General features: G+C 34.0%; 1 protein-coding gene and 2 long non-coding RNA genes across 5 annotated transcripts; 1 reads left to right on the forward strand and 2 right to left on the reverse strand.

Annotated features, from left to right (window-relative positions):
- Positions 1-35,081: 35,081 nt before the first annotated feature.
- On the reverse strand, positions 35,082-64,181 carry LOC118193747 (uncharacterized). Of its 3 annotated transcripts, XR_004758985.2 has the most exons (7): positions 64,048-64,181; positions 49,523-49,622; positions 48,917-49,121; positions 48,383-48,566; positions 45,510-45,788; positions 44,939-45,296; positions 35,082-37,880 (listed from the first exon to the last, which is right to left on the reverse strand). It is a non-coding gene; the product is annotated as an uncharacterized LOC118193747 (long non-coding RNA). The 3 variants fall into 3 exon arrangements; XR_004758983.2 differs by lacking the exon at positions 45,510-45,788; XR_004758984.2 differs by lacking the exons at positions 45,510-45,788; positions 48,917-49,121 and having other exon boundaries at positions 64,048-64,180.
- A 387-nt stretch (positions 64,182-64,568) lies between these two features.
- LOC118193746 (protein lifeguard 1-like) lies at positions 64,569-121,072 on the forward strand. The gene is made up of 12 exons (XM_035364875.2): positions 64,569-64,766; positions 65,459-65,545; positions 79,262-79,340; positions 81,170-81,223; positions 81,385-81,475; positions 84,800-84,837; positions 84,970-85,015; positions 86,541-86,582; positions 92,623-92,712; positions 96,149-96,196; positions 108,598-108,749; positions 113,265-121,072. The coding sequence occupies exons 2-12, from the start codon at positions 65,473-65,475 to the stop codon at positions 113,266-113,268; spliced, it is 717 nt and encodes a 238-aa protein (XP_035220766.2). The 5' UTR covers positions 64,569-64,766; positions 65,459-65,472; the 3' UTR covers positions 113,269-121,072.
- Positions 87,915-104,318, reverse strand: LOC118193748 (uncharacterized). Its single transcript, XR_004758986.2, has 3 exons — positions 103,986-104,318; positions 88,235-88,304; positions 87,915-88,118 (listed from the first exon to the last, which is right to left on the reverse strand). It is a non-coding gene; the product is annotated as an uncharacterized LOC118193748 (long non-coding RNA).
- Positions 121,073-121,896: the final 824 nt, after the last annotated feature.

Consider the following 121,896-nt stretch of genomic DNA (forward strand, 5'->3'; position numbering starts at 1 on the left):
GAGGCACACTCTCTAACTCGCACTGCGGATCAGCAGGATTTATATAGTTTTCGGCCTGGGATCGAGAGTATTCTGGTCTAAACCGGTAAGAATTCGTTCCAGAAATTTCTCCATCCGTCCATGATATATCGCCAATTTTGTCGCCAAATGGGCAATTTCTCGCCAAATGTGGCAACCCTGCCTTCTTTGTTATTTTATGGCAATCCTAAAACTGCCTTCCAGGGAAGCCAGCTTACCGCGCCTGTACATTTCGTAACAATACTCTGGCAGATTCCGTTGGATGCCCCGCTGAAATTCTGTATCAGTTACGACTGTCATGAGAGATACTGATTGTTCAAATACGATTGAAATTGCAATAGTATTTTTTTTTTTTTTAATTCTTCTCTACTGGGCATAAGCAAAAGTAGTTATTCCAAAATTTTGGGAAAAACTGTTTAACAATTTCTATGTTAGGGTCCAAAGATTCGAATGATCTCAGTATGTTGGTCCTCATGTTAATTGTGTGGAGAAACAATGTTACTTTTTAAGCAAGAGCCTAAACATGTTAACAGCTTATTTTTAAATAAATTATTTTTTTCTCGAATAACAGTTTCTCTGCAGTGCACGTTGACGTGAATAATTTAATTTACCCTTTCTAAAAAACTGCTCATGAGTTTAAAAAAAAAAAAAAAAAAAAAAAAAAAAAAAAACTGAGTTTCCTTTTAAATAATGATTTGCAATTTACTCAAATAACATTTTTTATGTAGTTGTAGACCAATGAATATTCTTCAGATTTATTTTATGTCTACTAAAATAAAACAAAAATAATTATAAACGGAGAGGTAAAGGACACAAGAAAATATTTTGTTTTTCTATCTGAAGAAAAAACGCTCAGTTGCTCAGTACAAGCGTTACAATTGTTTAATTTTTTCGGACTTAACATTCCTGAACAAAAAACAGTAGATATAAGATACATTTATTTATTCATATTTATGTGTAATCATGCTAATCATATATTCACTAATTTACTTCAAAAGTTTCTTTATATTCGAAACCTCTTTCATTATTTTTGAAGATATAAATTTGGAGTTGCTGCACTCGAACGTTCATAAAATCTACCATGCGGCTCCCATCGTCTTGAAGTTTGGCCATCTCTGTTATAATTCTTTAATTCTAAAATTTATTGTGAAATTTGGGCCTGTTTAAGAGAAATCAATTTCTTTTATGTCTGGTCATACTTCATTTAACTTTAACCCCGTCAATAGGGATCCACTTTTAATTTTGTTTCGTATTTTTTTTTTTTTTTCAAATATAACATGGAATAAAATCTTTGTTCACAGAAATAGGTTGTGCAAAAAGGGAATAAAAATTTAATAGCTTTATTTGAAATGCCTTTAAAATCTTTTTTTCAGTTCAGCCGAAAGTTAACAAGTGTGTTATTTTTTAAGTTCAATTAATTTTTTAAGTTAAATTTGAGTTCAATCACAGAAAATTTTCTACCAGTTGTTCTTTTCCTTCGCAATATTTTTGAATTCAATATTTAAAAATACGTTGTTTCTTTGCCTACCACCGCTGCCTTAAAAAGTTCTCCCTTCCCTTTGGCAAATAGCCCTCGCGTGCTTTGCCGTAATCAAATAAACCAAAACAAACCTATCTGTTGTTTAAAATTCCATTGTGTTCATTAAATTTCTCCTAAACAATTTTGACTTAAAAATTCCTTGTCATCATCCGCGTTCATTGTTATCAGCAATCGGTCTATTTAGAAAAATTCATACAAAATCAGCTAATTATGTTACATGCAATTGCTAGCAGGCAATCGACTCGGTTTGAAAAAAAAATTAAGTAAAATTTTTAAATATTAAGTTATAGATTCTGAATTCACTTCATTTGAAATTACCATCGAATAGATTTGTCTAATACACTTTTCACCAAAAGTCAAAATTCTGCGATCTGATCATTAAACAAAAACAAATGTTTCGAAACCCCGCGAAGGCACAGTTGATTTCTCACGTTTTTTGCTTCGAAAATGCTAATAGCTTAGCTAGATTTATTGGCTAATTTGCTTACTTTTATCTTTCAGCTGCAATATGCAATTAAGCATTCTGGTCATATTTCTTCCAGGTTATCCTAACGCAAGGTAATGTTGTTCTCTGAAACAGAATTTGGGAAATGGGAAACTCAGGATATATACAGTAGATTGCTCATTGTGAAATTGTGAAGTGTATCTCTGAAAAAGGTCCTTGTAAGGATGTAGATGTTAGTCAGGTGATGACATAAAAATTCCAGGATCAGAATCGTCAATGCAGTATCCAATACACGTTTTCTCGAAATGCACCTCCAACTTGGTTTGTGTTTTCAAATTTCCAATGATACGTTTAATTAAAAAATTTCGCACTTACGCGAATTTGTAATTCACAGTATCTAATTATAGCACAGTACACAAGCTAAATGCACAAAATTATATTCAATATTTTTTTTCATTTAAAATTATTTCTGAAAGACAGAGCTGACGCTGTGCCAGGAAGAATCTCACAAAAAGTCAGCTTTACCAAGAACTGCAACACAAGACCTAACAGAGTGTTTGGAGTATTTTCAGTATCTGAGGAAACATTCATTGTGCCGATGTCGATTTCGTTCGCTTCGCTTTGCTGCCGTTTGGTGGCATCATGCCTTTGTAAGACTAAAGTGACAGTGCCGTTCCTGACTCATGTAAATATGATTTAATATTATCCAAATGTAAATAGTTTAATTATGTATACTTGTAACGAGCGTATTAATGCATGGATGCAATATTGTAAGCATGTGCATTTTACAAATATAATATTGTGCAACGTATTGTGAATAATGTATTGTATAGCACAGTGTATAGTACCTTGGTAAAATGCATGGAGGTAGGAAGTAAGATGGAGTCGCCCTAAACATTTTTCTCCGTACCCTGCTCTGAAGCACCGGCGATCCCTACGTGGTGACCAAAACATTGGGTCATTTACCATTGAGTTCTATGGGATTTGACGCGTTCGGGTGTAAATATTTTGTAATTACGTCGCAAATATACATATAAATGTATATATTTTCCTTTTCTACAACACTTCAGAGTCCTAAGTATGTGAAAACGACATATTTTTAAACAACATTTCATTCTGAACGGAATTAAATGCTATACTTTTCACAGGACAGTTTTCTCAGAATGGTTTAATTTGAATGAAATATTTTCACAAGTTTTCGTTAATTACATTAGAAAAAAAATTAAGGTAATTCGATTTTATTCGGTTAAGGTACAAAAATTAAGATCAAAGTTTATTGTATTATTAATATTAAAATTATGCATTAATTCTTTTCTATTTATAGAGCTTCTTCCTAAAATAATTTCTTAAATATGACATGATTTTTTTGGCTTCTTTTAAATCGAAAAATGTAAGTCAATTTATAATTAATGCTCTATTCGGTTCATTTTAAATTAGAGAATTATTAGGAAAATAGTATTTGACTTTCTCTGAACATTTCTGAAAGGGAATAAAATAAGTTTTTTTTTTTTTTTTTTTTTTTTTTTTTTTTTTTTTTTTTAAAGTATTATTTAAAACTTGTAACTGAGTTATTTAAAATGTAAAGGGAATAATTCTTTTAATTATACTTATCAGATTTTTTTTTACCCTTCATTTCAACAATACATATTAAAAAACTCTTTATTACGTTCTTAAGTGCGCATCTCATAGCATTTGCTTTACAATACCTTTTAACAGATTGCTTTCCAATACGAACAATTCTTGCTTAAATAGTTTTATAACGTATTTGTCAACAGGATTTCAATTTATGTTTACAATTCAATATTAAGGTTATTATATATTTAGATAACATTTATAATCATTATAAATTAGATACATTTAATCATTAGATTTCTTCACAGTACTATCACAGTTGTTTATAAGTGAATAAATTCTTCATTTCAAATACATTTATAAATAATTTAATGAATATTTAAGTATTTTGTCAAAGGCAGATACATGCTTTTTGCAAGCACATGCATAAATACCCATACATATTTCCTATTTATCATTTCCGGCATGTGCAAATCTTTAATTTCTGTGCATTCACTATATTTTTCGTGTAAAGTAATTTAGACTAATTTAGCATACACCCGAAAGTTTTACATAAAAAATATATATGAATATAATTTGAATGAAAATTATAAGTATTATTTTTAATACCCACTCAAAGGTCAGTTTTTCTTCAAAATTCCTCCACGATGGCATCTCTCTCTTTAGGCAGATAGCCCTTGCATGCGTTACTCTATTTAATAAAAACTTAATCTGACCTATGTGCCTAATTACAAATATTTCAACATACATAATTTTATATTTACATTTAGCCATCAAGTTTCAAACTTTTCAAATCTTCTAGAAAATAAATTTTGGCAGATCTATTTTAGCAATTTTCTTAAAATCTATATTTTTGTAGTGCAACAGCTTAGAATTTTATAAAACAAATTCATAATCAAAATCGCTGTTGTTAGTTATCGAAAAATAACCAAGATGTGATTTTTGCGTAAATGTCAGTAAACTATACAAATTGCTATTATCCATCACACTATGAATGTTTCTTTCATGCGAGAGTGTCCCTTTTTCGATTTCTATGGAACTGTCGTGTGTCGAAATACTGTCAGAATTTTGTCAAGCGAGCTTCTGAATGTAAACAAAAAACACCTCGTCTGGTGACCCAAGCTTCAAAGCAGTGCTTCACTTCTAGCGCGGAATGGCCCCTCCTCCCTTTCCTACCTCCATGGTAAAATGTGTAAGTGCTCGTAACATGCAGAGCTATGCATTGAGCCGCAGGAAGCATAGTAATTATGTATATATTCTAGTAGTAATTATTATATTCTAGTAGTAATTATTATAGTAGTTATATGTATGTAAATATTTTTGCATTCTGTAAATTTTAGTGTATTGAGTGATTTATATATAGCAGCGTGTTAACGTGCATATTACGAAATGTATAGTGCATGGTAAATACGGTATTTAATGTATCTAGCACATATAATTTTTTAACTGCAATTAATTTAATCTATTATTTTTTTCCCTCAATGTGTATTTCTAACAGTGTTTTTATAAGCTTTTCGTATTAAGAATTATGTTCCATATAACAAAGAGTTACTACCACTGCCTATATTATTTAATCAAGAGTAATGTTCAATGTAATATGTAGCCACAGTGCATTAAATGTAAAAATGAGTTTTGTAAGGTGTCCTAAATATAGTGCAGTGTTCAATGCAATATGTATTATAAAAATTTTAGTGTATTGAGTGTTTTATATATAGCAGTATGTTAAGGTTCAATGTAACCAGTAGAATGTTTAATTAAAAGTTATTTTGGTGAAAATGTGCTTTTGGCCCCTGCTTGGCGATTTTCAGCAGCGGCGATTTTTTGAAAATCGCCAGTAAAATATCAGAATACGTTGCATAAACAAAGTTGCGAAGGCGGAGCTATGTGACGTTCATAAATGGGTGTGACTAAGATTGTGACGTCACAATGTATTCTCTACAGATGTAGAAATAAGTATACTAAATTTTTTGTATTTCAAACTACTATAATACGGTAAGTGAATTGTAACAATTATTAAAACTGTAAACAACGTCGCAGTCTCTCATACAGGGTGAATATTTTTAAGCTTTAGTATTTATGCAAATAAAAACAGATTTTTTTAAATTTAAATTTCATATTGCGGAACATTTTAACTCATCATCTTTACAAAATTACCTTATTGCTACGTAACGACACCATCTCTTACATACTAGTAAGTAAACAATCTTCATTATTTTCTAAAAATTTTTAAGCTTTACATTAATAAAAAAAGAAAAATATTTATGACTGAATATCAATATCATACACAGCTTTCATTTCCGTGTTTCTTAAGTTCCTAAACCACGTTCTATACTCTCGTATTAGAATTCTACACATTAATACATTTAAAAAATCTAATTTCTCACAGTGAAAGAAAATAAGAAAATATTAAAAATAAGCAATTTTAATAAGAAAAAATATTTTCACTTACCCTTTTCAGGAAAATTAAAAAGTCTTTTTTTTTTTTTTTTTTTTTTTTTTTTAATTTATGTCGGGGGAAAACCTTCCTAAACCCCGTCTTTAAGAAAATTTACTCAGTTTTATCGGCCGTTTCCGGCGGATAAATCTTTATGATTGCCGCTAAAAAGGCAAAAGGCACGATAATGTTCATCACTTAGTGAGTGGTTGTGCCATTTTCGCCACATATATTCCGCTAAATATGAATCAAATTCGCCATCTACGTGGTTTGTATTTCGACGTAAATGACGTTTGATTCCAGACCAGGTACCTTCTATGGAATTAGTGTGCGCACCCGACTCGGGATCACGGAAGTACAGACTGTGGTTGACAGTCAAATGGCTATAACCTAAATTTTTTAGTCTACCATATGCCTTCCAGCAGTCTGAAACCACGGTTGATCCCGGAACACCCATTCAACTATCACTCTCTCCAAACTCTCCTTTGATCTATTCTCAACCTCTCTAAAAAAACATCTGTTCGTTCCTCTCTCTATACCACCAATTACCCAATGACCGTCCACAGGCTTTCCTCTTCCATGCTTCATTTTCCCGAATTTGCTCTCATCCACTTCACCTATTACTCCTTCACCACCAATTTGAACACTATCGTTTATCACAGTCGTCATACACACTTCTCTGCAAAACATAAACCAATCAACAACAGCATGTTCATGCACTTTCACTTCTTGAATCACAGATTCATTTCCCATTTTTAAAAACCAACACCTCGTAATTCTCAAAATATCACATATACTCAAATGGCTATGACTAAACCATGAACCTTTCCTTATACTCCTACAAACATCATACGCATTCACTTTTCCTTGCTTTGTACATCGCCATTCAAATCCATCTATACTTCCCTTTCTCTCACAAAAACGCATATTTTCACCACATTTCGAACAAACAAAAAAAGTAGCAATCAAACCAACTTTCATACACAATTCAATGAAGGCACGTTTCCCTTGCACTTCCAATAAAGTAATAAATTAATAAAACCACTCGATTGATAACTAACTACCAAATAACATTCAAACGGCAACTGAATTAACTGCCCAAATTACGAAGTAAAAATTCCAAGAGAAATCGTCTGCTTGGAAATTCTTTTTAACTGCAAGTATATATTTTTGAAAACATAAATTATCGTCTGCTACTTGACAATTTGTCTTCGGACATTTGTACTCTCTCCGAAGAAATTTATTTGTATCTAGTTATTAAAAAACGCTGTGAAAGCCATGGCTTTTCGATATATAAAGCTACGATAAGTAATATTGTCAACGATAGGAAATTTAAAAAAAGACAACAAATATAATGAAATTAAAAAACAAAATAAAATCTGAAATTTAAGTTTAAAACACAAAATACCATTAATTTCGCTTAAACGCTACGTGTAACTCATAACAAATGCGAGAGGTTTAAACCTCGTAGAAATTTACAACATTTTCATTCAAACATGGAAGTTTATTTCTCGCAAAATGCATGATTCATGCGAAGGATTCATTTGTTAAAATTTATTTGCGTGCATACATATTTTCTTAAAGAGATATCAGTCACTATGCATACCAGAAACAGTGTATAGAAAAGCCTGCTATACAATTTGAAGTCAATTAAATAAGATTAAAAAATTCAGATAATTACACAAACTTGGCATTGCGCACTGCCTTGGCTTTGTCCATGTGCAAGTCGATCTATTTTTACTTAGAAAACATTAGAGAATTCCACAAACTCGGCATTGCGCGCTACATTGGCTTTTCCCATATACACATCGATCTATTTTCACTTAAAAAAACATCCCAGAAATGCACAAACTCGGCATCGCGCACTACATTGGCTTTGCCCATGTGCACATCGATATATTTTCACTTAAAAAAACATCCCAGAAATGCACAAACTCGGCATCGCGCACTACATTGGCTTTGCCCATGTGCACATCGATATATTTTCACTTAAAAAAACATCCCAGAATTGCACAAACTCGGCATCGCGCACAACCTCGGCATTGCGCACCACATTGGCTTTGCCCATGTGCATAGCGATCTATTTTCACTTAAAAAAACATCCCAGAGTTGCACAAACTCGGCATTGCGCACCACATTGGCTTTGCCCATGTGCACAACATCAGAAGGCTTACCGTGTCCACCCGTTATCGACTCATCCCTTTCAAGAACGTTTTGATGATCGCCTTCATTTCATTCCTAGATCGCCTTCATTTCCCGGTTCCTGGCAGCCAACAACGTCAAACGCAAACTGAACAAAGAGGATCTCAAAATAATCCTGGACTTTGTGGACCTGGCTCAGAAATTGGTGCTTGAACAGGAATTAATAATAAACTCCCATCAAGCACAACTGGACGTCTACAACGGACAAGCAGATTCCCTGCAGAAATTGCTAACATTATTCGAACCTTCCTCAGCATCAGTTTCTGTTCCAACCTCCTCTCATCTCCCCACCACTGCAGAGGCACAGCAGGAAGTTCAAGAAGACGAGGGAGGTCCATTCACCTTGATTCAACGGAAAAAGAAACGGCCACAGAAAAAGCTGTCGGACAACGTCCTACTTCTAGCTCCCATAGTTTCCACCACTTCCCCGATTGCCATCCAAAAGCAGCTTACTTCTCAGCTAAACCCCTCTAGATTGGGCATCCCTATAGAGCAGATTCGCACCACAAGATCCAAAGAGCTTTTAGTCAGGTGTAACACCCGCGAGCAATTACTCAAGCTGAAAAGTTCAATAGAACAAGTACCATCTTTAAAAGATTAACTCACCCTTCGAGAGCCAAAGCCAAGAAGAGAGTCGATAATCCTCTTTGGTGCACCGGAAGAATTCACAACAAAAGACATCGTTACGGCATTTGCGTTACATCTCCCGTCCAACAAAGTAGGGGCTATCCACCCAAGAACTCCCCTACACCAATCCAACTCCAAGAATAACTGGATTATCCAATTGGATAGGGACTACTTCAACAGGCTTGGATTTAGCGGCCGCATCTACTTAGGCTTCTTCTACTGCCCTTTTAGAAGATACCTCCGTGTCCCTCGTTGCTTCAACTGTCAAGGTCTAGGCCACATCAGCAGGAATTGCCAAGAACAACCCTCTTGTGTGCAGTGCGCAGGCCCACATTCCATGCCCATAGGATCCTGCAAGGAGCATCCTATATGCAAAAACTGCACATTGGCAAATCAGCAACAAGGTACAGATCACGACTGCCACCACGCGGCTAGTTCAAGACAATGTCCTGTATACAGGACTGCGGTCCAGAAACTCCTGCGGACAGCAGGACAACAATAGATAACACCCAAAGATCAAGAATTCCAGTTCTCAAAGTCATCCAATGTAACTTACAAAGATCCTCAGTAGCCACAAGTCACATGCTGCATGCCCAATTCCAACAGCAGGCGGACTTAGGTATCTTTCAAGAGGTTTATATTACTAAAGAAGGTCTTCCAGTTGGCTCAACTTCACACAACAAAATTTTTCTTTCCCATAACAAGCTAGCTATGATCGTCTATAACGGTGCAATGAATCCCATGGTCTGGAGAACGACAAACCACACAATTGCCATCATTCTGGACTCAATAGAGGGAAGCGTCATGGTCATTTCATGCTACTTTCCCCCTAGTCTCAGTATCAACGACCTCCTAACTGAACTTGACTTCTTACACCATACTCCTCTAACCCACATCCTTATCTGAGGGGATTTTAACGCTGCTAACCGCCTTTGGGGCTCACCAACAGACAGTCCTCGCTCCTTTCCTGTCATAGATTTCATAAGTTCTCATGGATTGGTCATCCTCAATAAAAGCGACTCCCCTCCCACCTTTGACACAATACGTGCCAGAGGCTGGCCTGATCTCTCTTTGGCAACACCACAGCTATCCTCACATATTGCAGCCTGGACAGTAGCAGACTTCCCTTCTCTTAGTGACCATCAAGCTATCATGTTTAACTTGCAATCCCCACGCAGCATTGTAATTAAACAAAGATTTAAGACAGCATATGGTGGGACACAAAAACTGGAACAACACCTTTCTCCCTTCATCCCCTCTATTAAAACAGCACTTCAGAATAGCACGACCAGAGCAGCTCTAGACAAAGCCTATGACCAATTAATTGACCAATGCACTGATGCCTGCCGCAAGACTTTCAAGACAAAAAAAATTAAAATTCGGTCATCAGCCTCATGGTGGACACCCCCATTGTCACAGGAACGGAGCAAACTCAGAAAACTGAGACGGCAAGCTCAATCCACACAGGAGCCAATGGTCCGCAGGACACTCTTCGCCCGTTACAAAATACAACAAGCGCAATATAAGCGACAGATCTCTATAGCCAAGCAAGACTACTGGCGCGAATACTGCTCTCGCACCCTTGAGAAATACGACAAGGTTTTTAAGATTGCAACCAACAAGGTCTTTAGACCAACACAAATCCCCCTGTCAATAGCTCCAACAGCCACTAGTGCAACCGAAGCAATCAGCTACATACTTAAGTCACTCTTCAAAGAAGACCCACCGACAGATGACAACCTTGCGCAATCAGAGATAAGAACTTCATTCAATAACTTCACCAGATATCAGACTTCTTTGGAACCCCCTCCTACTAGGCATGAGATAGAGGCTATCGTCAAACACCTAAACACAAAGAAGGCAGCAGGCCCGGACGGGCTAGACAATGCCGTAATACGCATGATTTATGCTTTTGCGCCTGACCTAGTCGAAGAGTGCATCGGTGCCTGTTGGAAGAATAGACACTTTCCGAAATCGACCAAAAATGCAGAGGTAGCACTCTTCCATAAAACGGGCAAAGATCCACAACAACCCACATCCTACAGGCCAATATGTCTCATCCCCTCGTTTGGCAACCTGCTAGAAAGGGTACTTGGAAGACTAAATTTTTTCCTACAAAGAAACAATTCCATAGACCCCAGGCAATTTGGCTTCCGAGGAGGACTTCCTACAGAACACGCCATCTCCAAGTTAATGAACTTGATAGAGTGCAACAGAAGCAAGGGGCACCACTCTTTGATCATTAGTCTGGACATCCAGGGAGCATTTGACTCCCTGTGGTGGCCAGACGTTATACAGGCTTTATCTCAGATGAACTGCCCGGAAGAACTACAAGAGCTAATTCATAGTTACCTCAGCGATCGCACACTCCAGTATACAGCGAACGATGGTATAGTCAGACATCACCTAAAGAAAGGATGCCCCCAGGGCTCATGCCTTGGACCAGTACTTTCGAAGATAGTTGCCAACTCAATCTTCAAGGAATTTGATGACAATTGCCAGGACTGTGACATACTGGCCTACGCGGACGACTTCTTGATTATAATCCATGGAAGATCCAAATTAGAAATGACAGCGCAATTCTACCTCGACAAGTTTAGCTTCTGGGCAAGGGACCACAAGATCACGATCTCTGCCTCAAAATCCCAAGCTTTGCTCATAGGCGCCAAAAGACCTCTCAAAAGGAATCCATCCATCAAACTTTATGGCAACCCCATCAAGATAGTTAAACAACTCAAATACTTGGGCTTAATCATTGACTCAAGGTAATCCTGGCTTCCGTATCTTCAGTATCTAAAAATAAAAACAGACAGTCTTAAAAATTACATGCAGAGAACAGCGGCTCCAACCTGGGGCATTTCATCGAAACTGCTAAAACATTGGTATCTCACCGTTACTCAGGCCATAGTTTTATTCGGATCCGGCATTTGGGCAAAACATCTAACGGTACAAGAGAGGCGCCTACTTAACTCACTCCAACGCCCACACCTTTTGCAAATAAGCAGAGGATACAGGACAACTTCAACAGCGGCACTGCAAGTCCTAACAGGGATACCACCACTAGACTTGGTGGCAGAGCGAGAGGCGGCCATCTCCAATACTCTCCGACTTGGGAAAGACTATAAACTCTGGAACAGGAACTTGCATACCTCGGAGTATATGCACAAGATCTTTGACTATCCCTGCAACCCAGCCCAGCATAACCTCGCGGAAAATATATACACGCAGACACTTCTCTGTCGGCAGAACTCAATAGCCATCTACACGGATGGTTCCAAAACAAAGGATGGCACTGGATGCGGCTTATGCACAATGATCGATGGAGAAATCAAATACCGCTGGAAACGTAGACTCAATCCGAACAACACAGTCTACCAAGCTGAATTGTCAGCTATTAAAAAAGCAATCGATCTCTCATATAGTCACCAAGAAACTGTCTATATCTATAGTGACTCACTGTCGAGCATAGCCGCCATAGAATGACCAGCCAGCCGAGACCCCTTCGTACTCAACATACAAAGGGCATTAGTCAACCTCCCACTCAATTATCGTCCCATCATTAGCTGGGTACCAGCGCACACAGGTGTAGTCGGCAACGAGCTGGCGGATGAACAGGCAAAACAAGCGGCTTCGGGTATCTTCCTGCCAGAACATCATCTACCTCTGCCTTCCTCTTATCTCAAAAAGATTACACGCGGCGACCTTTACGCAGAAAGGCAGCAGAGATGGGATATTTCCCGGACAGGTCGAAGGACGTATACATTTATCCCAAAAGTTACAGACCTTGTCTTCTCCAACTCATCTTCATTGACTACGTTCCTCTCTGGGCACGGCCCGTTTCCTGATTACCTACACAGATTTGGACTTAGAGACTATGATCTCTGTGAATGTGGACTAATCGGAACGCCAGACCATTATGCATTTACATGCAGATTGACAGAGGCGCACCACATGCGTCCTCCTTCAGATAGATATTGGAGGGAATGGACAAAAGTGCTACTAGAACGGAGGGGTGCGTGCTTTAAGCTTCACAAGATCATCAAGTTCTGCAGGGTACACATTTCATTTGTCACCTAATACCTCCCAGCGCATAACCCTGCTACCAGATAAGTAATATCTGTTTACTACTGTTATGTCCATATTATTTTCATCATACTCTTATCCTATTCGTTAGATGCATTTAACGTATTACCTTAAATACTACACTTTATGTGACTTTTACTTGACTGTAATAATCATCCTCGATGTGTTTATAGTATTAACTTAATTATTATAATTGATATCATATGCTTTCATTTTAATCTGAATTTTGAAGCTACAGTATATGTTGTCAACACCTTGACGTGTCTAATATATTAATTTAATCATTATAATCGTAATCTTATGCCTTCCGCTTAATTTGAATGTAGTAAATACATAATCCAACGTATATATATGTAAGTGGATTCCCATCAGCATTAAGTAATGAACTGACACTCTTATAAGTATGTTTCATAAGCAAATTATCTTAAGAATGTATTATATTATGTATATTTAAGCATTGCCATAAGTAATGTAAGCAGGATCCTGTATGCGTATCAATAATATGTGTTGCTAGTTGTACAAAATTTCATGCTTGTTTAATCATTGTACCACGGTATTCTGTGCTTTGTTTACTGTACTCAGAAACTTCATTCTTAGTACTCATTCATCTCAGCATGTTGCCATTTTTATCTCTTATGTTTTTATTGCATATTACCAAGAAGTGTCATGTAATCAAAATGCGCACTAAGTCATGTCAGCCATAGCACTTTCCTGTATTCTTTATTATTTTACTGCTATGTAATTATGCTTTATTGCAAATCGTGTAACCTACTAAGCAAGCATATCTAATCTAGAATTTATCATGCGCTTACTTAGTATTAATAGTTATAAGATAATTGCATCATTTCGATTTCCGCACAAAATTCCTGAAACACAGCTGTATGTTTTGCATTAAATTAAGAAATTTTGAAACTTATAGTACTATTTGCGAACTTTGTTATGCACTTATGAGCTTTAGTATTAAATACTATTCTTTAGTTACTAACTATTAATCGTTATTAATGTATCTCAGTATCATTCATTTACTTACCTATTCAAATTTGCAATGTTCTGCATTCGAGTATTTAATTATTTATCTTATAATCCTATATATTATGTAAGCGCATATTATGAAACGCATATATTATGTAATATGTAAATAACGTGTGGCTGCTAGGACCTATTTAATGTTTATAATATTCTGTGTGCACAGCTACTAATGAGTACAATATTTGTGCGGATAGTAAGTTATATAATTGTTCATTGAGCAAAACAGTAATAATGTTTGATGCTATGTATATTTTTTAATGCTATGTGTAATTTTTAGTGCTATGTATAATCTTCATGCTATGTATGTAATCTTCATGCTATGTATATCATCATGCTATGTATGTATGTACAGTATGTCTTTAGTATGTGACACGGACAGATACGCAGCATAGATTAAGTCAAGTTCACCAATAACGATTTGTAGTGAAGTCCGGACACCTTACTAACTCAATGTACTAAATTTCATGCAGTGCTCTTAACCCATTACTGCCGATGGAACATTACACAATCAGAGCAATTGTAATTACACGCGCGTATGAATAATACTCAGCTCAGTACAGCACTTACATCTTTTCATGTAGCAGACAACGTCTGCAAAGGTGCCATTGTAACAACCATTACTGTGAATCGGTAACTTCTGACTTAGACTCAATAAATGCCGCTGGTTTGCGGGGCTCGCCCTGGCAGTGGCGAAAGTAGATAGTAGATAATTTCTACAGGTCAGGCATTATTCCGATTGGTTATACCTGAGGCCGGAAGCCTGGTCTGTAGTGCTCTGCCCATGTGCACATCGATCTATTTTCGCTTAAAAAAACATCCCAGATTTGCACAAACTCATCGCACACAACCTCGGCATTGCGCACCACATTGGCTTTGCCCTTGTGCACATCGATCTATTTTCACTTAAAAAAACATCCCAGAATTGCAGAAACTCTGCATCGCGCACAACGTCGGCATTGCGCACCACATTGGCTTTGCCCATGTGCATAGCGATCTATTTTCACTTAAAAAAAACATCCCAGAATTGCACAAACTCGGCATCGCGCACAACCTCGGCATTGCGCACCACATTGGCTTTGACCTAAACACAAAGAAGGCACCAGGCCCGGACGGGCTAGACAATGCCGTAATACGCATGATTTATGCTTTTGCGCCTGACCTAGTCGAAGAGTACATCGGTGCCTGTTGGAAGAATAGACACTTTCCGAAATTGACCAAAAATGCAGAGGTAGCACTCTTCCATAAAACGGGCAAAGATCCACAACAACCCACATCCTACAGGCCAATATGTCTCATCCCCTCGTTTGGCAAGCTGCTAGAAAGGATAGTACTTGGAAGACTAAATTTTTTCCTACAAAGAAACAATTCCATAGACCCCAGGCAATTGGCTTCCAAGGAGGACTTTCTACAGAACACGCCATCTCCAAGTTAATGAACTTGATAGAGTGCAACAGAAGCAAGGGGCACCACTCCTTGATCATTAGTCTGGACATCCAGGGAGCATTTGACTCCCTGTGGTGGCCAGACGTTATACAGGCTTTATCTCAGATGAACTGCCCGGAAGAACTACAAGAGCTAATTCATAGTTACCTCAGCGATCGCACACTCCAGTATACAGCGAACGATGGTATAGTCAGACATCACCTAAAGAAAGGATGCCCCCAGGGCTCATGCCTTGGACCAGTACTTTCGAAGATAGTTGCCAACTCAATCTTCAAGGAATTTGATGACAATTGCCAGGACTGTGACATACTGGCCTACGCGGACGACTTCTTGATTATAATCTATGGAAGATCCAAATTAGAAATGACAGCGCAATTCTACCTCGACAAGTTTAGCTTCTGGGCAAGGGACCACAAGATCACGATCTCTGCCTCAAAATCGCAAGCTTTGCTCATAGGCGCCAAAAGACCTCTCAAAAGGAATCCATCCATCAAACTTTATGGCAACCCTATCAAGATAGTTAAACAACTCAAATACTTGGGCTTAATCATTGACTCAAGGTTATCCTGGCTTCCGCATCTAAAAATAAAAACAGACAGTCCTAAAAATTACATGCAAAGAACAGCGGCTCCAACCTGGGGCATCTCATCGAAACTGCTAAAACATTGGTATCTCACCGTTACTCAGGCCATAGTTTTATATGGATCCGGCATTTGGGCAAAACATCTAACGGTACAAAATAGGCGCTTACTTAACTCACTCCAACGCCCACACCTTTTGCAAATAAGCAGAGGATACAGGACAACTTCAACAGCGGCACTGCAAGTCCTAACAGGGATACCACCACTAGACTTGGTGGCAGAGCGAGAGGCGGCCATCTCCAATACTCTCCGACTTGGGAAAGACTATAAACTCTCGAACAGGAACTTGCATACCTCGGAGTATATGCACAGGATCTTTGACTATCCCTGCAACCCAGCCCAGCATAACCTCGCGGAAAATATATACACGCAGACACTTCTCTGTCGGCAGAACTCAATAGCCATCTACACGGATGGTTCCAAAACAAAGGATGGCACTGGATGCGGCTTATGCACAATGATCGATGGAGAAATCAAATACCGCTGGAAACGTAGACTCAATCCGAACAACACAGTCTACCAAGCTGAATTGTCAGCTATTAAAAAAGCAATCGATCTCTCATATAGTCACCAAGAAACTGTCTATATCTATAGTGACTCACTGTCGAGCATAGCCGCCATAGAAGGACCAGCCAGCCGAGACCCCCTTCGTACTCAACATACAAAGGGCATTAGTCAACCTCCCACTCAATTATCGTCCCATCATTAGCTGGGTACCAGCGCACACAGGTGTAGTCGGCAACGAGTTGGCGGATGAACAGGCAAAACAAGCGGCTTCGGGTATCTTCCTGCCAGAACATGATCTACCTCTGCCTTCCTCTTATCTCAAAAAGATTACACGCGGCGACCTTTACGCAGAATGGCAGCAGAGATGGGATATTTCCCGGACAGGTCGAAGGACGTATACATTTATCCCAAAAGTTACAGACCTTGTCTTCTCCAACTCATCTTCATTGACTACGTTCCTCTCTGGGCACGGCCCGTTTCCTGATTACCTACACAGATTTGGACTTAGAGACTATGATCTCTGTGAATGTGGACTAATCGGAACGCCAGACCATTATGCATTTACATGCAGATTGACAGAGGCGCACCACATGCGTCCTCCTTCAGATAGATATTGGAGGGAATGGACAAAAGTGCTACTAGAACGGAGGGGTGCGTGCTTTAAGCTTCACAAGATCATCAAGTTCTGCAGGGTACACATTTCATTTGTCACCTAATACCTCCCAGCGCATAACCCTGCTACCAGATAAGTAATATCTGTTTACTACTGTTATGTCCATATTATTTTCATCATACTCTTATCCTATTCGTTAGATGCATTTAACGTATTACCTTAAATACTACACTTTATGTGACTTTTACTTGACTGTAATAATCATCCTCGATGTGTTTATAGTATTAACTTAATTATTATAATTGATATCATATGCTTTCATTTTAATCTGAATTTTGAAGCTACAGTATATGTTGTCAACACCTTGACGTGTCTAATATATTAATTTAATCATTATAATCGTAATCTTATGCCTTCCGCTTAATTTGAATGTAGTAAATACATAATCCAACGTATATATATGTAAGTGGATTCCCATCAGCATTAAGTAATGAACTGACACTCTTATAAGTATGTTTCATAAGCAAATTATCTTAAGAATGTATTATATTATGTATATTTAAGCATTGCCATAAGTAATGTAAGCAGGATCCTGTATGCGTATCAATAATATGTGTTGCTAGTTGTACAAAATTTCATGCTTGTTTAATCATTGTACCACGGTATTCTGTGCTTTGTTTACTGTACTCAGAAACTTCATTCTTAGTACTCATTCATCTCAGCATGTTGCCATTTTTATCTCTTATGTTTTTATTGCATATTACCAAGAAGTGTCATGTAATCAAAATGCGCACTAAGTCATGTCAGCCATAGCACTTTCCTGTATTCTTTATTATTTTACTGCTATGTAATTATGCCTTATTGCAAATCGTGTAACCTACTAAGCAAGCATATCTAATCTAGAATTTATCATGCGCTTACTTAGTATTAATAGTTATAAGATAATTGCATCATTTCGATTTCCGCACAAAATTCCTGAAACACAGCTGTATGTTTTGCATTAAATTAAGAAATTTTGAAACTTATAGTACTATTTGCGAACTTTGTTATGCACTTATGAGCTTTAGTATTAAATACTATTCTTTAGTTACTAACTATTAATCGTTATTAATGTATCTCAGTATCATTCATTTACTTACCTATTCAAATTTGCAATGTTCTGCATTCGAGTATTTAATTATTTATCTTATAATCCTATATATTATGTAAGCGCATATTATGAAACGCATATATTATGTAATATGTAAATAACGTGTGGCTGCTAGGACCTATTTAATGTTTATAATATTCTGTGTGCACAGCTACTAATGAGTACAATATTTGTGCGGATAGTAAGTTATATAATTGTTCATTGAGCAAAACAGTAATAATGTTTGATGCTATGTATATTTTTTTAATGCTATGTGTAATTTTTAGTGCTATGTATAATCTTCATGCTATGTATGTAATCTTCATGCTATGTATATCATCATGCTATGTATGTATGTACAGTATGTCTTTAGTATGTGACACGGACAGATACGCAGCATAGATTAAGCCAAGTTCACCAATAACGATTTGTAGTGAAGTCCGGACACCTTACTAACTCAATGTACTAAATTTCATGCAGTGCTCTTAACCCATTACTGCCGATGGAACATTACACAATCAGAGCAATTGTAATTACACGCGCGTATGAATAATACTCAGCTCAGTACAGCACTTACATCTTTTCATGTAGCAGACAACGTCTGCAAAGGTGCCATTGTAACAACCATTACTGTGAATCGGTAACTTCTGACTTAGACTCAATAAATGCCGCTGGTTTGCGGGGCTCGCCCTGGCAGTGGCGAAAGTAGATAGTAGATAATTTCTACAGGTCAGGCATTATTCCGATTGGTTATACCTGAGGCCGGAAGCCTGGTCTGTAGTGCTCTGCCCATGTGCACATCGATCTATTTTCGCTTAAAAAAACATCCCAGATTTGCACAAACTCATCGCACACAACCTCGGCATTGCGCACCACATTGGCTTTGCCCTTGTGCACATCGATCTATTTTCACTTAAAAAAACATCCCAGAATTGCAGAAACTCTGCATCGCGCACAACGTCGGCATTGCGCACCACATTGGCTTTGCCCATGTGCATAGCGATCTATTTTCACTTAAAAAAACATCCCAGAATTGCACAAACTCGGCATCGCGCACAACCTCGGCATTGCGCATCACATTGGCTTTGACCTAAACACAAAGAAGGCACCAGGCCCGGACGGGCTAGACAATGCCGTAATACGCATGATTTATGCTTTTGCGCCTGACCTAGTCGAAGAGTACATCGGTGCCTGTTGGAAGAATAGACACTTTCCGAAATTGACCAAAAATGCAGAGGTAGCACTCTTCCATAAAACGGGCAAAGATCCACAACAACCCACATCCTACAGGCCAATATGTCTCATCCCCTCGTTTGGCAAGCTGCTAGAAAGGATAGTACTTGGAAGACTAAATTTTTTCCTACAAAGAAACAATTCCATAGACCCCAGGCAATTGGCTTCCAAGGAGGACTTTCTACAGAACACGCCATCTCCAAGTTAATGAACTTGATAGAGTGCAACAGAAGCAAGGGGCACCACTCCTTGATCATTAGTCTGGACATCCAGGGAGCATTTGACTCCCTGTGGTGGCCAGACGTTATACAGGCTTTATCTCAGATGAACTGCCCGGAAGAACTACAAGAGCTAATTCATAGTTACCTCAGCGATCGCACACTCCAGTATACAGCGAACGATGGTATAGTCAGACATCACCTAAAGAAAGGATGCCCCCAGGGCTCATGCCTTGGACCAGTACTTTCGAAGATAGTTGCCAACTCAATCTTCAAGGAATTTGATGACAATTGCCAGGACTGTGACATACTGGCCTACGCGGACGACTTCTTGATTATAATCTATGGAAGATCCAAATTAGAAATGACAGCGCAATTCTACCTCGACAAGTTTAGCTTCTGGGCAAGGGACCACAAGATCACGATCTCTGCCTCAAAATCGCAAGCTTTGCTCATAGGCGCCAAAAGACCTCTCAAAAGGAATCCATCCATCAAACTTTATGGCAACCCTATCAAGATAGTTAAACAACTCAAATACTTGGGCTTAATCATTGACTCAAGGTTATCCTGGCTTCCGCATCTAAAAATAAAAACAGACAGTCCTAAAAATTACATGCAAAGAACAGCGGCTCCAACCTGGGGCATCTCATCGAAACTGCTAAAACATTGGTATCTCACCGTTACTCAGGCCATAGTTTTATATGGATCCGGCATTTGGGCAAAACATCTAACGGTACAAAATAGGCGCTTACTTAACTCACTCCAACGCCCACACCTTTTGCAAATAAGCAGAGGATACAGGACAACTTCAACAGCGGCACTGCAAGTCCTAACAGGGATACCACCACTAGACTTGGTGGCAGAGCGAGAGGCGGCCATCTCCAATACTCTCCGACTTGGGAAAGACTATAAACTCTCGAACAGGAACTTGCATACCTCGGAGTATATGCACAGGATCTTTGACTATCCCTGCAACCCAGCCCAGCATAACCTCGCGGAAAATATATACACGCAGACACTTCTCTGTCGGCAGAACTCAATAGCCATCTACACGGATGGTTCCAAAACAAAGGATGGCACTGGATGCGGCTTATGCACAATGATCGATGGAGAAATCAAATACCGCTGGAAACGTAGACTCAATCCGAACAACACAGTCTACCAAGCTGAATTGTCAGCTATTAAAAAAGCAATCGATCTCTCATATAGTCACCAAGAAACTGTCTATATCTATAGTGACTCACTGTCGAGCATAGCCGCCATAGAAGGACCAGCCAGCCGAGACCTCCTTCGTACTCAACATACAAAGGGCATTAGTCAACCTCCCACTCAATTATCGTCCCATCATTAGCTGGGTACCAGCGCACACAGGTGTAGTCGGCAACGAGTTGGCGGATGAACAGGCAAAACAAGCGGCTTCGGGTATCTTCCTGCCAGAACATGATCTACCTCTGCCTTCCTCTTATCTCAAAAAGATTACACGCGGCGACCTTTACGCAGAATGGCAGCAGAGATGGGATATTTCCCGGACAGGTCGAAGGACGTATACATTTATCCCAAAAGTTACAGACCTTGTCTTCTCCAACTCATCTTCATTGACTACGTTCCTCTCTGGGCACGGCCCGTTTCCTGATTACCTACACAGATTTGGACTTAGAGACTATGATCTCTGTGAATGTGGACTAATCGGAACGCCAGACCATTATGCATTTACATGCAGATTGACAGAGGCGCACCACATGCGTCCTCCTTCAGATAGATATTGGAGGGAATGGACAAAAGTGCTACTAGAACGGAGGGGTGCGTGCTTTAAGCTTCACAAGATCATCAAGTTCTGCAGGGTACACATTTCATTTGTCACCTAATACCTCCCAGCGCATAACCCTGCTACCAGATAAGTAATATCTGTTTACTACTGTTATGTCCATATTATTTTCATCATACTCTTATCCTATTCGTTAGATGCATTTAACGTATTACCTTAAATACTACACTTTATGTGACTTTTACTTGACTGTAATAATCATCCTCGATGTGTTTATAGTATTAACTTAATTATTATAATTGATATCATATGCTTTCATTTTAACCTGAATTTTGTAACTACAGTATATGTTGTCAACACCTTCACGTGTCTAATATATTAATTTAATCATTATAATCGTAATCTTATGCCTTCCACTTAAATTGAATGTAGTAAATACATAATCCAACGTATATATATGTAAGTGGATTCCCATCAGCATTAAGTAATGAAATGACATTCTTATAAGTATTTTTCATAAGTAAATTATCTTAAGAATGTATTATATTATGTATATTTAAGCATTGCCATAAGTAATGTAAGCAGGATCCTGTATGCGTATCAATAATATGTGTTGCTAGTTGTACAAAATTTCATGCTTGTTTAATCATTGTACCACGGTATTCTGTGCTTTGTTTACTGTACTCAGAAACTTCATTCTTAGTACTCATTCATCTCAGCATGTTGCCATTTTTATCTCTTATGTTTTTATTGCATATTACCAAGAAGTGTCATGTAATCAAAATGCGCACTAAGTCATGTCAGCCATAGCACTTTCCTGTATTCTTTATTATTTTACTGCTATGTAATTATGCCTTATTGCAAATCGTGTAACCTACTAAGCAAGCATATCTAATCTAGAATTTATCATGCGCTTACTTAGTATTAATAGTTATAAGATAATTGCATCATTTCGATTTCCGCACAAAATTCCTGAAACACAGCTGTATGTTTTGCATTAAATTAAGAAATTTTGAAACTTATAGTACTATTTGCGAACTTTGTTATGCACTTATGAGCTTTAGTATTAAATACTATTCTTTAGTTACTAACTATTAATCGTTATTAATGTATCTCAGTATCATTCATTTACTTACCTATTCAAATTTGCAATGTTCTGCATTCGAGTATTTAATTATTTATCTTATAATCCTATATATTATGTAAGCGCATATTATGAAACGCATATATTATGTAATATGTAAATAACGTGTGGCTGCTAGGACCTATTTAATGTTTATAATATTCTGTGTGCACAGCTACTAATGAGTACAATATTTGTGCGGATAGTAAGTTATATAATTGTTCATTGAGCAAAACAGTAATAATGTTTGATGCTATGTATATTTTTTTAATGCTATGTGTAATTTTTAGTGCTATGTATAATCTTCATGCTATGTATGTAATCTTCATGCTATGTATATCATCATGCTATGTATGTATGTACAGTATGTCTTTAGTATGTGACACGGACAGATACGCAGCATAGATTAAGCCAAGTTCACCAATAACGATTTGTAGTGAAGTCCGGACACCTTACTAACTCAATGTACTAAATTTCATGCAGTGCTCTTAACCCATTACTGCCGATGGAACATTACACAATCAGAGCAATTGTAATTACACGCGCGTATGAATAATACTCAGCTCAGTACAGCACTTACATCTTTTCATGTAGCAGACAACGTCTGCAAAGGTGCCATTGTAACAACCATTACTGTGAATCGGTAACTTCTGACTTAGACTCAATAAATGCCGCTGGTTTGCGGGGCTCGCCCTGGCAGTGGCGAAAGTAGATAGTAGATAATTTCTACAGGTCAGGCATTATTCCGATTGGTTATACCTGAGGCCGGAAGCCTGGTCTGTAGTGCTCTGCCCATGTGCACATCGATCTATTTTCGCTTAAAAAAACATCCCAGATTTGCACAAACTCATCGCACACAACCTCGGCATTGCGCACCACATTGGCTTTGCCCTTGTGCACATCGATCTATTTTCACTTAAAAAAACATCCCAGAATTGCAGAAACTCTGCATCGCGCACAACGTCGGCATTGCGCACCACATTGGCTTTGCCCATGTGCATAGCGATCTATTTTCACTTAAAAAAACATCCCAGAATTGCACAAACTCGGCATCGCGCACAACCTCGGCATTGCGCATCACATTGGCTTTGACCTAAACACAAAGAAGGCACCAGGCCCGGACGGGCTAGACAATGCCGTAATACGCATGATTTATGCTTTTGCGCCTGACCTAGTCGAAGAGTACATCGGTGCCTGTTGGAAGAATAGACACTTTCCGAAATTGACCAAAAATGCAGAGGTAGCACTCTTCCATAAAACGGGCAAAGATCCACAACAACCCACATCCTACAGGCCAATATGTCTCATCCCCTCGTTTGGCAAGCTGCTAGAAAGGATAGTACTTGGAAGACTAAATTTTTTCCTACAAAGAAACAATTCCATAGACCCCAGGCAATTGGCTTCCAAGGAGGACTTTCTACAGAACACGCCATCTCCAAGTTAATGAACTTGATAGAGTGCAACAGAAGCAAGGGGCACCACTCCTTGATCATTAGTCTGGACATCCAGGGAGCATTTGACTCCCTGTGGTGGCCAGACGTTATACAGGCTTTATCTCAGATGAACTGCCCGGAAGAACTACAAGAGCTAATTCATAGTTACCTCAGCGATCGCACACTCCAGTATACAGCGAACGATGGTATAGTCAGACATCACCTAAAGAAAGGATGCCCCCAGGGCTCATGCCTTGGACCAGTACTTTCGAAGATAGTTGCCAACTCAATCTTCAAGGAATTTGATGACAATTGCCAGGACTGTGACATACTGGCCTACGCGGACGACTTCTTGATTATAATCTATGGAAGATCCAAATTAGAAATGACAGCGCAATTCTACCTCGACAAGTTTAGCTTCTGGGCAAGGGACCACAAGATCACGATCTCTGCCTCAAAATCGCAAGCTTTGCTCATAGGCGCCAAAAGACCTCTCAAAAGGAATCCATCCATCAAACTTTATGGCAACCCTATCAAGATAGTTAAACAACTCAAATACTTGGGCTTAATCATTGACTCAAGGTTATCCTGGCTTCCGCATCTAAAAATAAAAACAGACAGTCCTAAAAATTACATGCAAAGAACAGCGGCTCCAACCTGGGGCATCTCATCGAAACTGCTAAAACATTGGTATCTCACCGTTACTCAGGCCATAGTTTTATATGGATCCGGCATTTGGGCAAAACATCTAACGGTACAAAATAGGCGCTTACTTAACTCACTCCAACGCCCACACCTTTTGCAAATAAGCAGAGGATACAGGACAACTTCAACAGCGGCACTGCAAGTCCTAACAGGGATACCACCACTAGACTTGGTGGCAGAGCGAGAGGCGGCCATCTCCAATACTCTCCGACTTGGGAAAGACTATAAACTCTCGAACAGGAACTTGCATACCTCGGAGTATATGCACAGGATCTTTGACTATCCCTGCAACCCAGCCCAGCATAACCTCGCGGAAAATATATACACGCAGACACTTCTCTGTCGGCAGAACTCAATAGCCATCTACACGGATGGTTCCAAAACAAAGGATGGCACTGGATGCGGCTTATGCACAATGATCGATGGAGAAATCAAATACCGCTGGAAACGTAGACTCAATCCGAACAACACAGTCTACCAAGCTGAATTGTCAGCTATTAAAAAAGCAATCGATCTCTCATATAGTCACCAAGAAACTGTCTATATCTATAGTGACTCACTGTCGAGCATAGCCGCCATAGAAGGACCAGCCAGCCGAGACCTCCTTCGTACTCAACATACAAAGGGCATTAGTCAACCTCCCACTCAATTATCGTCCCATCATTAGCTGGGTACCAGCGCACACAGGTGTAGTCGGCAACGAGTTGGCGGATGAACAGGCAAAACAAGCGGCTTCGGGTATCTTCCTGCCAGAACATGATCTACCTCTGCCTTCCTCTTATCTCAAAAAGATTACACGCGGCGACCTTTACGCAGAATGGCAGCAGAGATGGGATATTTCCCGGACAGGTCGAAGGACGTATACATTTATCCCAAAAGTTACAGACCTTGTCTTCTCCAACTCATCTTCATTGACTACGTTCCTCTCTGGGCACGGCCCGTTTCCTGATTACCTACACAGATTTGGACTTAGAGACTATGATCTCTGTGAATGTGGACTAATCGGAACGCCAGACCATTATGCATTTACATGCAGATTGACAGAGGCGCACCACATGCGTCCTCCTTCAGATAGATATTGGAGGGAATGGACAAAAGTGCTACTAGAACGGAGGGGTGCGTGCTTTAAGCTTCACAAGATCATCAAGTTCTGCAGGGTACACATTTCATTTGTCACCTAATACCTCCCAGCGCATAACCCTGCTACCAGATAAGTAATATCTGTTTACTACTGTTATGTCCATATTATTTTCATCATACTCTTATCCTATTCGTTAGATGCATTTAACGTATTACCTTAAATACTACACTTTATGTGACTTTTACTTGACTGTAATAATCATCCTCGATGTGTTTATAGTATTAACTTAATTATTATAATTGATATCATATGCTTTCATTTTAACCTGAATTTTGTAACTACAGTATATGTTGTCAACACCTTCACGTGTCTAATATATTAATTTAATCATTATAATCGTAATCTTATGCCTTCCACTTAAATTGAATGTAGTAAATACATAATCCAACGTATATATATGTAAGTGGATTCCCATCAGCATTAAGTAATGAAATGACATTCTTATAAGTATTTTTCATAAGTAAATTATCTTAAGAATGTATTATATTATGTATATTTAAGCATTGCCATAAGTAATGTAAGCAAGATCCTGTATGCGTATCAGTAATATGTGTTGCCAGTTGTACAAAATTTCATGCTTGTTTAATCATTGTACCACGGTATTCTGTGCTTTGTTTACTGTACTCAGAAACTTCATTCTTAGTACTCATTCATCTCAGTATGTTGCCATTTTTATCTCTTATGTTTTTATTGCATATTACCAAGAAGTGTCATGTAATCAAAATGCGCACTAAGTCATGTCAGCCATAGCACTTCCCTATATTCTTTATTATTTTACTGCTATGTAATTATGCCTTATTGCAAATCGTGTAACCTACTAAGCAAGCATATTTAATCTAGAATTTATCATGTGCTTACTTAGTATTAATAGTTATAAGATAGTTGCCTCATTTCGATTTCCGCACAAAATTCCTGAAACACAGCTGTATGTTTTGCATTAAATTAAGAAATTTTGAAACTTATAGTACTATTTGCGAACTTTGTTATGCACTTATGAGCTTTAGTATTAAATACTATTCTTTAGTTACTCACTATTAATCGTTATTAACGTATCTCAGTATCATTCATTTACTTACCTATTCAAATTTGCAATGTTCTGCATTCGAGTATTTAATTATTTATCTTATAATCCTATATATTATGTAGGCGCATATTATGAAACGCATATGTTGTGTAATATGTAAATAACGTGTGGCTGCTAGGACCTATTTAATGTTTATAATATTCTGTGTGCACAGCTACTAATGAGTACAATATTTGTGCGGATAGTAAGTTATATAATTTGTTCATTGAGCAAAACAGTAATAATGTTTGATGCTATGTATATTTTTTTAATGCTATGTGTAATTTTTAGTGCTATGTATAATCTTCATGCTATGTATGTAATCTTCATGCTATGTATGTAATCTTCATGCTATGTATGTAATCTTCATGCTATGTATATCATCATGCTATGTATGTATGTACAGTATGTCTTTAGTATGTGACACGGACAGATACGCAGCATAGATTAAGCCAAGTTCACCAATAACGATTTGTAGTGAAGTCCGGACACCTTACTAACTCAATGTACTAAATTTCATGCAGTGCTCTTAACCCATTACTGCCGATGGAACATTACACAATCAGAGCAATTGTAATTACACGCGCGTATGAATAATACTCAGCTCAGTACAGCACTTACATCTTTTCATGTAGCAGACAACGTCTGCAAAGGTGCTATTGTAAGAACCATTACTGTGAATCGGTAACTTCTGACTTAGACTCAATAAATGCCGCTGGTTTGCGCGGCTCGCCCTGTCAGTGGCGGAAGTAGATAGTAGATAATTTCTACAGGTCAGGCACTATTCCGATTGGTTATACCTGAGGCCGGAAGCCTGGTCTGTAGTGCTCTGCCCATGTGCACATCGATCTATTTTCGCTTAAAAAAACATCCCAGAATTGCACAAACTCGGCATCGCACACAACCTCGGCATTGCGCACCACATTGGCTTTGCCCATGTGCACATTGATCTATTTTCACTTAAAAAAACATCCCAGAATTGCACAAACTCGGCATCGCGCACAACCTCGGCATTGCACACTACATTGGCTTTGCCCATGTGCTCATCGATCTATTTTCACTTAAAAAAACATCCCAGAATTGCACAAACTCGGCATCGCGCACCACATTGGCTTTGCCCATGTGCACATCGATCTATTTTCACTTAAAAAAACATCCCAGAATTGCACAAACTCGGCATTGCGCACTACATTGGCTTTGCCCATGTGCACATCGATGTATTTTCACTTCAAAAAAACATCCCAGATTTGCACATACTCGGCATCGCGCACAACGTCGGCATTGCACACTGCATTGGCTTTGCCCATGTACATTTCGATCTATTTTCATTAAAAAAAACATCAGAGAATAGCACAACGTCAGCTTTTCCAATCTTCTAGGATTGAGCCAAAAAGAAATACAAAATATTAAAAATAAGCAACTTTAAAACGAACCATACAAGAAAATTTTTTTCACTTACCCTTTTCAAGAAAAATGTAAAGTCTTTTAGAGGGGTTTTATATATGAATTTATCTCAGGTAATATGTTGCAAACAATATATAGTGTATTAAGTGTAGCATTGAGTTGTATATATGCCTTAAGTACAGTACAATGATCAACGCAATGCATATTATGAAATGTATATTGTAGCGAGTATGTGTAGCAAAATTTATGTTAACAGGTTATTTGACACAACATGTTAACATGCGATGTAGCCAGGAATATGTTTAATTTCGCATGACAGAAAAATCTATATTTTAACCCTTGTATGGCCATGTACTTTCCCTTGTATTGTTTTCGGAGTGTAGCTTCAGATAGTTGCGGGATCCAGACGATACCCGACTAGTCTATGTAAGCCGTCCGGGTGTCCGGACCTGCTCTCACCTGTCTTTGAAGCTCTTCGAGGACGGAATTGAAGTTTGCGGCTAGAAGCCGCATAATATACTCCAAGGCAAGTGTACATAGCGAATATGGAGACCAGTTGTACCAATATGGAGATCTAAGTACATCAGTTGGTCGCCGGATTGCCGCAGCACCTATTTGATGCTATGCGTGTATAAAACTTTTGGGAGGGGCATATTGCGAAAGATAATCATATAGAAATGCACGGTCGGAGAAGCCATTTTCTTACGTTATTATGCAAAGAAAGATGAGAATTGAAAGAACAATGTGTAAGAGAATAATGTGCTTTTCATTATCTACAAAACATGCAGGACATCAAACTTGTGACTATGACTATACTTGACATCGTCGGTGCATGGAATCGCATACATTTTGGAAAATACACTCATGTCCATAAATTAAGGATAATGCAAAATCAGGCAAAGGAAGAGTTAGAAACAAAACAAATTTGACTTATTTGTAAAGCTTATTTATTAAACAAAAGGTAAAGAGAAAAAAAAAAAAAAAAAAAAAGATGCTATATGTTTGATATTATTAAAAAAAATTAGCGATTTTTTTCTCCCTGGAGCAAATTACAAAAAAAAACCTATTTACAAAAAACCAATTTTACATGGTTGGTATGATTGTTAATACATTGTATGTCTCCCAGACGATGCAATACAGTCCGTACAACGCCTAGGCATGCTGAGTATCAAATTATCGATCTGATCTTGGGAGATATTATACCACTCAAAAAGCATTGCTCTCCGAAGTTCCGGTAGACATGTAGGAGGAGGTTGACGGCCTGCAACTCGTCGGCCAAGCATGTCCCACACGTGCTCTACTGGATTCAAGTCCGGTGAGAGTGCTGGCCAGTCCATACGGGTGATATCCTCCGATTGAAGGCATTCGCTTACGATGTTTGCACGGTGAGGACGGGCGTTGTCATCTATAAACACAAATTGTGCGCCCATGGCACCCCGAAACAAGTGTACATGTTGTTCCAGAATGACGTCCCGATAGATTTGGCTTGTCATGATTCCAATTTCAGGACATCAAACTTACAGCCTCTATGGGAGGTTTATAAAAGTTTCCTAAAAGAACATACTGCAGTCTCTAGATTAAAAAATGCTATCTAACGGATGCAGTGGTTCTGACGTTTTACTGCTATATGATTGAGATTTGTCTTTGCGCAACCTAACCTTCCCAGAAATGTGTATATGTTTAATTGAATCATCCTGTATATCAGGGATGTTTATCTTTTTAAAACTTAGGACTGAGAGAGATATGTTGGCAATTGTGAAACATATATTCCAAAGGCTTGTTAGAAAAATTTGCTCTTTTTTTACTTTTCTATGCTTTATACAGCAAGTTCTTCACAAAAATACTTGCTTACAAAAAGATTGGTCACAAACAGGGAATGCTCATGCAGCACAGTAACTGTTCCTTTAGGGTAGGTACACCATAATCATACCACCTTTCTACATTCCATCTGCAAATTGACCGATAGGTTCAATATGAATTAAAAATGAAGTAGCAAATATACCGAAAGGAACTTTTTTTTAATGTTTCTTTAATTCTAAAAATTAACTACTGAAATCTTGTAATAAAATGTCAATCAACACCTTTTAGCGGCTTATATAAATTTCTGCAGTTAAAGTGCTCATGAATTAAACTGTTACTCTTAATGTGTTACTTAACTTCTACAATTTGAATTTGACTCTGAATGTAGACATGATTTGAAACATTACTTATTAGTAAAAAAAAGTTTAATTTATCTAAATCATAATTATCCTCTTCCGGAGAAATAACCAATTCTTATTTTCAAATTCAAGACCATGCATGCTTTGCTTTAATTAATTTTTATAACGAAAAAGGTTTAAAATCGAGGATTTCTGAGGGACGCGAAATTGACATACCTGGGCAAACAGAGTAGACAAAATAACTAGAGACACTTTAGAATAAACCATTTTCCTTGATCACAACCGATATTCTTCTAAGTCCAGATTTCAACAAGGTACTGATGTTGTTCCTTCACTGTATTAGCTAATTTGGTAACAACAAAAATGCCCATTGTTCTGATGAAAAGGACCATCCGCGTCACGGAACACAGCAGACATCAATGAGCGAACAATAAGGAAAGATCTACAAACTGTGGTGTTTAGAGTTAGCTGCAGGAAACATGGAACCTTCTAATATTCAAGAAATATATTTCCACAGTCACAGACCATAATTCCATTTCCATCAGCTCAGCTGCCCTACTCTGTTTCGCAATCCACTGACCAGGTATTGGTTTTTCTATGTACAGACCAGAGCTTATTTAATAAGCCAGCACTCTTCTGATCTCTTTCTGAGTTACAAATCTGTCTGTACAAGAACAATGAATAAATTTACAAGGTCAACTTATTAAGGACTATTCTGAATTTTTTTTACAAAACTTCCTGAATCAGAAGTAAATTGGAACTCCACACTTTCTCTTCTATCAAATATTTTGTAGACCAGTCCTTAAAAATCCAATGCAATATTTGAACTGACACTATGCTCCAAATGTAGTTAGACATTTACAAAGATCCATACAACATTTACAAAGATCATTGGAAATTCGGCAGTTCCAGATTTTAGATCATCAATTTTAATCTAGTAAGAATGTCATATACACATGGTAATAACACTTATTGCTTACATCAGATAGAAGAAATCAACTAATCATCAAGGGTGGTGAGGCGGCATTGGGGAGCAAAAATTTTAGAATTTAGAAGGGCACCAAGTAGCAAAAATTAGGGATAGCAATTTTTTTTTTTAGACTTTAGAACAGGGAATCGGTAAGAGAATTAAAATCTTTATAATTTAGGCAGCAGAATTTAGAACCCACAGTGATTCCACCAGCAAGCAAATTTCATAGCGCTGGTCTTGCCTCTCTTCCCCCATAACCACTCAAGTGCTGAAAGTGAGATACTAGCCAGTATCTATAAAACAGCAATGTATTGGTACTAGCAACAGCCACCCAGCCAATATAGTAGTTAGTTATGCTGACTCTTGTACCAATGGGCCTGGGTTCAAATCTTAGAAAAGTAATGCATGTTTTGTAAGGGTATATTAACTGTGCAGCAAAGGAGTACTCAAAATACACTGGGAGCTGAAAGTCCTGTCAACAGGTTGGTGGTATGGAAAGAGTGGTGGGAGACCTTCCGACTGCCCCTCAAATTATTTGCCCTCAAAATTGGGTAGAATTGTGCAGTTAGTGCAGCGGGATTATACCTGTAAAACTAATGGTGAAATTCTGGTGTCTTGCCTACTTCTGTCATTGGTTATGGTGCACTCTTAGCCAGCAGGTGTTTGAAAGTGGCATGCAGGAATTTCAGCTAGACCAGAGAAAAAAGCATTCACAGCATACCTGCTTCCTTCTGCTGAGTATTGTATTCTTCAATCCTGGATTTTATAATGGGGGAAGGGGAATTTGCATTACTTTATTTATTTATTGCCTAGTGGTCTGGATTTTAGATCATTTTGTATGCTGGATATTCAGATTTCACATTTTTTTTTTTTTTTTTTTTTTACTGTATAGTAAATGAGAGAAAAGTTTGGAACATTTCTTGTACTGTATAGTAAATCGGAGAAAAGTTTTGAAATTTTGCTTTAAGGATTACACTCCTAGTTCAATATGGTTGATATTAAACTACAAATTGACTGAGCAGAGGTTGTTGATTGATAGTGTATGAATGATACATATGTTTAGTTTTAAACTAGTAGTAGTAAACAAAACAAATTATGCAAGCAAATGGAAGAATTATAAAATTCTTATAGTTTACCAGTTACAGCAGCTCTGGCCCACCTTTTATTAAGTTATGTATATTTCTCGGTATTTTTATCAAATAAAGTTTTGTGTTTGAAAACCTGCTAGTGGATTAATTGAATGATGAACTATTTGCCGGCCTTATGATGAACTATTTGCTTGAAAATAGATAGACAGTAAACTACTTCTATATTCTGATACTCAGTTCTTAGCATTACAAATTAATGGCATCATGGCAATCCAAATTATGTAGTGATCTATCCACACTGTACAGTACCATTCAGAGTAGCTTCTCACCCATTTTTACTAGATGCTACTATAGCACATTACTTGGATTATCTTAAACAGATAGTTCAAGAAATAGTCAGGAAGTTGAAAGAATAATTTTATGTGGCTACGACTAGTTTTGATAACTTTGAAGAGTCGTTAATTCGGACAACCATAATCCGGAATGATCTATAATCTGGACCTCAAAGCTACAAACTTTCTGCGCATGCATCACATTGACGAATGCGCATAGGCCTTTACGTGTGCACGTAAGATCTTTACGGCTGCGAATATGCGTGTGTGCATGCGCATTTAATGTATAACGGACGGTATAAGCTAAGCTAAAATTATCTAATTCAGTTAATGTTGCAGATTGTGTTGTTCCTTAATCTTCGAATTGGATCCGGCTTATTATTTTTTGCAGACTGTTAGAGCAATTTTATAAAAGTAAGCTTGAACTTTCGATTATATCAAATAGAATTTCCGATATATATTTGCTAATATGTAAAGCATCTAAAGCGAAGGTATGTTTCAAAATCCGACATCTGTTTATCAATTTCACGCTGCTCGGCGGGGGTAACGCCGCGGCGCGCAATGAATTGGAAGTTGATCTGTCAGCACTATCCTTATCTTCAGAGCAGATGTTTTTATTTTATTTGGCTTATAATTCCTTATCAAATGTAGTATTTCATCTCGATGTGCTCCGTCTTTGATATGATTTAAAACAAGTTCCTCGTCATTATAATTCGCTTCCGAGAGCGAAGAAAGTGACAGAGGTTATTGAAAACGAAAAAATTTCGATTGACAAATTAGTCGGTATTCTCGATACAGCAATTATAGGACTTGAACAGCGGAACTTTGTAACTAAACAAGAAATTATGTCTGTTTAATAGAATTAAAGAGAAAGTATTATCACATGAAATGAAGCAACTTAAACAACTTACATCCCCAAGTCCCACAGACGGTTTGTGTATGCAGCTTCTGTGAGTGTTTTATATTTTTTTCTCTCGTTTGCTTTATTTATTGGCTATTTCATTCAAACAAATTAGGCAGAATAGCATTTTGTTTTGCTATAAAAATTTGAAACTCTTCCCTCCATCTTTTTAATTTTATTATTAGGATATTCCTTTTAAGCTGCTGCTGCTGTTGTTTGTTTGTGATATCTATTAATAAATATCTTTACTTCCTATGCTTTAGTAATAAGGTTTCTCAGAAATATTACAGGACTGGAAAACAACAGCTATTACTCGGGCTCAGAGTAAATTTTCAATTTTTACAGCATTCATTTCTATACCATAGGATCATACTGCACACTTGTATTATGGAGCTCATAACATCAATAGTCACCCAGACAGTATAGTGGTTAGGGCGGCCTACTGTGGTACCAAAAGGCCCGGGTATGAATCCTGGAGAAGACATGGGTCATTGTAAACGTATAGTGTCCATGCAACATGGGAGCATTCTAAATATGCAGTGAGCCAAAAGTCCTCTCGTGTGGTCGGTGGAAGGGAAGAGGGGTGAGACGACGGAACACCCCCGACCACTCTTCATCAAAATTGGGGGGGGGAATAGAAGTCCAACCTCTCTTTGGAGTAGGCTCTGACAACCATTCTTCCATGTTATATGAACTTGACAACAACAACAACATAACATCAATATTTAAAAAATTATTAGGTCTAGAATGGCCAACAACTGTGCCTACAAAGATCCACATATATTTTAATTTTGTGGCACCGGCAAATGGGTTCAGTGCCATTTATAGAACATGATATAGCACCCCTTTGCCAAATTTGGAGATAGTGTTGGTGTTTGTTGTTATACTTCATGAAATAACTTAATGAAGAAAAATATTCAGTGAATATTATTAAAAAATAAATGCTTGGTAATTTTGAACGTAATGTCATCAAAACATAAAAGGCTACATAATACTGAAAAGTAATGAAATGAATTGTAGAAAATTTAAAAATATAATAAATTGTGCTTTAATTCCTTTTTACTCAATCTCACAGTTAAAGCATGTAAAATGCTTGCAAATAACATAAGATTTTCTTTTTTATAAATCATATAGTCTATGAAAAAAAAGAACTACACACATTAAGCAAAATAAGTAAGGTACAGCTTTTTCACTTCCTTATCAAATGATGGCCAAAATGCAATAAAGTCAAATAATAAAAGAAATGAAAACACACAATGAATATGAATTAATAAAAATCTATATTATTATTTATATAAATTAACATGGAGGAGATACATATTTTTTAATCCTCTCAATAAAAAGTGGCCAAAATGCAATGAAGTCAAATAAGAAAATGAATAATGAATGAATACATTAATAAAATGCATATTATAGCATTATAAGTTTAAAAAATAGAAACCTAGAGTGACATACAGGCAAGATAAAATTATTAAAGGCAAAAAAAGTTAAAACCAGTTAATAAAAGTTTGAATAAATTTTAAATACAATTTTAATTCAAAAATAAAATAAAGCAGAACAATATTAGGTGCAAAATTCAAACAATGAAAAATGTTTAAAAAAAAGTCTTAACATGGAATACCATGCTTCAAAAGAAATTAGAATTAAATATTATATATATGAACTTGTTCTAAAAACCTGTTGCATACATAAATATTCCTCTTCCTATTATGGAACACATAACATAAATATTTAGAAAATTCTTACATCTAGAACTGTTAAATATGATTAAAATAATTTTAAAATAAGCAAAGAAATTAATAGTTGCATTTCTCAGGTTTGCACATTGGTCAATATTATGATACAATAAATATATAAGAATATCTGTGGATTATCAATTTAACACAATGAAAACTAAATTGATAAACAGTGTGCAATACAAAAGGAAATAAGACCAAGAAATACATATTTCCAGTGCATAAATGTAGCATAAAATACATCAGATTCCCAGAGAGTGCTTACATACTTTTAAAATAATTTCAATAAAGAATTTTAAAGAGCAAATGTTTTGGAATAAAAATTTCTGGCAACAGCTCATTATTTGCAATGAGAAATTTTGACTGTCCTTTTAAATTTATTCTTTCAAAATGTCACATGAAAACAATCTGTGGATTGAAGGATAGGTTGTTGTGCTTCCTGAAGAGAAATATTCCTAATCAATAATTAAAAAATGTTGTTAAATGCATATTATTAAAATTTCAAAATGCAAAATATGCAATACTATTAATTGGAAAGTGGAAAACTGTCAATCATTACTCCAACAAAGACTTAAAATACAAAGACCTGAAAAAGGTACATACTGTTTCTGAAGTTAAATTGTTGGTAACAAATGAAAATCCACTGATGCAGAAATGAGTTGCAAAGTCTTTAAATACATCTGTAGCAACAAAAAATAAAATAATGAACTAATTTTTACAATTTAAAAAAAACTTAAAAACATAACGTTCACTAGTTTTACTGAAGTACGTGGCACAACACTGAACAATTTGTAGAACCCTGTATGAAAACTATTTAGCGGGAGACAAATGGAAACATATAGTGATCATTAATGAAGTACAGGTTGCAGAATTCGCTTGCAAAAGGGCATTAAAAATAAGAAGAATGGGGAAAATGTTAAAATCAACAACATACTATCAAGAGAAAGCTTTATGTCTAATACCTACAGAAAAAATTCCACTTTTTTATCCCAATGACTCTCATAGGGTGAAATTTCATCAAGATAAAGCAACATGTCATATTTCAAAAAGTATCATTGCATTCCTAGAAAAATTAAGACTGATAAAGTTATTACATGTATACATTTCCAATGTATTCCTACACAGTTCCCCAATATTTAACCTATAGACTATAGACATGTGGTCTCTTGAAAGCAGCTTTTTCTAACGTCAAACCAAAAATAATTGATGGACCTCAGAATGTAATGAAAAGAGAAAAGAAATCAAAGCCCCTGGAAATTTTACAAAAAGCCCTCCTATTATGGAAATCAAGGCGAAGACTTACAGTCCAGAAAAAAATGGGTATATGCTTAAAAGAGAAGTAAATATGGTTGCTATGTCCATTTTTCTCAATAAAAATGTGATGAAAATCTTGATGTCATTTAAATAACAGAAAGACAATAATAAAAAGGAAGTAATTATGCTCTATATATGAAAACTATAAAGTTTTAAATTTAACATTAATTATAATAGTATTTCAAAATTATAAACTGGAGGCTGTACTGTGAATTCTGTTTTATTTACCATACTGGTCAGAATATATAAAATATTCAAGCATATAAGATAGCTCTGCTCTAATGAAGCTGTTTCGGGATGAAGGAAACATAGTGCTTTCACATTTTGAGATGAAGGTAATAGAGTGCTTTCACATAAAACAGTCTCAAACACAGGAGAATAATATGAAAATACCTTTAAAGATAATTAAGTTTCATACTTTACAATAAACCAAAATAATCATATTTTCTTTTAGCATAAAAATTAAAGAAAAAGTAATAAATTATTTTATTTATTAAATATTATACTGCATAAATTAGATGGATATAGTTTTCTGAAGCGCATTTTTAATTTTATAAAAAAAACTTATATTGAGATCAATTAGATGTTTATAATTCATTGTCATAATACAAATTTACCAAATCCACAATAAAATTTCAACATTTAAGATGAAAGTTTCTAAACACTTAAAACAAATGTAAAAATGTTTAATTCCAGATGCATTTTATAAAGAAGAATAAGCTTTATGATGTTTGGTTGAACAAATTGAAAGTTTTATACTTTTTTGTGGTATATTTGGGTAAAAATTTATGATATAACTTGCCAAAAGAATCATTCCTTTTGTCATAGCTTTTAATATATGGCTGATATTTCAGATCTATAATTGTTTCAAATCTCTCCAAAATCCCTTATGAAATGATGTAATATTTAAAACTGGTACAGTATTAAAAAAAAAGTTAAATAAAAATAGAGCTGCTTGTCCCCATTAACTATTGCAAGACATCTCAGTTGAGTTTCATCATCAGTTAGTAACCTAAAGAATAAGAAAAAATACAGGTAAGTAAGTTTGTTTTATATTTCAGATTTTCACTTTTAATGATCCTTAAATTTTATATACAATCAAAAATTATACTCATATAAAAGTGGATTTAAAATATTTTTAAAAAGAATTTGAAACTGATTAAAGGAATCCAAGTAATATATATTCTCATTTTATAAATATAAAAATATATACATACAACTAACCAAGTACCTGCAAGTTTCAACAATCAACAAATTAGCAATTAGTAAGCTGACAAGGCTTAATATATGGCAGAAGGACTGATCCAGTTAAGGATCCCAATGCCTAGATTTTACACTACAAGAGTTTCCTACAGTTTGTGGGCTACCAGATGTCAATGCTAGTGAAAAGCAAGTCTGTCCAACATCCCATTCTCTTTAAGTACAAAAGTGGTACAAAATGCAGGAAAACGGTTGTAACATCATCAGTAAGATTTATGCAGTTGGCATTTCAAATTCTTGAAGGTTCTGTATGCCATCATCAACTTGCTAACTTTTATTGCTAATTTTTTCTAATTTAAATAAAAAATAAGGCCATAAATCTCTGAAACAATAGAGAATTTATCAAAACATAATGATGCTTTTACTTTTGCCTAACATGTCTTTATTTTACATGTTAGGCATTTTAGAATACTAAAATTTATCAAAATAATATGTGATGAGATGAAAGACTATCTGGAGCTACATTTGCTAGACAGATCTTGCAAACTTATACATATGTCACAAAATACCAGTTCAAAATATATTGACACATATTGCTAATTTTATATACCATTGCCAAAGTTATAAATAACTGCTATAACTTCAGTTAGTTTGTGCCTTACAATTTTTTTCTTTTAGATCATATCAGCAGTCCATAGGGGGATACTCAGATAACCAGCACTTGGCGAGCTTCCTGAAATTCCGTTCGGCAACTTGGGCAATACGCGCCAAACAGTGGGAAGAGCGTTTCAGGGTCTAGTTCAGATGTTGATTAAGACAGGGAGAGAGGAAAAAGGGAAGGGATATTGTCTTTTTACATGTAGACACTTTGCAATGGGTTTGCAATTTTTGCCCAGCAAAGTTTTTTTCCTTATATCAGGCCGAAGGAGGAATTTTGGAGAACAGCCTTTTGACATCATTTCCCTCTTAGCATTATAAAATTCCTCCAGAGGATTTGGCGATTTTTTGTGATTCAAGACAGCGGAAAAAAAATGTGCGAAAGCAGCTTATTTGAGACTTCCCAAGTCAAGATATCCTAAAGGTCAAATTACTATTACAAGGAAAATAACATATTTTTTTACATACTTACATATTTATAAAATCATTTTGATCAGAATTTTAAAAAAGCAAATATTTTTTAATAAAACTTTCTGTCAACAACTTATTATTTGAAAATAAAAAATATCACCCGCAGCTTTTAAATTTATTCCTATTTCAAAATGTTGCATGTACAAAGGCTGTAATTGAAGGCTATGTTTTTGTGCTTTCCAAAGAGACATATTCCTATTCCACAATTAAAAAATCTGATGTGTACACCACATGACTTCCTTGTATGGAATATTAAATTATACATTTTTCCTTGCATTTTATTTAAACTTATTAGATTGAATTAAACCTACTTCGCCGACAGCGCATAAACCACAATAGATTAAATGCATTCTTTAAAATTCCCTTTGTTTACCATAGCGACACTCTGGGGCTAGGTTTACTTAACAGTATTCAGTATTATATTTCATTCATATTATAACTCAGAATGCACAAAATTTATATCATTTAAAGAATAGAATTATCTAATCGTTACCACATGTTCTATTCAAATACTACAATAAAGCTAGAACGATGTATAAAAGAAATTAAGCAAACAAAACAAAAAAGAAACAGTTTTTCTCAGAGGATTGAGTATTTCTCATTGAATTAATTCAGTTCTCACTTCACGAGAAGGCAAAAATACATAAAAACTCAAAATATCTATATTAAAAATTACGAAGTAAATCTCAAACACTTATTTCCTTGAAAAAATTCCAGAAAGAATTAAGCATGATTTAATTGGCAATAATAAATGAATGCGTTATCTTTGTTGTTGTGAAGCTAAGTTTCTCTAGATTGGCAACAAATCCACTAGTCTCCTGTTTCAAATGTAAACCTCAATGGCCGCCATTATAAACAGGCTTAGCGGCAATTAAACAACTTTAAAATTGCTGATAATTCTAAAAATATTGCACACAGATTTACTAAAGGCATAAAATCCTTAACCAGAAGATAAAAACAACATAATTCAATCATTTTTAAAGCAAAAAATGTTCAATTTACAAACATATAAGAGTAAAGAAACCGAGATCACTGAGGTGGGTAACAAAGTGGATATATAGTATATAAATATATTTATATACGTTTGGTGCAGCCGATTGCAACCAAAATACGAGTTGCACATCTACATGTTATAGCAGTCCGATATACAAAATTTCAATGTTCTGAGGCTACTCGTTTTTGAGATATGCGAGATACGTACATACGCGAGTACGTACATACGTTTGTACAGATGCCACGAAAAATTCTCTTCAGAATTAATTTTAAAGCAGTTTTATAATTTTTTTGAAGGAAACGAGTCTTTTATTCTGTCCTCACGTACAGATATCATGCAAAACCATCGTTAAATTGCATTCGATAGCAGTCAAAATGGATATTTTCATTGAAATATGCTGCCTGAAACTTTTCGCGATTACAATACTTCCTTTTTACTTCGTACAAGGAAGTAAAAAGATTGTGAAATGCATGGTATTAAATTTTTTTAAGTGCAAAATAGGCAACATTATTAAACAAAAAGGTAAACCATCAGTCATTACTTCTACATGGAAAGGAGATTTCAAATGAATACTAAACAAATAGTTTGTTTTGTTTTTAAATTCAAATTGCTGGCAGCAAGAGAAAATCCACTAATACAGAAATCAATTGCAAGCAACTGAGGTGACAATAAATAACATGATAAACCAGGATTTACAACTTAAAGAGGTACTCTTCTGTTATCAGGGCAGGCTTCAGAAATGTATGTGTGGATGGATGTGTCCATGTATGCATTTATATATGTATATATGTAAGTATATGTATGTATATAGATACACACACATACAGATGGAGGACAAAATAATAGGAACAATTGTGAAATAATGGAAAATCTTTATTAATAGGGGGTTGGACCACCCTTGGACTGAAGTACAAATTGAATGCGACGTGGGATAGATGCATAAAGGTTATGGACAATATTTAAAGGAATATTAAGCCATTCCTCCTGCAGAGTGGTCTCTAATTCCAAAAGTCCGAATGGAGGTGGAAATTGGGAACGAAGTTTGGACTCCAAATATGCCCATAAATGTTTAATAATATTCAAGTACGGAGACTGAGGGGGCCAAGCGAGATGTTCAATTGCATTATCATGCTCTTCGAACCATTCTTGAATACACCTAGCAGTGTAGATGGGGGCGTTGTCATCTTGAAAAAGCAGTCGCTCCCCAGGGAATACAGTCTGGATAAAAGGATGCACATGATCCCCTAGAATGCTTAGATAGTGATTGGATTAGATCCTCCCATGCCGAATAACAAATGGCCCAAGACCGCGCCAAGAAATCACATCCTATACCATAATAGCGCCACCTCCATGCTTCACAGTCGGCAAGAGGCAGTCAGGATGAAACGCTTCTTTGGGCGTTCTCCAACATAAACGCGTCCGGTTGTCTGAAATAGGGTGAATGACAATTCATCTGACCCTATTACCTGTTGCCCCTGCTGTGGGGACCAGCCTTTGTGATCTCTGCACAATTAGCATCGCTTAAAGCATTAGTTGCTCTCAACCAAGGGTTTACGAATTGCCACTCTGCCATAAACGTTCGCAGCTTTTGACAGTTTTTGTTGAAACGGGGTTCTAGAAATGACTGTTTATTTCGGATGTTATCTCAGATAACAATTGCTTGTACTTTCAGGCTACTATGCGCTTCAAGACCCGTCTAGCCCTATCAGCCAGCTTTGACTTTCGTCCACTGTTGTGCGTTGAAAACGTCGTCTTACCCTCTTTCATGTATGCTGTCATAACGGCTGATACCCCTTCCAAACCTCACAAGGTTTGCTGTTTCCGTAACCGATGCTCCACTTAAACACACTCCAACTATCATTCCTCTTTGGAACTATGACAGGTCTGACATTTCAACTTCTCACAGACAGTTCGATCAAAGCATGCAACACAGGTGACTGCTGTTGAGAGACTGATACCTTCCTCTTCACACTAAACTAGGTGGCAGACTTCTGTTGCAGGTGGCGTAGCTGTACTGCAGGTGTGAAATACGTCATACTTTTGTGCAGGTGTTTGCATTATTTTGTCCTCCATCTGTATATGCACATGTGCATACATACATACATATATTTTTGAAGCATCCTGATAACAAAAAAGTACCCTTAAAGAAGCTAAAAATCGTAATGTTCACCAGCTTTCACTGAGGCATTTAGCTCAAAACAGAACAATCTGTAAAACCCCATACAAAAACTATTTAGCAGAGGATAACTTTTGAAGTGATCTTTGATGAAGCATGTGTGCAACAGAAAAAGGTCTACTTATTATCAAAAATGAAGAGAAAAAACATTTACAAACATGGTTCCATCACAATGCAAAGGAAGTTACAATACGGGTTTTCTGATTATTGTAGGATTCTCTTACAACAACAGGGATTTTCTGTCAGGAAATTAATAATAAGAGGGGTAAAAATCTTTAAATTAATGTATTCTCAAGAGAAAGTTTTTATATCCAATATTTACAGAAGAAATTTCATTTCTTTATTTCAGTGATTTTCAAAGGCAGAATCTGCATCAAGGAAAAGAAACAAGTCATATGTTAAGAAGTACTATTGCTTTTGTTGAAAAAAAAAATGAAGACATACAGGCTTATATAATCTTTTCAATGTATTCATACGAAGTTCCCTCACATTTCACAGATAGACTACTGTGCCGGTCTCTTAAAGAGCTCTTTCTAAGTGCAAAGCCACCACAAATGATGAACTCTGGAAAGGAATGGAAGAGGAATGAAAATCAATACCCATGGAAATGTTATGAAAAGCTCTTCCTTCTGAGAAATCACAATGCAGACTTGCCCAGAAAAAAAAAAAAAAAAAGGCTATTAGATCAAACATTTAAAAAAACACTCTTTATATTTTAAACATAATTAAATGACCTAGAAATAGTTCTGTAAGCACCTGCTGTATATATTTACATTTAGTACTTACAAAATACTTAGAGAATAAATCACATTTTCTAACCAGTAATTCTGCTGTATTTCTTTATGAAAAGGCTGCATGATTTTTAATTTCCATACTCTGAAATGAAATTGAAATACTTGCATGCATTTATTTATTTATTTGAAAAGCTCTCTCCCCCCCTCTCTCTATATATATGGGGCATAACAAAATTTATGGTCACAAGTTTAAGGGATGATAGAAGATGGCAAAATTAATAATTGTCATCCTATATTGTCAAATGTCAACATGGAAACACAATACATGGAAGATGAAAAGTTGTTTCAATTATGGTTATTTACAAGAATTGTTGAAATTAAAAATGGTCAACTCCAATACATAAAATCACAACAGTGAAGAAGTAGCTGGCATGCACTTTAAAAAATGCCCATGTTGTGTACTTCTCCAGCATTCACACTAATTGTGCTGATATGTTTTTCAGGAGAATCAATCTATGTCTCTTAAAAGAAACCCACTGTAGTTGTGGTGCATATAGCACAGTATAGTTGCTGGTTGTTCATTTGAACAGCTGTTGTTAATACCAAATGCTAGTTTTGGTCAATGACTGCTTTTAAAAAACTGTCTGACTTCTGCATTTACATTTTACACTGGCTTGTGTTATGCAACCTGTTACCTTTGACATGTTTTATCAGCCTTTAAAGCTCTCATATTTATAGATAAAAATAAGCAGATAATAATTAAAATGCTGTATCAGTAAAAATATATTTACTGGTGCCCCTTGGCGATAGTTGGAGGTACATGGATAACGAGTTTGTGCAATTCTTTGACTTGTTATTTTGGCTCTCCACAAATACAAAATAACAAGTCAAAGAATTGCATAAACTCAGTATCCATGTACACATCAACCTATGTTCACTTAAAAAAAATCAGATAACTGCACAAACTTGCCATTGCGCACTCCCTTGACTTTATCCATGTGCACATCGACCTATAGTCACTTAAGAAACATCAGAGAATTGCACAAACTTGACATTGTGCATTCCCTTGACTTTGTCCATGTACACATCAGTTTATTTTCACTTAAAAAATCAAAGGAGCACTCAGTTCTACAGTAAAGTCAAGCAAAAAATACATAATCTCAATAAACTATATTTTAAATCAAACAATAAAAAAGGAAAGTCATCTTATGCATCTAAGCACTACACAAAGCAAATATCCACTTACTTTATTTAGAAATTTCTGAGTCCTTCAGTCTGTGGCACACAAAATTCCTTAACAGCATCCAAGAGCTTCCTAAAATTTTCTGAACTAGAATCCGTATATCAGTGCCACCACATAAATTCACAAAAATATTCTCTGTAGTGCCGGTATTCTCCGATGTTCAACCATACGCATTTCCTTCCTACAAACAGGGCACTTGTATTGGCTACTAAGTAAACCTTCATTTACACACCAGTCAATTAATGCACTTTCCCCTTTCGTTCCAAATCATACAGAAACTTCATATTAATCTTACCACATTCTACCATGTAAAGCACAAAATAACAACGTACTTCTTACCCAAAATAGAACCCACACTTTCCAGATTCCCCACAATTCCAATTGACTGCAATCATTCAACCAATTACATCATAATAGGGTTTTCATAACATGCAACTACTCAGATTACCATAAACAAAACAATAACTCGCGATAATACAAGAGGCACTCTTCACTCTATTCTAACCACTATATCGTATTGTTTACTTTTTATGATGCATTTTAGAAAAAGAATCAAGTTTTTAAAAGAAATAAAATGAAAATTGTTTATTCTTACCCCACACATCATCACCATCCTCAATTAACTGCATTTAATCATCTTGAAGGGCAGCGTTTTTCGGTGGCATTAAATCTTCAATGTTCTCACTTTCCACTGTTGGTTCATTTATGAATTTTAGCTCTAAACCCTTCTTTGCATAGCCAGCATACACAGTTTTAATGTCTTCTAGAAGTTGGCAAATTTTTTCACCAAGATATTAAAACTGCTCTAAATGGAAACATTCATAATAATGCAGGGCCATACACTGCCTTGGACTTTGATTGTTATGTCTATTAGTGATTTTTTTTATACATTTTATTTTCATTTTCTAACTCATTAGTGGTATTTAATTTGTCATGTTTAGCCACAAATTCACCTGTAAAGGAAATATGTGAATTAGCTTTCGTTTAGATTTTATAAGAAATTCACTTATTTAACATAAGAAAAGGAAAAAAAGAAAAGAAAGGTTCTTCATAAATACATTTTTTCACAGGCTTACTGTAAACAATTAACCAATCATCACCTGTAAAAGAAGTATTCACAAATTGTAAATTCATAAACATATTCAGACATAAAGGTATTTAATTACCCTTGCTATGATTTGTTGTCTTGTGAACAACTGCAGGGAACATGCTTTCAGCATTTTTATATTGCTTGGCTGTATCAGTAAAAATTATAGAAGTTTTCCGATGTATGTGATGCTTTATATACGGCCATATATCATGCTTGCATTTTCCATTCACTCAGAAAAACAGTTCTTCCTTGTCCTCTGGACAGTATATGCCTAAAACAATTATTGTCATATTTTTTAATACTCATCCTCTGTTATGCTTGATTAGAAAGCTTTCATCTACCCAAATGGTTTTACCTGCAAGGCAAATAACAGAAAAATTAAATATTTTGGTGATAAAATGGAGTCAGGCATGTGAGCTGTCTGCGTGATTGGTTTTCATGATCTTCACCATATGTACCATGAGTATAAGCCAGTTTCCCTCAGAAAGTCTTCCACAATAAAGGCATTTCTCCTTTTAAGTAGATAACCCATGTGACTTTAAAATGTTCAAATTTCCTAACCTAACTCGCAGCTTGTCTCTACATGAATTCTGATGCAAAACTAGGCAAGTGACTTTCCACTAACCAATTCCCAGCTCTAATAAATCTTAAGCATTGTTAAAATTACATGTCCATTATACAATTTCTATCATCTACAATTTTAATTTCATGTTTTCTCCTTTAATACATTTTGGTGTTGCTAAGAAAAATGTGCATTTTATATGATGTAAGATAGTTTCTCTTTCCTTTCCGCATGGGACAAAAATGAAAGCTTTTGTGGTGTAAATAGAAGTACACTCAATGCATGTTCGGGAGGTCCAGAGTTTGACTCTCAGCAGGAGCATTGCATATTTTTCACATCTCCAAAATAAATTATATTAATAGGCTCCACTACAATGGCTTGAAATATTAGTTTAGCAAAATTTGTTCTACAAATTACCTGCTTTAATCATAATATAATTAAATTTCTATATCATAGATGAAAAACGTTCATGGGAAAATCTATTTATGACAAAAATGAACATGTTTCCAATTTCTTTTAAGGAAATTCATTAAATCCTAGTATGCAGATATTTGACTATGAAACTGAAATTTAGAAATACTATTTCAGTTCTCAGGAAACAGTTATGCTTTATTAACCCGGGGGGATTAACTATTTTTCCTGAATATATAATGAAATATTTTTAATGTCATAAGAGCAACAATTACCGCATAATTCCACAAATTTTTCCCAAAAAATTACAAAAATCATTCCACATAAACGTATGTCAAATTTGTTTCAATTCCAGTAAATGGACAATATTGTAGAAAACATTCAAGATCTGGCAAAGATCTGCACCAAATCTTCTTTCATGACATTTGGTGTAAATTACCTTCTTCCATTACATAATCTAAACCAAAATATTTTATTCCAAGATTCAAAATCAAATAGCTAATACTAAAATATCTTCATTTTTCATCAAGTAATAACACCATAAAATTCTGCTATAACAAATATTAATTTAGAAAATAATACTAAAACAATTATTATTTTACTGGATAAATTAATTTTACTATTAAATGCAAAATGGAACTGAAAACTATGCAAAGCATACTAAAACTTACTATCTCAGGAGACAGATGTTATTGAGGAGAGTTTCTAAATGAATCATTTATGCATTTATGCTACACATGAAAAATAAAACAAAACCATCATGCAACTAGCCTGCACAACTAAAAGAAACAGAACTTCAAAGGAACTATCATTTTTGGTTTTAGCTTCTTGGCTATTAATAGGTCTTTATTATACAGTCAAAAGGTTTAATCTGGACGTCCATAATCCGGACCTCAAAGCTACAAACTTTCTGAGCATGTGTTGACGCATGCACATATGCGTTGACGCATGCACGTTTAATGTATAACAGATGGGATAAGCTAAGCTAAAATTATCTAATTATCTATTTCAGTTTATGTTGCAGATTGCATTGTTCCTTAATCTTCTAATTGGATCCGGCTTATGATTTTTTTGCAGACTGTTAGAGCAGTTTTATAAAAGTAAGCTTAAACTTTCGATTATGTCAAAAAGAATTTCCATTTCTGGAGCTGCCAAAGGATCTACAAAGTGAAAGCATGTTTCGATGTCCATCAAACAAAAAGTGGAATTGCTAGAAAAAATGGATAAAGGCATATCCTTTGTTTCTCCAAATATTCCGAAATCAGTTTATCAATGTCACGCTGCTCGGGGGGGCATCGCACCATGCAATTAACTGTAAGTTGATCTGTCAGCACCATCCTTATCTTCAGGGCAGATGTTTTTATTTTATTCGACTTATAATTCCTTACTAAATGTAGTATTTCATCTTGATGTATTCCGTCTTTGTAAATATCATGAATGCACATCAAATAGTTTTCTGGTTGCAATTTTCTAATTTCGACTATGTGCAATGTATGCTTTACACATGCGCACGTTGAAAGAAATGTTTAATAAAGTAAACAAATAAATATTAAGCTTTTTTTTTGTAAATTGTGATACCCTTTAGATCACAATTGCTCTTTATTTCATAAATTCTGGTTTCATATTTTAATTTTATAATTTTTGCATGCCCTCTTAACAGATTTAAACTGATGATCTATAACCCGGAAAAACCGATAATCCGGAATCGCTGAAGTCCCGACGAGTTTGGATTAAAGACTTTTCACTGTATAACTATTTGGAGAAATAAACATAAAGTTATTCAGTTTCAATGCATATGAATTTTGTTCCTTTGTTGTTTCTGTGTGGAGTGAAAAAAAAAATTATAAGCACTCACTTTTTCAAACATTTCACTTAGCAGTAGTTACTTAAATTACTTAAAATCATTCCTTGATTTTAAAAAAAGAAAAAATTTAACTAACAACATATTGTTACTGAGCAGAATTTAAAATACTTACAGATTCTTCCTTACTGGCAGGGTCATCAACATCTTCCTTGAACTTATTTCTTTAAGGACCATTCCTTAAATGGATATGCTATCAACTAAATGAAGTAACCTCTTCTTAAGATCATTTAACTCTTTTGGACAAGCTGTTTCTTCTTTCTTTCGTTTCTCATGGCACATTTCCAATCGATTCACACCTAATAAAAAAGTTCTGTATATATATATATATATATATATATATATATATACAGCAAGCAACTAAAGCAAGAAGATGAAGCATAAGTTGCATAAATTTGCATGGCTAGTTTTTGAAGGCTTGAAAAGAACCTCCTTCAGCTGTAGGAGGCTTATATTGATTGTTATTGCTTTAAGTACTTCTAAAACAGAAGAGGGGGAGAATAGTGTTTTTTTTTTTTTTTTTTTTGAGTAAAATTTGGGAAGGAAAATATTTAAAACAAGCATTTTTATATATATAAGAAAATAATTGCAGAGTAATATTTTTTAAAAGTATTACTAATATTGTATGACCAAAATTAAAAGTACGCACCCCAAATGGCGGGCCCTCAGCCAGCTTCGGCTTGGCTACAACTAAGGCCAGAAGTGATGGACACTTTATTATGGAGGCATGTAATAGGTGGGCCACCTTTGCCTCTTATGAAGGGAAAGAGTTATAACCATGTATTCTCCAGTATTCAAACCCAGGTACTTTGGTATTGCAGTTGGCTCCCCTAACCACTATACTGCCTGGGCAGCTGACAAAAAAAAATTACAATATGAATTAATCATATATGCAGAACTGATAGTTATAATTTTGGTCATATATTTTATATTCAAAAATTGTTTTCTATCATGTTAATTAAAGGATAAATTACTAAACCTGAAATAGTCTAATGTATGTGTGACAGCTGAATGCAACAGCAATCAATAATACTGCAATGAATGAACAAATTTTACTCCTGTTTGTTTAAACTAAAGAAATAACTTTCTTAGTGATATTAACTGTAAAATAAATTACTTGAACAATATAGTTCTAATGCGAACATGTGGGGGAAAAAATTCTTCACCTTGCAATGTAAATTAATCATATTATAAATTTAAGCATTTGAAACAGTTTATTTTTATATGGATTTTAGGTAAAATCTAATTCACTTACCCTTATCATTTCTGCATTGCTTTTGCACATTTAGGTTATATGCAATGCTTTCTCACACAGCTCTTTTCTCCTTAACTGTAAATTCTCTTTGTTAACTTTCCTGTAAAAAATAAATTAATAAATAAAAAATTTTAAATTAAAATTTAAAAAGAATTTGCTTCTATAACCTAGAACAATATTCTGATGTGTTTTAGTCATAACATATTTTTGCCTTTTTTGGGAGGAGTATAAATAAATGTTGCATGTTAATTAGACAGCAATGATAATGGGATGATGGAGAAAAAATATTCTTAGAATTTCAGCCACTGCATGCTATAAACTGTATTATGTCTGTACTGTGATTGGCCTAAGCTCCTTCAAGCCTTATCTCATCTCTGTAAAGTCAAACGAACCAACCTACTCGCAGATCGAGGAACACAGACTATTTTTTTGGTACAGTTAGAGGTGGAGGTAGATTCTTATTTTTTTAGGCAGTATTGCCTGTGCTAAATTTTGTGAAATCCAGAGCATTAGTGTCCATGGCCATGAAAAGAATGCACATCAAAGGTTTCTCCATTACTATAACATTAATCTATGGTCTTAAAATTGAAAATAAAGCTAGTATCAAATGCAGTGCAACATTTAAGTAATTGAAGATTATGAATCTAAGTATTCCTTATCTTATAGCCTGGCAAGAAAATTTTGCATCTGTGAAAGATTAAAAAACTTTGCTTTCTTTCTGAAAATCTATGAAAACAAGAATTCTAAATTCTGCAGTATAGTAATATGGTCACATAGAAATTATCTGGCATCAAACTGAAACTACAAACTTAAAAGTCAATTGATGGCATAACAAATCAGCTAAATCACCAAGTTATTTTTAAATTAAAATGAAAAAATCAAAAGCAAAAATTAAGTGCAAAAATTGTTCCAAGTACACCTGGCAATCATCATGAATGTAGCAAATTATTCCAGTAACAAAATGTCAAACATTATAAGGATGAGTATAAGTGAGCCATTAGCATTATAATGAGAATTAATTCATACATGGTAATAAAACCCATTAAGATAAAGATACAGGGACCTTCCAACCAAAATACCTGCAATTTTAACTGAAAAAAGTATGGAGTACACATGTACTCCATATTTTTTTAAATAGTTAAGCTAACAAAAAATTTGTGCAAAACTATCATGTTGTTAAGTGAAATTACTTCCTATTAATAATACTGAAAACATTTAGAAAATAGGTGATTTATAGAAAAAAAAAATATTTTTATAGAAAAAAGTGAAAGATATGAAAATGAAAACCTACACCTGCACAGCCCTAACTGCCAGAAATGGCACATCTCTTCCGATAATAACTATCTGTAAGACAGAATAAAGAAAATATTGAATACTCAAGAGATATTAAATACCAAATAGCTAAAGCAACCAGCCAATGAGTACTTCATTCAAGGCACATTAATGTAACAATTTAAGAGAGATATTAATGCAAATAATGATTAAAGAATGTGGAACTACTCTTATATGTGCCTTTAGGTTGCCAAATGCGGTGAGAAACTCCATACTGCCATATAACTATCTAAATTTTTTGTATACATTTAGAACTTTAAGCTTAAAATATCTCCAAAAACATGGTTTTCGCACATGCAAAAACTATGTTTTGAACACACAATTTAAGCTAAAAATCTGAAACAAAAACAAAAAATTTAGATAGCAAAAACGTAAAGTTTCTATCCAGAAATATTTGACAAGAATCCATGTGCACAGTGATATGTTTTAACTTAAAAATCTACAAATTGCAAAATCTAGGCAATGAACGAATTTACGAACTATACACATCTTGCTTTAATAAAATAACATAACAACAATAAATTTCAAAGAATACCATGTATACAGCATTCTGTTTCAACTTTAAAAAACATCTACGAATTGCACAATCTATGCACTATGCACTAATTGACAAAATAAACTAAAATAACTAAAACAAATTTCAAACAATTCAAAAAAAAAATAATAACAACAGAAATTCATACTAAAAAAACAATTAACATACCATTCTACAAAATAAGAACAAGAATAAAATAAAATGCACTTACCATGAATGAATGTTTTTTCGAACAGCAGAAATACCAATTTCATACCGCCTTTAACATGCCGCCATGTAATCAAGATCATATTTATATGACACACTATCCAGAAAATTCATATTATGATTCACAAATAAATGTTCAAAACCTTCTTTTCCTAAATCCTTGTAAGATTTCCAGCCATCCAAAAAAATAGTTGTACAAGGCTCAGTCCACTCTTTAATACACTGCATCAGCGTTTCCTTACTTCTATCATGCACAACCACTAAAAATAATCTCCCAGACCCTCTTGCAACCACGTCTGTCATTGCAACATAGGCCATTTCAATAAGTTCTTATATCTTGTTTAACCTGTTTTAATGGTTAAGGTTAGTCAGCTAAACCTGCAACATAGCAGAGCAGCTTCATACAATTTAGCTGCTCAATTAGGTAAGCAAGGCACTTTTGTTGCCTTAATTCAAGAACCTTGGGTGTACAAGGGTAAAATCCTTGGTAGGCCCATGAATGCACATTTCTTTTCATCAGAGGGACCTAAGAAAAGACCTAGAACTAGCATTTACATTTCTAAAAATATAAAGGCTATGAAATTATCTCAATTTACATCAGAGGACTTAATTGCTATTTTAACTAAGGACATAAACAGTTCACTGAAAGGAAACATTTATTTTTGCTCGGTTTACATGGCTTATGACCTTAACATTCTGCAAGAATTTATAGATCTTGTGAGTTTATGTGAAATAAACAATATTCCAATGGTTTATTGGTGGTGATGTTAACGCTCACCACCTATCATGAGGCAGTTCTGATACCAATCCTAGAGGAGAAAAACTCATGGAACTTATAATGAATACCAACCTAACTTGGATAAACAGGGGAAATCACCCCACCTTTGTCAACAGAAGAAGAGAAGTCATTGACCTCACACTAACTTCTTCTGATATTTATAACCTTATTGAGAATTAGCAGGTAAGTGACAATCTCTCACTTTCAGACCCTCACCTTATACAATTTTCTATTAGAGATGAAATTCCAGCTGAATATTTCAGAAACAGTAAAAACACTAATTGGGACCTTTATAAGGACTCCTGGTTTCTAATGTTATTAACCTTCAGGTTTTGGACAATAATTGTTCAGTCGAGGAGCTTGATACTCAAGCAATTAACCTGAAAAATATCATTATTGAATCTTATCATACATCATGCTCTCTCAAATGAAAGAAGTACTCTTCTAGCAAGAGAGTCTCGCGGACCAAGGAGCTTGAAAGCCTCCACCTAGAGGTTCGGAGAGATCACAGGAAAGCAGTCAGAAATAAATCTGAAGTTAACTGGTCTAACTTCAAAATTCTACAAAACAAATTTAAAAGTGAAAACAGGAAAACTAAATACAACTCAAGGAGATCCTTCTGCACAGATATTCTGTCCTACCATGAGACTGCCAGAATACATAAGATTATTAAGAGATCTCAGGAGTCTCATCTCTCATCGGTTATGCGACTAGATGGCAGTTATACTATAAACTCTTTGGATACACTTTCGACCGTGTTGAATTTTCATCTGGGAGACACAAGTGTCACCACTAACCCCCAGGAAAATCCATTGGAACTACTTCATAATCCATTAGATTTGGATTTTGCTAAGACAATAGTGAACTTTGAAAAGGCTAAAGCGGCCCTAGATGTATTTCTTCCCTTTAAATCTCCAGGGAACAATGGCATTTACCCAATTCTGCTTCAGAAAGGCTGGGATATTTTTGGCCGCATTCTCGTAGACATATTCGAATCCATTTTGGTTTTAGGATATGTTCCTAAGGTGTGGAGAACTTCACGAGGTGTGTTTCTTCGCAAACCAGGAAAAGATGCATATGAGAAACCAAAATCATTTAGAATGATTACGCTAACATCCTTCCAGCTCAAGCTGTTGCAGCGATTGATTTTCTGACACCTCCAGTCAGATAATAATCTGAACCATACTTTTGGTTTAGACCAACACGGTTTTAGGCTGGCTTCTCCACTGAGTCGGCCCTACGCTAACTGTTGTGGAGAATAGAAAAATACTGTTGCGTGCGTACGGGTTCGGGTTCGTTATGAAATGAATGCACAAGTCCGATGAAAAATGAACAAAAATTTATTATTATCACAACAAAAATGCTTAAATTTTCTCAAATTATCATGCAGTATTACAATATCTCACAGTAGTTATCTTTTAACTACTCAAATGTCCAATAGAACGTAATTCAAAACAGCTAAAGAACGCTAATCCGCGAATTCGCTACAATCAACAACAGTAGTTTTCTAAACAACAACAAACTAAGCAACTACTACAAACTGAGATGTTTTCCTCCTTTTATAAGATTTTAAAATCACGTGCTAGAGATTTCCAGTACTTTCTCGAAATCAAAAAGAGATATTTATTTATTTAATGCACGCGCTCTTGTATTTTCAATTTTCTGGCTTAGCTTTCTTTTAATATTCGTCACGCGCTGCACTGCGCGAGAAATAAAACCATTTAATTTATAATTGAACTAACATTAGCTTTTTAAATACCAAATTCGTAACACTGCCCCCTTCCCAAGGACTGCACGTCCCGGGCAGTACAATCCCTGGACAGGAAGCTAAACTTACAACTGTGGCATAAATGCATTAATAAGCATTACATTACAATAATAAACAACATGAACAATAAATGCAATACATAAAACAAATCAAATGCTATCAAATACAAATCAAATACACATTTAAAAACAAAATGTACCATGGTCTTATACTATTTATAATTATTTACATTATGTACTATGGCCATAATAATGAGCTAACCTGTCGCAATATCAGGTTTAGACTTTAGGTTTAGAGTTCGAAGACTTACGAATCCGAACCATGACGTCATTCGTGTTCAGCACTGTTTATGGACCATCCGAAGGTGACTGTAATTCAGGCCTGACTCCTTTTCGTCGAATCGGGTTCCACAACCACACCTTGTCTCCTTTGTTGAATCTATGTCCAGTAGCTCTCGCGTTGTATTTGGTCTTCACTTTCTCCGTCGCCAAGTTCACTCGCTTTCGTGCGGAACGGTACATCACTTCAAAACGGGCCTGGACATCTTGGATGTGTTCCTCAGGCGATGAAGGCGCATCCATATGGCGATCAAACAGGTGGTCACAAGGCAGACGAAGGTCTCGACCGGAGAGCATCTGTGATGGTGAATACCCGGTAGTCTGGTGTTTCTTTTTGACCCTGGTATGATTTCGGCAGCTTCCCGAGCTCGATCTTTCGGAAAAGGCATCGACATTTCCAGGCGAGGATCCCTTTTGAGGATGGATAGTCATGCCATCAGATGCTGAAAGCAGCTTATTGTATTTGAAATCTAAGGAAAAATTGTATTTCCTTAAAAAGTCCAATCCGAGTATGCATGGATCTGTAATATCCGCCACATATGCCGTGTGATGGTAGGCGGCACTTCCAAACGTGATGTTTACGTTTAACTTCCCAGTTATGTCGATCTTGTCACCAGACGCAGTCTGAAGGGTAACACAGGATGGCGTCCAAATAAGTTTATCTTTAAACTGTTCAGCTAAATCTTTCCTAATGATGGTAACATTAGCTCCTGTGTCAATGATCATTTTGCAAGGAACTCCATCGATATTCCCACTGATGGACAGTCCGTTATTGTTGCCACTCACTATAGAGATCTTAAGCGCTTTAAAACAAGGTTTTTCATTATCTGGCAACCTCCGTTCCTTGATATGGTCATTAATTTGTTTCCTGCGTCGTTGCTCAGAAATTGTCTCAATTTTCGTACCCTGGGGTGTTCTGCAATTCTTTCGTACGTGGCCTTCAGCTCCACAGTTCCAGCACTTTGGTTTCTTGTCAGTCCTTTTCCTTCCCGTGACATTTAATTGTCTGTTTAAATCGTATGCCTTATTTTCCGTGCTCTGGGGAGTTCTGCAGTTCCTTCGTAGGTGGCCTTCAACACCGCAATTCCAGCACTTTAGGGTCGGTTTCGTTTCACCACTATTCCGTCTTAAAGCATTCACTGGTCTTGTCAACTCATCTGTTTTATTATCCGTGCCCTGGGGTGTTCTGCAATACCGTCGTAGGTGACCTTCAGAACCACATCTCCAACATCTTACAGCCACTTTGTTCTCACTGCTACTCCGTATCAAAGCATCGACTTGTCTGGATAAATCATCTAAACGAGCCATCAGTTGATCCACTGGCTCGTGGACTGTATGAGTTGCTTGCTGGGCTGCCTCGAATTTCATGGCGTACACTAGAGCACTTTTTAAATCTTTTACATCCGCCATTCGTAGAGCTTTCTGTATTTCAGTATCTCGGATGCCGTCGATAAAGTATTGCAAGGACAGGATTTCCCTTGTTTCTGTCGGGCATTCCGAAAAGGCGAGATGGGACAGCCTTTCAACATCCGCGGCGAGCTCCTGAAGTGTTTCGGTAGGCTTCTGTTGACGAGATTTTAATTGGAGCCTGCTGTAGTCTTTTAAACACTTCTCCCCAAAGCGCAACTCCAAGGCGCCGGACAGAGCTTCGAAATCTAACCTTTTGTTTTCGGGAAGAGTCTGAAGGATATCCGCTGCGTCGGCTCTTAGAGAAGCGGCGAGATGACAGGCCTTAGCTTGGGAATCCCATCCATTCGCATCCGCCACGATAGAAAATTGTGTCTTATACACCTGCCAGGAGGTCTTCCCATCATATGTGGATAGCTTCAGAGGTGGACGAGCAGGCATTGGTAAGAATTTAAAATCATCACTCCTGCTCCCTGCCGACGCTACGAATTTCTTTAAAGTATCCATTTCTTTGGCAACTGCAGAAACTCTCTCATCAATTTGTTCTTTTACAGAAGAAACTCTTTCTTCTATTTCTTCTTTCACCGAAGAAACTCTTTCTTCAATATGTGAAACTTTATTTTCAACTGCGTCAATTCTGCCTTCCATAGCTTCAAATTTATTTTCTATTATGCAAGTAATTTCTCTTTTCATTTCTTCTTGACCAGCTTGAACGGCTTTCATTTCGTCCTTAACGGATTCCTGGCCCAATTTCATTTCTTCCTTAAATGATGCTTGGCCAGCTTCCATCTTTTCTTGAAATGCAGCAAAAGCACTAATGAGCTGTCTCAATTGTTCTTCCATCGCTCTTGTTATTGGCATTCAAATCCCACTTCTGACACCAAAAATTGTTGCCTGCGTACGGGTTCGTTATGAAATGAATGCACAAGTCCGATGAAAAATGAACAAAAATTTATTATTATCACAACAAAAATGCTTAAATTTTCTCAAATTATCATGCAGTATTACAATATCTCACAGTAGTTATCTTTTAACTACTCAAATGTCCAATAGAACGTAATTCAAAACAGCTAAAGAACGCTAATCCGCGAATTCGCTACAATCAACAACAGTAGTTTTCTAAACAACAACAAACTAAGCAACTACTACAAACTGAGATGTTTTCCTCCTTTTATAAGATTTTAAAATCACGTGCTAGAGATTTCCAGTACTTTCTCGAAATCAAAAAGAGATATTTATTTATTTAATGCACGCGCTCTTGTATTTTCAATTTTCCGGCTTAGCTTTCTTTTAATATTCGTCACGCGCTGCACTGCACGAGAAATAAAACCATTTAATTTATAATTGAACTAACATTAGCTTTTTAAATACCAAATTCGTAACAATACTATAGATGGACACTTTGCCATTGGGATTCTACTGGATATTGTAGGAGCCTTTGATAATATTGGTTTCGAGAAAATACATAAGGCCAGTGGCGTAAATAAGGGTATGCAAGGAATGCGGTCGGATAGGGGCCCAAAGGTTTAAGGGGTTTTGAATATCCTGTTGAACTACATTTGCATGTTTAAATTTAAATGAAGATAGATATATGTAATAGAATCCGTCCCAAAAAATATTTTTGCATAGGGGCCCAAGATTTCAAGTTACGCCACTGCATAAGGCCCTTATTGGAAGTCGTATTCACCCTATGATAACTAGATGGGTCATCTTCATGATTAAAAACAGGAATATCAGCGTTAGTCTCACTGACTGTGAAGTAAAGAGAGAGATACAGTCAAAAGTCGTTAATTAGGACACCCATAATCTGGAATGATCTATAATCCGGACCTCAAAGCTAAAAACTTTCTGCGCATGCGCCGCGTTGACGCGTGCGCGTAAGACCTTTACGACTGTGCATTTGCATGTGCACAAGAGCAGAATACGTTTTCGCTGCGCGTTTAATGTATAACGGATGGTATAAGCTAAAATTATCTAATTGTCTATTTCAGTTAATGTTGATGATTGCGTTGTTCCTTAATCTTCGAATTGGATACGGCTTATTATTTTTTGCAGACTGTAAGAGCAATTTTATAAAAGTAATCTTGAACTTTCGATTATGTCAAATAGAATTTACGATGCTGGAGCTCCCAAAGGATCTACGAAAACGAAAGTATGTTTCGATGTTCATCAAACAAAAAGTGGAATTGCTCCAAAAAATGGATAAAGGCCATATCCTTTGTTTATCTAACCGTTCCGAAATCTGTTTATCAATTTCACGCTGCTCCGCACGCGTGGGGGGGACGTGGCGGCGAGCAATGAACTCGAAGTTGATCTGTCAACACTATCGTTATCTTGAGGGCAGATGTTTTCATTTTATTCGGCTTATAATTCCTTATTAAATGTAGTATTTCATCTCGATGTACTTCGTCTTTGATATGATTTAAATCAAATTCCTCGTCATTATAAATATCACGAATACAAATCAAACAGTTTTCTGGTTGCAATTTTCTAATTTCGGCTATGCATAATGTATGCTTTACGCATGCGCGCATTGAAAGAAATGTTTAATAAAGTAAACAAATAATTATTAAGCTTTTTTTTTGTAAATTTTAATACCCTTTAGATCATAATTGTTCATTATTTTATAAATTACGGTTTTATATTTTTAATTTTATAATTTCTGCATGCCATCTTACCAGATTTAAACTGATGATCTATAATCCGGAATCTTTGAAGTCCCGATGAGTCCGGATTAAAGACTTTTGACTGTATTACCAAAGGGTGTCCACAGGGTGGTATTCTTTCTCCATCCTTGTGGAACCTGGTATTCGACTCACTCTTAGTACTTCCATGGGAGGAACCTGGTATGTCACAGGCTTATGCAGATGACCTTATTGTGCTACTACAGGGTTTCGATACTGGAACCCTACACAATCAAGCTCAGCAAATCTTGAATAAAGTATCACACTGGGGTGAAACAAATGGCCTATCTTTCTCTGCTGAAAAATCAGAGGTCATAGTTTTCCCGTGGAAAAGAAAATGGAAACTGGCAGATTTATATCTGGGTAACCAGATTATCAGACGTACGGAATGCGTTAAATACCTAGGACAGTAAACTCACGTAGATCACCCATAGAAAAGAAAAGGCACAAACAGCCACAAATGTACTAGTACTTTGCAGGCGAATCGTTGGTAAACAATGGGGCCTTAACCCAAAATCCACTCTATGGATTTATACTGTCATAGTCCGGCCAATGCTTTCTTACGGATGCGTGGTCTGGATCAATATAATTAACAAAAGCACATTACATTACATTAAACATTTTACAAAAGGTGCAAAGACTTGCTTGCCTATGCATTAGTGGGGCTTTAAACAGTACCCCTACCGCTGTGTTAGAATTTTTATTGCAAATTCCACCCTTGAAATTATTCTTGAGTGGAGAAGCAATTAAAGCCATGTATAGGTTGAATAAAAATAGCACATGGTGCCAAAGGACCGGTTTTGGTCCTAAAAGCCACCTGAAAAGCCACATTGACATATACCTGGACTTGGCATATATATCTATATTACTAAAACAATAGTTCCAGATAAACTATTCTCAACTTGTATACCAAAAAGGAATGAGATAGAATCTCTAATTGACCTAATTCCAGCAGGATCAATTGAATGTTACACAGATGGATCAAAATCCAACTTTACCGGAGCTGGAGCTATTATAAGAACCAAGGGATCTGCAGAAGATTTCATTAGATTTCATCCATACCTTGGTAAACTAACAACTGTTTTCCAAGCCGAGGTTCTGGCGATCAGTATGGTCACTAGGGAGCTCTTAGCTAAAAATACAGTTGATAAGAATATATATATTCTCTCCGACAGCCAATCAGCCATTCTTGCCCTGGCTAATCGTGTCAAGTTACAAAACTGTGTTTTGAACTGTACTCAAGATCTGAATTCTCTGGCTCAAACCCATAATACCATCAGTTTAGTCTGGGTCCCAGGTCATTGTGATTTTGCTGGAAATGAAGTAGCTGATAAAGTAGCTAAAGATGCCTCGCAACTACCCATGTCTGGCCCAGAACCATTTTACACAGTTTCATATCAAACTGTTAAAAAAGAAGTAAGAAGCTGGATAAAGAACAAACATGATGATATATGGTGTAAACTACCAGACTGTGCTCATTCTAAATTGGTGCTCAATACACTTAACTTATCAGGTAAACTCATACACCTCAGTAGAACTAACTTACACCAGGTAATTCAAATTATTACTAGACATGCTTATCTGGCCACGAATCTCCACAAATGTGGTCTTGTCGAATCTCCTCTATGCCCAGCTTGTCGAGAAGAAGAGGAAAAACCTTTTCACTTCCTGGGACGAAGTCCGGTGTTTTCTGTCCCTAGAAACAAATTCCTTGGGTTTTCCTATATTAGCTTTGATCAAGCCCTTCTATACAAAGGGCTCTCTGGCATAATAGGGTTTCTGATGTAAACTAAACATCTACAGGTAAGGTGAATTTGAAACCACAAGAAACAAGCATTAAGACTTCCCCGGAGTTCTTTTTTTTTTTTTTTTTTGTGTGTGTGTGTGTGTGTGTGTAAAAAAACTATGCAGGGATTTCCCTCTCATAGCTGTGTTTTGGAATATAATTTTGAAATAGATACCAAATCTTTATATACCACCTTGCCATTTGGCTTGACAAAGTACTTCTGCCCTCCTTATTTAATTAATTAATTAATTAATTAATTTTTACTTATTTTTTTTTATTTTAGACTCACCATCGCACCCTTGTTTGGTCAAGAGTTTGCATTTGGTGGTTTGGGAGGGATTGAATTGGCTCTTCATCCAATTGGGAAGTTTTAATGATTTAACTGACACTCTGAATTTACAGATGGGATATTTGGCTGATCTTTAGAATATGGTAACTGGTAGTTTGGCGACATATTTTAGAATATGGTAACTGGTAGAGGCGATAAAGGTTACTACCTGGGACTTTGGTAATAATGTGAGCAGTACTCAGTTCCGATTACGCATTATTTTGTGTGAGGGAAATGAAAGATCATGGGATATGTCATGTGATATTAATGGACGAATTACGGTTCTTTAATCGGAAAAGGGGGGGAAATCGGGAAAAAATCTGGAAATTTTGTATTTGGCTTTATTCTGTGTTGTGTGAAACAGTGTTCGTTAATTTTTGGATCCCATGGCCCTAACTAAAGTGAATTCGAAATGGGTATTTAGTGGGATTGAAAGGGGTAGTAATAAGTGTTTCTTTAAGGTTGTGCGAGATAGAAGTAAAGATGTTTTATTAAGTTATTTATTTTACCTGGTACCTTGACATGAACTATAAGTATGATTTTAAAGATCCTGAAATAGAAATAAGAAAAGTTTATCGGACACGTAATCAAGATTCTGAAGAAGAATAGGTAAGTTAGTATTTTTAATTATTTGAGGATATTATTTTTATGCATTGTTCTAAATGTAAGGTGGAAGTAAAGTAATTTTCGTAAACGTGCATGGAAATAATTTAAATATTTGACACTAAGTATTTGTAACCATTTGTAATGTTTGCGGTATGAATTAGTTAGTGACGTTTGTAATATAATAGATAATGTAGAGGTAAAAGTTTTTGGATATTTTATTTATTTTATATGGGGAAATGTTCATATTTGGAAAGGGTATATACTTTTTCGCGATCAGGTAATTCCACATATGTTCTTTTTACCGGGTTTAAAGATTCAGAAAATTGTTATGCATTTTCGTGAAATTTTTCTAATTTATGAGAAAAAAGCAGTGTACCTGGATATAGTGAAGAGTGTGCACAATGCCATTTTTGTGCAATTCTGGGATTTTTTTTAAGTAAAAATAAATCGACGTGTACATGGTTTAGTGATATTTTAATTAAATGATAGTTATTTTGTGAATTTTATGTTTGTAGGAATATGGTATACGTTTAAGTTGAAGTAAACGTGCATGGAAATAATTTAAATATTTGACACTAAGTATTTGTAATGCTTGCGGTATGAATTCGTTGGTGATGTGTATAATATAATAGATGATTTAGAGGTAAAAGTTTTTGGATATTTTATTTATTTTATATGTGGAAATGTTCATATTTAGAAAGGGTATAAACTTTTTCGCGATCAGGTAATTTCATGTATGTTCTTTTTACCGGGTTTAAAGATTCAGAAAATTGTCATGTATTTTCGTGAAATTTTTCTAATTTATGAGAAAAAAGCAGTGTACATGGATATAGTGAAGAATGTGCGCAATGCCATTTTTGTGTAATTCTGGGATGTTTTTTTAAGTAAAAATAAGTCGGCGTGTACATGGTTTATGTGTATGTGTTATTTTGAAAAACGTGTAAGGAGTATGGTATTGTGCACTTTTTCCCAATTTTGCAGTGAATATTTGTCATGATTAAGCAGTTTTGTTAGATAAAATTTCTAGCATAAGTGTAATTCGGCTAGTAGATTGTTGGAAGAAGTGTTCAGTAGATAAAAAGAAAAGAAACATGTCTTTACTTCGTGAAGACAAAATGGCGGCAGAAAAAAAAAATAGAGGGTTGCTGTAGGAGAGTTGGTCGCCAAATTTTCGCCAAAAAAATGCCAAGTTACCATAATGTAAAGATCAACCGGATATTTTGCTGATATGGTTTGGTGATATGATATGATTTGGTGTCAGTTTGGGATCTTATCTATTTATTTATTGTTTACCTTTCACAGGAGTTACCATTTAAAACCTTTGATTTAAATGATCAAATGGCGGAAGAGCAATGGGCAACATTGCCTAAGTTCTTTTCCTTCTTTTCATAAGAAGGAAGCACCACTAATGTTATGTTAGGAAGAAGACCATCTTCCTCCAGAGGAAACCAGAACTTTCTGCTCAGGAAAGTGACGCAACCTTGTAATATGTTCGATTTGTTGAAGACGAGAAACCGCGCGTTTAACTTCGGTGTGAGTGTATTGTCTGTTATACAGGTATCATTAGTGCTACCTAAAGAAAGTAATACAGTGAGAATACACCGACGACAAAGTTACCAGTAAAAAGTTATACTTGTTTTGAGTAAGTACTAGTTATGTATATATTCTTAAAAGTACGTAGAACAAAATGCCATTAGTAATAAGAGGTATTTGTGGCATATATTAAGGCAAATAATGATTAAACCACATAAATCCAGCCACATTGTCCAGCCTATTGTGTAATATAAGTTGCTGCGTAATTTATTTTACGTTTTTCTGCTTTGAGTTGATCATTTTGAGTTGATCATTGTTCATTTCAAAACACGCATGACACGAACCAACGAGCAATGAAATCACTCCAGCAAGAGTTTTCAATTGCCATACAACACACAATCGCACCAAAAACCAGTGCAGGACACATATCGCCACATTTGGTGATCTTAGGGCGCATATAAGAGTAGAGCCATACATGCAAATCTAGCTTAGTAAGTAAGTTGCTCTCCGGTTTAGTTTGTTACATCTTTGTGCCTTACATTTTTGCACTAGTATTGGCAAGGCCCTTAAAACAAAGCAGGTAGACTAGGAGCCCAGGCCTTGCTACTACATATGACTTCAACTACGACTTATTGTGCATGCTTAAAGATAATTCCGACTACTATTTCAGGAATGAGAAGGACTGATCCAGTTAATGGGATCAGCTGAGATAATACCACCGCGAGTTTCCCATTGACTGTAACCAGAGACACTCACACATTACATATTTGACTTATATTGTAGTATCATTGTACATGTCAACAATTACAAGGAATATACGGCTCATAGATCTAGTCTGGCACGAAAGTAATGCTACCTTCCAGATCATTGTTCTTTTCTTAACTCAATCTACTATTTAGTTTCAGACATTCTTTTCACAGTCTAAATTAACTTTTCACACTACCAATTAATTTATGATTAAGTATATTTATAGTAAAGGTATACAATGAGTGGCACCAATTTAATGAATATTACAGCTACATGAGAACAATTCTCAATAATTCTCAAAAGAAAAGTAACCTTAATTTACAATAATTAATTAATGTAAGCATCCTTTCAAAAACTTTCAGCCTGATCTTATTTCGTCAGAAAATGCTACCAAAAAGAAATACAGTTTGTAAAATAATCACTTCAGCAAGTTCTTCATTATTTATATACAAAGAAAAACGTTATTTCAAACATACCTTGCAAGCGAATTTATGTATGAATTTCTTTATTTTTACTGCAGTTCCGTTGATCAACTTCCTATAAACAAACTCACTTGAGGAGTCTATGTTTTTCTGCCCGTAGTAGAAAAGTATTTCATCCTTTCTGTATTCCTTTTCCGCTAATTTTGCCGATAAATTTATTTTTAGTGAAACATAACAATAATATTACTTTTTAAAGTTAAAGTATTCTAACTAGTTTTCTAAATGTAGAGAATACCACTACTCCACATTTGAAAAACGTATTAGCTGATAAGAAATATCACATCTATATCTGATATTTGTTTGGCAAATATAATTTTTTAACCAAATGAATCGAATCATTCTGTGTTAGAATTCAAATGAATTGTAATAAAAAACATTTTATAATTTTTAATATACTTTCAGTGTAAGAATTCGCATAACAGTTTGACTCATCATTTATGCGTCGGTCCCTAGCACTGAAGAAATTATTAACTTCACCTATACAGAGGAAGGAAGAAGCCCATCTTCCTCCAGAGGAAACCAGAACTTTCTGCTCAGGAAAGTGACGCAACCTTGTAATATGTTTGATTTGTTGAAGACGAGAAACCGCGCGTTTAACTTCGGTGTGAGTGTATTGTCTGTTATACAGGTATCATTAGTGCTACCTAAAGAAAGTAATACAGTGAGAATACACCGACGACAAAGTTACCAGTAAAAAGTTATATTTGTTTTGAGTAAGTACTAGTTATGTATATATTCTTAAAAGTACGTAGAACAAAATGCCATTAGTAATAAGAGGTATTTGTGGCATATATTAAGGCAAATAATGATTAAACCACATAAATCCAGCCACATTGTCCAGCCTATTGTGTAATATAAGTTGCTGCGTAATTTATTTTACGTTTTTCTGCTTTGAGTTGATTTGTGTGATGATATAATTACAGTAAAAAGAAAAGATACTTTTCCTTTTTTTTTCTTTTAATCTCCAATTAATGTAAACTTTATATATTTGCATATTTACAAAATTTGTGTCCTATATTAATTGTGCTGATCAATTGCTACTACGCAGTTTACATTATTCAGTGTTACCTGAAATTGGATATGTGTGTAAACAGTGTTTGTAATGTATAATGCTATTTATTTTAACGGAGTATATTGCAGAGTTTTGTGGAAACTAATGCTGTCGCAAAAATTTATCATAAAAGTGTAAACAGCGTTTTTTATTCTGTTGAACTGTTTTAAATTATAACTATTCAATTTGGTTTTGTTAAATTGCAGTTTAAATCTTTTTATGTGACTGTAGTAAGCTGTATTGCACGCTTGTACAAAAGTTTGAAATTTTCATGCTTGTTAACTTTTTAACTCTAATAAAGTAATTTTTATGATTTGTTGAGTTGTTTTCAAAATGGATGTCTATGATTTTTAGGTAGCTAAAGAAGTATGTCATATTACGGGTCTGATGCAAACCTGGGTGCATTCCAGGATTCATTCTCAGAGAAAAGCATACGCCATGGTGAGTTTTATAATTACCATGGATGCAGTTCATTATATTTTATTGTGAATATTTGTTTATAGACAATTTTCTGATACGATACTTTTTCAGTGTTTGATTAATTTGTGGGAAAATGTTTTAAATGGCAAAAGTGACACGAAATATGCATCATACAATATATGATGTTTATTAACTTATTATCAGAAACATAGATCTTTTGAAAGAAACTGATTTAGATAATCCAAATGGGCTGACGGCAAGATGAAATACACTTGCCTGGGGTGATGAAAGGCAAGATGAAATACACTTGCCTGGGGTGCCTGGGGAAGGGCATTGTAATTTGTATAGAAAACTGAAAGATTAAAAAATTGACATATAAACAAAATTATTTAAATATAAAATTTATTTTACTGCCTGTGTAAATGTTACAAAATTGGTTATCAGGTGTTTTATTGTATATCTTGCTATATATTTTCCTTTTCATTTCAAGAAAGGAATTAGGACAAATACTTTTACAAATAATAATCATAGCTGACTTAATGTGTTAATTCATTTGGAAATATTACAATTCATAAACAAATTTTGAACAAAAGAAAATTGTGCTTCATATGCTATTTTGTTAGGATAAATAATTTTTTTGCAAGTTTTGTTTTAAATTGAGGCAAAAAAGAAAGCAAGAGAATGTGTGAATATCGTAAAGATATTCACGCATTCTATTATTGCCTGATTGTGAATATCGTAATGATATTCATAAACAAATTTTAGTAGATGAATACAGTTTAAGTAGTGAATGAAGTACGTATGGGACATAAATAATATTTCTGATGTGTCTGTTTCTTATAATTCATCATAACAAAGTACACAAACATATCTTTAATTTGTTTGCCTTAAATAAGAATTTGGTGGAGAATGTTCTAATAGAAAATGATTCATGTTCATATTGCACACTTGGAAAACTTTATAAATACCATGCAGCTTATTAAAAACCGAATCCAAAATTTTGACGAAGAGGCCTTAGATATTGGGAGAGATAAAAATAGATAACAACTTTCGGTACAACTCTGATATACGCCCTAATTTCACCAAATGTGGCGATATATGTTCTGCGCTGGTTTTTGGCATGATTGCGTGTTCTATGGCAACCCTGTTGACGTTGAACAATCTTTCGCTGAAGGTTGTTGATTCGCGTTTGTGTCTGAGAAGATGGGAGGGAAGTTGTTGAGTAAGTTCGGCAAAAGGAAATATCATTGTGGCCATCCTGTTGAGTTGCTGTGGGTATTTGGAGGTGTGGAAAGAGGGTCTTGGAGATTATTTTTAATGGCTGTGCATGATAGAAGTAGGGATTTGTGATTTTATTTATTTGTAAACCATAGTATGAATTTTCTGGAGTGTGTCTGGCTGTCATGTAAATACGAAAGTGATTACATGGTGGCATGTTAAAGGCAGTATGAAATTGGTATTTCTGCTGCTCGAAAAAGCATTAATTCATGGTAAGTGCATTTTATTTTATTCTTGTTCTTATTTTGTAGAATGTTATGTTCATTGGTTATTTAGTATGAATTTCTGTCGTTATTGTTGTTTTTAAAACAGAACACTGTGTACATGGTGTTATTTGAAATTTATTGTTATTATGTTATTTTATTAAAGCGAGGTGTGCGTAGATCGTAGATTCGTTCCTTGCCTAAATTACGCAATTCATAGATGTTAAGTTTAAACAGGATGCTGTGTACATGGTATTCTTTGAAATTTATTATTCTTATGTTCATTTATTAAAACGAGGTGTGCGAGTTCGTAGATTCGTTCCTTGCCTAAATTGTGCAATTCGTAGATTTTTTTTAAAGTTTAATAAGGATGCTGTGTACATGGTATTCTTTGAAATTCATTGTTGTTATGTTAATTTATTAAAGCGAGGTGTGTGAGTTCATAGATTCGTTCGTTGCCTACATTGTGCCATTCGTAGATGTTTTTTTAAGTTAAAACATGTCGCTGTGTACATGGATTCTTGTCAAATGTTTTTGGTTAGAAACTTTACGTTTTTGCTATCTAAATTTTTTGTTTTTGTTTCGGATTTTTAGCTTAAATCGTGTGTTCAAAACGTAGTTTTTGCATGTGCGAAAACCGCGTTTTCGGGGACATTTTAGGCTTAAAGTTCGAAATATAGACAAAAAAATTTAGATAGTAATATGGCAGCGTGAAGTTTCGTTTGGCGAGAAATTTGGAGACTTGAGGGCACATATCAGAGTAGTTCCCAACTTTCTTGAAAAATAAACTTCCCATTAAAAGGGAATTTCAAAATGGAATGTTCTCTTGATAGAAATATCTCTTTGTTTTTCATCTGTTTTCACTTTCTGAGGATGGGTGTAATGTGTTTGCCAGTACAAAGACTTGTCATGTTTTGATCAAAATGACAGATAATGACAGTCTATAATGGCTTTAGTGAGAGAAAACAGTGTTGGCACAATTTGGGTTTTAGGCTTAAAAAAAGTGCAGTTTGTCTTAAACATCGATGAAAATGAAACTCCCTATGATAAATCAACAATTCATTCAATATCCCTGCAAGTGTTTTAATGTATACATATGAAAGGAATTTAATATAAATTTGTACTCATTATAGTATTGAATACAGTTTTGTCAGCAATTTATTTAAAATAAGAACTTAATGTATACTGTAGTTATATTTAATACAGTTATGTAAGCAACTTTTTTTAAATAACAGGTCTGAATATGCTGGAAAATAATGTTTATTATTGAACATACTAGAAAATTATATTTATTATCTTATTTAATACACTTTTGTTCGCAATTATATATATATGTGGTGTTTCGACAGATACTTCAACTTCTATTCATGAGATGGCGCCACGTGTAAAATCCAGTTCTTAATCGGAGCAGCAAAGCGACATCTTTACTCACTCAGACTTCTCGTCACACAACGGTACGCGAAGGTAGCATGAACTGTGTTCCGAGCACTGTGTTGATCTCTTCAATGTAATTTAAATTGTAATTTAGTACTTAATATATTCTTTTGTTATAGGAGATTGTCTATTCTTTTTTTCTTTAATTATATCATGCATTAAGCACACACGACCACCAAAAGTGGTGACCTTTTGACTGAGCACGCTACCGAGAATGGATTTTCAACGACCCTAAGCCATGTGCATCCAAGGCATTCTGAAGAACTGACTAAAAATAACAATGAATATGGACATTAAACGTATGCTACAACGTACTCCTTCAATTATTTCTAGAAGTATTGATATATATTGCTTGTGTTTTTTCAAAGTCGTGCATATCATCGCAAGGAGCTTCAGCAAATCATCAATGTGATCTGTTCCGTTCCGCTGACTTCGCCAGTCGTGCAATAATTCTTCGATCATTCAACAACAAATGTGCTACAACAGTGATTTTCGCTGAATGTGCTACATCAGTAACTTTTGTGCAACGTGCTACGGCAAAATTCTTCCCTCAGTGTTCGAAAGTAGCGAATTTTTTTCCCATGTGCTACAGGAGTGATTTCATTTTTCCTTTGAAAGTGCCTTTCATTGTGAAGTGGTGATATTGTGCGTGCGCAATACAAAATGAACGCATCATTTTTTTTTTCTCAAATAAGGGTTTCTTTTCAAATGCATTTCGGTAAAATATTATTTGTGTGTGTAATTGCTGGACCTGTATTATTTGTGTGTGTATCGTTACGTATATTTTTTCTGCATGGTTAAAATATTTATTGTTATCATGGTAAAATATCAATAGTGTATCTTCATGCTACAATATTTGTGCTGTTAAGTGTTTATTATTTAAAGTGAAAATTATCTATCAGTATGCCCGACGATATTCCACCAGAGCCACAAATCACACGCGTTGCGGTGAAGCCACCGCCTTTCTGGAAAAATAATCCTTCATTGTGGTTCGCTCGGATCGAAGCACAATTTTCTATCGCTCGCATTAGTGAGGATTCTACAAAATTCAACCACGTAGTTGCAGCAATTGAGTCTGATATTCTGAATTCAGTGCATGACTTAATTCTCAAACCACCTGATTGTGATAAATACTCCAAACTGAAACAGCGGCTCATTGAAATCTATTCAGAAAGTGAATCTTCAAAAATACGTACTTTATTACAAGGACTTGAACTTGGAGATCAGCGACCTTCATACTTGCTGTCACGAATGCGTGGTCTGGCAGGAAGCCATTTTAGTGACGACTTGTTGAAGTCACTATGGCTTTCGCGTCTCCCTAATAACATACAAATAATTCTTGCTGCTTCCAATGAAGATCTAACCCGTTTAGCAGCAATGGCTGACAAAATTAATGAACTTGTTACTCCAGCTTATGTCAGTGCTGCTAATGCTGCACCTTCCAGTTCACCCGTCGAACAACAAGTGGCTGAATTGACCAAAAAAGTATCTGAACTCTCTACAAGTCTTCATGCTTCACGGAGATACAATCGATCAAATCAGGGCCCACGTAATAAATTTCGTGCCCGAAGCAGGAGTCAATCTCGTCATAATACTCGAACGCAGTACAAAGAACCCACCAGTGGCATATGTTTTTATCATATGAATTTTGGCTCTCAAGCTCGCAAGTGTGCCCCTCCATGCACTTTTGTACAAGCGGGAAACTAAATGGGCGGTCTTCTGCTGGCCAACAGAATGTCCGCCACATCGACAGAATAGTACTGGCTGATCGTTCAACTCAGTTATGTTTTCTAGTAGATACTGGAGCTGACATATCAGTGCTCCCGAGAACTAAAACAAATGCTCACCAACTTAATAAACTTGTACTGTATGCAGCCAATGGTACCCAAATTGCAACCTACAGCACCAAACTATTGACACTTGATTTAAACTTGCGCCGGACTTTCAACTGGCCTTTTATTATTGCGGATGTAACTCAAGCAATTATTGGTGTCGACTTCTTGACACATTTCCACCTTCTAGTGGATGCCAAGAATAATTGCTTAATTGATGCTACAACTCAGCTGACATCACAGGGCCAAGCTTCTCACATATCAAACGTACCTACCAACATAAGTGTTTTATCGGGCAGCACACGGTTTCATCGGTTATTAGCAGAATTCCCTGACATTTTAAACCCATCCAAATCAGGGCAGCATACTCATCAGCCAGAAGTGTATCATCACATTGAAACACATGGCCCACCTGTATTTTCCAAGCCTCGTCGTCTTTCTCCAGAGATGCTAAAAGCTGCTCGGAAAAAAATTGAATTCATGCTAGCACAGGGAACCATTCGCCCATCTAAAAGTCCATGGGCCAGTCCACTTCACATGGTTAAAAAGTCTAATGGTGACTGGCGGCCTTGTGGAGATTATCGTCGACTTAATGCCATCACAGTCCGACAGATATCCAGTCACACATATCCAAGACTGTACCCATCTTTTTCATGGAACAAACATATTTTCTACCCTCGATCTTGCCAGAGCATATCATCAGATTCCAGTGCATGCTGAAGATGTGCCTAAGACTGCAGTGACTACACCATTTGGTCTCTTTGAGTACTTATATATGCCATTTGGCCTTCGCAATGCTGGCCAAACATTTCAGCGTTTCATACACCAAGTACTGTCTGGTCTCGATTTCTGCATCCCATATTTTGATGATATCCTGGTTGCATCTACAGATGCGGAAGAACATTTTCAACATCTGCGTCAGATTTTCACTCGTCTTAAAGATCATGGATTAAAACTAAATCCATCCAAATGTGTACTTGGTCAACCCTCAGTTTCCTTTCTTGGATGTCTTATCACCCAGAATGGAGTCAAACCTTTACCGGAAAGAGTCAAAGCAATTAACGACCTACCTCAGCCCAAAACCATCTCTGAACTGAAGCATTTTCTAGCAATGTTAAATTTCTACCGACGCTTTCTGCTAAATGCCGCAAAAACACAAGCCTGCCTACATGAGTTTCTGAAGAATAGCAAAAAAAAAACGATCAACGAGCTGTCCCTTGGACTGAATCTGCATCTGCAGCATTCGTGCAATGCAAACACGATCTGGCAAATGCAGCCACACTTTCTTATCACTCACCTAGTGATCAGCTCTCTATAATGGTAGATGCATCTGACACGGCCATAGGAGCAGTGCTTCAAGCCCATACCACTAAAGGACTTTCCCCAATGGCATTCTTTTCCAGAAAACTTACTACTGCAGAAAGGAAATACAGCACATATGACAGAGAGCTACTTGCTGTGTACTGTGCTGTTAAATACTTCCGGCACAACTTGGAAGGACACGACTTCATCATTTTCACTGATCATCGACCATTAACCTTCGCTTTTAGAAAAAACTCTGACTCATGTTCTCCTCGTCAGCTTTGACATCTGGATTTCATCGCCCAGTTTAGTACAGATATCAGATATGTCTCTGGTATTGATAATTGTGTCGCTGATGCCTTGTCTCGGGTAAACAATATCAACCTCACTACCCCAGATTTCTCTGAAATTGCAAAAGCTCAATTGCATGATGAGGAACTCAAGAACCTAATCTCAAATCCACAAACCTCCCTTTAGTTACAACTGCTGCACATTGATCCAATGCTTAAAATTTACTGTGACATAGAGAACAATAGAATACGTCCCTATATTCCTGTCAATTTTAGACGTGAAGTGTTTAATGCCTTGCACAATTTGGCACATCCTGGAATCCGTGCCACCAAAAAGCTGATCGCATACAGATTTGTCTGGCCAGCGATGAATCAAGACATCACAGAATGGACTCGTTCATGTATTAGATGTCAACGCTGTAAAGTATCCCGTCACACTCACAGTCCCATTCAACAATTTAACCTTCCAGCAAGAGGCTTTGATCATGTACACTTAGACTTGGTTGGCCCATTGCCTCCTTCAAATGGTTACACTTACCTCCTCACTTGTATTGATCGGTACACAAGATGGCCTGAAGCCATTCCTATTGAAAATATATCCGCTGAAACTGTAGCTCGAGCATTCATCTCCCAGTGGCTTTCAAGATTTGGCATGCCTACCACCATCACTACTGACCAAGGCCGACAATTTCAATGTCACTTGTTTGCATCCCTCACCTCTCTTCTTGGCATTCGCCATATTCGCACAACACCATACCATCCATCTGGAAATGGGATGGTGGAACGCTTTCACCGATCTCTCAAACAAGGTCTGAAGTGCCACAGTAGCACACACTGGACAGAAGCCTTACCCCTAGTCTTGCTTGGTCTTCGCACAGCATTCAAAGAAGACATTGGTAGCACTTGTGCTGAAATGTTATATGGTGCAACCCTCCGTCTGCCAGGTGAATTCTTTCACCCGGAATCTACTCCAGTAATCGACCCTCCAACATTCCTTCAACGTTTACGTGAGACCATGAGCAATATCTCGCCAACCCCAGCATCTTCGCATAACCAGCCAAGCTATTTTGTACATCCTGCGCTTGAGACATCTTTGCACGTATTCGTGCACAACGATGCAATCAAGCCAACTTTAACACCTTCATACGATGGTCCATTCAAAGTTGTCAAACGAACACCGAAACATTTCACCATCATCTGCAATGGCAAACAATCAGTGATTGGAATCGATCGTCTCAAACCAGCATTTCTAATGCAAGATCCAACAACTTCCTCATCAACATCACTCCCGGAAGAAAGCTTACATCCCGTTAAAGAGCAACCTATAACTACCAGATCTGGAAGAAAGGTTAAATTTAACCCAAAGTACTTATAACGTACCGATGGTACTTGGGGGGGGGAGTACTGTGGCGTTCCGACAGATACTTCAACTTCTATTCATGAGATGGCGCCACGTGTAAAATCCAGTTCTTAATCGGAGCAGCAAAGCGACATCTTTACTCACTCAGACTTCTCGTCACACAACGGTACGCGAAGGTAGCATGAACTGTGTTCCGAGCTCTGTGTTGATCTCTTCAATGTAATTTAAATTGTAATTTAGTACTTGATATATTCTTTTGTTATAGGAGATTGTCTATTCTTATTTTCTTTAATTATATCATGCATTAAGCACACACGACCACCAAATATATATATATGTATAGTAAAAAGGAAATTCTTAAAGCTAATTGCTTAAAAGCAAATATGATACTTCTGTTCCAAAAATTGCATAAATCAAAACTAACCCTGTAATTCTTCTGATCTATTCTAAAAAAAAACCTAAATTTTCTAGATCAATCCATCTTGCCTGGCTTGTGTAATTGCTGATGACATAGCTTACTCGGAACCTGAACTCAAAATTTTGAGAACTGAAATCTTTCTAAGCTAAACCAAAAACTTCCTCTTGGTGAGCTTCTATATTGCATATTTACTCACTTTTAGCTTCAGCTATCCCTGCAGTCAAATTTGCTACTTCGCTCTATTTGCTTTGTCATGCTACTAACTGTGCCATTATCTAAAATGTGATACTCTTTTGGGGATGCATATTCTGCCCATGACCATGTGTGATGAAAAATATGTTTTTGATAATTAGTTCATATCCACCAATAAAAATGATATTCAATTTGCCTTGTCTGTCTACAAGGCTTTCCTTTGAGCATCATCTTTCTAACTGCAAAGTCTCTCCAGGATATGGCAGAGAACCATCATCAGTATGTTGAAACTTACTCCAAATTATCTTGTTACATACATATATAAACATACCAGAAAATTAATTTTTTACAGTAGCAGAAATACGCTGAATTCACACAAGATAAGTACGAGTATAATGAGAGTGTAGGAATGCTCATTCTCTGAAGTTAATTTGTGCAGTTCTTTTTTTCTTTTTTCTTTTTTTTTTTTTTTTTTTTCTTTTAAGTTAAAACAGGTTGATGTGTACATGGAGAGCAGTGCCGAGAATTCTGCAATTCTGTGATGTTTGAAAAGTTAATTGTTTCTATTTTATATTATTTTGAGTGTTTCATTATGAATATTTGTTTTATAGATTTTTGTTTCATTATGGATGTTTCTTGTATTTTAAATTTTCTTAATTCCTATGTAATTTTCAGCATGCTGCTATTTTTTTAAATGGTTACTATTTTCCATGTGTTAGGTTGGCGAAAAATTAGCAGCAACGACTGGCAACTTTGAAGAGGGTTGGGAGTGTAATGTAACAGTACCATTCTCTTATAAGGCTGGCAAATCTAATTATTGTTTCTGTGATTTGTTATATCTAATGATTTCTTTTTTTGATTTTTTTTTTCTGAAAGTAATTAGTTTCTGTTTTGTATATATTATTTTGTTCTTTATTCACTGAAACAGAAGTTGTTCTGTTGATCTGTTGATTAAAATATTGACAAAATTATTCTTGTGCAGATCAAGGTCATGATTATGGTACTTGCCAAAAAAAAAATAAATAAATAAATAAATAAAGGTTTGCTCGTCAGTATGCTGCCAACAATCTGGTGGAACCTTGTGTTGATGAACTATGTTTCGTAGTATTAGCAAAAATGAAATGTATCTTTTCCATTACTGACCAGAGGGGGAGATCATGTTTGATTGTTATTCTTCATAGCTTGTCTTTGCCACTATGTGAGTTTTGTTAATAAACAGGCAAATAACTTCTCTTCAACTTAGTCCCAATTTTTAGTCTAACACTTTGTCAAATGTTGTTAAATATTTGCATGGTGTATCTTTTGAACGTTACCCTGAGATCTTTTTGCAAGAAAAAGATTATGTAAAAAATGACACTATGCAGATATGTGGTTGCTGTAATTGGTTTAAAATTGAAGTTGAAATTTTAAAAAAAAATTCACCTGCACTCTCCTTTGGTTCCATTCCTTAAAAGAAGGAAAATTAATCAAAAAAATAAATAAGTATTTATGGCAGTGTTTCAGCAGGCATTGGCTAAGGGCTCAAGTTTGATACATTGAAGATATTTCACAGGAAAAGCTTTAAATGATATGAATACAGCTGATTAAAACAAAACTATGTAAATATTTTTTATAGAAATATTTTGTAGAAATCGAGAGATATGTGATATAATCTCAGTATTTCTAAAATGCTAGATTGTGCATGCCATATAATTATGGCTTTCAGAATGGGATTGAAAGAAAAATATTGTCTTGTATTAGAGATAATATACAAAAACTATGTAATATAGGAGTAAAATGCCACTGAATGGCAAAAAGCCTAACACCAGTCTTCCTTTAATATTTAACATTTGTAACCACAAAATTGCTTTTCTTATGGAGATTGCTGATCCCTATAAATAACTACTTTACACATATAAATTTGAGATTATAAAGCTGTTCTAAGGGTTAGGTAGCTATTAGTAATAAGTTGCAATTTTATTTTTTCATTTCTGATGGAACTTTAAGTAATTGCACTGTTCATCTATCTTATTTAATGTTTGTCAACATTCTTCACATGAGTTTTCATGTTCTTGTCAAAATATTTGCATGGATTTGGATTTTCATTCAGCTACATGTAAGCATTCAGCTTCATAAACTTCTGTGAATTTCATGTAAACTGGGAGGCAGTATCTGTAGGCATACCTGCATTGTGAATTTCTTTAATATGTCAAGTATAAGTATTGAATTAAAAAGATGCATGTTGTATGTTTTGCATACTTTAGGGGTATTTACACGAACTTAGTTCTGTATTTGGATAGTAATTTCCCAGATCTTTGGAAAGGCAAATGAATGCCAATGAAAAGCATCATATTTTTGCTGAATTTAATGTTTAAAGAATTAATATAGACATTTGAAATCATTATTTATTAATTTAAACTAAAAAGTAATTATTAAGAATTATGTTTAAATATAATAAGGTTTGAATTTTTCGTGCATTATCTCTGTGAATAAACTCTAGAGCATATTTTTAATGCAGTAAATATAGGGTGTGTCTAGTCACACCCTAGTCTGTAGTGCTGTAAATAATAAATAAATAAATTTTATTGCTGTTAGAGTAACTGTTTTATGGGAGCTTTTTTCTAATTATGTTAAGATCATTTGTGCAGTTCTTATTATAAATTGATGACCATATGAGGTAACATCCAGGTTCTTGAGTTCAAATGATGAGCATCTTTTGAACTGTAGTGGATATTAGAGTAGAAATAAGCATTTTTTTTCTTTGGAATTGGTCTTTTTTGAAAAAACTTTGATTGTACAGAATAAATAAATCTAGTTTTTGTGATGAGTAGATTAATAATTTTTTTGTTGATGAAATATTAAATAGCTCACTAAAATGACTTTATTATTTTTTATTTTGAAATCTTATTTTTGAGTTAATTTTTGCATTTTGTTATTTAACTTAAAGATTAACTTATTGAACTTGAATCTTCCCAAAATATGCATAACTAGAAAAATTTAGAGTTCAGTGATTAACTGTAACTATTTTAAACAAATTAATATTTCAGCTGTTTGGGAAATTACCATTGATTTTCTTAATATATTATCAGAGTGCATTGTACTAACTCTGATTACACTGGGGGTCAGAATTTAATGTACCTGTAATTTAGAAAATTATTGTTAAAGAAAGATACAAGTAATTATTTTGTCAGATGTTTATGCTAAAAGGATATTTGTTTAGTTGATTAGGCTAAACCTTATGATGATTCAAGTGTGTATTTGAGCATTTGAAGCTTCACAGGGTTTCTGAATTTGCAAGTGTTATACTACCTGTAGGCTGAAATTGGCTTTCACATTTTGAGAAAATTTGTATATACATGATTACCAAAAAGCCAAAGGAAGAGAAAATATAGTTTTTTTTTTTTTTTTTTTTTTTTCAGATAATAAATTACTTGTTATCTAGATATGAATAAATATAAGTCTACAAGTTTACTATCTATTAGTTTTTCAATCTATGATTCAGTTATCATCCAGGGCTTAATATTTAAAATTAGAAGTCTGAAGACCCTATGGAAAGCTGTCAGGAAAGAGGAACAAAAATAAATAACTAATAAAATAATGGTTAATCTTTGGATTATGGAAACTGGGCGATTTTTTGGCGACCAACCCTGCTACAGCAACCTGCTAGTTTTTGTTTGGACGGCATTTTGTTTTCACGAAGTAAAGTCCCTTTTTTTTTTTTTTTTTTTTAAACTCAACATTTTTTTTCCAACAATTTGCTAGCCAAATTACGCTTATGCTAGAACTTTTATGGAACAACAGTGCTTAATCATGACGAAGATTAGGTGCGAAATTGGGAGAAAGTGCAGAATCGCCCACTGCTTGGCGCGTTTTTAAGAATTGCACATACACGGTATCATCCATGTACACTTCGACCTATTTTCACTTTAAAAAAATCCCAGAATTGCACAAAAATGGCATTGCGCACACTGTTGACTTCATCCATGTACACTGCTAAAATCCTAGCTAGTAACCTTTATCGCCTTACCAAAATGTCACCAAACTACCTGTTACCATATTCCAAAGATTAGCCAAAACGATTAATAATTAATTTTAATTATTTAGTTGATGTGCATATATGAAAACAATTTTTTCTGATCATGATGCCGTACCGATATAATTCTAGCTATTAAGCAGAATGTGTCAGTCTGGGACGGTACAGTAACTCATCACAGGCGTATGGGGGAAATGTTACCCATATCCAAGGGTTTCTCTATAAGTTGAGAACAAATGTAAGATTTGGTACAAGAAAAAATTTTCATGTGCCATATTTAACTACATCATTCGAGAATGTCTCTTTCCCAAGGCAAGTAGAGTTGAACATTGGACATATATGACCAAAGTACAAGATTCAAATACTTTTGGAAACAAAAAGCTTATTTGCTGTCATAAATTCATTGTACTTCTTGGAGAATAAATCTTTGACATGTGAATGTGGGCTTTTATCTCCTTAAAAGTTTTAAGTTCTGTTACCTTTTTAATGGTCATTAACAAGCTCAGCTTACATTCCAGTTATGCACCATAGTGGATGTGAAGGAACACACCTTGCATTACAAATTTATGACTGATGGATATCGGGCTTATTTGTGAAGAAAGAATAGCTTAATTATGTAACTGATAAAGGGTTAAAGGGTTAGTTTGCGAGGGAAAGACAGGCATACATTCAAAAGTTAGAACTAATTTTTAAAATCTTATTTATTATTAAATAAGATTTTTGAGATTAAAAGAACTTTCTGCTGAAGTAGTTGTTCAATCTCGTGAAAGAAATACTGAAGTTTAAGGTTCCAGTGCACTCTGGCTAAAGTGATTTATCTCAAAAACTGAGTTGAAGAGTTGGTCTGTGGTGGGCTTTGGTGTACTTTTAGCACTGTCGTGACCTCACTTTCAATGTGTGAAAGCTTTTGTTTTAAAGAGGCTTAAAAGAGGCAGTTGCCTTGTTTTAAAATTGAATAAAAATTCATCTTTATGAGATTACAATCATTTTATTTCACTGATATTGTTTTGCAGTTCATGCTTAAAATGCATTCTATAAGCTATTGACATCTTTCCTAACATCAAGTAAACATCAAATATTGCTATATACCTCTAAAATATGTATAAAGAAATAATAATTCAGCAGTGAAAGTAACTGTCATTAAAAGTTTTCTAGTTATCTGAGTGCTTTACTGAAAAATGACTTATATCTTTTTTGAATCAACAAATATCAGACGTTTAAAAAAGCAATTAAATTTATATTAATGTTTCACTGAGAGTTTAAACATTTTATAAAATATCAACAAGCTTACCATTATCGGCTTTGTTATACAATTTTGAAAATAAGGAAATGTTATGTATGTACACATGTGTATATGTTATTGAGTATAAATGCTGCTTTTATATTAATTTTGAAAATTTCAATTTTCATTTTCAGCTTTCCTGAGAAAAGTATACTCCATTTTAATGCTGCAGCTTGCTATAACAACAGGATTTATTTGTTTGTTCCTATATGAGTATGTTGTTACTTATTTAAAATTAATTTTTATGATTTTTGTGTGCTTTTTTTAATGAGCATCATTTTTATTTAGTGTGTAAAGCATTTGAATAATCTCATTATTAATTGCTGTCTAGTAATTTTGAAAGGTAACTTTTAAAAGTTCCTTTTTTTAAATTAAAAACATACTAGAGTGAAAATGTACCTTTCCGGAGGAAGGTAGTTTTACTGTCCTTTTTACGTTACATAATCCTACCCAAAGTAGGAAATTTATACTATAATTGTATTTAAATTATTGATTTAATAGTTTGTTTTCGATTGATTTTTTAATATTAAGCAAAAAACATGTATATAAAATGTTTCTCATATCTAAATTTCTTATCTTTAAAGATTTATAAAGGAAGCGTTATAACAGTAAACAAAAAATAAAAGTACATTGCGCACAAAAAAAGAAAGAGACAGTTTTATATCTCCTGTTCTACTGGGCTTATTGACAAAATTCAAATTGCATTTTTCATGTTTTGACACGAAATTGGGATTTCTCTGAAATGACATGCAATTTTTTTCCATATTTCGATTCTGCAACTCTATGCCATATTAAATTTTGGTGCTAAGTTTACAGAGAAATTCAAAAATTTATGTTGGTGCATTTTTTCAGTTTGCTCCAAGAATTCACTTGGTGACCTTCTTAATTTTTGGCAACCTATTTTCCTTCAGCCTTTTTTCCATTGTATACAGGCGGATAGAAAGTCATCGTTCATTATTTCAAATAATTTCAACAAAGTGGCATAAACCACAATTGGCATTCTTATCGCTTATAACAAATATACCAAATATCAAAACTCAAAATTTTGGATATAAAACTCTAATTTTTTGCAGGTATGCTTAGAAATAAATCTTTAAGATGCTGGTAAAAATTTTAGAAATAAAAAATGTTTTTTTTAAAAAATATTTTAAAATACAAATTTTAAAAATAAATCATAAAAAATGGTCAAATTTTATTTGCAATGAATTGAATTTCTAATTCTATAAGAAGGAATCAGGTAAGTTTAATTAAAAAAAAAGAGATGGTAATAATAATATCAAATTCAATTAACATTGGGGAGCTAAAAGTTTGAAAGCTAAGTTTTTAAAAACTGCTCGTGCAACTTTTATAAAATTTGGCAGTTTGTCATACCTTGGGCTGTAGAATCGAAATATGAAAAAATATTGGCACGTCCTTTCAGAAAAAGTCCAATTTTGTGTCAAAATACCTATATTAGAACAATGCTATAGATAAATCTAATGTATATACTAAGTTGCGCTTTTGAGATGTGAAAAACACAATTTAAATTTCGTGAATCGGCACAGTAGAACGGGAGATATAAAACTGCACCCCTCCCCCCTTTTGTGTGTGTGTGTGTGTGCAGTGTACCTGCTGGAAGAAATAAATATGATATTTTATAAATCATAGTGAGTCAAAGAAGAATTCGGAATAGAATCATAGAATCAAATTGACATGGCTGTGTATTTTAATGTTTTGTCATATGGGATGACTGTGAGTTTTGCATTAAGAGTTTTGAGTAGGAAGGACATTCAAGTTTTTTTTATCATGAGAACAGTTACATCAGTTCTTAAAAAAAAAAAAAAAAAAAAAAAAAAAAAGGAGGCCACAAAAATATAATCAAAATGTAATTTTATTAACCTAGTGCGGACTCTAATTGCATTTTCTTAACAAGTTATTAAAAAAAATCCTAGAACTGAAGAATACATGAAACAATCTTTTTTATTTATATAACATGATTTATTAATTTAGCAGAAAAAAAGGATTTTTTCGTGGTGTTTCTAATCTGTTTTACCTTCAAACAGGCCAAAAGTCAAGATGTATTCCATGCAGCATCCAGAAATGTTTTGGATAGCTTTGTAAGTATTTTATAAATAAATAATTTTTTTTAGTATTATTATAGTTTTTTTTAACGTAGTTAAAATGTTACAGATATTGAATACATATAAAATTTAGTCACATCCCCATAGTTCCATACTGCTTGCCTGTTAACAAAGTATTTTATCTTTTTAATTTTCAGCATTATGACAATAATACTGATTTTAGTATTGTCGTGTTGTGAAGGTGTTAGAAGAAGTTTTCCTGCAAATTTTATTTGCCTCTTTCTTTTTGTAAGTATCAAATTTATATTTTTTTTTATTTTAGTGCAAAGTTTTTTCCTGTTTCAAAAAAATTATGCGTATACCAAATATAAATCTTGCAACAGAATTTATATAACAGGTCATTTGCTAATAAATAAAGATAAATGTACATTAACAACAATTGAGCTATGAATGGATAAATAAATAATTGCAGCATTATGGAATTCCATATATATATATATGTTATTTAAGAATGATGTATGGCTATAGAGATTAATTAGTGGGGATTAAGTGATATTCGTAACTGTACAAATATTGTAGAATTCTTGCTTAGTTTTAATTTTAATTTTTAAGCCTTATAAAGAGGTAGAACTTATGCTGATGAGAGTGAGAAATTATGTCCGTCATTATCAGTCAGCTAATTATGCTTCCTGTTGCCAAGCCACTTGTGGTCATGAACGTTATTTTCCTACTTCTTTTGTCTTAAAATTTCCTTATTTTCTGAAAAGATTTACAATTAACAAAAAATGAAAGGAAAATAATGAAGCCTAAACAAAGTTGGTAAATTAAATGAAAAATCTTAGAGTAACACCCTAAATTTCAATACAGGGAGTTAAATTCTATGTCATTGTAATTTACAGACATTGATAGTTTTCTGCCATAGCAAAAAATATATGGCAGAGCAACTTAAGTAATGGATTTAGATTATTCTGGATTGAGTGTATTGCCATTGGTAGGTGCTCACTGGCTGATTGTGGTGGTTCATACACTCTTTAATTTTTGAAAAATCCTGCAAGAAAAAAAATCTAAGCTGTTGTAAAGTCTTGTACCATTTTGATTGCATTATCAAACATTTAGTCAGTCACATTATTACACACTAATGTGTTTCATTACATTGTGACACTTGCTGAGCATTTATGTATGTTCTGCATTGTTCTATGTTCATAAAATATATCACTTTTTAATGTGGAAAAATTTTTAAGGTATCCTTTTTTAATGCATTGCGGAATTGCTGTGTCGGTATATTAAACACAACAAATAGGTTTTGCAGTGTATAATTATGATTGTCTAATAAGTTAAAATTTGCTTTTTCATAATAGTCATTTGTTTACTTGTTGAGTAAATAAAGTATTTGCAAAACTCGCATTAATGAATCAAAATTAGCAGTGCTGATATTTTTATTATTTAACGTTTTAGTTTTGTCATGTAAAGGACTTCATTATGTAACTAAACAATATGTTTTAAATCTAGTGATCATCTCAGTTTTGTAGAAAATTTTACAAGTCATTCTAGCCACATTATTAAAAATTAAACATTGTCATTCATATCAGTATATCATAATTTCCTTAACCTGTTTGTCAGTTCTTGAATTTCTTATAAGAGTAGTTATCAGGAGTGTTAATAAATTAAGCAGAAGAAAAATTGTTCATTCCATGTGTTCATTATGAATATTCTTTTTATGGACTAACAATGTACTTTTTGTGTGTGTGAAATCTCTTCCTCATAATTAATTACTTTTACAAAATTTACTACATTTTAAAATTCCCATATATTAGTACAAGAGTTGAAGGTGATGAATATCATGTGTAATATACCTGCTTTTTCTTTGCAGAAAGCTGTATTTAAATGCACCTTCAAGGAATAAATTATTTTAAAATATAGATAATGTTAGTGAATTAAACACCTTTTTCATGGTTTTTATGCACTGTAGAAAGTTGAATGTGTAATTATTAAATATTGATAGGCTTAAATAATAACATAGGAGAAGTATTTCAACTTTATAATAATATAAAGACCATTATCTTGGGTAACATATTTACTTAGATTTTATTGCATATAGTGCTGGCCAATAAAATTTTAACACCATTGAAGCAGTAGCTTATTGTGAAATTTACATAATAGGCATAAAATGATAGGAATGCAGTATAAGACATGAAAATGATTAGAAATGCAGTGTTTATGCAATAATGCCATCTAGAACCAATGTGAAAGAAAAGAGGAGGGCAGGTTTTCCATGCATCGTTTCTTCTTTATTTGACTGAAAGTATAAAATATGCCTTTGGTAAGAAGATGAAACATGTAGCAACACGTGTGTGAATTTAATCATGGGAGAATAATAATATGTATCATGATTGTGGATTACTGTACTGCCAAATTACTGCCCATGTTGGTCGAAATCCAACCACTGTCAGACAAATATAGAACCTGTAGTGATATGCAGGCTTACATCAGCTTTGATGCATAGTACAAGTATCTAGTGCTGGAAAGGATTGATATCTTGTGCAGATAGATAGTTTGTACACCCCCATGCAACATATTAATATAAGCTAATGAAAAAATATGGTGTGGTGTGACAAAAATTATCTGTGAATAGGAGACATTATCTAGATGGTAATGAAGCTACAGTGATATAATGAATGGTACACATGGATGCATGAATGGCATAACATTATCTTCTCATTCAAATTTTGTTTTTATATGCAACATCATGGTGGATAAGTATTCAGATTGGACATCATGGGGAGTTTTCTTTAGAATCTTAACTTTATTCATTGTCATTTGTATCCATACCAGAAGTTATACCATGACGTATGGTTGGATGCAAATCCTGCTTGTGTCTGGCATCCATATCTGTAACTCTGACAAGTGTTATATGTAGCAAAGTCTCTAATTGCTCTACATCTTAAAAGAAACTATGTGCCTGCTATGTTTGACAACTTACCAGCAGTGATATCTGCAATCATGGTTGTTTTAATCACCTGATCACTGTTGCAATTACACCATAATGTTCAGCATCAAATGCGCCTCTTCTACATATGGCATATTATGGTTCTGTCTTGGCCAATATATTAAACAGATCCTCCCATTATTGAACATCTCTGGCCTATAGTATCACTCATGGTTGTTCATCAAAGATAACTAAGAACTACATTATATGAATTTAATAAATTAGAGTTGCTTTCTTTGTAGTATCCCAAAATGCAATTCAAAGTTTCTTTCAATCCTGTACCTCATTGCATAACAGTGGTTTATTGTTGCTCATGATGGCTACATTTGTCACTGCTCACAGCATATTTTGTTTAACCAGTGTGTCTGAAATTTCTGGAAAATGAACTTGGTTGTTTTATTTTTTGTCCTTTCTTTTCTTGCAGTTTTAATGGCCAGCAGAGTATCTGATTTACGTTCAAGTATTTTTATTGTATTGTTTCACTTTTATTCAAATAAATGATCATATATCATTAAAATATGAATTTTAATCAGTTTTTATTATGATATATAATATTTATTTGATCTAGGTGATTATTATATTTAGCAAACATTTTAATCCCTTTTATATATATATTCTTATTTCAGACTTTCTTTGAGTCATTTTTATTGGGATCAGCAGCTAGGTATGTATACTTCTATTTAATGGTTTTTAATAAAGGAAATCTTAAATATATTGTCAGCTGAAGAATCTTTAGCTGCATAATAAAAATTTATGAATTATACTAATATTTCTTATTTTTTGGTTTTATTTGCAGCCGGTATGATACTGAAGCAGTTATGTTGGCTGTTGCTATTTGTGCTGTAAGTATTCAAAAGCATTCTCAAATATCTATTTATATAAACTGTTAATTTTTATTTTAAGCTGAATGTATCTTCAGAACATTCTCTACTTTTTATTGCATCTATGATATTTTTGTTCGAAAATCTATTTTAATACTTAAACATTTATATTGAAGAGTTAAAATTATTTATATTATTGTTATATTAAGATTATTTGAAACAGAGATTTTAAAATAAAAAGGGAAAATAAAGTACTTTTTGATTATTCATAACTTCATGAAAGGTTCTCAAATCAATGATGGAAAATATATGTTTGACAAACTTTACAGCTCATAAGTATTTGTTCTGTACTTACATACAGTATTTTATGAAAAAATAAATTATAGGAGAAAAAATTTTGTAGGCAATAACATTCAGGAAAATGACAACTGAATATAAAGTGAATAAAACTCTGTGCATGGTTTCGCTATCCTTGCATGTAAACTCAAAAATATGACAAAAGCATACCAGTTCTGCTGAATTTTGAAACCAGAGTCAGCTAATCTGAATTCCCCCCCTTTTTTGTTTGTGTGTGTGTGTTTAACTTAATTGCTTACTATGGAAGCATGTAAAAGGAGAAGCAGACATTCACACAATTTATAAAAAGTCTGATAAATACTTTAAGATATGCTAAATGTGACAAGGTGTACTTTTTATATTAGTATTGTGAACAAGTAATTTGATTATTTGTAATTTTTTTGTGAACTTCTCACAAACGTTTTGTATGCATTTCTAAGTTTTAAACTAAAAATGGAAACAGACCACGAAGTGGAATGAATAATTGTTATCTGAATATTTCATTTATTTTTCTTCATGAAAGAAAATTTGTAATCTAAAATGAATTTTTATATATAATAACTTTGATCGGAATATTACTAATATATTTTAGATTTGAAAAATAAACGTACTGTAATTGAATAATTCCAATAATCAATTCATATTAACATTGTGAATATGATTACACTTTTAAGAGATTTTAATTTTTAATTCTCTTCAGTGTTCTAGATTTTTGTATCACTTGTGTAAAATGTTCTCAGTTTAATCAAAATGGATTTGAGAAATAAATGACTTCAGATTTTAAATATAATATAAACACAGGTTCTAATAATTTATCTGTGGGACTATAAAAATGGTATATGATGGTGAATGACAAAAGAAAAGTCTTATTTAGATTTACTAATATATAAATTAGACATAAGAGCTGTAAATGTTCTTATATTATTCGAAACATGATACAAAATAAACCTTTTCAGTTTCGTTTTTGTAATGTTGCTTTACTTAAATCGGGCACTTCTTTTAAGTATTTTTCATTTGAAATCCATGAAAAGTAAGTTTATGCACTTTGAACTTGATTATTATCTAACAGATGGAAGAGAAATATGCTAATGCAAATTAAAATAGGCAAAAAGGCAACTTTAATTTGGCATGGATTTCAAATATACTGTCGCCGTTGTTTTATAATTGTTATTTTGTGTGTTTTATTGAAATTATAAATTGTTTGTTTCAGGTAATTTGCTTAGGACTTACTTTCTTTGCTTTCCAGACAAAGGTAAGGTATAAATAATTTCCAGTTACTGAAAACTGTAACCTTATTGCTTTTTATTATGCCATCTCTGCATGCAAAATAATCTCCTGCTAATGATCATTTACTTTGATCCAGTTTTTATGGCAGTAAAATTAAAGTAGCTGTCTAAATGACAAAATGGACAGTATGTAATATATCAGGGTTGGCCAAACTTCATGTCAGTAAGAGCCGCACGTTTGAATTCAGGAATGTTCGAGAGACACATCTAGATTTTCTAAAAAGCCACAAGTTCATATTTACATCATTATAAAAGTAGTGGAAGAGGTTTTAAATAGAAAGAAATCCCTGATAACATTGTAAAAATAGTCTAAACTAATTAATTACTTCTTTTTGGACACAGAATAGTTTTAGTTTGCCATATTTCATACATATATTTTATATACATGAGCTGCAAAAATTGCCTGCGAGAACCATATAAGGCTCGTGAGCCTCGCTTTGGCCAACTCTGTATTATATGTATAATGGGAATGATTTATGCATTTATTTGTGTGCGTTTCTACATAAATTGTGTTAAATAAAAGTTAAGAAAATAATTCATAAGTTCTATTGGTATTGTTCTTTTATCAGGACTGGATCCAGAAATATCTGTATGTATGCATGGATGGTTGTGTTCATGTATATGAGTATATGTAAGCATGAATGTATGTGTGTATATACATGTACACATATATACATACACACGTGCATACATTCATACATTTCTGTATCTGGTTCCGATAACAGAACAGTACTGTTCTCTCTTATGGAATTCTTAATATATTCTTTTATCAGGCATTTTTTTATTAAATTATATATTGTTAATTTATCGGTGTGACTTTCGTAGACGGTTGGTCAGATTTTTAGCAATATACTTTGGCGCAATTGTTGGCGTGGTTTTTACAATCATCAGCCATCTTGAAAAATGCTGTTTTTACGTATTTCATGCATAGTAAAGTATTCAAAACTTTAAAAAAATAAATAAATATCGTTAAAAATAATGAATTGATTTTTTGTTGAAAAGGTTGTTTTTTAAGATGGCAGGCAAATGTAAATAAATACATTTACTACGAGTATAAAATACTAAAGTAAGGTTAAATTATTACTTTCATATAGCACAGAAATAGAATCAAAACACTGCTATAAAAACATTGTGCCAATGTTTAATTGGATGAAAATATCGCGTGAATTGAATATTGAATTAAAAACCATTGTACCAACGTTTAAAAGAATTAAAATATTACTTAAATTCAAATACTTTAAAATAAGTAAATAAAAACTCTTTGTACACTAGAGCTAAAATGGCAGCAATAATGTTAGTTATTATTATTAATTAGTTTATTGCCGGTAAAAAAAGGAGGAATGTCTAATACGTTTTTTTACCGTTACAGTGGTTATTTCTTTCACCATGACACAATACCATATACGGTCGTCCTCAGAATCGGCTCTTCTAACGATCTTCATCTGTGGTCCACATTTCTCACACTTTATTGAAGAAGCAATTAGCAAGGTTTCCTCTGAAATCTAAGGAATTCAAAGAGACAAATAATAAAACTTTAAAATAGCACGGTAATGCACAAATATTCAGTAACCAATCAGGGAGCTGATTACAGCTCGTTAATGCCGAAATATTCTATAACCTTATCTTATATGTGCAATATCCAAAATGGTCCAAGAATCCACCTTCTGAGGGAGCTGATTACATCACACCTAAAATTAAAATTATTTAACTAATCATACATAATAAAATCATTTTTAAAAAATGCAAAATTAAATTGTATTTAAATATTTAACAGCCATAAATAATGTTTAAAACACTAGATTAAATTTATAGATATAAAACCACTTTATTTACACCATTACTTTTAAAGCAAGGTGATATCATCCACAACATAAATTATACAAAATATCATAAACAATAAAATTTTCATTTCAAATAAAAATGCAAAATTAAATTGATTTTCAATATTTAGAAGCTATAAATTAAACACGGAATTTATGCATAATAAAACGCATGATTTTTTAAATAAAATGACGACAAAGTATTGGTTACCATAAATAACTTCTCCAGCAATGGTTTACCATAAGTCATATCGCTCGCCAAAATAAATCTCAAACATCCGTGCAACCGTCTACCAAAGTAGCACCAATATATCTAGATAAAATTGGTGTGTTAACTTTTGTGATATGCCCACATTGCAAGAATGATTTCTTTTTTTTTAACTGAACAGCGCTATATTAAAAGGCATCAGGGGTACTTTTTTCAGTTGTGTTCCTATTTCCATCAGTTTCAAGATACTGCAAGACATTTATTATAAACCATCAATGATTATCAACATATAATATATACACTACGAAGTCTGAAATCCGAATGTGCAATATCCAAAATGGTCCAAGAATCCACCTTCTGAGTTCAGAATGATTTAAAAATCTACCTTCCGAGTCCAGAATGATCTAAAATCCACCGTTCAGAAGACCACCAGTAAAAGTTGCTGGTGATGTACCGAATGACCAGGAACTTTTTTTTTTTTTTTTGTAAGAAATTTTTTTATGCTTTTGTAATATTTTTGTATAACAGAACATATGGAGAATCCCAATTGTTAATTTCACTTAGGCTCTTATGCCAACCTAGTGAATCATTATTTATTATTTTTTTGCTTTCATCACTGCATAATTATCAACACATTGCAGCATGAAAATTGACTGATGCAGCAATGTTAATTTCACTTAGGCACTTATGCCAACCTAGTGAATCATTATTTATTATTTTTTTGCTTTCATTACTGCATAATTTTCAACACATTGCAGCATGAAAATTGACTGATGCAGCAATGTCTAAACTTTTTTTTAAAAAATATTAGTGACTGAATAACACAAAGCATGGTAACCATTTATGTTAGCATGATGTTTGCCGATTGTTGCGTATTGCTAGACTTCAGCTAACTCTGCCGTAAAGTGTTGAGTGTATCGACAAGGAGAAATTTATTAGATTGTAAATTATACTTATAGGCCAAAAGGTTACATTTACTGCTGCTTAAATTGAGAATAACTGCATTTTTATTAAGCCCAGGATGGGTGCCTGAGATGTTGCAGCTGTACTGAAATTTAGAGAAGGCAAAATTTTTAGGATTTAGAGAAGCACCAATCACCAAAATTAAAGAACGGCAAAATCATTACAATACAATATAGGGAAGGCTCTGGGAAGAAGAATTTAAAGGTAGCAAAATTTTTAGAATTCAGAAAGATGCTTCACAGCAGAATTTTGAATCTGCAGAGACTGCCTGGCAGCAAAATGTCTGGTGCTGGTCCTGGATAAGCCTTGAGTGTAATTTATTTGGGACTCAGATAAGCTTTAGGTATGTGTGGGGAAATAGTAGTAAGTATAATAAATAGCTAAACTAATATAATTCAGGCTTAAGTTCATCAACATGTAATAGAAGCAAGAAAAAATATAGCAGAACATGTCTTTAGTTGTCAATCTCATAATACACCACCAACAGTATATAGCGGACACTAGCTCACGGTTATGATGATAGCTGCAAATTTGAAGGTTTTCAGATATTGCAAACAAAAAGCAAAATTTTCCAATTAGTGGAATTTCTGAAGGGGGAAGTGGTAATAAATGAAGATGATATTACAGAAGGATTCTATTGTGATAAAAGTGCCCTACAAAACAGACACCAATTAGTAGTTTTGTTTTCTTTAATCAGCACCAAGAGCTGGTAAGTGGAATGGGTGATACTCCCCTTCCCTCCCTTTTCTTTATAAACACAGGAAGTGCTGATTTATTAGTGGAGAGCAAAAGAGGGCTTCTCTCGCGACTTTCCAGTTCTGAACGAACAAACTGCAATAATTCGTCAACATTAAAAAAAGATGATGAATCCATTTTACGATTGAATTCTAAGGTTATATCAGACGGCAGAGTTTTCATTATGGCTGAAATCAACATATAACTGTATTTATCTGGTGTGACTTCTAATGATTTCAAGCTGCGTATTTGAGTTTTTGTAGTGTCACAAAGTTTGCGAAGTTTTAAAGTGTCACTGGATTTGGTTACTGGGGTAAGATTCAGGAGTTTTTGCATGTGTGAGTTTATAATATCTTTCCTGCCAAACCTGTTTTTAAGTACTTAACAATTCTGGTGAATGGTAAAATTGTATGGTTTTAAATCTAGAAAGTATCACTACTGATAATGAAGAAAGTGAGAAAGAAGTTGTTGAATTTGAAAAATGTCACTCCACAATTTAGGCAAAATTCTCAATGTGGCAATTACACAACTTGAATGATAGAGTTTTGTAACTGAACATGAAATTATATCTGTCTTTATAATTAAAGGGAAAGTATTAGGACTGAAAGCAAAAGAAATTAATTAAACAGCTTACATTTTGACAATGACCACAATAGTTTGCTCTCTACAATGATAAATGAAGATCATTATTTGGACTTTTAGCATACCAACATAGGAATGCTACAGCTTCACAGCTCTCATGTGACCTGAATGCTGCCACTGGAATCTGAGTTTCATGGTCTACAGTAACCTGAAGGTTTCATGAGTATGACAGACCTACTCTTTTTGTCCCACTCTCTGCAGTAAATAAGAAAGAATATTTAGCACAGTCTGTACAGCATTCTCTGTGGACCTGAGTCCAGTGGAATACTGTATTTTTACAGGTGAGTCAAGATTCAGCCTGGACTGTGATTCTCAGCATACCTCTATATGGAGAGAGGCTGGAACATGATTCATCCCTCCCTCATCAGAAAAAAGGATAATTAGGGTGTTGGTGGTGTAATGGTTTGGGAGTCATTATATTGGATGGCTGCATATCACTGTATTTGAGAAAAGTTCCCTGAATGGCTGGCTATAAGATATAGAAAGGAGATCTTATAACCCTGTGTTTGACTTTTCAAGGGTGCAGTTGGTCCTTGATTCCTGTTAATGGACGACCACGCTCGTCCACAGGTGGTTGACGATTACATGCAAAGTAAGGATATTTGCTGCATGGACCTGATTTCTTCTGTCTTTAACTATATGAAGCATGTCTGAGACTTGCATGGGTGCAATTTCATCTCACTGGCACCCTCTGAAAACTTTTGCTGCGGGAGTGGGATCAACTGTCACAAGGACTCCTCGACTGCCTCCTACCCAGTAGTAGACAATCATGCTGGATGACTTGTCTGCATGTAAGAAAGACCATATTCCATATTAGACTTATTTTCAGTTTAATATCACAACGTGGATTTTGGACATCCCTGCACTATTTACTGATAATCATGTGTAAAGTCACTTTTGAATAGTGCATCTCTTTTTCTCTTGCAAATGTATACTCATGCCAAATTTCATTAAAATCTGATGATTAGTTCTTCAGAAATTTGACATAATCTGCAAATTTTACATATTTAATATACCATGTATAAACATTATTAATTTGTTTTAATTATCAAGAATTAATCTGAAAGTGATGAAAGAATCAAAATATAATAAAATAAAATCATCTGATTTTTATATTAAGTATATAGTTCTAATTTTGGTATTATGAATATGTACAATATTTCAAATATGCACCCCTGTCACAGATGGTCATCTAAATTAGTTGTGAATTATTATCACCGTCATCTCGGATTACATAAATTTCACAGAAAAGTATAAGAATCAAATGTTTTTAAATTTTTTATAATTTGATATATTTATTATCCTTGTTTTGGTGTATTCAAGTACGAAATCATTCATAGTTTGGTTTTGAACATTTTCAATATATCATTTCTGTAAAGACAGTTACAGTAGTGTCTTTAATAGCATATGGATTTGCTTGTAAGTCAGCAGCTTTTGCTACTTTGATATAATGAATGCTTCTAATGAATTTAAAATATTATAAAATTTATTTATGCAAGGCTATGTACTTATTTTACATCATTTTAATTTCTGTGTTTCTAGATTCAAATAATTTATTGTACATTTGCAACATTTTAATATTTGTTATATTTTAAACATTTTTGGTATCTTTACATAATTGCTGTTATGTTATTAAAGATTGATTTTACTACCTGTTCTGGTTTCTTGATGGTTTCCATACTGATCTTAATATGCTTTGGATTTGTTGCAATGCTCTTTCCTTCAAAGGTAAGCAAGCGCTCTAATATTTTTTTCTAACCTTCTATGCCTGAAATATATTAATTCTTAACCTTGCTAAATTATTTAAAAAAATTAATGATAAAATAAATACATTAGTAAAATGTTCCTCATGTAAGTCGTAGAAAATATTTTGCTTATGTTTAAAAAGTACATAAAATAAAAAATTTAGTTGCAACTTTTCTTTAGTTACAGCTTAGGCAGTTTTAAATATGCAGCTTAATTGCAAATTAGTGCATAATTACAAATTAGTGTAAAAGAATAAAATATTTATGAGAGATCCAAATTAAGATTTAAATACAGAAAGGAAGAAACATTATACATACATATTTTATCATTAGTTTCATGTTTTGTTCCTTGAAAGCTGCATTTTTATTCCCATTCTTTGGCTTACTCAACAAGTCATGTTCTCTGATAACATTACTTACTTTTTATGTCAAATTTATTGTGTGTAATTTAGATCTAAGGCTTTGAAAATTAGGTAAAATTAAGCAAACATATAAATAAATAAGCAGTATTTGAATGGTACAGATTTTAAATAAAACTTTATTGATTTTTAAAGGAAATCTGCTTTTCAGTCGGAAAAAAAAAACATTCAGCAGAAGAAAGCTAACACCCGAACATACTGAAGTTCAAAAGAGACCTTTCCTAGATTTACACTGCTGACCATCAAAAATTCAATATGAAAAAAAAAAGAGATATAAAAGCCAAATTTATTTTGCAGATTGCATATATTATCAATGTTAAGTGATTCAAAATATAGCCTTCTTTTAGGTGACGAAGATAAGAAAATCAGTAATGAGTGTTATCTCTATGCTTGTCAATAACTACTGCTACATGTCACAGCATTGAGTGAAAGAGGCTTTCAGTGCCTTGTTGAAGAATAACACCTCGTGCTGCTTCCATGAATTGCCAAAGTTAATCTTGTGCAATCCATAGGTGTGGCGTGCTGGGCTAGGCATTCTCCTAGCATATTGACCTGACATTTTCAGTGGGTGATAGATCTGGAGAACAGGCAGGCCAGAGTAACAATGCAGAGTATGATGGGATAAGAAGAAAGCTTAAACATTGAGGGCAATGTGAGGTCACACACTGCCCTGTTGAAATGAGGCCACAGACTGCAAAACCTCAGAGATATAACATTGGCTGGTAATTGTACCAATAATGCATACTAGGGGGTGTGAGAGTGGAATCCAATACCACCCCACAAGATGCCATGTGCGGGATCAATATGACGAAGCATAACACAGCAGTCGAGCAACTTCTCTCTACAGTGTCTCTATCTGTGGAGAAGAGCTAATCTGGTCATCATGGTACTGCTGGCAACAGCATGTTTCATCGGGAAGTACGTTATGCTATTTTGATGTCCAATGCAAACATTTGTGGTATAAGGTTAAGCAAAGCAGTGGATGCCTAATGGACAGTTCATTGTACCGTAAAGAACATCAGGTTGTTCATGCAGACACTGAGTTGTTGTGTTAGAGATTGCATTCATTGTGAGGTGGCTGTAGATGTGGCATTCTGCTCCATCACTGCTATTTTAACGCAGAAAGGTGTTTTTCTATAAGGTAGACTGAAGCTGTGTACACAAAAAAATCTCATGAGAGAACAATTCACATTATTCAAAAAGGCAGGCTTTCTACCCTTTATCAGTGATCACGATTATGAGGAGTGCTGCAGTCGCCAGTGATCAAGATCTCAGTGATTAGGATTGTGAGGAGTGCTGCAGTCACCTACAGTGTGCATGTGCAGTAAAAATTGTAATCATTTGTATATTCCATTGCGGTATACTCATGATGTAAGGTATATGCTGTGTGGATGCTTCCTTCATAGTGTTGCAGCTTGGATAGCCAGCAATTTGTTAAAAATTCTGAACCAACAATGCATTAATAGTGGTATTGGGTATGTAATCATACTTATATATATATATATATATATATATATGTAGGTGGTACTGTGGTAGTGGGAATATAAAAAGGGGTTATTTGTTGTTCTGCTTTTCCTTCATTGTATACTTGAGTGATACTGAAGCATTTTTTAATAGATATAAAATTTAGTTACATAGGGTGAATGCTTTTCAGTGTTTATATAAGGGAATGAAGTGGAAATCATTGTTAGATCGAAGGCAGGACAATCCTAAGTTCACAAAATGTAAAAATTTTGTATATCCCACACACAAAAAATGTAAAAAAATTAATTTAACCAGATGTGTGCTATTATTCTATGATAGCTTCTTTAAAAATAAGGAATTTTGTATTATTTTATGCGGTATGTTAGTAATAAAGATACCTAATTCATTTCATAGAAAAACTGCTTTTTTTAATTAATGATAATTTATCAACCCTAAAAAAAAGACTTGCTGGGATATGTAATGTGATCAGGCTCAAATAGTTATTTTATTGGCTTAGATCCTTTTCTTTCAACATTTGAAATCTGTGAGAATTATTCTAAGTCTGATGGCATCACACTAGGGATTAATGCAAGTTAAAAATTTGGAAACATTTTGTGTCTAGAAATGTTCAAATTAGATAGTGAAAATCATTAACAATTACTGACAGCACAACTGATAAAGAAGTAAAGCAGTGAATAATATCTTATGTAAAGGAGCGTAGTAACGATTTTACTATAATATTTTTAAATGTTATCATGAAGGATACAAAATCTGTCTTAATGTAAAACTCTTGCTTGAAAATCTGACGTTTCCAAGCATTTGTAAATTTGGATTTTTACTAGTAATATTCAGAAATCATTAATGCCATTAGTAAATTATTGAATGAAGTTATATGAGTGGTTTTTCATTGTGAAAATATACAAAGTTTTAAATATGAACATATAATTTTATACAGTTCAAATTCTGTGTAAAAAAAAAAAAAAAAAAAGTCGTGTATTTTATCTAAATATGAATCTAATATTTAAGACACAATAACATGCCGAATAAATACTAATTCAGAAGTCAAACAACAAAATTCAGCGTTATATTCACAAAATTTTCACAGGAATAGTTTCGATGGTTTTACCAAACCACCATCCTCAGCTGCAAAACCGCAAAATATTGCGATTTTGACTTCTGAATTAGTATGAATCTAATAGTTTGATTTGAATACCTCTGTAATATTTTTTTTTTTTTTGTGGGGGGGGGGTTAAAAAAAGTTTTGAAGTTTTGAATGCTCGTGAAAATATTTCATTTTATTAGTAAATTCAGGTTATTGATCTCATTTTTTATATCTTTTTATTGTTATAACTAAGAAGTGCTAGATATAAATTAAAATCATTCTCATTATTTAAAATCGAAGTATCTTATTTTTTTAAAGTTAAATGAGTTATTGAATGTAAGAAACGCTGAAAATAAGTGTAATTTCTAAATTTTATGTTTTGTGTCTTAATAACTCTTATGCATTTCTAGTTTATAATTAGTGTCTGTTTTTAGCTTATGCAGTTAATATATGCTTCTGTAGGAGCCCTGATCTTCTCAATGGTAAGTAATAGTTTAATATTTATTTTTTTGCAATGGTGTCATCAAAAGCATTAAGACCTAGAAAACCATGACAATGTCGTCATTATTTCTTCTTCTTTTCCCCTCTTTCTTACCATTTCAGAATTGCTATTAAATCATTTCATTTTAAGAATGATTAGAAGTTTGAATGCTTATAAAAAAATATCAGGACTCTGAGAATTTCACATTGAAAAACGATATTATTGCATAAATTTAATAATTGACATAATAATTATATTTTTCTATGACTTTTTTTACATTTTTAAAGAATTCTTTTGACTGTGTTGCAAAGTTTGCTTACTACATTTTTGCCATTTTTATTTGATGTGAAATTGTTTGCCAGCTAAAAGATAATATAACCCGAACTGGTGATAATCTTGTGTGGTGGAGCAATATTTGGACTCAGGTAATTGATTAAGAATTTCTTTATGAGGCTACTGTAGAAGCATTTGTTGTAGTATGTGATTTAGCATTATTCCAAGTTCTGGTGATAAATGCAGGTTACTTGTGGTTAAAATCTAAGTGAGTTTACTGTATTTATTCAATTGCAAACCAATCTTTTGTAGATTAAAAAAAAGTCCATTGGATTAGTATAAGTATCATTAATTTGATAGTCGTGACTGATTTATTTATTTTCTTTCTTTGTTTTCTAATATTAGCTTATAATCAAATAAATATAGTATGAAAGATGATAATGGTTGTCTGCATAAATAGTTTGGTTATTTTCTAACAGTTAAAAATAAGCTTTCTTATCCATGACCCACCATATACAAGACTTAAAAACTTTCTTTGGATGCAAGATGAAATTCTGGTTTTTCTGTAACATTTGGCTTCAGTTTTGTGCTAAATCACTACATTCTTCAAGGGATATTAATATAAAATTTTTTTCCTCTAGTTACAATACGTCTTAAAAGTGTTTCCACTTTGTTTCTAGTAAAGAAGTCCAAGTCAGTGCTTGTTGCTAAAATTTCAGGCTGGAGTTCATGTGTAACCCGAGCATTTGCTCAAAAAAGCCTTTCTATTAATTTCAAATGATATATTACTGTTCACTCTGCACTTTTCTCTCTCTATTACCAATTTCTGTGCTTGTCCTCAAAATTAAATTAACTACTTCAGAATTTTCTTAAACCACATTTGATATTGACGTTTACCAATAGCACCTGGGTGTACTGAAGAAATCTTGAGTTTGATTTCTGCACCATTTCTGTGTAACTAAAACTCATACAGTATGTTGTGCAGAATGTGCAGGTTATCTAATAGCATCATTTAATAAAATATTTATTATTGGAGTTCAGAAAGAATGAGTATAGGATTGAAATTTTAAAAACAATTCAATTAAGAATTATTTTACAATATTTTTTCCTTAAATTTTAGAAAATCAAAATCCTTCATTGCATTTGCAAGGAAAAGGTGAGCCCATTAAAATAAACAAAAACTAAATACTTTAGAGTGCGTGAATCATAAAATATGTACAGAAATAAAGTTGGTATTATTTTTAGACCACCCTCTGAAAAAACTGTTGGTAAAGCAAACTGATGTAATCTGACGTACACTTTTTTGCAAAAAATTCAAAGCACCAAGAAGGACTTTTGTGATTCTGACGAAATTTTGTGTGCAAAAACATCTTGATCGAACATGCAAACGATCTGCGCAAATCACAAAGTATAAAACCAATAACAGAGGCAGTGTTTTTTTTTTTTTTTTTTTTTTTTTGGGTTGCTGTCATTGTAATTCCATAAAGAAGAAACTAAAGATGCCATTATGATGATATCGAAGGCCTTACAGATAACTAAACGATTTCGCACATGGTCACATTGTAGGGTTGCGTGAAGCTGGATGGTCATACTGAGCAATAGGCCACCACCTGCAGCATACAGACACTGCTGTGCAAAGATTTTGGCAGCAATGGTTGCTACAAGGAAATTGCCGATGAAATGAAGGCTCTGGAAAGCCAAGGAGCGCAAATGCAAGGCAAGATAGGATGATTGTTCACCAGGCTCGAACTGCCCCCAATAGTATCATTGTTGACTATTCAACACACAATAGCCACGTCTATACCTCTTGTGGTACCGTCCACCATCTCACGGTGCTTGTATGAGGTGGTATTATGCTTCAGAGGCCTTTAAGACGTTTGCCTTTGAACCCACAACTTCGGCAGAGCCGTCTGGAGTGGGGTCACAACCGATCATCGGGGCTGCCATGAGACTGGCATCGTATAAACACTATACGATTAATCATGTGATGAACACTATACGATGTATCATGTCTGTATACGATGATGGTCATTCACTTCACTCTTGAAACAGATGACCTCCATGTTTGTGTCTGGAGAGGACAGGGCAAGCAGTTCCAATCAGCCTTTGTTTTACAAAGGCATACAGCCATAACCCCTGTGTGATGGTTTGGGGTGCTATTTCTTATGACAGCAGGTCATCTTTAGTCATCCTCCATACATCTTTAACAGCTCAACGATATGTTGATACCATCCTGCGGCTGGTTGCATTACCCTGCATAGCACATCATCCTGGGGCCATTTTCCAACAAGATAATGCCAGGCCACATACCACTCGCATATCTTTGGACTGTCTCCATGCGGTTGATACTCTTCCTTGGCCAGCAAGGTCGAACATGTCTGGGACATGGTAGGCTGCCAGATTCGGGCATCATAAAATATCACACATCTGGAGCGAAAACTGGTGAATGCGTGGGAGAATGTGTCGCAGGGTGACATTAGGAACTTCTACAACTCCTTGCCTTTGACGAATTCAAGCATGCATTGTTACCAGGGGCGGCTCGACCGACTACTAATTTGAACACTCAATGGGTGATTGTGAGCTATGAACAGGTATTATGACCTTGATGTTTTAATCATTTTATTATCTGTGTATGAGCTATACACATATTCAATTTCATCAATAACAACCGCTTCCTTCATGGTGCTTTGATTTTTTTGCAAAAGAGTGTATATTGTATCATGAAAAAAAAAGAGAGTCTAAACTAGCATACACATTTAATTAGTGGGATATTGTACAAAATGTAAACAAATTATTAGGATTACTTAGTTAATTTCATTAATTGCTGATAGCATGAAAATAATGATAAATGATTATCAGTCATGATATATGTCAAAATGTTTTACAAATTCAGTAACTATAAATGCATATATGTGTAAAAAAAGTATGGTGATGATTTTTTATTTTCACTATATATTCAATTATCATTGTAGTTGCCTTGAACTAAAAAGCATCAGCTTTGTATAACAACTTTATTGATATTATAAAACATAAAATATTTAAGAGAAAAGTTGCCTGCAGCACAGTGTGGCTAAGAATGCTATTCTACTGAAACATAAACATGAACAACTGTTGCCATTCACACAAGCTCATAAGTAAAATAAAGCATGTTGCCAGTAACAAGATTATTGTAAAAATCACAACATAAAATTAAACAGTGAGAAAATAAATAAGGCAAAGAAAAAAAAAGAAATGCAAATATTAAATATACTTCCAACATTAACTCTCACCCTTGCCATTGCATTAACAATAGATCATTCCCGATGCAATGGCAGTGGTAAAAGTTTTAGTGCAGGTCTTTTAAAAATAAACATTAACAGTTTTTACTGTAACAACTCTAACATTGCCATCCTTTCCAGGATGGATTTCAACAATGCGACCTAATGGCCAAACACCAGAAGGCATGTTGTCCTCCTTAATTAATACAATATCACCTACAGACAAATTTGGAAGTTGTTCCTTCCATTTGTATCTTTGTTGTAAGAAATTTAAATTCTCCTTATAATATCTCTTCCAAAAGCCTTGTTTCATTTGCTGTAATAATTCACATTGTTTTAATAAAGTGGGTTTAGGAATATTAGAAAAATCATGTTCTGGGATGCTAATAATAAGATCAAGCCATCTAAATTAGGTTTAGCATTGAATGCTAAGTCAGAATTTTGCAGCTAACCTCCCACCTGTAAAACAACCATCATCATCTAAAAAAGGAAAAAGTGAGCTTAAAACACTTTTAGGACTTAAAGATGAATTATTTTTTAGGTCTTTTATATCTTTATGGAAGTACACAAACTGTGTCCATTTAATGATCGATTTCATAGCTTCTGGCCTCAATTTCATAGCTTCTGGCCTTTCATTAGATGAAGGTACTACTGCAGAATTTTTTTAACCTATTATCTTCAGAACCAAACACCTGTTCTTTGGACCTAGAAATAAATCTTAAGCAAAAAGAAATTACATTAACTATTTCAGATAAAAAAGAACAGTTCTGAAATAAATTATGCAGAGTGTTATTAGTCAAATAAGCTGTTGTACAAAAATTTGATTTTGTCCTTTGTTCAGTTAAGACAGTTGCACCACTACTGGTCTCACTACTGATAGAATATTGTAGAGGCCACTTTTAACTGTCAAACGCTAAGAATGATTGCTCATGCCACCATAGGGATATGTTCGGTAGAAGTTTAGGATCGATTCCTCTAGAAGGAAGATCGGCAAGATTCTGTTTCGACGAAATATAGCTCCACTGTTGATAGGGAATAACATCTAATATTTCTGAAGTCCTGTTTGCCACAGAAAGCTTCCACTTTTGAGGATGAGCTGCTAATCAGCAGAGAACCACCTTAGAGTCAGTCCAAGCATGGAAGGAAATTTTAGTACTGGAGAGGACCTTACGGACAGCTTTGATTAGTCTGGCAAGGAGCAATGCACCTGGGAGTTCTAGTCTAGGTATGGACACTTGTTTAATGGGTGCAACTTTAATTTTAGCAACCACCAAATTGACTTCATTTCTGTCGTGAGATGTTGGTTGAACACAGTAGGTGCCAGCAGAGTAATCAGATTGATGCATCACAAAAACCATGCAGATAGATGTGGTTAGATGTAGTTTGAAGCCACCTCAAAATTTTAACATTGCTGAGAACCTGAAGATCTTCTTGAAATCTTTGCAACTTTAGGCAGTGGGGCATCGCAGTTAAGTTTTAAAAACCACAACTGCTGATAAAACATTTTCAACTTGGATTTACATGGCGATAGCAAGCCAAGAGGATCAAAGATTTTAGAAGATTGAAAAATGAACCTTCTTTTAGTAATTTCGGTCCTGAAATCCATAGAAATGTTAAATAAAAATAGGTCTTCTGTAGAGTTCCAAAAGAGCCCTAAAATTTTAGCGCAATCATCTGAGTGAACTTCCAGGTCACTTTCTTTCTGGTTATGAATAGATAAATTTTTGAGAAGCTTAGAGCAGTTTGATCTCCATTTTCTTAAATTGAATCCACGTTTCTCTAATAAGTGGGAAAGCTTAGAGCATAGGTCAACTGTTTGATCCAGATAAACAATCATCTACATAGAAATCATTTTTAAGAATGGTAGATACATAAGAATGATCCTGTTCTGCATCCAAAGCAATTTGCCACAAACAGTGTGTCGCTAAAAATGATGTAGATGCGGTTTCATAAGTAACTCTACATAATTTATATGTCTGGATTTTTGAATTAAGATTCTCTTCAAACAATTCTTTGTAAATGTTGATCCTCATTATCTACTAAAAGCTTGTGGTACATTTTTTTCTATGTCAGCAGAAAAAACTATTTTATGCATACGAAAATTGAGCAATATTGAAAATATATCTCGTTGTAGTGTTGCACCTATCCCTAAAACAGAGTTCAAAGAAACTGAATTTTTAGGCTGGCATGATCCGTCAAATACTACATGAAGTTTAGTCATAGAGCTACTTGGTTTAACAACAGCATGATGCGGTAGATAACATACTTGATTATTTTCTTCAGTCTGTACAGCTGGAGCCAAATGATTTAAAGTTTAGTATTCTTGCATGAACTCCTTGTATTTCCTACCAAGTTCTTTATCTAAATCAAATTTTCTTTCCATGGATAGAAGATGGGAAATATCCAAAGGTCTGGAGTCACCTAACTCTTCAGCTTTACTGAAAATCGGCAGTCGGACAACAAATCTGCCATTTTCGTGTACTCTATAGTTTTCCTTAAAATGCTTCTCACAAAACTCTTCTTCAACTGTTGACTTCTGATTTCAGAACATTAATTCTTCTAAAAGTTAATTTTTGAAGAATATATGCTTGTATTAAAACACCATTTTTTTTCAACTCATTTCGGAAACATCTTTACGTTTAAATAACCACGAGTCAAAGCTGCTTCAGAATCACCAAGTCCCTTTACGCAAATATGCGCATTTTGTCTGTGTATATTTAATAGTGGAATAAATGATTCACTGATGAAAGAAGTTTTACTTCCACTGATGAAAAGAGCGATACATTCATGACCTTGACCACCAGAATCATAAATTATTACTGCCACTGTTGGTAAAAATGAAGTACTCTGACCCTGAATAGAAAAACTCGAAATATTATTTTTTTCATCTGAGTTACAAATTTGTTCATCACGCGAAGATGAATTTGGCACCACTACTTTATTTTAATAGCTTCATGCAGTAAAGTATGGTGTTTTGCTTTACAAATAGAACACAAATTCTGCGATAAACAAAATTTTACTTGATTTCGGAAACAATTGAAGCGTAATAAATTCTTCCTGATGATATCTTTCCAAGCCGCAATATCTGCACCTTTAAATTTGTAACACTTTAATAAAGTATGAGAATCATTGCAGTGCTGACATTTTAGAACGGAATGTTTATTATTATGTGAAACATTCTTCTAAACAGAGCACTGATTTTTATGCGATACTCGCTTTTCAGTATTATGAGTGTTTCACATTTCGAGTGAAACACATCTTGAGTTTAAGAATTCCAAAATACAATCTAAGGTAGGAAATTCTTCTTCATCAATTTTATGTGACTATAAATGGCACATTTCCGGATCAACCTTTTTTAACAAAAAATAAATTAGCCAAACATCTCTAGACAAAGCGTTTTTGCCAAGAGGTTTTAATCCATTGACAACTTCATCAGATGTATCAGATAGTTTTTTTTAGATTGACAGAATCAGAGATAGTAATTCTGGGTTGCTCAAGAAATGTTCTGACAAGCAACATGACAGTTTGATTTTGTCTATCATAACGATTCATCAGTTTGTCCCAAGCCTCCTCGTATGTAGCTTCAGAAATTGGATGTGCTTAATAATAGCAGCTAATTCGTCCGTTAAGTCCTATGAAATATTGGAATTTCTGAATTTTCACTAATGACTGATTGGTATGAACTGTCACCATCTACAGATCTTTAAAATTAAGCCAGTTTGTATATTTACCATTAAAACTTGGAATGTTTAAACAAGGAAGTTTAAAGCTAGCCTCAACTTTAGTGGGATTTGAAATCAAAACATTTTTGGTCATTAACGTTTCAATGGCAGATTGATACATTACTTTCGTTTAAAAAAATTTAGCTTTACATTCAACAATTTCATAAGCTTCTTCGGGTAAAGCGGCATCATATTGATTAAATTCTTTAAATATTTGTTCAATTCTTTCTAATCGCGCTTTTAATTCTGTTAGACTTAACTGATTACTTAAACTATTGTGAAGCCACGTTAGGGAAGATTTCATTTGTCCTCTTAATCTTTTAAGATCAGCTTCACTTAATTCTGTCATTATTACCATAAATAATGATTAATAAGCACAAAAAACTTCAACAAGATACTTAAGCAGCAAAAAATATTTCCACTTATCTTTCTAAGGTCATGCAGATGATTTGCAGTACTAGTACTTAAAAGTAAAGTTTGTCAAATACAGTTCTAAAGCATATAATTACAACATATTAAATATTATTAAGTGCCTCACCTGGGGAACCAAATATTTGCCTTGAACTAAAAAGCATCAGCTTTGTATAACAACTTTATTAATATTCTAAAATGTGAAATATTTAAGAGAAAAATTGCCTGCAGCACAGTGCGGCTAAGAACGCTATTCTACTGAAACATAAACATGAACAACTGTTTCCATTCACACAAACTCATAAGTAAAATAAAGCATGTTGCCAGTAACAAGATTATTGTAAAAATCGCAGCATAAAATTAAACAGTGAGAAAATAAATATGGCAAAGAAAAAAAGAAATGTGAATATTAAATATACATCCAACACAGTGTTTTTGTTTTCTTGGATATTGCAGGAGAATCATCATTGTTTGAATTAAGTGATGTGAAACATTAAAATTTTGTAGTTTATTAAGAACTCATTTAACCGCTTGCCTGATTAATTATTATCCCAAGAAAACTCGGTTGAAGCAGAATTTTTCAGTACGATTTGTTTTATCACGCTTTAACTCGTCGGCTTGGAGGAAATGAAAGGAAATATTCAGCTTTAACTGGCAGTTTGCCAAGTTTCATTGGTTTTGCAGTTCTTTTGGTGGGATTGGTCACATGTTTCCCTATCGTGTAGTATACGGCGGCTTTTGGGTTAGTAATGTACAAAGAAGGATAGTTGCATTGAAAAAAGGTAAAATAATAGTGATGATGCAAGATAGCGTAAGCAATGATTTTTCAGATAGTGATTATGAAGAGGTGGACATTGAAAATAGTGGAAGTGATTCTTCTGTATGTAGGGGGAAAATATTATAAGATTTTCTTCCATTTATTGGATTTGGCTTTGTGGAATTCTTACATCATGTACTGTAAAGCAGGAGGTTCATGATCACCTAAACAATTTCGAATGGAACTGATTGAAAAACTAATTTCAGAAAATCATTGTGATGAGTTTTCTGCGACATCAGGAAGACCCAGCATTAGCCCTTCACCACTCAGGTTAACCTCAAAGCACTTTCCAGATGTTATTCCTGCTACTGAAAAAAAATCAAATCCAACGAGACAGTGTACTCTGTGCTCCCGTAAAAGAGATTCCAGAGGTAAGCCAGTAAGAAAAGAGACCAGATACCAGTGTACAGAATGTCAGGTATCTATTTGTGTTGTACCTTGTTTCAAAAACTATCATACAAAGACTTACATTTAACTTTTTTCCATTTTCCCAGGATAACTCGGGATAGTAAACTAATATTAAAACTAAATGCTTTTACAGTAACTCGGTAAAAAAATTAAAAATTCAACTTAAAACCTACATATTTTGTTTTGCTTCCTTGTATTTAATAATAAAAATTAAAAATGTGATGATGTTTTGCAATTTTTTCAAAAAAATGTGTAAGGGAAGCAGTTAATACCAGTTAGTTTTTGATTATGGAGCAGTTAATACTAGTTAGTTTTTGATTATGGAGAAGTTAATACCAGTTAGTTTTTGATGGATTTGCAGATCAAGGAGGCCTTGAAAAAGTACTTTTTTAAAGTTCCAAATGTCTGGCTTGGCAAACTCATGTTTTGACTTAGCATAATCCTGAAATAATTCCATGCAGAACAATTGTTAGCTGATACAAAAGCAGTGCCTATATTTGTAATTGAGTTCAAATCAGAATTGTCTACTGTAATATACATCTGCTGTAAAATGGATTGGTTTGGAATTATCTGCTTGAAAAATCAACTGTGTTTAAGGTAAGAGTTTTCATGTTACTAAGTCAATTAAGAAAAAATCAGCAAGAGCAAGTTTGGTTGTAGCACAAAAATTTCCAAAGACTGATGTCATAGTAATATAAAAATCAGTATCTTGTTGCTTTAATAATGTCAAATTCGCAATTATATGTTGAAATCAAAACAAATGTGAATACGATGGAGGTAGGAATAGAAGGAAATGTCTGGCTAATTGATAGCCAAAGGGGATGGCGTACTTTTCTTTATATCCAGACCATGTTACCTTGATAGCAGTTTGATACTTCCACACAACATTTCTGCACAGATTGAAAATTAGAGACACTTTCACACAAAAGAAACATCTATTGCTGTATGAATAATAGCAATTTTTATAGGTTAGTGTCATTTTCCACTCATCACATCCTGATTATCTTTTAATAACTTGCAACAACGATTTTGATTATGAATTTATTTTATAAAATTTTAAGCTACTAGACTAAAAAAATATAGATTTTAGCAAAATGTTTGTTATGTGTAAAGAATGATAAATACCTCAAAGTACCTTTATAATGTCAAAATAACACAAAGGTATAACACATTTTATAGAATGATTATGACTGGGAGATGTTGAAGAATTATTCAAAAAAATATAAGGATTGATAATAATGAATCTGAGTTTTGTCCAATTATGAGGTTATTGAGAGTGACATGATACATGCTGTTAATATGATAAAGAAAGTGGTCATAAAGAAGCAAATGTAGTTGGACCATCTGATTTCAAGGATTGCAAGGCAGTTCAACTAACTACGGAGTGGTATCTAATGTAGACAAAATATGATCCAAAGGGTTTGCTAACTGTATGAACATTGTATGATTTGGCAATTTTCAGACATAAAAATTCAAGTAAACAGACCTGTAACAACATATTAGGTATTTTAAGTAATTTTATTAATTTGTAAACAAGCTTGTAAAGTATTTTAAGCTATGTTCTAACTCAGATTTACATTATTTTTACTTACACAGTCAAAAGTCGTTAATCCGGACACCCATAATCCGGAATGATCTATAATCCAGGCCTCAAAGCTACAAACTTTCTGCACATACGTCAAAGCATAATGCGTTTACTCATGCACGTAATACCTTTACGCGTGCGCATGCGCATAATACGTTTACGCATGCGCCTTTAATGTATAACGGACGGTATAAGCTAAGCTAAAATTATCTATTTCAGTTAATATTGCAGATTGCGTTGTTCCTTAATCTTCTAATTGGATCCGGCTTATTATTTTTTGCAGACTGTTAAAACAATTTTATGAAAGTAAGCTTGAACGTTCGATTCAGTCAAAAAGAATTTCCTATTCTGTAGCTGCCGAAGGATCTACAAAGTGAAAGCATGTTTCGTTTTGGCAATGTATCATAAGACTGGGAAAGCATTTTTAAAAAAAAGTGGAATTGCCGCAAAAAATGGATAAAGGCATATCCTTTGTTTCTCTAACCATTCCGAAATCTGTTTGTCAATTTCACACTGCTCTGCGCCGGGGGAAGACAACGCGGAGCGCAATAAACTGGAAGTTGATCTGTCAGCACTATCCTTATCTTCCGGGCAGATGTTTTTATTTTATTCGGCTTATAATTCCTTACTAAATGTAGTACAGTCAAAAGTCGTTAATCCTGACTCATCGGGACTTCGGCGATTCCAGATTATAGATCATCAGTTTAAATCTCGTAAGATGGCATGCAGAAATTCTAAAATTAAAAATATGAAACCGTAATTTATGAAATAAAGAACAATTATAATCTAAAGGGTGTCAAAATTTACAAAAAAAAAAAAAAAAAGCTTCATATTTATTTGTTTACTTTATTAAAGATTTCTTTCAATGTAAGTTGTTTAAATTGCTTCATTTTATGTGATAATACTTTCTCTTTAATTCTATAAACAGACATAATTTCTTGTTCAGTTACAAAGTTCCACTGTTCAAGTCCCGTTAATTGCTGTGCCGAGAAAACCGACTAACTTCTCAATCAAAATTTTTTCGTTTTCACTAACCTCTCTGTCACATTCTTCATGTCTTTATTCATTTTTTGCAGCAATTCCACTTTTTGTTTGATGGACATCGAAACATACTTTCGTTTTCTGCGATCCTTTGAGAGCTCCAGAATCGGTAGCTTATACCGTCCGTTATACATAAAACGAGCACGCGAAAACGTTTTCTGCGCTTGCTCACATGCATATGCGCAGTCGTAAAAGGTCTTATGCGCATGTGTCAACGCGGCGTACGCGCAGGAAGTTTTTAGCTTTGAGGTCCGGATTATAGATCATTCCGGATTATGGGTGTCCGAATTAACGACTTTTGACTGTATTTCATCTCGATGTACTCCGTCTTTGATATGATTTAAATCAAATTTCTCGTCATTATAAATATCACGAATACACATCAAATAGTTTTCTGGTTGCAATTTTCTAATTTCGACTATGCGTAATGTATGCTTTACACATGCACACATTGAAAGAAATGTTTAATAAAGTAAACAAATAAATATTAAGCTATTTTTTGTAAATTTTGATACCCTTTAGATCATAATTGCTCTTTATTTCTTAAATTACGGTTTCATATTTTAATTTTATAATTTCTGCATGCCATCTTACAAGATTTAAACTGATGATCTATAATCCGGAAAAACCGATAATCCGAAATCTCTGAAGTCCCCACGAGTCCAGATTAAAGACTTTTGACTCTATTATTAAAAAGTGTGATTAGGTGCTTACTTCAGTTCTCTGTAATTTTAAATAATAAAAGTAAACATGTTTTGGGGGCATAAGGAGCATTTGCACTAAAAAAAAAAAAAAAAAGCTTTTATTACTTGGATTTTTAATTACCTGAATACATGATATACTTAAATATATTAGTATGGCTTTTTATGAATATTATTTTCTTTTCAGTATTTGATTTTTGATACGCAGATGATGATTGGTGGGAAACATCGTTATAGTTTGTCACCAGAAGAATACATTTTTGCTGCATTGAATATTTATTTGGATGTCATTAATATATTTATGTCAATCCTACAAATTGTTGGTTATGCAAGAGAAGGGTAAGTGCTATTTCAAATTGCTGTGTTCTTTTTTAATGTATTAGGGAAATAATAACAAATGACATGTATTTTTTCATGTAGACAATTTCATATTTATTGTAGAAATATGTATTGTATTTATTGCAAAAGAAATTGAATTAATTTATTTGTTTAGGCTCTGGGTTCTCAGCCCAGGAGGGAATTCTCCGCAAGTGGAGAATTTCATACTTGAAAAGAGAAATGCAGTCAGCATTTTATTTAGTGGTTTAAGGATTTAATTTTAGTTTATGAGTATAAAAAATACTTTTATTTATATTTTGATATTTATCAACATTTTCTATATCTCTGGCTATTCAATCTATAAATCACATTAACAATTAATCTAAATAAATGTAAATATGTATTTTTTGAGTTTTTTAAAGGGAGTACAAGTTAAAAACTACTACAGGGTTCGTAGCGGTCCTTATAAGTGCTAATAATATATAATCCTTATATTTGAAAATAAAATATAAAGTTCCTTATAGGTGCTTACTTTTTCTTTAAAGCCCTTATTTTTTGTTTTTAGTGCTTATTTTTTGCTTTTGGTGCTTTTTTTTTAATGAATGCGCTATTTTTCCTGGTACCAAAGCCGAAACTAAATAAACAACTTCCCTATGGCAAAACAACTTTCCTTCTATGGAATGTCAGATGGTGAATCATACTCCCGGAAATAGTTTTTCCCCTTTCTCTGCATTAACATAACCTTTGGTGTGCACGAAGAGTACAGACAGGTGCCCGTCGTTCTATTGGTCAAAGAATTGCGAAAGCAGTAGAAAATTCCGGTACATTCAGCATTCTTTTCCTCCCACCCAAATACTACACACGTTTGAATTTCTATCAAGATCTTAATAATTTGCATTCTCGTTCCACTTGGTCAGTTCATATTCATGTTTATTATGATCGTTTTGCTTATATTATGAGCATATGTATGAATGTTTATTATAACATTGTTGCAGTAACTGCTGAAGTATAGTAAACTTTCAAAAATGGTTGTGTTTTAACACAGATTAGCTTTCTAAGGAATAATATTCGGAATGGCTAAAATAAAGGGAAAGTAATTGAATAGTCAAAATAATTTTGTTTTTTGGCCAATACATTATACAGTATGAATATTGGGAGGTTCTCCCCTTTCTCCGCAAAATCTTGAATGTTGAAACTGTTACAGTTCGCTGCAAAACAAGCAACGGACTTTTTTTTTTTTTGTCTCTTTTGAATTTGGATTGAATAGGACTAAAAGTTCTGCGGTCTACTAACCCAAGTGAAGAATGATTCTATTCAGGAAATTTAACGCCGTCTGTTGAAAATTAGAATGAAAAACACTCCAGTTATTTAGTTCTTTGTTCTCCCAATACCGGCAGCTGTTGATTCCGATTGCATAATATCACGTAGGGAAGAATTACAGCGCACGTACTGTGCAATAACACTTGCGATATTTTGCAGAGATAATTAATTTTGATGTTCTGTCCGAGATTTGTTTATGAACACTTAAAAGAGTTTTACTGTGCTTGCTAAGCAGAATATTTTTCAGTTCCATTGGTTTATTTTTATATGATGTGCATATCGAAATGTCAAAAGCATTTATTTAGTGGAAAAATTTAAAGAGCAGCTACAGTCTACACCCCCCCCCCTCCGCTCCTCTTTTTCAAGTTACGCTCGACTGTCAGAATATTCGCCAATTTCCAAGTATGCGGGTTAGTTAAGCTTTTACTTTTAAAGGATGACTGCATGAAGCAAATTTCTGTCTTCTGATTTCAGAAATGTTCTTCTTTTTTACTTAAATTACTTTGCTTGCAATATCTGTTAAGGGAAAACTGATATACAGTCAAAAGTCTTTAATCCGGACTCGTCAGGACTTCGGCGATTCCGGATTATCGATTTTTCCGGATTATAGATCATCAGTTTAAATCTGGTAAGATGGCATGCAGAAATTATAAAATTAAAAATATGAAACCGTAATTTATAAAATAATGAGCAATTATGATCTAAAGGGTATCAAAATTTACAAAAACAGAAGCTTAATATTTATTTGTTTACTTTATTAAACATTTCTTTTAACGCGTGCATGCGTAAAGCATACCTTACGCACAGCCGAAATTAGAAAATTGCAACCAGAAAACTATTTGATTTGTATTCGTGATATTTATAATGACGAGGAATTTGATTTAAATCATATCAAAGATGGAGTACATCGAGATTAAATACTACATTTATTAAGGAATTATAAGCCGAATGAAATAAAAACATCTGCCCTGAAGATAACGATGGTGCAGACAGATCAACTTCCAGTTCATTGCGCGCCGAGACGTCCCCCCCCCCCCCCGCGCGCAGAGCAGCATGAAATTGATAAACAGATTTCGGAATGGTTAGATAAACAAAGGATATACCTTTATCCATTTTTTGTAGCAATTCATTTTTTGTTTGATGGACATCGAAACATACTTCCGTTTTCTAGATCCTTTGGGAGCTCCAGCATTGGAAATTCTATTTGACATAATCGAAAGTTCAAGCTTACTGTTATAAAATTGCTCTTACAGTCTACAAAAAATAATAAGCCGGATCCAATTCGAAGATTAAGGAACAACACAATCATCAACATTAACTGAAACAGATAATTAGATAATTTTAGCTTATACTGTCCGTTATACATTAAACGCGCACGCGAAAACGTATTCTGCGCTTGCTCAGACGCATATGCGCAGTCGTAAATGTCCTGCGCGCACGCGTAAAACGCCTATGAGCATGCGTCAACGCGCCGCATGCGCAGAAAGATTTTAGCTTTGAGGTCCGGATTATAGATCATTACGGATTATGGGTGTCCGAATTAACGACTTTTGACTGTACAATGAAAATTTAGAAAATGTTCAGAATTTAGATTTAAATTATTTAAATATCAATAGGAGTGGAAAAATAAATTGTATTTATTATTAGGTTCCAAGTGAATACAATATAAATATGCTTTATTATTATTTATTTTCTCTATTTTGAACTGAAATTTCATCATTAAATCTTGTAATATAGTTTAGTTCTGCGTAGTTTGTTTTTCTTCTTCTTATTGTAACTAGTTCTGTAAATTGAACTGTTATTTAAAATTAAAAAAAAAAAAAAAAAAAAAGAGTAATTATTTTCCATGGTTGAGGTAATGCTTATTCACTCTTAATAAATACTGCATTTCTCATATTTTAAATTACAAGTCTAATTTTTATGCAGTTGTGTATAATATAATTAGACAGGTGCTTATTTTTTTTTTTTTTTTTTTTTTCTTAAAATGTGCTTGAAAAGTGCTTATAGGTGCTTATTTTTTTTAACTAAAATGTGGCTATGAACCCTGTACTAGCCTAGGCTCTAAAATCAGATGTATGATCTTTTACTTTTTACTATAAATTTTTTTTTAATATGTATTATGTGCTCCAAAAACATGTTTAACTTCCTCCAATATTTTTTTAAGCTACATACATTTTGAACATTATTAGTTAATCTACATCCATCTAAATAAATGTAATTTTTTTTATAAATTATAATAAAACTGATATATTACACCAGTGGTGCCGAATTCTGTATGCATGAAAGCCAGTTTAAGTTCTATCTCGTGACCATATACTGCGCATAATTAAATATATTCTAATTAAAAAATAAAACTTAACGACTTGCATTACTTCATGATTTCTTTACAAAGAGGGCTAATATATATATATATATATAAAGACAGAGTGCATATTAGGTAGGTTTTATATATACAGGGTTATTCAAATAGAAAGAGCAGATTGCAAACATGTATTTTTTCCAAACTACAAAAGATAGAAACATGATTCTAACATTAATGGATAGAGAAAAGTGTACAATTTAGTACGGGTAAAAGTTCCAGTCATGGCCGCATTGGCGCTGTTGTTTGTACTGGTATTATTTGTTGGTTGGTAATATGTAGTGAAATCACACTGACACCACAGCAGAAGTCTTTTTGTCTTCTACAGTTGGCAAAACTAGAGTCCATTGTTGCAGTTCAGCAAGCATTTCGCCGTCAATTTAATAAACAACCACCGCGTCATAAGCAAATTTACGAGTGGCATCAAAAATTTGTAGAAGATGGTTGCATCTGCAAAGGGAAAAGCACGGGACATCCACGCACATCGAACGAGAATGTCGAGTGTATTCGTATATTCTAGGAAAGGAGCCCAAAGAAATCCACATTGCGAGCAAGCAAAGAACTTAAAATTCCTCAACCAATGGTATGGCGAGTTCTAAAACATCGTCTGCACATGAAGCCATACAAACCGCAGTTATTGAATGCATACATTAAATGCATACCATAATTGTAAACTTTTCTCTATCCATTAATGTTAGAATCGTTTCTATCTTTTGTAGTTTGGAAGAAATAAATGTTTGAAATCTGCTCTTTCTTTTTGAATAACCCTGTATATATATAGAGAGAAAGGCATATTTTTTTCTAATTTATTTTATCTAATATTAACATACACTAAAATAGAATTTTCTTTATTGCAGATAAGTTGATGCTGTCATGTAGTATTCGATATACTTCTTGCTATACATTCCTGATTCTGCATCTTCAGTGTTTTCTTCAGACTGAAATATTGAATAAGATCTTATGTTTTTTACATCTAGTCATTTTCTTATTAATTTATCATAGAATTTGGATAATATCAAGGCATTGGCAAGAGCAAAATATGCTGTCCTGTTTATGTAATGTGATGTAGTTGGTAATTTTTTGTCTTTGCTTTAGATAATTTAAAAATTATATAAATCAAAACTAAAAATATGAGAGAGTAGATCAAAGCATTCTCTAGTTGAATATACAGTAATTATATAGACTTTGTCTGTTTTTATGTTATTTATTTTAATGGCTTGTTAGCACATTTTTATACTTTTTGTTTTCTTATCTTTTTAATGTCTTATTTTATGTGTTTTAAATTATTCATTTTTCTGGTGTCACATCAGTGAAAAATCTCATCAGTAATTTTTCGCTGATTCTTAAAAAAATAAATAATAGGTATATACTCTTAGTAATATATTGAACAAATGCATTTGGAAAATGAAACAATACATAAAATAAGAGTTTTGATGTGAAAGTATGTGTGAAAGCAGCATGTTTTGTATTATATAATTCGAATCATTCTGTGTCAAACAACAAATTCTAACTTTTTTTTGTAATTTGGAAAAGAAATATAGAAAGTATCAAAAGCAATTTTCAGGTGCAAACTGTCATCATTGTAAAGTTATTTAATCATTTGAATTCATAATATAAGTTTTATTTTTGTGTTTTAAATAATTATATTTTAATGTTATTTATTTTAAACAATTTTGTAGTTAAATATAATTTTTAAAAATGAAATATTATACTACTTGAACATCATTTTTAAAAATAAGTAATTTTGCCTTTTAATGCTCTGGGAAATTTTTATGGTAAATGACTGCAGTTTTAATGAAACTCAACTTTTTTTTCATTGTACAGTCAAAAGTCGTTAATTCGGACACCCATAATTCGGAATGATCTATAATACGGACCTCAAAACTAAAAACTTTCTGCGCATGCGCCGCATTGACACATGCGCACAGGCGTTTACACGTGCGCGTAAGACCTTTTACGACTGCGCATATGAGTGTGCGCAAGTGCAGAATACGTTTTCGCGTGCGCGTTTTATGTATAATGGACGTATAAGCTAAATAATTATCTATTTCAGTTAATGTTGATGATTGCGTTGTTCCTTAATTTTCGAATTGGATACGGTTTATTATTTTTAGCAATTTTAAGCAAGAGCAATTTTATAAAAGTAAGCTTAAACTTTCGATTATATCAAATAGAATTTCCGATATATATTTGTTAATATGTAAAAGATCTAAAGCGAAAGTATGTTTTGAAATCCGAAATCTGTTTATCAATTTCACACTGCTCGGCGGGGGGAACGCCGCGGCGGGCGCGTAATGAATTGGAAGTTGATCTGTCAGTACTATCCTTATCTTCAGAGCAGATGTTTTTATTTTATTTGGCTTATAATTCCTTATCAAATGTAGTATTTCATCTCGATGTGCTCCGTCTTTGATATGATTTAAAACAAGTTCCTCGTCATTATAATTCGCTTCCGAGAGCGAAGAAAGTGACAGAGGTTATTGAAAACGAAAAAATTTCGATTGACAAATTTGTCAGTATTCTCGACACAGCAATTATAGGACTTGAACAGCGGAACTTTGTAATTGAACAAGAAATTATATCTGTTTAATAGAATTAAAGAGAAAGTATTATCACATGAAACGAAGCAAAACTTAAACAACTTACATTGAAAGAAATGTTTAATAAAGTAAACAAATAAATATTAAGCTTTTTCTTTTTGCAAATTTTGATACCCTTTAGATCATAATTGTTCTTTATTTCATAAATTACGGTTTCATATTTTTAATTTTAGAATTTCTGCATGCCATCTTATGAGATTTAAACTTATGATCGATAATCCGGAATCGATAATCCGGAATCGCCGAAGTCCCGACGAGTCCGGATTAACGACTTTTGACTGTATCATTTTATAGTAACAGAAGTTGTGTTAGATGCTTGTGGGTGATACAAATAGTTTCACGGTATGATACATGATGAAACTAAAAAATGTCATGCTGAACCACTATCTGATTGCAAAATGAATGAAATAGTTAATGTAAATCCCATCTCTAATTCTCATTTTTTAACTCTTGGAAGTTTTTCTTACAAAATGCTGAATAATGATTTTTAAAACAAATTTTCCATTTCATTAGGTCAAACAAATATATGCAAGTTCTTATTGGTACTTTTAATCAGGCACTGTTTCACAATGTCACAAAATATAAAGACATCAAATAATAAAAACTGTAAAAAATTCTTATTGGTACTTTTAATCAGGCACTGTTGCACAATGTGTCAAAATATAAAGACATCAAATTATAAAAACTGTAAAATGTTGATAGAAAGATATTTTATAGTAATGTCTAAGTGCACATATTTATAGGGCATCTTAACTTTCATCGATACAAAATTATTAGAAATTTTAATGTCTCAAAATTTCCTGATTAAAGTTTAAGTCTAAAAATTGATCATGGAGAGAAAAATAGGTACAATTAAAATATGAGAGTGTGCATATATGTTACCATGAAGGATGTTGATGATAGCATATGTCAGTATTCTCTGGTGAATGTAGGTCATAGTTCATTCTCATAGTTGCTTGGTGAATGCTCGAAGTATTTGCTAAATATCTTTATTTCTCACTTACACAAGTGAATGTCGACATTTAACTTGCACAGATGGTGAATATTAAATAAAAATAATGTGGTGATGTTAAGACAAAATGCAACTTTTTAAATCATACTTTGTTATTAAAACATATCATGATATATGCTGAAATATAAGAAAGCTTAAATAACAGTACATGTAAATGTAAAATTAACAGTGCATACTAAATCAGAAAAGCAAGTAATACCAATAATAAACTTACACATAAATTGTATAATTACAATAATTTATAATATAGTAATTTATTGCAACAACTTAAATTGCTATGATACTTTGCATTATCCCTTGCTTTTACAACTGCATTTAATTGTGAAAAACGTCTTTTTACATTTACAGCATGTAAAACCTTTCCTTCTGCTTCTCAAATTAGTTGCAGCTGCTTCTGTTAGTGTCATTTCTTGCAAAAAACTCTCAACTATAGAAAGTAACTTCTGTTTACAAATTACAAACTGATTATGGATATAAAGCTGCATTATGGATACCATGTTTGTTTGTTAATAAAAGTCAGTCTTCTATTCCAGCAGCTAGTACTTCCATATTTCGAGCATCTGTACAACCACGGTCCATATCAGGGACTTGTAGGGTATCTGTCGGCAATTTAAGCAGCAGCATTTTTTTTAGGTTTATAATATTTTTTTGCTTGCACTAGAAGACATCTCTTACATGCCCTAGAAGCTTGCACTAGAAGACGACATCTCTTACACATCTCTTACATGGCTCTCTCTAGAAATAAACCTTGTTGTGAAGATATAGTAGGTTGCAGCTTCTCTTCATTATTTTTCTTTGGAATATGGGTTTCGGTATGGTTCTGCTCAAATTTTCTTCAAACATTTCACAACATTCTTCAGACATTTAACAATTTCTCTGAGCTGTTCCTCGGTTTCAATATTTTTTACTTGCTCACCAAGCAAAAATGCTAATGTTATTTATGTCTCTTTTTGGTTTAATTTAAAGCTGGGCTTCATAGGGACTTACGCATATTCCTTTATAGTATGTAGTGTTCTTGTCAAGTTAAACAAAGGGGAAACCATCTGACCCTTTATTTGTATCATTATCTTTCATCCTTGCGGTTAATGTATTCTGTGATACGCGATGCAACGATTCCTCTCCTACCAGCTCAGGGTCCTGTATACACGACGCAACGATTCTGCTCCTAAGAGCCCAGTGTCGCATATATGTGACTTTAAACGGAACAGTTTATTTGAATTTTTAAAAGCCACTAAATGGAGCTAAATGGTAGTTGTTTTCACATGGGTTGATTCATATGGCATTTGACCTTTATGTACTGGCATTAGTTTCTGTTTTGTGTCTAGCTTGCATTTCTCAGAAAAGAGGTCATTATATATAATGCCTTGAATGGTCATTATGTATAACACAGGCATTTTGGTATATAATGTATTTACTTTGCAAATAATGTAATTATATATAATGTATATATTGATGTGATCAGTAATGGATATCCCGCCAGTGGGGATCTTTCCTTGATCACTTTATGGTCATTGTGGACACTGCTTTCGATTTAGAAAAACAGGAAGTCTTCTAATATAAACCTGATGTCACACAGTGTTTGAGGACGAAACATTTCTGAGTGTCTTTTGAAGTTTTGTGACATGTGTTGGGGTTACATTCAGTTTCATTCCGTTAGCCATGGCTTATTTAAAACCTTACTTAAAAACTTAAAGATTTGTCCAAAATCACCGGACACTCCACCTTTCCGTCTAACTGGAAGACAGTTTTTGAAAATTTACTTTGATGGAGGAGGTAATAAAGGTAGGTAATAAAGGTGGGAGAATGATGAGTTGTGCACGCTAAAACCAAGGAAAAGCGTAAGCAAACAACGTATTTTGAGTGCGAAATATGCAATGTAGGACTGTGTGTCGATTCTTGTTTTGAATTATTTCACAACAGCAAAATTTTTAAACTGGAATTTAATTACCTACAGATAATTCTTATTTAGTTTTTTTTTTAATTTCATATTTGTAAATTTTTTTCATATTTGTAGTATTTATTTCTGTGTGTATAGTTATGATTTTAGTATTTTGCCGGTTTAATTTATTTATATTAATGCAATATTCTTTATATTAATACACGTTAAAAACAAGTACATTAAATATGCAACTTCAAAAATTGAAGTCATAATATCAAAATGCTGATTTTATACGATTTTTTTTTTTTTTTTTTGTAAAGTTAGGTGTAACTGCTGAAAATGCATGGGGCGGTGGCGACAATCCATTTCAACTAAGTCCAGTCCCGTGACTGCACTTCGTTCTCCCGCCGCTGGTCGTTAAGGGGTTAACTAAGTCATGCTTTTGATTATGATAAGCCTTTCTGTGAACTATCTTAACATTTTTCCACATTGCACATAGCTTGGATATGATTTCATTATTGAATTCCTTACCATTATCTGAATGAAGTTTATCTGGAATATTAGATGCTAAAAATATATGAAGAAGGTGATAAACTACTTCTTCAACTATCTTAGTTTTTAAAAGTCATAATTAGACAAACTTGATTATCTAAATGAGCTTGATGCACCATTATGAATTCATATTCACTATACTTATCAGATCAACTTGATATCTTGAATTTAATTCTGAACTGACCATTGGTTTCATAGCACAAGCTTTTTTAGGTGCACTGTGTTTCATTTAGCATTGTTTACATAAATTTAAATGCAGGATTACAACTTAATATGTAATATTTTTTAACTTGCAAATTTTTAAGCATATAAGTTCTTCCTCCATGGCCTCTTCTGATGCGAGTTTTGGCATATTGAAAAATTATTGGTAACAATACTATGTATTCATTTCTCGGGGTTTTAATGGCAGAATTAACTTCTCTTCATCATTAATTTTTAAAATGTCAAGCCTTTTTAATCATTTGTAATCCAAAGTATTTATTTAAGTTTAGCATTTAAATTTAGTAGAAATTACTTCAGAATGTATTTTAAAATACTTTTCTTGAGAAAAATTAAAACATTTTTCTTCTTGTTTACTGGCAATAAATTCATGCAACATAAAAAAAAATACTGCACCAATCGTTCAAATAAATTAGAGTATTGGATAACAAATTAAAATTAAGCAATTGTTGCATGCACCAGCAAACCCTGTGTGACAGACTGACAAAGAGCAGAGCATTCGAGAGTCTAAGAGATACATGCGGTGTGACCTGAAGCGTGGTAGAACAAAAGATTTTACATTTTTGTTGCTTCTTTCTGTTGTTATATGCCTCTGATGGTCTGAATATATAAGAAAATAACCAAATATTTGGTGTTTGACTGACATACCTGCTATGTGTTGACATTTTCTAGTTTCGGTCTTTCATGGTAGCATGTATACATGTATAAAGCACTTCATAAAAATTTATTGATTGTAAAAGGTAATCTTAACTTTAAATGCATATAAATTTAGATTTCGTCATTTAACTTCATTATTGAATTCCTTACCATTATCTGAATGAAGGTCATTATCTCAAGATCAACAACAGAATAGAAAAAGAGCTATTAATATTTTAAATTCTAATAAGTTATATAATGAAAATTTTGTTTATTTACTTATTTATTAGATATCATTTGATTAAAATTTATTGTTACACTCAACAACATTCCGGTTTCTAATTGTTTGACATATAATTACCTGTTTTTACATGTATTACTATGTATGAGATATAGTTAATATAGCATATCATGATACTTAGAACAGTTACTTACTTGGTTTAATAGTGTTTATTTTAAAGAACTTAGTTTCCAAATATAATAATAAATAGTATAAATGCAGTTTTTAATAATGCAACTTTATCCTGTAAATTTGTGGCTGGAATTTAAATTTATTTGAGATTAAATTATGCAATTTTAAAGACAATCATATGTTGCAAAAAATCCAAAATGTATACTATAAAATATATTGAACAAAATGTGTATTATATAAATACTAGTCATATTTTTTTATTATTAATATTTTTTACATTATAGCTATTAACATTTATACATTCTCTTCTTCCTGAATTGTTATAATGTATGCATGTTCAAGATACATCATAATATAATCATAGATACATCACGGTTTCACGGTAGCATATATACATGTATAAAGCACTTTATAAAAATTTATTGATTGTAAAAGGTAATCTTAACTTTAAATGCATATAAATATAGATTTCATCATTTAACTTTACTCATTAAAGGTCATTATCTCAAGATCAATAACAGAATGGAAATAGAGCTATTAATATTTTAAATTCTAACAAAAAGTTATATAATGAAAATTTTGTTTATTTACTTATTTATTAGATATCATTTGATTAAAATTTATTGTTACACTCAACAACATTCCGGTTTCTAATTGTTTTGACATATAATGATCTATTTTTACATGTATTACTATGTATAAGATGTAGTTAATATTGCATATCATGATACTTTGAACAGTTATTTACTTGGTTTAATAGTGTTTATCTTGAAGAATTTAGTTTCCAAATATAATAATAAATAGTATAAATACAGTTTTAAAGTATCTTATTTTAAAGACCATCATATGTTGCAAAAAATCCAAAATGTATACTATAGAATGTATTGAACAAAATGGGTATTACATAAAAAACTAGTCATATTTTTTATTATTAACATTTTTTACATTAAAGCTATTAACATTTATACATTCTCTTCTTTCTGAATTGTTATAAATGTATGCATGTTCAAATGCTTTTATAGATACATCATAATATAATCTCATTTTGCAATGGCAAGTTTTACTCCATTTTCTCTGAATTGCATTTACTGGAGACCTAATCTTGTAAATATCAACCATGTTATGGTGTATAAAATTAAGGTTTGAATCTAATTATAAATCTTAATGCTTTTTTAATTTCTGTATCTTTATTACAGAGCATTTTGTAAATGAATGTATAAAATTGATTCACTGAAAATTTCTAATTGTTTCTAGTAATTGTGTTAGTATTATATTTAAAAAGTCGAGTGTTAAGCCATGTACTACTAATGATATCTTGTACAGTTCTTAGTAGTAATAAAATATGTATAAAATCATTCTTACTTATTTCTTTATGAAGAAATTAGACATATTTCTAAAAAATCGCAAAATCAAAACCCAATATGCCTGTTTGTTATACTAATCATGAAAATATTATTAGACTTCAGAATATTATATCTGAAAATTTCATGTATTGATTTTGATATTAGCTTGTTTACATATACAGGATTATATAAAATAATTGCTTTAAAAGCTGTGTAGAAAGAAGAATTTTTATAGTATTGTTAAAGTACTTATATAACCAAAACTACCATAAACAAAAGACTCACTTGGCCTTTTTTAATAGCTTTAATTAACAAAACACAATTAGGATAAAGCATTACAATTAAGGGCATTATAATTACACATTTAAGCTACAAAGTAAATCTCGGAAAACAGCATGCTTAGTTCATAACTCCCGTACATCAATTAAAGGGTATTATCTTTTTGGCCGGTGTTTCTTTCGGCGGCCGCTAGGTGGCGCTCATTGAGCTGTGGGGTTACACTTAGAAGAATTTATAAAGATGATGATACATATCAACATATATAACATAACATATCAATATGCTTCCGAGACACAGCTGCTATTGTAGATCATTCAAACTTGTAGGAAGAAAAGCATAAAAAATTCAGCCCCTTGATGCATCTCTGCAAGAGTAGTTTACATGTCAGTCACATCCAGTCTTCTTGGTAGACAATGTCCAGTGCCATGTTATTGTCTATTGAGTGGCCAAGCCAATTTTTATCTATACCATGTTTTGCACTACAGTATTTTTTATGCCTACTCAAGCATATGAAAAACTTTTGTTGATTAATGTCCATGTTGCTCAGCTGATGTCAA

The sequence above is a fragment of the Stegodyphus dumicola genome, chromosome 9 (assembly GCF_044657685.1).
Source record: "Stegodyphus dumicola isolate Sdum_Otavi_A_Nest chromosome 9, ASM4465768v1".
In the NCBI taxonomy this organism is placed as follows: Eukaryota; Metazoa; Arthropoda; class Arachnida; order Araneae; family Eresidae; genus Stegodyphus; species Stegodyphus dumicola.

Excerpts from the sequence above, each read along its gene's own strand:
- LOC118193746 (XM_035364875.2), top strand. The coding sequence starts at position 65,473 with ATGTCATATTACGGGTCTGATGCAAACCTGGGTGCATTCCAGGATTCA. Across the intron at positions 79,341-81,169 it reads ATTTGTTTGTTCCTATATGA|GCCAAAAGTCAAGATGTATT; the intron begins GTATGTTGTTAC and ends ACCTTCAAACAG. Across the intron at positions 96,197-108,597 it reads GAGCCCTGATCTTCTCAATG|TATTTGATTTTTGATACGCA; the intron begins GTAAGTAATAGT and ends TTTTCTTTTCAG.